The sequence below is a fragment of the Manis pentadactyla genome, chromosome 16 (assembly GCF_030020395.1).
Source record: "Manis pentadactyla isolate mManPen7 chromosome 16, mManPen7.hap1, whole genome shotgun sequence".
Lineage (NCBI taxonomy): Eukaryota > Metazoa > Chordata > Mammalia > Pholidota > Manidae > Manis > Manis pentadactyla.
The window spans coordinates 37,100,038-37,244,216 of record NC_080034.1 but is presented as its reverse complement, the minus strand read 5'-3'; the positions used below and the strand labels follow the sequence as shown (position 1 = coordinate 37,244,216).

General features: G+C 40.2%; 3 protein-coding genes and 1 pseudogene across 9 annotated transcripts in view; 2 read left to right on the top strand and 2 right to left on the bottom strand.

The window, feature by feature from the left end:
* The window catches only part of LOC130678815 (armadillo repeat-containing protein 12-like), a 12,080-nt gene extending 7,803 nt beyond the window's left edge, over positions 1-4,277 (bottom strand). Inside the window, exons 1-4 of one of the 3 annotated variants that reach the window (XM_057494258.1) lie at positions 4,147-4,275; positions 3,959-4,038; positions 749-1,104; positions 1-107 (exon numbers count right to left, since the gene is read on the bottom strand). The exon at positions 1-107 is cut by the window's left edge and continues 39 nt beyond it. In XM_057494258.1, the coding sequence (XP_057350241.1) occupies positions 1-107; positions 749-992 (351 nt within the window). In that variant the 5' untranslated portion in view covers positions 993-1,104; positions 3,959-4,038; positions 4,147-4,275. Of the gene's footprint in view, positions 108-748; positions 1,105-3,958; positions 4,039-4,146 lie in introns of those variants that run through there. The other 2 variants (XM_057494257.1, XM_057494260.1) reach the window with 2 other exon arrangements.
* Positions 4,278-7,172: 2,895 nt separating this feature from the next.
* LOC130681248 (uncharacterized) lies at positions 7,173-8,631 on the bottom strand. The gene is made up of 4 exons (XM_057493870.1): positions 8,628-8,631; positions 8,457-8,524; positions 7,907-8,090; positions 7,173-7,775 (listed from the first exon to the last, which is right to left on the bottom strand). The coding sequence occupies exons 1-4, from the start codon at positions 8,629-8,631 to the stop codon at positions 7,303-7,305; spliced, it is 729 nt and encodes a 242-aa protein (XP_057349853.1). The 3' UTR covers positions 7,173-7,302.
* A 28,502-nt stretch (positions 8,632-37,133) lies between these two features.
* Positions 37,134-142,062, top strand: LOC118929706 (peptidyl-prolyl cis-trans isomerase FKBP5). Of its 5 annotated transcripts, none has more exons than XM_057494256.1 (12): positions 37,134-37,317; positions 37,675-37,864; positions 79,956-80,087; positions 82,570-82,714; positions 98,347-98,489; positions 99,404-99,518; positions 121,785-121,941; positions 126,541-126,631; positions 129,381-129,464; positions 135,392-135,577; positions 138,916-139,155; positions 139,755-142,062. In XM_057494256.1, exons 3-12 carry the CDS (start codon positions 79,983-79,985, stop codon positions 139,857-139,859), a joined length of 1,371 nt encoding a protein of 456 aa, XP_057350239.1. In that variant the 5' UTR covers positions 37,134-37,317; positions 37,675-37,864; positions 79,956-79,982; the 3' UTR covers positions 139,860-142,062. The 5 variants fall into 5 exon arrangements, 4 of the variants coding, with proteins under 4 accessions (XP_057350239.1, XP_057350236.1, XP_057350238.1 ...); XM_057494253.1 differs by having other exon boundaries at positions 121,749-121,941; XM_057494255.1 differs by lacking the exon at positions 37,675-37,864 and having other exon boundaries at positions 37,151-37,317; positions 121,749-121,941.
* Positions 93,335-98,340, top strand: LOC118929720 (60S ribosomal protein L28-like; annotated as a pseudogene).
* Positions 142,063-144,179: the final 2,117 nt, after the last annotated feature.

Here is a 144,179-nt window from a genome sequence, read left to right as displayed (position 1 = left end):
CAGGATGATGCTCTTGGTGTACTCATCATGTTTGCACTCCAGAGAGTTGAGGAGCCTCCGGATCTCACCTGAGTCTCGCCCGTGCTGCTCTCGCTCGATTGCCAGGCCTAGACAGCCACCCAAGCCCAACTCAGGCTGTGAACTCAGAAGTGATGAAAGAATGGGGTTGGGGTGTGGGTGAGAGGGACTTAGGGATAAGGCTTTTCCTGAAGAGAAGCCTTCTTGCTATATGGACCATGTACAGTTGAACAGGGTGTGTACTGCACAAGGCCACCATATCTAATGCTGTATTGTTCGCATCATAAACATCATAGTTATGTATATTTACTTTAACAACTTTCTGACATATGACAGTAGTATGTAGTATTTCATTGTAAACAGTATATGGAAGGGATATTCCACCAGATAGCAATAAAAAGTCTTGCAGAAGGGACGCCTTTTTCTGTTTCAGGCAAAATTGTCATCCAGACTAGTGGGGGCTCTAGGGCGTGTAGATCTCCCAATTTTCCCTTGGGGAAAACTGCTGATGCCAAGTTTCCAGGCACTGCATCTTGGAAGCCAAAGTGAATGTGATTTGAGTGTATTTCCTCTGAAATAAGTAATTGAATATAATTTGGAGACCTGCCAGATTAGTCTTGAGAATCCACTCGAGTACCACCACTATTCCAGGACCTGGGCTAGCTTCTCTAGGGTGGGTTTGCAGAAGATGGAGAAGAGAAGGAGGACGGAGAGAGGAACTAGGAGTCACCTTTGGTCCCTCCCACACTGGAGGGTTTGGGAGCAGGTGCCTCCTGGGGCAAAGCCCTTTCCCCAGGGCCCGGGCACTCACGGGCGATGCAGATGGGTGAGCCAGAGCAGACGGGGGGTCGGCAATTCAAGCCAGCCTTGATGGCCTTGTAGAGCAGGTAGATGGCCCCAGCACCTGTGGCCAGGCCCACCAAACTTTTCCGGATGTCCACGTGTCCCAGGCACAGGGGCTTGCACATGCCCATGTCTTCAGCGCTGCCTTGTGCCTGGGTGGGAGCTGGGCCCAACGCACCTGGGAAAGGCCTTCCGGAACCAGAACTCTGGCAGCGCCAGGAACCAGGGCATCAGAATCAGAATCTGGGCAACAAAGGAAACTGGAGAAATGGTGGGATGGAGGCTGGTGGTGGGGAAACAGGGCAGACAAAGGGTACTTGGACAGAGAGAAGGTTCAGCTTTGGAGTCAGTAGGAAATGAACCTCGGGACTCCAGAGGAGTAAAAAGCCTGGGTGCAGGAAGGTCCCTCAGGCCCTCTTTCCTCTAGTGGAGTCGGCTGCAGCCCAGCAGGTGACTCCAGAAATCCCTTTCCTCCATTAGAGGGCAGCAAGGGTCCAGTTTCTGGGCCCGGGCCTGTGGCTGTTTCTGAGAGGAGTGTCTGGGATGTGCCCACTGGCAGCCCTGTTCCCTCACTTCCCTGGCCCTTCCATCTTTGGTATCTCACCAGAGATCTACTGCTGGGCCTCAGGGCGTTTCTGCATGCAGGGTGCCCCCTCTATGAAGGATGAGAAGGGGAGCACCATCATGTTTTGTGCAGTCTTGAGGCAAATCCATCATCTTCCATCATCTGCATATTTCCCCGTAATGTATATTTAACTGCCTTACCAAAAGCTCTTGAGGGCAGGTGTCCTTCCAACTCCATCATCCATCAGAGCCCTGATCTTAGTAGGTGCTCAAGTCATGACTTCTGTCATTCTTTTGAGGACTTGAGGGCAAAATGGTGACAGATAACCTGGATACAGGGGCTCCAGGCCCATTTAATCAGTGTGACCCTGGAGGAGGAAGGGACTGCCCTTGGCTGGGTCTGTGTCTGCATCTGTGATGAGGTGATCCAGAATTTTTCATTCTAAAACTCCAGGTTTAAAAGTTGGGTAGGCCTGGGCCCATGGGGCCTAAATCTGGGAGCACCACAGCCCAGCGAGCCCCTTCAAAGTGTCCCCACACTCTCTGGCCTCACCTTGTGGTACAGAACAGGGAGGTGAAAGGCCCCAAGCCAGGCTCTGGCCCAGAGCCACGCCTGAGCATGGTTTTACCAGAACAGGCTTCACCTGCCTGATTTTGAGCTCCTGGTGGAAGGCTCTGGGTCCTGGGCAGCACCTGTTCTTGAGGGAGGTGGGGAAATAGAGAAATAGCATCCCCGAGGATGCTGCAGCCAGCCAGGCCTGTCCACCCTGAGCCTTCAGCCATCACGCCTTGGGCTGCAGGCAACACTCCTAGACGGCTTTTCTCTTCCTTTCCTCTCATCCATCCTCAGCCCTCCTCAGCGGTCATTCCTAGCACTCTACCCAGCCCCATGATGGGTGGCTACATGGACTCCCTGCAATGAGGGATGACAGAGATCCCCAGAGGCCTCACCACTGCCACAGGACCTCGTATATGTCCTACAAACTCTAGGCAGGAAACGGCTGCCTGACGGGACTGTTTTAGGTTCCAAGGGCTACCCTGGTGGATCTGAGGATAGATCCTCCAGAACAAGGTCCCTGCCTTTCTCTAGGGTGATGCCCAGAATTACTGGCCTCTCCAGTCCACTGAGTTGACTTTGTGACCCTCGTGCCCTAAGAAAACATGGTACTCACCAGTTAAAGATCTCCAAGGAGATTCTTTATTGGCTTTAACCTAACTCCTTCCTGTTATACCCAAAGCCTATTTCTTTTGTTTCTGCCCTCAAATCATTCAGGGGGGTTAGAGGCAGAGGCATCCCCAGTGTGATATTTTCACTAGTCCACAGCATGACAAAAGAATAAAGACAGAGGACGGTCTATTTGTTGGTGTGAAATCAATGACATTCCTTTCTTGGGAATGACTGCTTTTGATTCAGATAATGTCTTTCTCATTTTGAGAATTAAAACATACTTGCTTTTATTTGAAATGAAGGTGACAGTAGATAGCAGTTGTTTTGGATGTTCTTAGGGAGTGTAAATTAAAGCTGCAACTCTTTCTGGCAGCTGGATTTTGTTTTCTTGTTTTGGTAAATTTCTGTCAAATAAATCCAGAGATTTGGAACCACTGGCTAGAGGGAAGTCTGAGATTCCATATGTACACAACCAGCCCCAAATTTCTCACCTGCCCTCACCACGGCAAATATACGTAGGTTGCCCCAGGGCATACCTCTCTGCCATCTGCACCAGGTTTCTACCTTCAAGGCTGATGTTCATATAGTTAGGTTTGAACTGCTAGGTACAGTTTAGTTTAGTGCATGAGAATGTGGGTTCCAGCCAGACTCCCAGGGTTCAAAACTGACTTAGGTTTGTGATCTCTCCCTGCTTTGTTTTCCCCACCAGTAAGATGCGAATAATACCTGCTCAACGGGGCATTCGTGAAGATTAGGTTAAAGTGCTTGGGATAGTGCCCAGCAAATGGGGCTCATCAAATGGCTACTATAATAAGAATTACTGTTCCAAGCAGGTTTCAGCTGACAAAAATGTTGGGTGTGGGAAGGCAGTGGGCCCACAGATGGTGGGCCTCATTAATGAGACCCGAAAGGCCCATTATTCGGCCCCTTCCTCTCCCCCTGCCCCCCTCCCATACTGTTCTTCTTCAGGCTAATCAATCCCAATTCCTGTAACTGCCCTGAACAACTTGAGCTTGAAGCCTCCCTCCCCCAACCCCACTACCAGAAGCACTACGCCGCAGCTCATTCCCTGGAGGACTTCATTCCTAAAAAGCCATCCTCCCACCTGTGAAACCCTAAGACTAACTCCTCATTCTCTCTGCCAGGTCTCTGGTAATGGGTATTCCAGGCCAGCCAGAGAAGCCTAATACACCATTGGGGGCCTACTGTGCAGGCTGGTGACCCTAGCCCAGCGCTTAGGAGAAGCTACGGGAAAATTAGCCTACTCTATAATGAAGTCATTTGGAGTCCAACAGGCTTGGGTCTGGGCAAATTCCATCATCTGAGTCTGTTTCCCCTCCAGCATACAGGTCTATGAATACCTACCTACTCTCGGGACGTGCGGTCAGAGCTGAATGGGAATGTACGCTGTGACTCGGTGACCAGGGACACTCAACACCGGCGAACTTCCCCCGCAGGGAGCCAGAAAGCAGAGTTGAAAGGCTGGGGGTGCCGCCCGTGCCATCATGGATCCCACATTCTCTGAGACCGTCCCCTCCCCAGCTAGCGCTTACCCCGGCCCAGGAACCAGATTCGGGGGCCTCCCGATAGCTTGTTACTGCGGCGAAGGCGTGGGGCCCCAGAAAACCGCGGCGAAAGCCCTGAGAGCAGAGGGGGTGGCGCCCCCAGAGGAGGAGGACGGGTGAGCGCGGAGGCCGCGCCTTTCCCCGCCCCGGGGCTTCCCCGAGCCTGCCCTCCCTCCCCAGACTACCTCCTCCCCCCGCGCGCATCCGGCGGCGGGCACAGGATGTTCTTTCGCTCCCGTCCCAGCGCCCCCGCCCCCGCTCTCACTTTCCCTTCGCTCCCCTCCCCCACCCCCGCCGCGCCCGCCGCCAGCACCTTGCTTAACTCCTCCTTTCCCGCGCTCCGCGGCGCCCCCTGGGGTCCGCCCTTCCCGCCCACCCCCCAGGACGTTGAGCGAGCGGCCAGGCTGCCCGGGAAGCGAAGGGCCTGGGACGAGCGCTGCACCGGGACTCGGGATCCATTGACCCTTCGGGGCTGCAGGGGCGGAGAGGGATCGTAGGCACTGAAGCAGGCATTCTTCGGACGCCCGCCAGCTCACCGGGCCGGGTGGCCTGGGGCGTCCGCTCTCGAGCGCGCCACGCGCCGGAGTGGGGCGGCCAGATGGGCGTGGGCGGCTCCAGGCCCGGTGGGTCAAGGACCCCAACCGCACCCTCTCCTTTGGTTCGGACTAGAAGGGGCCGGGGGCTCTGGGAGAGGATGGAGAGAGGTCACGCCCCTCACATATGCGTCACTGTTTCCAAGGCAACTGGGGGCGGGGAAGCGGGCTGGAGAACGATAGACCTTACGGTAACGCGGCTATCCGAGGCCTTGGGACCTGGGGTGGGGGTGGGGGTGGGGGTGGGGGTGCGAAGGGAGGCGGGCTTTTCAATCTTTGCTTCTTCACTCGCTGATGTCAAAGAAACTGAGGGAAGGACAGGGTCTGTTTGCTGGTTCATTCAACAAACGTTCATTGAGCTTGAACCATGTTTGGTGCCATGGTTAGGCACTCGATTAGGGCGGCGCACGATCCGAACCCTGTGTTCATGGGTTAATTGTGAGTTAGAGTAGGCTGGCCATGTATCCCGGGTTACGTCTGTGAAACCGGTGTAATTATTAATAGTGTCCCTTTTCATGCTTAAAAGTGGCCCAGTAAGGAGTAGTTAAGGAGCCTTGTCCCCTAATTCAGGGAAGTATCCATCCTGGCAAGGAAGGAAGACAAGCTATTGTCTCCTCACTATGTAACAGGCACTTTCTTGGCACTTTGTATTCTCTGTAATCTTTGCCCTTCATTCTGCAAAGTATCATTAGTGCCTTTTACAGGTAAAGAAACTGGCTAAGAGCAGTTAAGAGACTTCCCAAGGCCAAAAAGCTAAGTGTTGGAACCAGAATCCAGACCCAGTCTATGTGGCCTCCATATCCAAGTGCTCAATCTCATGCTTCCTTCTCAAAATAAACAGATATTAAGTGAATGAATAAAAACACTGTCCCTGCCATGAAGGAGTTTATGATCTATGTGGTTGAAAATACTAGATGAATACCCCTCTTTGAAGATTATGGAAAATGAAAAAGAGAGGCCCTCAAAACAAAAGGGCCGGGGCAAGCATCAGGAAGCCAATGAAAGCATCAGGGAGCTGCCTGGTGAGACTGTCCCTGTCACAGCGTGTGCAGATGGCTTTGGAACATCACTGACCTGGGAAATCACGGATACCTTTCATACATCAGCCAAGCTTGGTGGAATGGGAGACCAAGTCAGGAGAGAGAAGTGGAGGGATGAACAAGGAGCACAACCAAATGGATTGCTCACTTGAGGAGCAATTGCTGCCCTTCTGCTACGCACCAGGCCCTGTGCACTCTGTGTTCTGGGCACACCATGAATGAACCGGGTTCCCTCATGTGGAAAACACAGGTCAGCAGCTGGCATACCCAGTGTGCTTGTGGAGGAGTCTGAAGTTGATGCCATACACAATAAAGTGTTTGAGAAAGATTATTCCAGCCAAGTATGTAGTAGGAAGGAAAAACCTGGGTCAGAAAGGACAATGTGGCAACAGCTGTGGGAATTTGGTACAAAGGTTGGATCTATGGGATTGGAGAGGAAGGAACTGATGAGCAAAATAGCAAACAATATATTCATCTTGTAATAATAGCAACATAGGGAAGAATTTGGTAATAGATCTGCCCTAGAATGGTGAAAAAGAGAAAACAGTTAAAAATGAACCCACCTTCATGGTGAGTTTGGGGAATGAAGGGTCACGGTGGGCAGTGGGGAGGAGCTGGTGTGAGGGACATGAGGATGAGTTCAGTCACTTCTAGACCATGTGCTCAGTCACTTGTAGACCAGGTATCCTGTAGGTGATTGGACTTGGAGATAGGGAAGTCCAGAAGGGCAGGGAGCTGCCTGGTGAGACTGTCCCTGTCACAGCGTGTGCAGATGGCTTTGGAACATCACTGACCTGGGAAATCACGGATACCTTTCATACATCAGGTAGAAGGTTGAAGTTGATGACAGTGAAGGTGCCTCCTGACTGGGAAATTCACTGAGCATTGGCTGGGTGAGCACATGTGTGGGAAGTATGCCTGTATGTGGGGGAAGGTGGTCCATGGCCCAGGCCTGCACTGGCATCCATCTCTTCACCTTCGGCCACAGAGGGTGCCAGAGATGCCATCAGATGGCCCAAGGGCCTGAGGCCCAGGTGAGGCCCTTCAGCAGCCTGGGGTCCCTCCCCCAGCCCCACCCTCAATGGCCCTGGAGCCCAGGGCTTTGCTGACTGCCAAGGCCTTTCCTGGAACTCAGTAAAGGACGGAGCCCCTCCCTGCCGGCCCTGGCACACTCCAGGCACAGCGTGTCCCCTGGGGCACCTTGCAGACACCCCAGGAGGCCCTCACCCTCCAGGAAGAATCCTACTGTGGACTGCCATCTGAGCTCCCGCCCCTGGACGGTCATCCTCCCAATGGCCCCACCAGACCACAGGGGATGGCAGGCGCAGAGGAGGAAGGAGAAGCTTTGTGGCCGGTGGCTGTGGGTCTTTGTTGGGGCTTTGGGTGGGAGGGAGGGTAAGGCAGAAAAAGCAGGGTCTCAGGCTTCAGAGTGCCTCTCTACCTGCTTCTCCCACCCTCTGAGGAAATCTTCGGGGGCCTGGTGGCTTTGAGGGGCGGGGACAGGAAGAGACTCAACTCTGGGTCAGCTGAGGACGCAGAGGGGGGCCTTCTTGCCCTATAACCCACTTCTCCCAGCATCCCCTTCCTCTGCTCCCCAACACCCTAGAACAAATGTCCACCTTCACCTGCAAGTAAGAGTTACACCCCCACCAAGACCTCCAGAGGCTTCCCAGCGAGGTGGGAGTTGGGGGAAATGGACGCGTACACAGCAGCTGTTGCCTGGCCACACCTGCCCGTAGGGTGAGGAGAATGCCTCTCCCAGGTGCGCACAGCTGGCTCTGCTGTGGCTGGGGGTTGTGAGAAGCTTCAATACAGGGGCGAGAAGGCAGAGGGATGCGCAACCCCGCTACGTGGAGGTCCCGGCGGGGCTGGGGCGGGGTGGGCGTGGGGGGCGCCGAGGAGCTGGCGGTGCGCTCGCCGCTCCCGCCCCAGGAGCCTCGGAGAGTCGGGTCCTCGTTGACCGCAGGCTGCAAGAGCGGTTGATCTGGTGAGCGAGCACACCCACTTACCCGGCTGCTGAGTCAGGCTGTTCTCGCTCCCCGCTCGCCGCCCGCCCGCTCGCTCGGGACATTGTGTTCCAGCCCCGGCGCGCTGGCACTGGGCCCAGGCGCTCACCCCAGCCTCCTCGCCCTGTTTGTGCTCGCGGCTTGCGCTCGGCGCGCAGCCTCCCGGCCGCCGCAACCTCCCGGCCGCCGCAGCCCTCCGAGTGTGCGCCGTGGCGGGAGAGAGACGCAGGCCCCAGGGACCGCCGGGGGCGGGGCTGTGCACCCACGGGGACGCACGCCCCGGCCGGGGGCCCCTCAGCCCCGCCGGGTCACCAGCCGTAGAGCTCCCAGACCCATCCGTCCCCCGCCCGAGCCCTGGCTTGGACCCCCAAGCGTGTGTGGGCCTGGAATAGCACAGTTCGGGGGGCAGGTGCTGGTGGCTCCGTGAGGAAGAAGCAGCCGCCCCAGCCCCACCGGCGCTCAGGCCAGTCTGGAGAGGCACATCTGGGAGCTCCCCAGACTTGGGAGACCTGGGATGCGGTCACGTGACAACGGAAGCCCGTTAGAGGGGGCCATTTCCAGCGATACCCCCCAGGAGCCTCCCGGATCCTCCGATCCCCTTTCTCATGCTTACTTCACACAATCCTGGAGACTCCAGGGATTCCCAGGGGCTGGCAAACCGAGCCCAGCCCTTTGGGTAGCTTGGGAATCCCCTGGCAGGACGCCAGGAGTAGGAAGAGCCGGGACACTAGCGGGTGGAGGTGGATAGCAGGGTGGAGGAAGACGACCCCAAACTCATCCCTTTGTCAGCCCCAAACCACAATTTATTCAGAGCCACATTTTCTTCTTACCCATCCTTCCGCCAAAAGACGTCACTGAGTGCTGTTCCTGAAGGTTTCACGGCTCCAGACCAAGAAGGGTACAAAGGACTTAAAAACGGAGCCAACTACCAGACGGAAGGCTCTGTTGGGTCCTGCTAAGGGTGTCCTTAGAAAGCTTAAGACACAGTTCCTGAAGTCCTTTCTCCTCCCTCCTCGCAGCTCCCACAGTTTGCTGTGCTATTGCTCATACTAGGACTGCCTGGCCTCTGTGCCTACCCATCTCTCAAGCTCCAGCTTAAAAAGCCAGCCAGATCTGATTTCTTTCCCCTCTGAATGCCCAGCACATTCAGTCTGTACCTTTCTCACCACACAGCGTGTGGCTGTGGGAGGGGATAGCAGGGTGGAGAGTGGGGCGGGGGACGGATGAGTCTGGGAGCTCTATGGCTGGTGACCCGGCCGGGCTGAGGGTCCCATATTCTAGCGAGCTGTTTACTAATCCTGCTCTTCTAGCCAGATTAGAAAGTCCTTGAGGCAGAACAAAATCTGTGTGTCCGAGGCCTACCCCCCATCACTTGAGCTCACCCCCCACAGACCCAGCTTAGCACTGGAGTGGATGGTCAATAAATGTTGGGTGTATTGATATTATTTCCTGCCCTTGAGCAGTTTGCAGACTAGTTGAAGAGACAAACACACAGTGTCTGAGGTTAAATAATAACCCAAGCCAATAGGTGGTGAGTACCAAATGTGTAAGCTATAAAGACTCAGTAGGAAGGATGCAATGATATGGGAGAAAGATCCCAGGAGGTTCCAGGCCTTGAGCTGCTCATGGAGGAGGAGAGAGGAGGTGTGGAGGTGACTCATTCTGGTTGACATCACCGCAAACCAGCCTCCAAGCTAGGCACTTTACATGCATGATCTCCAATATTAATGGAGTGGGCTAGATTTGGGGGCAGTGGAGGGGACAGTGCCCAAGCCAGACCTGCCCAGACCTACCCAGAGCATAGAGGCAGTCTTGGATCTGGGCTCCCCACCCTCAGTCCCTGGGCACTGCCTGTTCCCTGGCCTGCCCCACCTAAACACTACACCCAAGAGAGCTGCCCAGCACTGCCCAGCTCTGGATGCACTCTCGTCCCACCCTGGTGAACAACTGGCTGTGTGACCTTGGGCAAGGCACTTCCTTCCCTACACCTCACAGCCACCTATACCTCCTTTGCAGTGCTTACAGGCTGTGACTCTGCGTCAGTGTCTAAATGATGCTTGCCACCTCCCCTGATGTTACCTGGGCTGCTGTGGCTGCCTGTAACCCCCTTCCCCGCTCTTCGCTCCCTCCCAGTCTGGAGCTGCTAAAAGGAACACTGGGTACAGGGTGTGAGCAGGGATAGTAGGTTTCCTGTGGTTGCAAAAGGAACATCGGGACTTTCCCTGCGGTGCCTGCCTGAGCTGTGGGAGAAGTGGGGGAGGAGGAGGCAGGGCCAAGCTCGAAGGAACCTCTGCTCTCTTCCCTCCCCTCCTCAGGGCTCCCAGCTCTCAAAAAGACTGGTACAGTTTGTTATGCTGGGGCCGGAATGTACCGTGTGTTTCATATGGCCTCTGTCCAGTCCTACACTGGCTACTTTATATTTATACTTCCTTCTTCAGCCGTCCCCTCCTGCTGTCACTCGCCCCTGCTCTCATCTGCCCCCCTCCCACCTGGGCCCCCCCACCCTGCCATGGGTCAGTCCTTAGGTTCTAAACTCTTGTGGGAGGTAGGCGTGAGGTGGAGTTCAGAGAGACCCTGCAGGAGAGAAGTTGGACTCCAGAAGGTTAAAGCCCCCAGTCCCCCATCTCTCTCCCATCACCCAGCCCTGAAACAGCCTCCAAGTCCATGGACTCTCCAAGTTGGGTCTGAAGGTTCTCTGGCACTTTGAGGTGGATCCCGTACTCCTTGTCACCCTTCTTTTCCCAAGCACTTCAGGATTATTCTAGAGCCCAGCTAGGCAAGTGAGCTGAAGGCTTTATTTAAGTCCTACACCAAAGCTTTGTAGACCTGTTAATCCATGATCCTCCCCATCAGTCACAGAGAACATGGTAAAGGTGGGGACTTGGGGGGAATCGGATGCCTCTTACTGTAGGACTCCTATGTTCCAAACAGTAGCTGCAAAGTGGAATTTGACATTTGGTGACTTAATGATTTCCTGAGTTGAGGCCAGTTTAATCTTGTAAAAGTAGCTTCAATATTCAAAGATCAATACAATTATGATCTGGCCTTCCTCTCCCAGAAGCATGTGATATTATTATTCATAAGAATAGCTAATATTGATTGCCTACTAGGGATCAAGAGTTAGCTCAGGATTTCTATACATGGGCTCATTCACTCTTTGCAACAGCTCTGGGAGGTGGGTGCTATTGTTAGCCCCCTGTGCTAGTTGAGGAAACTAAGGCTCAGAGTGGGGATTCACATTTATGTCTGTCTGATGGCAAAGCCAGCACTTTTAAATGGTCTGCTAGATCGTATACCTAAATAGTAAATCCTGCATTTCTCAAGCCTCAGACTCATTCCCTTCTCCTTTCAAATGATTCCAGGAACTCTTGTCACTTTGGAGCCCATGCACACCTTGCCATATAATGTGACAGCCAGAAAGCCATTTTTAGTCCATTTGACAGGCTGAATTGTGGAGGCCTCTCAGGACAGACACTCAATGGTGGAGTTGGAGGAGGGGAGGTGGAGCGAGGCTTGCTGGGCTATCTGTCCCTCGGCCAGCCGGTGTGCCAACTGCTGCTCATCTTCTCACCTGGGAAAAATTTTGCCTCATTTTATGAATCTGGCATTGGGATTAAAAAATGAGGGTCTGAGGCTCTGAACTCAGGTCTGTCTGTGGCCCTCAGTGACATGGTGGCATGGCCTCTCTTATGGTGCATTCACAGCAGGACTTTGGGAGAAATCACCACCAGGATATGTCCATCCCTGGCATTTGTAGCAGGCTGTGTACACTTTACTCTCATGTCCCAACTCAGCATGACTTTTAATGTTCCTCTGAAGTAAGGAGAATAGTACCTGCTTTCCTGATGGGAAAACCAAGCTAAGCACAGCCAGCTGCTCACCCAAGAGCAAGAAACTAAGTTTGTGACTGTGGTGTCTGGGGTACTTTGGTTGAAAGCACAGGGCGACTCCTGAGCTAAGAGCTTCCTGAAATGTCCTCAAGCCTCCTATGACATATGGCCTTCCACCCAGCCTTCTCACCTAGGGAGGGACCACAGCACCACACTACCCATGCCAGCCTTATCTGCCCCCAAGAGCTGAAGCAAGGGCACCAGACATCCTGTAGTGACTCGGCCTGGCCTGGCCTCTGGCTTCCTGTCCTCTGTGGCTCTCATGGGCACATTCTGTCCCCTCTGAGCCCAGCTCTTCCTCTTTTATCCTTCCTTCTCTTGTTCTCTCTCATCACTCACTGAGAGCCCTGTTTATATGCCTCCATCCATCTGTGTTTGCTTCTTATTTTTGCTTTTTGTATGTCCAATCTCCTGGAAAGTTTCCCAGGGTCCCCTCTGCTTTCTTCCCCCTGACACAGTCTTGTTTCCATGGAAGGATCCTCCATTCCTACCCTGACACCTGCTCCAACTACTGCCAGCATCAGATTGCTCAGATCTATGCATTCAGTGGGTGTGTTTGCCCCAGGAATTAGTGCCTGGGGGCCCAAAATGCAAAGGCTGTGCTGGAACATCTGTTAAGCACCTCCTGTGTGTACCGGACATTATGCTTAACCTGGGGGCACAAAAGTTAGTGTTGCCCTCAAGAGATCTCTGGGCTATTTGGGAAGAGGCACAAAACCCGGTCATTATAATGCCCTGGGAAGTTGGGGAGTGGGTGTGGCAGGAGAGGACAGGGAGGGCTCCCCTGAGGAGGCCAATCTTCAAGTCTTAGAGGAGCTCGCCAGGCAGAGCAAGAGTGCAAGGCACCCAGGTGGGAGGGACACTGTGTAGAAAGGCACCCAGGTGGGAAGCGGCCTTGTGTTCTCTGGCGGGCACTTTGAGTTGTTTGGTCTGGCCTGGACATGGAGCACAGGCTGGGGAACTCTGAGATGAGGCCAGAGGCAGGCAGGCTCAGGTGGTGCAGAGCTTCATGTTCCAGCAAAAGGTTGACCTTTATCCTGGAGCAGCTGGAATCCCAATCAACCTCATAGCTCCCTGAAGCCTGGGAGCTTCAGAGCTGGGCCTGGGCCAGGCCCATAGCACGTCTCAAACCCCCGTGGGCCTACATTTATTGCCCTTTGGCTCAGCAAGGTCTGTGGAGGAGTCAGACACTGGAATATAATGCTGTTTCCAAAGCACAACCATTCATTCATAAATATTTAGCAAGCTCTGATGTTTGGCAGGTACTGCTCTGAGCACTAGGTATGGGCCCCTTGAGCCCCACGGAGGTCCCAGCTCTCAAGAAACTTACATCATTGGCAGTTAGGGTGGGAGGACAGACCATAAACAAACAAACAAAACAAGTAAATTAGCAAGATTATCTCAGTCTTGCTAAGTGCAAAGAAAATAAAACAAAGCCTTGCAGTTCAGAATAGTGGGGTGGGCTGGTAGTCAGGGAAGGCTGCTTTAAGGAAACTTACATTTAAGCTGAGACTTAACCAGTATGTGAACATCTAGGGGCTTAGGGTCCTGGGCATAGGACATAGCATATGCAAGGTCCTGAGGCAGGAAGAAGTTTGGTGTTTTCCAGGTTTAGAAAAAATGCTGAGTTCAAACTCATTACTCCCCAGCAGTTGTATGTAAGGATTATTGTACCCATTTTGTAGAGATGGAAACTGAGGCTCAGGATGGTTAAGTTCCTTGGCCAAAATCATAACTGACAGTATAAATTTTGGCTCTAAAGCCACTGCTCTTTTCTCTACCAAAATATCAAGTACAGCAAGCCTGTGTCCTAATTATTTAGGAAGGTCCAATTTCCAAGATTCATTGTTCCCTGGACATTCAACCTGGACATTCTCTGTATCCCAAATCATGACTTCTAGCCCTGTCTCTGTCATATACGTGGTTTACCAGTGGGATCCTAGGATGAACACTTCATCACTATAAATCCCATTTTCATCATCTGTAAATACATGGAAAGTAATGATTCCAGTATCATAGGCTTGCTGATAGGATTAAATGAGATAATCTATATAAGGTCAGTACATGTAACAGATTCAATTCATGGTAGTTTTTCTTTATTGTTAACTTAGAAAACTGAGGTCTACTGCAGAATTTTCCTGCCCCCGCGTGAGGCCTCTGATGCATGAGACAGGCAGGGGGGCTGTGGGAAGAGGGAGGGCAGGAGCCGGTGGCTAGGAGGGCCTCTTCCCTTCACTCAGCCTCTCCTCCTCAAGCTGGGATCCCACACTGACACATCTTGAACTTCCCGTTTCCAGGGAAATTCCTCACTGCTGGACCCCACCTGCCCTTGAGGACCTCCTTATCTCTCTGGGTAGAGTGGAAGCCCGACAGACACGGGGACTGTGAGTGAGGTGACAATCCTCAGCCCTGTGGGTGCCAGGAGCCCCTGAGAGGCAGGCAGCCACGCTGCAGGAAGGCAGGGGCTGCGGAGGGAGCCTGGTGAGGGCTGCTGGGACAGAGCCCTTCTCACAAGAGGTGGGGACCCCATGGAGTATGTGACTCCTGTCCCTCTAGCCTGCACACTCCAGCTAGCAGGACAGAGACCCCTCCCCACCCATCCCCAACCTTCACTGGCTTCCTGCTCTGCTGGGAGGCCCTGTCACCAGACACACACACACACACACACACCCCTCCCAGGCACCCCTGAGAGGACCAGCTGCAGCTGGGGGTGGAGGGGGAGAGCACTGCCAGGGTTCTCAGATCCCTAGCCTCCCTCTCCCACCCCTCCCTTGCCCTTAACTGCGGAGCGGCTTCTAGGTTTAAAGCAAAACACGACTCTGTCCTTCCTGCTGCTCAGTGGCAGCAGTGCTGCCTGGGGTTATTTTTAGCAGGGATACAGGGAAGGCACATTTCTCCTTGACTTTCACTGGGGACACCCCCCACCCCTCAGCCAAGACTTGGCCTGGGGAGGCCAGTACGGAAACCCCCCTCCCAGAAAGAGGAAATGGGTGTGTTTTCTGTTCCTTTAACTCACCAGAACAGGAGTTACAGTCAAGCTTTGGGGTCGCACTGATGGGAAAGCCTAGGTTCCAAAGGCCCCGGGCTCTACCCTGTCCCTTGTCTCTGGGTCCCCATACGTCTGGGGAGCAGGAAGCCATGGTGTCTGGAGTTGAGCTGCCTAGTCTATGGGTGCTGGGGTTCCAAGGGGAGCCACTCTGCTACAGCCAGCTCTGCGGACTGCATGGGGGCACCAGACATTCTGAATGGTGTTTACTCGGGCGCCTGCTTTGTGTAATTCATTAAACTGAGCGTGTCTGTCCTATGTATTTCTCTGTGTCTTTTAGATGCTAGCAGCACGTTTTATGGAGGTATAATCTACATAGAGTATAACACACAAATCTTAAGTGTACAGCTTGATGAATTTTGACAAATGTACATACCCGTGTAACCATCACCTAGATCAAGATTTGGAACACTTTCAGTACCCCTAAGTTCCCCGTACCCCCTCCCAGTCAGACCCCACCCCAGAGACAACCACGATCTGATTTCTATCACCATTTTGTGCGTGTGTGTGCTTGTGTTTGGGTCTGTTTTACAAGGTTGAAAGAAATACAGCTGCTATCGTAGAAGAGGGAATGGGCAATAAAATTTTTAATGTGAAAGGGGGCCTCAGAAAAGGAGGGTTATTCGAATTTGAAAAAAGCTAAGGAATCAGTCCATGGGAAACAGGAGGCTCCAAAGCCAACCCAACCTCCCAGGATTGGGACAGAAGGCCTGGGGACACGAGGGCTGGGGACCCTTGCTGGAGCAGAGCGGCAGAGAGGGGGAGAGCAGGAGAGATGCAGCAGCCCGCCTGGGCCCAGCCACCCCAGGTTCTGCTAGAGGTCCTGCCTCCCCGGCCCCCTCACTGCAGCAGTTTCCAGCAAGGCCATGGCTTCCAGAAAGGGCACTTCCCAGGGCATCCGCCAGGGGACATGGGGAAGTCAGGGCCTCTGTTCAGCTGGGTATTTATCCTTCCTGCCACCTCTTTCAAGGTCTTTCTGATTCTGGGCCTCCTTCATCCTATGTCCTGCCTGGGGAGGGGAAAGGCTGAAGCTCTCAAAGTAGAGCAGTACAAGAAGAGCCATGGAGCTCCTCATTTCTTCTATCCTTTGCTTCGCTTCCTTGGCAACACATACTTGAGCACCTGCCTTGTGCTGTCCTTCTGCTAGGTGCTGGGGATAACAGTGGGATGACTGAGACAAATTTTAGCTTGCTAGAGAGTCAAAGGTAGCATTCCCAAGTAAGGTAAGACCTTATGCTCCCTTCAAATCGGAGATGAGAGGCTCAGAGAGGTAAAGTGACTTGTTCAGTATCACACAGCAAGCTGCTGGCAGAGGGAGGCAAAGAACAGGGACCCTTGACTCAGCCCTCCCTGCTGGGGATGAGAAAACAAAGGAAGCAGAATCAGCAGCACAAAGCCCTTGCTTCTCCCTCACAGGCTTTCTGGGGTAGCAGAAACACTGACCTGGAAGTCAGGAGACCTCATTTCTGCTTCTAGGTCTTAGAAGCACTTCCTCTCTCTGGGTCTTGGTTTTCTCACTTGTTCGTGAGGATGGCAGCCTCCAGAGGAGCGTTAAGGCTCCTTAGGTCTGACTGTCTCTGGTATACCCTGCATTTTCCCACCTCGTGCCAATGCTCAGGTTGTTTCTGCCACCTGGAATGCCCCCTTCACCCCCCTTGCTTCCTCTGAGATCCTTCCAGTCATTCGTGACCTAATTCATATGCTACCCCCAGAGGCCCTAGTGTTAGAGGATCTGTTGAGTGGTGCCATGTCTCCATTACCAGAACTGACAGAGCCTCCCTCATTTTGTGAGCCTTGCATCTGAGGGCAGGGCCTCCCGTGGGGAAGGTAGCTGTGTCATCAGCCACTGCTGGAGGAGTTGAAGTGGATTCTTGCCTCTGCCCCCACCCTTCCACATGTCCTTTTCAACTTTCAGAAACTGAGCTCAACCTTCCTCTGGGTCTCCAAGAGACTGTGCCTGCTGGGCATGCCAGTCCAACCTGGGGGATCAAACTAGGGCACTTTTGGCAAAGGTGACTGCCCTGGGACTTGCCCCCAGGAAGGATGACAAGGACAGGGTGGGCCCCTGCCAGAAGGACGGCTGCCCTGCCCAGCGTGTCCCGCCCTCACTCACAAACACCTGGGCAGAAATCCTCCCTCACAACAAACACAGTTCCTGCTCACACAGCCACACCCAAACCTACTCCTACCAACTCACAGACTAGAAATTTTGCAAAAGTGTATCCCACCACTCCCTCTGCTCCACTATCCCTGGCAGGCATTGACCACACATGCACATTCATTGCACATACACGCATGGGCACACACAGACACACATGGGCAACATATACATGGACGCTCATGTATAGACATGGGTGCACAGATGGGCCACAGGAGTGCATGCACAGGCATATAGTTGTGCTCCGTGCACCTGGGGTGCACACACTCGCACATGCATGCACACATGGGTGCACATATGTTCACACTCACTCTCCTACAGATGGGGATGCTCCTCTCCATCCTCAGCTCTCAGGTGAGCCCAGCTCATACATGGCGAGCTGAGGTGCTTGCCAATGTGGGAATGATGAGGAGAGTGCTCCACTGTTGGCTTCCAGTTGCCTCTGCATTTACACCAACCTGGGGACTTTGGTTTTAATTTTCCTTACTGATGGCCCTGCGGGAAACAGAAAAAGCCCTGTGGGTTCACTCCTAGGCAGCACCTTGCTTGGGTGGCTGACAGGAATGGGGGGTGGGTGGGTAGTGGTGGTAGGGATTCCATTACTTCTGTGAACAATGTCTCTCCGGAGCTGTCATTTTGGGGGATCAATAGATCTGAGGCTGATCTTCCCTTTGCCTTCATTTTCACACTTTTCACTCCGTTCCATCCACTCTTCCCATTGCTTCAGAGGTCTCAGGCCGTGTTCTGTTCCTGTGGGGAGGTAGGAAGGCTTTGAAAAGCAGTCACAAGGTTGATGCGGCAGCTCTGGGGCTGACAGCAGGGTCCCTCGCCGGCTGGCCCCTCAAGTGAAAGGGGGGCTTCTCTCGGACTCTTCCAGGGCAGCACAGCAATAATCTAGAGACTGGCAAGGTAAAGTGGTTGTGTCTGTGACACAGGTACTAGATGTAGAGGGTTGGGCTGGGAGCAAGCTTGGATTCTATTAAATCCAATTCAGTCGCGGTAATGGAGCAGACAGCGTGTGCCTAGCATGGTGCTGGGGTGGGTGAGGAGCTGAGGTGCAGAAATGAGTAAGACACAGTAATGGTCTGAGAGAGGCAGAGAAAGAGAGAGGTGTGTGTGTGTGTGTGTGTGTGTGTGTGTGTGTGTGTGTGTGTGTGTGTGTGTGTGTGTGTGTGTGTGTGTATGTGTGTGTGTGTCTCTAAGTGGGGGCCCAGGGAACACCATGCAGGCAGAACAAGCTCTGGGAGCAGAGCACAAGCACGACATGCTCTGCAGTGAAGCCGTCACCTCTGCTACCCCTCCCCGGAGTATCACAAATAACACCACCTGTCCGACGCTCCTGCTGAATTTCCTATTTAGGTTATCCTCACCACATGGAGGCCCAGAGCAAAAACTTGGGGGCCACCCATGATCTGCCTTCTCCTACCCCATCCAATCAGTCCCCCAATCTATGGGTTATTATTGTTCCATACCTCCCATCCACTGTCTCCTTTCAGGGCTCCTTGCCACCGCCTTGGCATCTCTAACCACCTCCCAGCTTATAGCATCTTTCACTCTGCTGCCAGACTATCTGCCTCAAACACACAGCTTGTCTGTAACTTAGAACCCTTCACCATTACCATCAGAATGAAGGCCCAACTTCCTGACATGGCACAGCCGTCCAACTATGCACAGCATGCATGGTCCTTGCACCCCTCAGCCTCCCTGAAACTGCATATTAGGTCCCAGCCCCCCGGTTACCTGCACTGGCCATGCTGGTGTACACCTCTGAGCCTTTCGTATGTGCTGTTCCTATTGCCTGGTATGCTCATCCCCTCCTTGACTTAGCAAGGACCTCTTCATCTTTCCACTCAGGGGGTTCCTTCTTAGTCTAGAACACATTTTGTAACAGTGCTGACAATAATGATTTAAATGTCAACATTTCTGTAGGCACTATTCTAACTGCTTCATCTATCATATAGATAAACTGGTGTAATCCTCACAAAAACTTGGTTGGTGCTACTATTATCATCTCCACTTTATAGATGGGAAAAATGATACACAGAATTTAGGTGACTTATTTACCTAAAGTGAAATGCCTAATGTAGAGGGGGATTTATACACAGCTAGTTCAGTTTAAGTCTGTGCAGTTAACCGCTGCACTACACTGCCTCCCTCACTGTTATAAGTATTTGACAACTTATATAGGTTTTGAGAAACCAGAATCAGGTAATGTCTGATGAATGAATGAACTCATTAGAATTTAATGGAATAAAGAAGTAGGGGTCATCTTCACTTATGTCAGATATCTGCCATGCCAAAGCTATTCTATTTTTATAGAACATAAAAAAAATTTAAAATAGGTTTCAGAGTAAAATCTCATATGTCATGCATTCATCTTATCTTCTTGCTTTTTATGCAGAACTTATATGGATCTCCAAGCCTAAGTTTTTTCAAGTCACCAAAGAAAGATGCCCTCAGGACCTTCTGATTACCTGCTTCCTATGTGGGCAGGGATCAGCTGCACACTGAGCTACCCTGTGGTTATGACACCAGAGAGATTAGTCCATTGAGAAGTGACCTAATGCATGGTGATATATGGCCAATGCTGAAAGAACATTCTACCTCAGTACATGGGCCAGGGACAGAGTTGCTCCAACCAGGGATGTTTGAGAGGGATTTCTGGAAGAGGTGATTTGGGGGCTTTGTCCTGAAAGATGCTGATAAGTGATAAGAAAGGAGTAGGATAAGGAAGTCCAGAGAATGTTTGGACCATTGGGTTTTGTGGTAGGAAGGGCAGGGCAGCAAGGCAGGAGAAAGAAAGAGGATGTGAATGGGAGGTATGACCAGACAGGTAGGTAATAGCCCCATGGTGGAGTGGCAGGCGGTAAAATCACCTTCACTTCCACCCTGGATAGCTGTTCAATTTTGGACAAGTGGCTGATTTTTCATTTTCTGCCAACCTAAATGCAGACTGAGCATTTAAGCCCGGGGAAAAGTTCAAATGAGAATCCTCAGGGCAAGAGAGATTCATGATCCTCCAATTTAACCTCTTTGGCTTACCACACAGCCAGTCAATAGCTTCAGTCTCCCAGAGCTCACTTCTGAAAAGTGGTGTGGCTTAGAGGGTAAGTCATGCCTCTGGCACTTGCTGGCCATGCATGTCATTTTTAATTAATCTGTGCCACAATTTCCTTAGATTGTTGAAGACTAAATTACTTAAAGCACCTAAAGCATCTAGAATATGGTCCAGCTGCCAATAAATGTCCAGTAGACATTAGCTATATCATCACTGTAGCCATGTAGGGAAAATGGAATTTCCTAAGGCCAGGATCCTCACTTGATCCTAAACCACTTGATGATATAATTGGCCTACTGTGAAGGCTAAAGCTTACACACCAGTTGGCAATGAGATATTACTGTTGGTGTTACTATACACAGCTCCACACAGGGCCCTGCTGTAGGCAGAGATGGAGATGGATTGCGAATGCCCCAGAGACAGACGTGATTCCAGCACTTGACCTGCCACTGTGAGAATAAAGCTTTGTACAAACCCTTTACTCCTAGTTCCTTTGTTGTTATTCAGTCTCATTGAATCCAGAGTGAACTTTCCCAGGGCAATCCCCCTCAGGCAAGACAAATGGCATAGTTGGCAAGACTTACTGCAGCTCTAAAAAAAAAAAAAAAGGAATAAGCTGTCCTGATGGGAGGGGTACTACAGCAGGCTGCCCCTGTGGATGGGAAGACACTCGGGTATTCCCCAGTGGGCATGTGGTCCAATGTGGCTTGCCTCCTAGACGATTGTGCCTTACCCCAGGACTGGGGTGAGGTGGAGGTGATGCCTGAGGCAGTAGATGAAGTCCTCTGCAAAATAGGGAATTCCTTAAAGAAACAGAGTGTCTGAAGGTGGTGGGAACCATGGGCTGGCTACACCACACAGTGTTAAAAGGGCCATAAAGGAGAAGAATGTACTCCTGTGAGAAGCACAAGAGGAGATAAAGATCATGAAGGAGGAAAATAATGCACTGATGGTATTGCTGCAAGGTGCTATGGAGATGGTAAAGGATGTGATGATAACACAAGAAGAGATAGCACAAGAATTCAGGCTGAGAGGTGATGTGGAGGAAGTAAAATATTTGTTGAAGAATGAAATGGTATTGCTATGAAGCACTGTGGAAGAGTAAAGGCCATAAAGGAGAAGGATGTGCCCTAGCAAGAAGCATGAGAAAAGGCAACATGAGAATGTGAGCTGCAAGGTACTGTGGAAGAGGTAAAAGATGTTTTGCAGAATGAGATGGTGCTGCTGCAAGGCACTATGGAAGAAGCAAAGGCCATGAAGGAGAAGAACATACTCCTGTGAGAAGCACAAGAGGCAGCATGAGAATTCCAACTGCAAGGTATTGAGAAGAAGGTAAAAGAGTTGTTGAGGGTTGAGATAGTGTTGCTGTGAGGCATGGTGGAGAAGGTAATGGATGTAGCAGAGGAGGGGCTTTGCAGAACAAGGAAGCTGTCATCAACCCCAGAAATGGTGAAGGAGCCAGGGGAGAACAAGAGAGAAGAGGTGGTGCCAGAGACACCAACCCATCCTCTACTCAAATCCTACCTGGTTGTAGTCAAGAAAATAAAGATGCAGCAACAACAGGCACCTCCACGAGAGGGGCAGCTCCCTCCCCAGGTCATGGAGAACTCCATGCTCTGTCCCTATACACAGGTGGAGCTGGTGTATTTGAGCTCCCAGTTTTGGCAGAAACCCTCAGAGTCCTTATCAACCTGGCTTCTGTGCCTTTGGGATTTAGGAGTGGATGGGATCATTCTGTCTGGATTAAGGATGGGAAAGCTGGCTTCTCTGATAACTCATTCTGCCTTGAGGCAGTGACTACAAAATGCACACCCGACACCAGAGAATCATTTACTTCTCGAGTGGGTAATGGCCACATTTTGCACTCTATGGTCCAATCAGATTGGCTTACCATCTTCCCCACCTAGACGGTAGATGTATACTGAGCTCCAACAGGTGTTACAGGAGTTAGGTATGAAAAATACCATTTTTAACAGTAAATTAGGACTCAGATGAGGAGCTGTTTACAGCAGGGATGAGGAATATGGTTCTGCAAACAGCTCCTTCATCTCCCTTTGGGCCCTTGGTGGCCATTCTTTCTCTTCACTTAGGGCATCCCATAAATGTGGTTACCCATACTGTGGAAGACATGGGGAAGGCAGAAGCAATGTGGGGACAGAAGGAAGAAAGAAGTACTGTCTGCTCCTGAGAGCAAGGGTCTAAAGGGCCCTGTGAAGGTCACAAGGACCCAGATGTGGGTTGATTTAATAGGGGTAGGAGTACACAGAGAAATTTAATGGGAAGTCAAATAGAATCTTACTATATCTGTAGAAATGATTAAGCTGGAGTAGCAGTTTCAGCTACTAAGGACCAATAAGTGGAGGCCAGAGACAGAGCCACAAGCCCAGCCTGTGCACATGCAAGACTTCCTGCTGCAGAGTGAGCCAACCTTGCCTGAACCTGCACAGGAAGATGATTAGGCTATATGGTTTGACTAAGGGGAAGGTCGAGGCACTCACCTTGGGGAACAAGGTGGGGACCAAAGGCCACATTTTGAAATATCACTTCATTGGTCCCCAGGGAATGTACAATGTGTCCTGGCTCTTGTAGACACAGGAGATGAATGCTCATCATTTATAGCAACCCTGAGAAGTTTCCTGGGACCCCCACTGTTATAGATGGTATGTGGGTAAGGCTATCAGAGTGAAACAAGCCCAAATTCTTTTGGGAATAGGACATCTACCCCAAAAGGAGTATACAGTGTATGTCTCTCCCATCTCTGAATATATTTTGGGGATAGATATCCTGTAGAGCCTATGGTTGAAGACCACCACAGGTAAGTTCAGACTGAGGATACATATGGTAAAGGCAGTTCTGAGGGGACATGCTAAGCACCCACCCATTGCTTTGCCTGTGCCTTGGCAAGTGACTCATACCAAGCAATTCAAATTACTGGAGGGCATAAAGAAATTGGAGAAACCCTCCAGGAACTGGAGAAGGTAGGTATTATAAAGCCCACTCATAGCCCTTTTAATTCTCTGGTATGGCCAGTAAAAAAGTCAGACAGCTCCTGGCTGTGACTGTGGATTACAGAGAACTGAATAAAGTCATACCTCCTCTGCATGCTGCCATTCCTTCTATTGCAGTCCTTTTGACCACCATAAGTCATGAACTAGGGACATATCATTATGATGTAGATCTTGATAATGCCTTCTTTTCCATTGACACAGAACAGGAAAGTCAGGAGCAGCTTACCTTCACATGAGAAGGCTGGCAATGGACTGTCACTGTCCTTCCACAGGGGTACCTCCACAATCCCACCATCTGTCACAGACTTGTAGCTTAGGACTTGGCAGCATGGGAAAACTGCCAACATTGCAGCTGTACCATTATATTGATGATATCATGCTTACATCTGATTCTTTTTCAGATCTAGAAGGTGCAGCACCTAGACTGCTGCAACATCTGAAGGAGAAAGGATGGGCTGTCAACAGCATCAAGGTTCAGGGACCTGATTTGTCAGATTCTTCGGGGTTATCTGGTCAGGTAAGACTAAAGTTATACCAGAAGCCATCATAGATAAAGTCCAGGCCTTTCCTATATCTACAACTGTGGCATTATTACAAGAGTTTTTGGGTCTTTTATGCTATTGAAGAGTTTTATCTCATTCTTCAAGGGCACAAATTCTGAAGCCCTTATACCATTTGGTATGAAAGGGCATCAGGTGGGACTGGAATGAGACATGTATGTCTACTTTTACTGCTGCAAAATGGGCAATCAAGTCCGTGCAGGCCTTGAGTGTGGTAGACCCATCAAGGCCCTGTGAACTGGATAGTCATGTGACCAAAGAGAGTTACGGCTGGAGTCTCTGGCAGAAACTTGAAAAAACTCACAAACCTATTGGATTCCAGTCACAACTTTGAAAAGGGGCAGACGTACAGTACATCTTAATAGAGAAAATATTGGCTGCCGTAAACCACGAATTGCTGGCTACAGATCCCATCACCAGAATAGCCTCAGCAAAGGTAATAACCACCTATCCCATCACTGGGTGGATATCAGACTGGACCCAAAACCTTGGAGTGGCACAGCACAGACTCCTATAACAGCCAAATGAGATGCAGACCTATAGCAGCATAGCACCCTCTCTACTAACCCCTTGAGTGAAGAACTCTAATGCTTACTGGGGCAATGTACCAGTGAAAGGCAGAAGAATTTGCCTTACAGGCATTAGTATCAGAGAGTTCTTATCGGGAGAGAAGAACCCTATACTCAAAGATGCATGTTACATAGATGGCTCCAGCTGTGGGCAGCCCCTGACATGGAGGGTTGTAGCTTTCCATCCTAAGACTTAGACCATATGGATAGAAGACGGTCAGTTGGCAGAGTTGCAGGCAGTGTGACTTCTGATAACCCAGGAGCCCTCCCCAGTAGTTGTCTGTACTGACAGCTGGGCCATCTATTGAGACTTAACTCTGTGGCTACTGACATGGTACCATGCCAACTGGTTGGCTGGTCACTGACCCCTTTGGGAACAAGGGTTGTGGCAAGATTTATGGGCCTCTGGTCAGACTAAAAGATATCATGTGACAGGCCATTTGCCTCTGGCATTGCCAGGAAACAATGAAGAATATTAATTGGCAGGGTATACTTGCTAGAAGGAAAGCCTGCTTCTGATATGGCCCAATGGTTATATCAATGTTTGGTGCAAATGGAGCAGAAGACAATGTGGGCTGTAGCCCATTGGTGGGGACTGCCTTTGGTCTTTAAAGAGGTCAGCAGAGCCCAGCAGGAGTGCATTGTATGTTCTAAAAGGGACTTACACTGAGTACCACAGCAACATGGGACAATAGCTAAGGGGACAATGCCCCTCATAAGATGGTAGATAGACTGTACTGGGCCTCTGCCCATGTCAGGGGGGTATCGGTATGTTATGACTGGTGTGAATGCAGCTATTGGATTTCTGACTGCTTTTCCTGCATGTTGCACAGACCAGCAAATGATAAAAAGATGTCTAGAGTGTTTCTTTGCAGCCTATAGCTGACCATAGGTCATTGAGAATGATCAAGGGACCCATTTTACTGGACGCACTATAAGAATGGTGCAATGATTAGGGATAAAGTAGAAATTTTATGTACCATATAATCCCACTACAGCAGGCATGATAGAGGTACAATGATTTGTTAAAATCCGGTCTGAAGTCAGACACCAATAATCCATGGGGCTGGTTGGTCTGCTTTTGGACAGTGCTACTGCATTTGAATGAAAAGCCCCAGAAAGGGGCATTGAGCCCCATAGACATGCTAACACACATTGCTGCCTCCCCTATACAACTGCAAGTACAAACCTAGGAGTAATCATTGAAGCAGGATTTGGCCACCAGAATATTATCTTGCTACAAGTACTGACTGCAATAAGCCCCAGAGACTCCATTCAGTGGCCATGGCCATGGACATTCTGACACATGGACCAGTGATGGCTGGCCCTCCTGGCACCTTGGGGACAAGTCCTGTAGCTGGCCTCCTATGTATTCCTGGAGTAATGGCAGAGTCGCCCCAAAAGATCACAGTAGTGTACTCTAAATGACAGGAAGGTAAAAGCATCTTACTGGGGAATTTTGTTTTATCTTTACAGCCAGTGCATGCTCCTCCAGTAGCACTATACATAGAGTCCTTGTTAAGCCCCACAGGGAGAGGGGTAAAGGCATGGTATGCCAGAGCTGGATGGGACTCCCCCTGCTGCCATGGTCCTATTACAGGACCACTCTCTTGCATGCATCCTACCTAATCAACAAAATTTGCCTACATTAGTGTCATTAAAATGTGTCTTATCACCCTTAACATTAATCTCCTCTAATATCTTTGTGGGTACACACACCCTAGCAAAAACTGGCACTCTCTGGGTGTGCACAGAACCACTACTGGCCTCCCATGGAAAGTGCAAATCATGAACTGGGGCTAGTTTGAATACAGTGGGAATGACAACTTGGGAGATAATCAATCTCCTCAGGCTTGAAGGTCATTATAATTTTTATGGTTATCTGTATGTTGTTGTTATCCTCTGTTGCTGTTTAGAATCTGCTTACAATGCTCTAGCTTTCTTGCACAGGGACCCTTGTGGAAGTTTGAGGGTGCATAGATTGTGAGGTGAGAATTCTGGAGGGGTGGAGTGTAGGGAAAATGGAAGTTCCTATGGCCAGGATCCTCACCTGACCCTAAACTACTTGATAATGTAATTGGCCTACTGCATAGGCTAATGCTTCCACACCCATTGGCAATGAGGTATTATTGTTGGTGTTACTGTATAAAGAGCTCCTCCCAGTGCTCTGCCCAGGGTCAGAGATGGAGATAGGTTGTAAACACCTTGGAGGCAGATGTGTTTCCAGCACTTGACTTTCTACCATGAGAATAAAGCTTAGTATAAACCCTTTTACCCCTAACATTCCATTGTTGTTCTTTGATCTCACTGAATCCAGAGTGAACTTGCCCAGGGGCAATCCCCCTCAGGTGAGACACAAAGGTGTCTTCAAATGATGTAGATTTTACTGGGTTATCCCTCTTCTAGGCCATAGGATTTGGCCTTTGCTGACACCTCTCTCTAGTCCCACAGTTTTCTCCAAAGGTGTGCTTCCTGCTGACTTGAGCAATATCTTCTTCTTCTTCAGCCACAGAGTGTCCCAAGTAAGTCACCCAGTTTTTGTCCTTGCTTACTGATGATTCCCATTATGCTGATACCCTGGTTTCTTAGGATGATGTTAATTTTGCTTTGTGCCCACTGGGCTTGGACAGGAAAGCAAAGCTGCCATGAAACCTGAGTAAATATTCTGGGAGTGCACAGGGCACACAATCAATTTCAACTTGACGGTTAGCTAGGTTCCAGGTATCAGAGTTAAGTCCCTGAGCATAGGCACTGGTGCCTCTGTGTCTCCCCAGGGGCAGCCAGCTTATAGCCCTGCATGTAACCAGGCTTTGGGAAATACCTTTGGTTGTTTGCACGACAGGGTGAAAGCAACTTCCAGCTATGCAATGACAGCCCAAAGATCTCTGAGAACTTGGCTGTGATGGGATATAAATCTGGCTCCTCACATAAAAGGGGTAAATGGAGAGAAGATTAGCTTACAGAGCAGAGCCTGGATCCTTTCCCAGTACCATGCCCAACTGGCAGCTCCTTAGCAGACTGAGAGGGCCTTGAAGATTCTCTGAACTATCAGTTTCAACTTCCCCCCACTATCCAGCCCTTCTAACCCACTTCTAGGACTTCCTCCTAACACCTCCCACCTTGCAAAAACTTGCTCTCAATTCCCCTATACCAAAGTTTTTCTTTATCACTGCTTTTTTTTTACAATTTTATTATGACTTGCTTTGGTGAGATTTCCCTTGTGTTTATCCTGCTTGTGGTTCATTCATCAAATCTGGAACAACTTCAGCCATTCCTTCCTCTAAATGGTTTCAGCATTCCTTCTGTCCCAACCACTGTTTCTCGAAGATGGTCTAAATGAGACCACCTGGGAGTGTGTTAATAAGGCCTCACCCAAATTAGAAACTCCTGGGAGCTTGGGAGTCTGGGTTTTAAACAAGTTCCAGGCTGAGTCTTAGGCCCACTGAATGGAGACCACTCAGTTGAGACTGTGAGCAGTTCAGTGGCAGGGTCTGGTGTCATTCATCTCTGTGTCCCTAGTCCCTACAGGGCTGTTTGTTGAATGGAACACTCAGTTGCAAAGGGTTATTCTCACTCATTGATTCATCAAGATTGGGGCCATCTCCCTTCCCAGGCTCCTAAAGCTGCATGCTTAAAGGATGACACTTGGACTCATGAATTTCTGGCATCAGCTAGCATAGGAAAGAAACTCTTTGGGGGTGTGTAGGGAAAATGGAAGTTCCTATGGCCAGGATCCTCACCTGACCCTAATCTACTTGATGATGCAATTGGCTTACTACATAGGGTAATGTTTATATACTGGTTGGCAATGAGCCATTATTGTTGGTGTTATATATAAAGAGCTCTTCCCAGTGCTCTGCCCTGAGGCAGAGATGGAGACAGTTTGTGGACTTGCCAGAGGCAGATGTGATTCCAGCATTTGACCTGTCACTGAGAATAAAGCTTTGTATAGATCTTTTTACTCACAATGTTCCGTTGTTGTTACTTGGTCTCATAGAATCCAGAGTGAACTTGCCCAGGGACAATCACTCTCAGGCTAGACAGGGGACTTTGAGGGATTCCTCCAAATCTACCAAGGAGGACTCCAGGGAAAGCACTTCTGCTGACTCAACCATGCTGGACCTATTCTCTGTAAGATAGAAAGAAATATTTCTGTGTGCAGGCTGAGGTGATGGAGTCAGCCTCAAAAGATAGGAATTCTGGGCGATAGGCTTAAGTCACTTTAGGGTTGGGGTAGGGGGAAAAAACAAGTGAGCAGGGAGAAAAATTATTTGCAAGCTAATTCCTAGACAATACAGAGAGAAGCAGATAACATACAAGACTGGTAAATAAGCGCATGGGCTACGTGTGTGTTAGAACAACTTTATTGAGGAATAATTTACATACAATAAACTACACTCATTTAGGTATACAGTTTGATGAGTTTTGAAAAATATGTTTCCTTATAGAACCTCTATATATCACAATATAGTTCATTTCCTTCTCTCTAAGTTTCCTTGCTACTTTTTGCAATGAATGTCCACCTGGCCTGAGCAGCCCCTAATCTGCTTTCTGTCACTTTGGATTAGATGGCTATTTCATAAAGTTTTAGATACAAGGAATCTCATAGTATGCTGGCTTCTTTTGCTGAACATGTTTTTGAGGTTTGTCCATGTTTTTGCATGTATTAGTAGCTTGTTCCTTTTAATTGCTGTATTGTACTCCATTGTATGGCTATACCACAATATGTTAATCTATTCTCCTGTTGATGGAGATTATGGTTATATTTAGTTTGGGGCTATTATGAAAAAGTTGCTATGAACATTCTTTATGACTCTTTTTGTGAACAAATGTTTTTATTTCTCTTGGGAATACCATTGGTGAGTTACATGGTAAGTGCATGCTAACTTCAAAAGAAACTGCTGAGCTGTGTTCCATAGTGGCTGTATGTTCCCACCAGCACAGTATGAATTCTCCAATTGTTCCATGTCTTTGCCAGCTGTTGGCATTGTTGGTCTTTTTAATTTTAGCAATTCTTGATAGACATGTAATTGTCTCTCAATGAATCACACATATGCCTACCCCTCCAACCTCTTCTGGAGCCACTCCTCCTGCCTCCCCATTTCTCCCCAGCTGCTCTGACCATTTCTCTACTTCTCCCATGTTCTAGGCTCCTTTCCTGGAATTCTCACCCTCTCAAAATGTCCATAACTGGCCCCTTCTCATCTTTCAGGTCTCAGCACAAGTGTCACCTCCTCACCACTCTCTCTAATGGTGTCCTCAACACTTTTTATCCCATTACCGTTTTTCTTTGTAGCAGCGAGCCCAAATGAATCTTATTTCTTTGTTGACTTGACTGTCTGCCCCATAAGAACAGCAGCTGCATGAACAATAGAATCTTGTCTGTTCTGTTTAGCTAGAACAGGGCTGGATAGATAATAGGTGTTCAATATATATTGTTGAATGGATTTGCAGTCTAAAGTGTGTTTTCAATATACCAGTCTTTGACATCATGGGAATTAAAGGGTATGCATATCAACAAAACAGAAACATTTAAAGCATAAATTTTTATTGTCTGAGACTATTCAATTTACATGTAACTATGCTTAGAAACCTAAAAATATTGAAAAATAGAAGGAGGAAAATCAAGCATAGATTTTGTCAAATTACTGTGTTTTAAAAGTATAAATCATTTTTAATTATTAATGAGCTTTATGCTCTTAATTGTTTAAGTTAGCTTTTAAACAAGAAATAGTTGCACATGGAAAAATGCAAACAGTATATCCTTCCAGAAAAGGATGCCTGGATACAAACACAGATGTACCTATTTGCATTTTTTCCCAAAATGCTACATACTGTATACATTGCTCTGCACCTTACCTTTTTCATTAATTTCTTAGAAATCATTCCACATCATTGTGCATATCTGTTAAAATTAGGTTTGGCTCATGAGATGGAAGATTCAAAATATCAGTGTCTTTCAAAATTAGGCATTGGTTTCTCTCTCATTAATGAAGTCCAGAGATAAGTAGCTAGTCAATACTAGGACTCCACAAATGTTGGAGACCCAGATTCCTACTGCATTTTGCTATGTCATCCTCAGCATGGGGCTTCTACCTCATGGTCCAGTATAGCTGTCTGATCTCCAGCCCATGATATCTGCATCTAGCCAGGAGAAAGAGGAAAAGAAAGAGAGGATGAGAACTTGCATTCTGACTTCCTGGTTGAGAGGCAAAAACTCATAATAGAGGCATTTCCCCAAATATATAAAGGCCATTCGTATATGGACCAATAATCGTATCAAGGTCAATTACATATGCTACACAAATAATTTTAAATCTTTAAAGTATCAAAAATCTAACAAGCAAGTGAGGAATTACTAGACCAAGATATATGAAAAGATAGGAATTCAGGGAGATTAGAGTTGTTAAATAAAATGCAGGACTCCCAGTTAAATATGAATTTCAGATAAAAAGCAAATCATTTTTTAGCGTAAGTATGATTATGCAATACCTGGGACATACTCATACTAAAAAATAATTTATTTGAAATGCAAATTTAACTGGGTGTCCTATATTACTTGTTAAATCTGGCAACCCTACCAGACAGTGAGTCCAGAACTTGGGGGCACTTTTGCCCAAGGGCATTTGCCAATCTGAGTCATTGGAGAGGCTGAGCTGTGCTTCTGAAAGCTTCTTAGGACCAGGAGTACAAAACTGGAGTTCAGAGCCTACCAAGGTTGAAGATGCTGATACACCGTCCCTGTGTTGAATATTACTTAGATGACTCCAAGAAACCATGGCTATGAGGTATTCATGCCTTGTGTACTCCCCTTGACTGTGGACTGGCCCACTTCACTCAACAGAATATGACAGACGTGACGTTGTACCAGATCTGGCTCAAGTCTTAATTAAGAAAGCAGTTTCCATATTTTGGTACTGGGGGAAGCCAGTTGTCATGTAAGACAACTAACCTCCTAACTAACCTAAGAGCTGGCAACTAACCAAGGAATCGATTTTGTGTGCCAACTGGATTTCAGAACTGCTGTGGACCTGTGGCTGCCATTTCTACTATTTGAATAGGAATATCGATTGCAATTTTGCTTTCTTTGCCTTACCATTTCCTGTCAGGAGCAGGTAACTTGTGTTTTTAGTTCAGGGTCATCAGGTCCAGAGGAACATCACTCAAGAAACCTCATTCATAACTGGACCTGATTTAGATGATGAAATTATGGACTTCAAGCTCAATTAAGTAATGGGATCAGATTGGGGTGGGGGGTGTCTTAGGGGTGGTGAGTGTATTTTGATGTGAGAGGAAGCGAAGCACTAGAGGACTGAGAGCAGACTGTGACTGATTGTTACTCTGGTGGCTCCTAGTGAACCATGTATCTGATTTTCCACATCATTATTAATTCTCTCCCCTTGGACTGGGCTGTGGCCTGCTTTAACCAACAGAATGTGGTGGAAATGACACTTCAGCTCCAGGTCTAAACCTTAAAAAAGGCATACTAGCTTCCACATTTGTCCTCTTTAGAAAGCCGGCAACCATATTTAGAAGACCAAATACCTTAAGACTACAATGCTGTGAGAAATGCAACTGAGCTTCATGTGAAGACCATGTGGAGAAAAACTGAGGACACTGGTCAACATCCCAGCTGAAGTCCTACTTGCCTTTCATGTGGAAGGTCATCCTGAAGTAGATCATTCAAGCTTGGTCAAATAGCCCCAACTGATGCCACACAGAGCCGGATCTAGTCTATCCTGTTGAATCCTATCCAAATTGCAGAATCACAAACAAATAAATACAATAGTTATTGTTTTAAGCCAGGAATAAGCAAACGACAGCTCATGGATGGCTGCCTTTTCTTTTTTTATTTTAAACAGCTTTATCGAAATATAATGTATTCACATACTGTACATGTCACCCATTTAAAATATGCAACTTAATGGTTTTTAGTATATTCACAGATATGTGCATTTATCACCATATTCAACTTTAGAACATCTTTATCACCTCAAAAAAGAAATCCTGTATCCTTTACCTATTATATTCCTATCCTTCTTCTACAATCCCAGTCCTAAGTAATCACTAATCTATTTCCTATCTTCTGTCTTCCTTGTTCTGGGCATTTCCTAGGAGTGGAATCATATAATATACAGTCTTTTATGACTGAATTCTTTTACTTAGCATAATGTTTTTAACGTTCAGCCATGTTGTAGCATCTATCAGTACTTCACTTTTTTCATGGCCAAATAATATTCCATTTTGTGGATATATCACATTGTATTTATCCATTTAGTTGATATCCATTCAGTTTATACAATCAGTTGATAGACATTAGGCTGGTTTTCACATTTTGCCTACTATGAATAATGTTGATATATACACTGGTATACAGGTATCTGTCTGAGTCCCTATTTTCAATTCTTTTGGGCATCTGTGTGTACAATCACTGGGTCATACGGTAAATCTATGTTCAGTTTTAGGATGTGCCAAACTGTTTTCCACAGAGGTCATACTATTTTACATTCCCACCAGCAATTCATTAGGGTTCCAATTACCCCACATACTCACCAAGACTTAGTATCCTTGCTGCAAATCAGATGATCACAGATATATAGGTTTATTTTTGGATTGTCAATTCTATTTCATTGATCTATATGTTTATCCTTGTGCCAGAACCAAGTATTATTGCTTTGTAGTAAGCTTGGAAAACAGTAAATCTGAGTCCTCCTATTTTGTTTTTCTTTTTAAATATTGTTTGGGCTCTTTTGGGTCCTACACAATTCCATATAAATTTTAGACTCAGTTTGCCAATTCCTATAAAGAAGTCATCTGGGACTCTGATGGGATTGCATTCAATTTGTAGATCAATTTGTAGAGTATTGCCATTTTAGTAATGTTGTCTTTTGATTCATGAACATAGGATGTTTTTCCAATTGTTTAGGTCTTCTTTAATTTCTTTTAATAATGCTTTGTTGATTTCACAGTATAAATTTGGCACTTCTCTTGTTAAATTTATTCCTAAGCATCTAATTCTTAATGATGCTGTTATAAATTAAATTTTTTTCTAATTTCATTGTTGGATGGTTCATTGAAAGTGGATAGAAATACAATTGATTTTTGTTATTGATCTTGTATCCTGCAACCTTGATTCCTTAGGGTTTTCTACACACAAGATTATATCATCTGCAAACAGAGATAGTTCTACTTTCCCTGTCCAAACTGGATGCCTTTTAATTTCTATTTCTTGCCTAATTGCTATGGCTCGAATCTCTGGTGCAATATTAAATAGAAGTGGCAGGAGGGGACATCCTTGTCTTGTTTTGTGGGGAAAGTAGCCAATCTTTCACCATTATATTATATTAAGTATAATATTACTTGTGGGATTTTGGTAGATACCTTTATCAGGTTGAGGATGGCTGCCTGTTTTTGTAAATAAAGTTTTATTGGAACACAGCCTGCCATTAATTTATGTATTGTCTGTGGCTGCTTTGTACTATAATTACAGAGTTGAGTTGTGGCAGAGATCATATAGCCTACAAGCCTAAAATATTTACCATCTTGCCCTAAGAAAAAGTCTGCTGACATCTGTTTTAAACTGCTAAATGTTGGGATAGTTTGACATGGATCAATATATACATTTAACTAAAACAACTCCCTATCTTCACCTGGGACCTCAAAGAACTGAAGCATCAAGTAAGGGGGATCCATAAATAAACAAACCCTCTTACAGACTGTAGTCCAACTTCAAGTCATCTGTGAGGCTCAGAGAATCAGAAGCTCTGAAATTGGATTAAGGTGATCCTGGCTTGCTAGTGTCCCTGCCTGCAGAAACTAATGGAAATCCTTTCCAGAGGAAGATGTTATCATTGCTGTCTCAAATGATTTTTCAAATATAATGTCCAAAACATAACTAGGTACGCGAGGAGATAAAACAACATAAGGATGAGCCATTAGTAAAAACTGACAATGGAAGTGGACCCACAGGGACATGAGATTAGATTACAGACACAGACCACAAAACAACTATACTTATTCTGTTTAAGGAGAGAAAAGCCAAGCTTGAATATTATAGCAAGGCACTAAGAGATGTAAGAACGGTCATAACAGCTCTGAAAGAGAACCAAATAGCAATTCTAGAACAACAACAACAACAAAAACCCATAGAACAATCAAATTTAAGTGCTCAATTGATGGGTCTAGGAAGAAAATTTTTTAAAGAGCTGGAGAGTTAGTGAACTGAAAAACACAAGAAACTTTCATAACAAAGCACAGAAAGACAAAAGATAGAAAATTCAGAAGAAAGGGATATAGTGAGAAGGTCTAATATGTGTTTCACCTGGGGGCCCAGAAGGAAAGAGGAAAAGATACAGAAACAGTATTTGAACATATAATGACTGAGAATTTTTCAAAATTAATAAAAAACTATTCAAAAGGTGATAGGCAGTCATGGAATGACGTATATCTACTCCACCATGTGTTCTGACTCTGAAAGAGTATATCCTTCATATACAAATCCTTTGAAAGGTTCTAAACCAACACGGAGGAGGTAGCTCCATAGTGATGGACTGGGGCTTGGGTGGGCTGAGTTCAAGTACAAGCTCTGCATTTCTTAGCTGTGCCACCTGGGTAAGGTTGCCAAACTTCAGTTTTCTCAACTAATAAACGTAACTAGTACCATAGGCCGACCCCACATTGGCATTGTGAGAATTAAGGGATACAAATGTGAACAAATCTAGTGAATGCCATGTGCTTCAAAATGACGCGGTTTGAGGAGTAGCACAGGCATTCCCAGGGGACACAAACAGTGACAGGTCAGGACTGGCTACATAATTGGCAGGTCCCATTGCAAAATGAAACTGTGGGGCCCCTTGTTGAAAAAGTATTGAGTCCCAAGAGGTGACAACAGATCTTTAAAGCACACATGGATCACGTGCCCATAAAGCCAGCCTTGGTTGACAGCCCTGCAGAGACCTGCTCAGTGCCTTAGGAAAGTGCTGCTCATCCCACACCCAGGCGTTGCAGCCATAGCCCATGGTATCTGTGAATGCTGAAGGGCAGCAATGTTTGGGGAAATTGCAAGCATACGCATTTCCAAATGCCAAGGAGGGCAAGTGCAGTGACCGGAGTGGTTTTTTGAGAGAGTGGGTGGGGCTAGCCGGGCTACCATCAGAACTGTGGAACTGACTGTTCCCCACAGACTCTGGCCTAGAAAAAATTCCTGCAGCTGTATCTACAGGGCCTGTTGTTTGCTGCGGTGTGTTACAACACAGTCTGGCAGCCTCCCGGGCCTTTCTTTCTTCCTCCTGGAAGAGCTTGGTCCCAGAGCATGTGACATGGCCATCCAGCCTTGCAGATTTGCCCACACAGCTCCTCACTGTTCCCTCAATTAGCAGGTTTTTCCAGGTCTGCATGCCTCTTGCTCATGGTCCCCCAGTCCCCAGGGTCCCTTCCTTCTTCAACATCCCTCTGTCCAGCAACATCATCTTTTAAGACTCAGCTCCAGTGTCACCTCTCCAATGAAGCCTTCCCTGCCTCTTCCAGGAAGGGCCAATTCCTCCCTCCCTGGAGGCTTCCACTGTGCCCTATGTGAACATCTGTCACAGTCCCTGCAACATGAGGCATAATGACATGCAATGTGGATGGCACTTTCTCCTAAGGCTGAGGCCCTCAAAGGCTGGGACAAGGTCTTCTCACCTTTGTAAACTCTGCACATAGCACAGTGCTTAATACTTGCTGTTAATAAGCATAGTAGATGATTACTCAATTGGTGTTAGTATGCAGAGCTGCACCAGTGTCTTGCTGAATTAATGCATGAATAAATTGTTCCAGGGACTCTCCCTAGCCATCTGGTAAAAAGGGAAACTTTTTAAAATTAAGGTATCATTCATATACATTCTCCTGAAGGTTTCACAAGAAAAACAACGTGGTTACTACATTCACCCTTATTATCGAGTCCCCCTCCATACCCCATTGCATCAGTGTAGTCAGGTGCCACAGAGTAAAAAGGGAAACTTATAGGCACTGAGAGAGGGCTCTTGCCCTGGAGGAGGTTTCACCATCTACTCTAGCTGTCTTTTCTATAGGCACCACCACCTCTTGACGGCAGGGATAAGCTGCAGAAGAGACTTCATAAACATCTACATAACAAACGTGATACAGTACAGAGAGCAGATTTGAAATTTTGAAATGTGGCTTCTAATCTGGCTATGAGACTTTAGGTTTCCATAGGTAACTACTAAGTCCCATAGCTATGGGGCATTAGGTCTCTTACCTCAAAATGAGGGCATTCAGCTAGCTATTCCCTAAGGCCCATGTGCAGGCTCCTCCTGTGAATGAATCTCTATGGAAGCTACTCAGAGGTGGCCATCAAGTTAGAAGGGCCTGGGCCCCTCTGGAAGTGAGTTTGCTCGGCAGGCCTATCCTTGGCGGGTGAGGGGTGGGGCAGACAGAGAACACAAACATTTTAAAGGCCGTTGCTGTCTCCATTGCCGGGGAGCTCATGTTTGTAAGGTTGAAAGGCAAAGGAAAGCATAGTCTTCAGTCACTGAGTGTCCAGAGGGAAGTGCTATGTGCTAAATGGGTTCTCAAGACGGGATTTCTCCCAGTCCCAGCTGGGCATCTTTGCCTTCCTGGGGTTGTTTCCTGGGGCTTACCTGGGTTGTAACCTAATCTGTTTACCTGACCCAAACAGCCTGGCCACCTCTTTCCATACTCTAGGCAGGGCAGGCTGGATGGACAGATAGAAGGTAGAGCTTTCAGAGACGATTTAGATGTGGTCAACTAGCTTGTTTAGGCATTAATTTCTCTGGATGTAAGTGATGGTGTGAGGGGGTGTCCGTCAGTTTCCTCCATCCCTTCTCTCAGGCCCCCACAAAGGGCAAGGACCAGACACGTGGGCTGGCGTGGAGAGGCGGAGATTACACTAAGGCGGAGGTGCAAATGGGCGGAGGCGGGACTCTATTTGCATAGACCGCGCGCGGCCACCAATCCGGACAGGCGGAGAGACAGCCCGCGCGCCTTTTGGGGGCGGACTGACAGCCCCAGGACCCTATTGAAGGCGGGTCCTGCGGCCGGCGAGGGCGGGATAGCGCCGGGCGCTGCCCGGGGGATTCAGGCCGGTTCGCGGGCGCTGCCAGTCTCGGGCGGCGGCGGCTGGTGCGCGGGCGGCCTGCTGGGCGGGCAGAGGAGCGAGCGGCGCGCGGTTGAGGCGGAGAGAGAACGAGCCGACCAGCCACCGCGGCGACAGGTATCGGCGCCATGGCCGCAGAGATGGGGCGGGCGACCGCGGCGCCCGGGAGCCGAATTCCCTCCTCGCGGTCGGGTCGCCGCCGCGCTGCCTCCCCGCCTCCTCATACGGCTGCCCAGCCCGGCAGCGGCGCATGGGAGCCAGCCGGGCCCGGGAAGCTTCGAGGAGAGCGCGATGGACCCCCAGCCCCACCGCCGGGCTCCTCCGCGCCCCGCCGGGGCGGGGCTGACGTCCCCTCCGGGAGACCCGGAGCCCGGCGGCTACGGGTGCCGCCCCCGCCGCGCTCCCCCTCGCGGAGGCGAGGCCTGTCGCTCCCGCTCGTCCTCACCGGCTTTTGTTTCCCGCCCGGGGTGACAGGTCCCTGCTCCGGCCTCGGCCGGCAGCCCCCGACACGCCTGAGGCCCGGCGCGCTGGGCCGGGGCCGCCCGAAGCAGGCGGCGGGACCCGCGGAGAGCGAGCCGGGCGGTGCGTGAGCAGCAGCCGCCGCCGCGGGCGAGAGACAAACTTCGCCTTCCGGGGCCCGGGCGGCGGGAGAAGTCGAGCCGCGGTGAGCCGGGCGCCGGGATGCCGCGGGCGCGATGGAGCGTTCGCTCACCTGGTGGGCCCGTGGAGGGTGAGGAGAGCGGAGGGCCTCGCCGCTGCGCTCCTCGCTTTCGCTTTGCACTCCCGGGGAGGTGGGTGTAGGTGCGCGTTCACCGCCTTCACCTGTCGCCATGGGACAAGTGACCGGGAACGACATCCTCGCTCTCAGGCGCTCTGGGAGGGTGTCAGCGCAGCCCAGTTCTGACAGGTGCCAGGTAAACGCCAGTGAAAACTTGCTTTAGGGCTCCTTTACTCAGCGGCACAATGCCTTCCCCCTTATTGATGTCTAAAAAGGTGTGCTGGTGAAACATAGGACTCAAACCCAGTCAGTACTGACGAAAAGCCATGGGGTGGTGGTGGTGGGCTCAGTGTGTAGATTGTTTTCTTTTTGCTCGACGAGGCAGGAGGAACATTTTAGTCTTCATTTAAAGAAATCAGTTCTGCAGTGGTGGCGAAAGCACAGTAAGCAAGTTGTAAATGGAGAGTGCAGAACTCTAGATAGCCTTCAGTGTGCCTCAGGACAGCGTGTACAACGTTTGGCCGCCTTTCAGAAATTCTGCGTGAAGTAGTTTGAGCTCGTGGTGTTGGACTTACTTTTCAGGAGTATGTTTTCCAGCGGAATAAGGCTTAGCGTTGAATGGGAGCTTTCTTTGCCTCTCAGAGGGTAGACCGTAGTGTTTGTTTTCATTGTCTTTCCATTTTGTTAGATTGTAGACAAGGGAAAAGTTAAGGCATACTTCGGTTAAGTATTTTTAATAGTCTGTGGAATTCTGCCCCCCTCCCCCGCCAAAGGGTTTCCTCTTTAGAGAATTATAGTAGCCTTTTCTCTTGGTATTTGAATCAAAATTCTAGGATAGACATGAAAAATATTCTTCCTTTAGCGGGAAATTTTTGTCATACTTCTACTTAGCATTTTCTGTTTGTTTCTCTCCCGTCTGACCTCCACTTACCAATATGCAGTTATGGCCCTGACCAATTCAGGGCATCTATAGGAAAAATATATTTAAAAATAATACATAATAATTTAAAATATATTTTATATTTTAGAAATATAATTATTGTAAAATGTGTTTTTAAAATACATCTTTTTAAATGAAGGTGATTGACATTTGTGGGAAACATTTGATTTAGTTTACTCAGTTTTTTTTTCCTAATGTGACTTGTTATCCGTATTCGGTTATGATTTATACTTGAGATAGAGGTTTAACGCCTTAAAGAACAAAGTTGTGATTTTGATTTAATCATGCCGTTAGTGTTTCACTGAATGTTAATTTTACTTATATATCTAGTTAACTAATAACGCCATTTAAAGCCGAACTCTTTACCCAGTTGGCTAGTTGTTACTATTTGGGGTCAAAAAGATCATCAAAGATGGTCTGATAAAATGTTTTATTCTTTAAAACAACAGGCTTATATGTTACTTGGTCTTTGTATTTACAACATATTTAACAAAATAAGTATGTTTCTGAGTCTTTAATTTTTTTTGTTATGGGAATTTTTTTTTTAGTTGTGGGAGTTTTGGGTGAATTTCTTTTTAAAACATTAATTTTAACTATTTCAACTTGAAAAACTTAAAATATTGGATTAACTATTTAAATCTTCAATTTTCTGTTTATTCTTGGGTTGGAAAAGAATATGTACTTTGGGTTATTTAGTTTCCTAAAGGTTTCTTAGCTTAGAACGAATCAATCTGCAGAAAACATACTCTCTGTGTAGTTGTAGAAGTTACTGCTATTAAAAGTTGAGTTGGCTTTTGATGCGCAGTGAGGGTAGATTGGCTGAACAGTGACTCGTCCTCATGTGGAGTGGGTTTTGTTCTATGTAAATAGTTGTGAGGAATCTTATGACTGGGGCTCATTGTTTTGCTTAATTTATGTAATTTCTCTTTAAAGTAGAGATAGGAATATATTTTATTATGTGTAATTAAAGTTTTATAATTTTTATCCTATGATAAATATACCACATCATAAAATTATATTTCATAGTTTTATTTACAAAAAACATATCTTAGGAACTTTAAAAATGCCTTTTAATTGAAAGCTCACTTTCAGATTCAGTTTTTAGATATTTTATTTACTGATGTTTGCCCACTTTAACTTGTGGTAGACCATATTATAAAATTATGAACCAATTTCAACTTTAAAATTAATTAACAGCTGAATTCTCACATGCACTAAATAAATATTGGGAGAGGGTTTTTGTTATTTAACCTCAGGTGTGGCTCCTTTTCAGTTTGGGGTGAGCAAAGATTTCTGAATGAATAAAGCCACAAAAAATAGCTATATTCGAACAGAAATCAAATGACACTGTTAGACTGCTTTATTTAACAGTAATATGCTTGTAATACCTGATATTAAGAGTAACCTTTAAAGGTCTTTAATATGATTTTTCACAATTCCTAAAGAAGAATCTGTATTGTACATGTTTTGGTATGCTAAATTCTGTAATTATTTAATGCTGAACAATTAAATATTTATGTTTTGTAATTCCTGAACTATCTGAACTTCTAACCTAGCTGATTATAATTAGATCTTGTTTTTCATTATTTTACATTTTTGGATTTTTCTACAATGTATTTTTAACTTGACATTATATCCCCAAAAGTGAAAAGAAAATTAAATCTGCAAGCATCAGACTAGATGGATGTTGGTATGTAAATCACGTAACTATTGATTTAAAAACAGTAGCCACTTAAATGTGATTTAATTTGCAAATGAGATGTTTATTGTGTAAAAGATAGTTTTGCCAAAGGAGACAGGTAAGATAATTTAGATACAGCCTTATTTAACCATGTAACTGTAATCTGTGTAGTTAACAGGTTACTCCTTAAGGATATTTTAGCAATATTTGAAACACGGGAATTCAAGTACTCAAAATAACTTGTACATCACAATTTGTACATCACAGTTTGTTATGATGAAAATTGTCCTGTACATGGCTGAATTTTATACATGTAAGACTATAATCCTTAAATAGTTTATTATATGCTGAATGTAGTATTCCAGTCTTTTGAAAAACATCTGGTTAATGAGAGTGAGGGACCACCAGAGGGAGTATGGGGCTATACATTTATTGTACCTGTTTTCTACTCTGGTCTAGAACAAAAACATTCACAAAATAAGAGTAAAATTTTATTTTGGTTCTCCAAAACAATCAAGCAAAAAGATATTGAAAATTGGGATTGTAGCTATTTGGAGCTGCTGTCATTTTTGTAACACTTAATCAAGGCTATTTTCTTTTAGAAAAAGATAGTTATTAAAAAAATAAAAATAATTCATTTTCAGAGTGAAATAATGGGTTTTTAGTTTTATATCTGTGAAAGTTAGGGAAAAAATGCTGAGAATGTTTTTTAAGATTTCAGATGTACTATGTTTTTATTGTATGTTTGGAATTTTTCACGTTTTGGAAGGAGGAATAAAAGACGTAGAAAGATCAAAGGCTAGAAGAGGTTGTTTTTCCCTTTTGTAGTTGCAGATCCTTCCTAAACCAGGCAATGGTAAATTTCCAGAACCTTTCGTGGCATTCTGCCTCCATCTTGGCAATTTAAAGATGATGTTAAATGAGGAGCCACTCCTGAAAATGATCACCTGATTATTAAAAGCAGGCTGGGATTTTCAAACAGATCTCTGCAAAAATTTGATTTGTGTTTATGTTTCTTAATATTCTTATCTCTGGAAATTAAAGAACCTCCTCTAATGTCAGTTGGAAATTATACAGTAGAACTTGGAAGTCAAAATGTCTCTCTCTCACAGACTTAATGTTGTAGTAAATTACTTTTTTGAATGGAGAAAATATCCTAGTGATGGAGTCCTTTTCAGAATATATTCAGAATGAGGATGGAATGGTCTTTATCCATGTTAAATATTAACCAATGAAATTATTTCTTTTTAAAGTGAGACAATAAAATAAAATCTTGTAATCTTAACACGTATCTTGGATTTTGTCCCTAGCATAAAGAATTATGATGTGGTGGACAGTAACATTAAATGTTTTGAAATTCTACTTTGGGAAGAGGATTTTCTATGAGAAGAAGGTATTTCATTGAAGTGGAACAGGGTAACTTACATGGAGAGAAAAATTTGTCTTTTGAATTATTCTTAGGTCATAATATAATACTTATTAAGAAAAATTGAGATAATCATCTTTCCCATCTTAGATTTATTTTCACTATGAACTTTGTAAGTTCTTTTAAAATATCTTTGTTGGTCCTAGGTGGCCTTCTCAGAATCTGTTCATCTGTCTATGTATTTATACACACACATATATATATATATTTGTATTTTATATATAACTATATATATACAGCATATAACTATAACATATATATATATATATGCTGTATGTATATGTGCACATATAAATCAATCTGTCTACTCCCAGTCTTATTTATATGTGAAACCTATTCTTTTTTTAAATGAAATCTTACTGTACCAACAGGAATAAAATATATACATGTCCAAGAAAAGACTGATACAAATTTTCATAAGTAGCTTTTTTCACATTTGAAATGAACTACTGATTCATATAACAGCATAATTAATCTCAGACATTTTAGCCTAAGAGAAGCCAGCTACAAGTAAGTGCTCCATGATGTCATTTATAAAAAAATACAAGAACAGGCAAAACTTAGGTGTGGTGGTAGAAATCAGGACAGTGGTTTCTGGGTAAGGGCTGTGGTTGATTGGAAAGGGGCAAAAGGGAAATTTCTAGGGAAATGGAAATATTTTATAGCTTGATTTGAGTGATGGTAATTCCAGCATACACATTTTAGGTAATTTTTATTTTCACATAAGTTTTAACTTACATAAAACTTAGAAGACCAGTGCAAGGAAGATCTAGATTCACCAGTTGTTGGTGTATACACTTGTTCAAACTTACTGAGCTGAATACTTATGATCTGTGCATTTTATGGTATGCAATTTTTACGTTAGGGAAACAGCTACAAAAATTTGTTGACGGAAATGATCTTATATGCAAAAAGTGAAATACCTCAATTCAGAATTAAACAGTGCTTTAATTTAACAATGCAGTAGAAAAAGAGAATCACTTACTGTCTTTTGTCTCTATGTACATGTGTTTATGCTGCTTCTCTCTGAAGTTCCATGATATACTTCTGTTAGAAGAAATAGGATCCTGAAAGTGATTCAAGGTAGAACTGCCACCAAGGAAGCTTTGCTTTATTTTGTTATCCTGTGCATGTCACCTCGGAAATGAGATTGATAGCTAGCAATAGTTTTCTGGAAATTGAAGGTGGTGATTATTCCTGTTAGGAGCTGTACACCTACAGTGTGCTAGGTTTTGCACAGACATGTACAGTCTTTACTGTCTTAGAACTTATCAACTGAAGAGGAGGCAAACAAATCTGATTCTTATTCTTGGGTGGTGCTGTTTATCATAGGGTACGATTGGTGCTTGTAAACCATTTAAACTATTTTTGGTTATCAGTAAGTGGTCAATCCAAGTAGTGAATTTGTTGCTCTCTCTCAGTTTTACTGCTGCCATAGTCTCAGTAGAGTGATTTGATTTAAATTATATCTATTTAAATCATAGCATAAACTATGATGATTGTTAAGAACATTCAATTTTTCTTTCTATTTAATATAATTTTACATATGTATTCTCTACAGTTTATGATTAGGTATAATTTACAGATATTGGTCCATTAAAAATTTTTTTTGCATCTATTTTATTTATTTGCATCTATGTTTATTTTACTAGAGTGGAAGATATTTGAATAGGACTAACCACCAAGTTGAGCAAATTAATCATTGATACTGGGAATAAATGTTTATTTTGCCTTTACTAATCAAAACCATAGTTTATTTTATATGGCTATACAGAATATATTTTTCTTCAACAAAAATTGTAAGTTCATTGAAGGGAAAAATGACAAACATTCAACATCAACCAACATAGATAAAAGGACTTTTTCCATTTAACATATGTTCTTCTGAAATGACAAACATGGTCTTTTCTACCTTTCACGCACATTAAGACTCACCTGGTCTACTGAGAATGAACAAAACATTATATGAAAGATTTTTTATCTGTTAGAATTTTGTTTGGAGTTGTCAAGCCTTAAATTAACTGAAAATAGAATTTTAAAAATATCTGTAGGTAGCCTTTTTTAGGCTTTTTATTAGGGACATTTCATACTATTCAAACCTGGAGAGAATAATGTAGTAAACCTTCATGTTAAACCTCCAGGTTTATTATCAGCATTTTGTTAACATGCTTTTAAAACTGTTGAATTTCACAAGTATTGTAAAATAGTAGTAGTATTGGTGCACCAGATTTTTTCCAAGTTTTGCTGTAAATAGAAAAACTTAAAAAGCAGTGTGTTTTAGGTCATAGACTAATTTGACTTTGAACAAATTATGAAACTATATATATATATATATGTAAAACTGAATATGATTCATAATGGTAATTATGAAACCATATGTATATTTATCCTTAGCATCTTTCTGTCAATTCATAGCCTGGAAAAGAAAGATTGATTTTAACTTTTCATTTAGAGTAAATTAGGCCAGGTATTGTATATCTATAGAATAAATTCATCTGGAAAGTTAAATTATCTTCACAGTGTAGTATCTGAGAATTTCTGTTGAGAAAAGTTTTTCTGTTGCCTTTTCTTTCTCTCAAAACTTAAATCACTGCTGTGCTTTTGGGTCCCCAAATCTGTATCTCTGTCTAAATTTGAGGTCTTTCAAACTTGAGGCCCAAAATTTCACCTATATCTTGAAACAAAATACGTTTAAATACCATTCTGAAGCAGCTACACACCCCACCACCCCCAGCCCCCAGGCAAAAAACATGTATCTTCTCCCCTTTCCTTTTTAGCTGTTAAATGACTCCATTCCTCCTGGTCATTTTTACTCTCCCTTTTCTTCTTAAGCTCAAGTGAGTCATTAAAATCATTTTGTTTCTAACTTTATAATGTATCTTTTTATCCTTTTTATTTCCACTATAGTCTTCCTACTTTGGTCAACATTTTAAAGCAGGAAGTTGCCTTTAATCTATAATGAACTTCTCACAATTGAAGTTAAGCTGTGTTCCTAAAGTAAAACAAGACATTTTCTTTACTTCCAGAGAAGGCTTCAGTCAGCCTTATAGGCAGACACATAATTTTTAAGTCCCTAGGTAATCATTATGTTAAAACCAAAGTGTTACATATTTCCAAGTCACTCAGCTCCGATAACCTGGTGAGTAGTGACTGGCAGGACCCAGTTTATCAAGGGGTGTGTAAACGGAAGACTTTCTTGGACCATAGGAATAGCCCAGGATGAGTTCCTTCCAGCCCAGAATATCTGCAATACTTCGCAGTAGAGGAAATACTGAGTGTATGTAACACATTTTAAGGACTTCCTGATGTTTTTATGGCTAAAAGTACAGGTCTCTGGGTTTACCTTAAAAGTCTTCTATCCCTTGTTCCATATTTCCTGGCCAAGACAGTTCCCATCAAAAAGTCACCTTTGCTGAAAGTGATGCAATATATTTCATTACTTTTCCTTTCTTTACAGGCTCCTGGAATTGACGCTTGTTAGAAATATAGGCGCCTGAGGATACTTGAGAATATATAAAACAGAAAGGGGGAAATAAGTGATACCCATTGCATGTCTCAATATCTGTCATCCAGCCTTCAGGGGTCTTGGGGCTGATTTCTTTCCAGATGAATTTGTAGTTTATTAACTTGGTTGGCTTTTAGTCCGTTTATGGAGATCTTTCTTCTTTCTACTCTTCTGGGAAATGTTTGAATTTCCTCCTGGTAGGAAGGAACCAAGACCCAATTTAAGATTACTGACTTTGGTAATAAGAGAATGAGATTCTATATTGCTTTAGATAATCCAGAATATCTGATTATTTTCTTTTATGGGAACTAGGAATAATGTGGAGATTCTGAGATGCTTATGCAGAAATTAATTTAATTGTTATTGAGAATGGAAAATGGAGGAGAAAAATACTCGATTCCAAGGAAGCCTGCTTCCTAAAAAGTAGGACAAGACATTGGGATGAGATTCAGGAGGGATGCTACTAAGTAGCTACATGATCTTGGGCAAGTTAAAATTAGTTAACCTTCCTGAGCCTTATTTCAGTTGTAAAATGAATTGGTTGGATTAGATAGTGTTTTAAAGTCTCTTTGCAGCTCTAAAATTCTAAAAGGAGTGGTTTCTCAGAAAAACACTCCTAATTTATATACTGTTCCTGTTTAAAGGTTTTTCAGTGGATATTTCATATATGTATTTTTTTAGTCTTCTGTAGAGATTAGGAAAATAAATAATAAGAGTTAGCATTCATAAAATGAGTTAAATTTTAGTGTCTTCATTTGTCCATGTCTTTCCACTGAGTTTATTCTGGTCTCTTACTTTTGCCTTCTGTTTGTGTCTGTTTTCCTGCTTTTCTTGCTTTTTCTTACCATCTATGCTTTACAGTGTGACTTTCATGCCCCTCTTTTTGTCCTTCTTGCTACTGCTTTTTTTCTGTTTTATTATAGGCATGGGATTCATCAAGTAGACCCTTGAGTCTGAGCTATCACAGAATTAAATTTAGTCCTAATAACCTAATAGTTGATTAATGGTACCCTTCTAATCTTAATATAGAAACTAGAGAGATGAGTCGTAGGGCAGAGGGAGTGGGCAAGCCTGAAGGGAGAAGGGATGGTGTAGAAGAGGGTTTCTAAGGATTATTTTGGTATTTTGATTTAAAATGTAAGTTAAAATATCTCTTAAGTCTTGATGATGGTGACTCTGCCATTGATACTAAAGTTTGGCTCTGAATCTGAATTTCTTGAGGGCAGTATCTGCACCCTTAATTTTGGATCCTTAGTGTTCAGTGTAGTGCTACAGAGTAAGTGCTGGTTGAGCTGAATTGTTAGGACTGAGTCTTTCTTCAAGGTGTTTTGTGGTACGCTGGAGATTAACAGAGTAAGGTGTAGACTCTTAAGTAAGACTTGAGTAGGACTACTACTACTACTTTGTTATATTGGACAAGAATGATATTTACCTTCTCTAAGCCAGTTTCCTCACCTATAATATTGGAGAGGGGTAATATTAATTAATACTCACCTCAGGATTGTTGTGAGAATTAAATGAGACAATGTGTATAAAGCACTTAGCCCAGAGCCTGGTATGTGTTTTCAATAAATGTTAAATAGCACTTTGGTTTCATTAATAAGCACTTTTGTGTTCCTGATATTAAGTTCTGTTAGGTTCTCAGTAGAGGTGTCACAATAAATAAGACAAAATCCTGTTAGAAAAGGTAGAATACATGCATGAAAGAAAAGTAACCAAAGTAACCACCTAGGTCCAGTGGTAAGTGGCAAATGAGTGGTTTACTAAAGGACTCAAGAGGCAGTAGAATTGCTAAGCAGATGACACCTTTAGGAAGATGGCAGAACTTGACCTGAGCTTTGAAGGACTAGTTAGCAAGTTAAGAGGACAGGCTTCCTGGAGCCAGACTGCCCATATTGGAACCCTAGGTCTGCTATTGTGTAATAGGTTACTTAACCTCCTTCCTAGGATTGTTGGGAGAATTAAATGAGTTAATACATGTCAAGCATTTAGAGGGTGCTCAGACATGATTAGAACATGATAAATTATTATTGTAAGTTGAGAGATGGGAGAATGCATTTCAGATAGGACATTGAGTGATAATGAAGGGAAGATATCCTAAGTTTATTTGAAATGATGAAGCCAAATGGGCTGGAGGGAATAACCTATTGGAAAATAGTGGGTGATTACACGAGGCAGAATTATGAATGGGTAAGCCAGGGAGTATGACATCTTTCTAGTACTGAGGGATCTTGGGAGGATTTCTTGGGTTATTTGTGAAGCATTCTTGTATGTTATAGATAACACTTTTAAGTCTGTAGCTCTAGCATTGCTCACTATCCTGATTTCAGTGTAACTAAAACTTCTATTCAAGGTAATTTTGATACTGGAGCTCATGATTTTTTATTCTGAACCATTGTGCCTCTTTAATTTATCCATTTCTTTTTGTACGCATGTGTTTTTGGCTTTCTCTTTTTCTCTCTGTATTCTAGTTATTTACATAATCCTTGTTCTTTTTCTCCAAAGTTGTTGGGTTTCTGCTACTGTTTTCCTGTCTGTTCTCAAAAACCCAGTCGAGATCCTAAATCACCAAAGCTATAAAGTGGAAAGGGCCAGAAGAGGGAGAAAGAGAGGAGAGAAATATCCTTAGTCCAGCCATCTTGTTTTACAGATGAGGATGTTGAGGTTCAGACAAAATTAAGTCACATGCTTAAGATCCAGAGCTAATACTAATGAGCAGGCCTGTACATTTTCAAGCTAAAGTAGGGCAGTGTTCTTACTGTCATCCTAATGTGATTCTTAACCATGAGGGTGGGAATTACAGTAGTACTACCAATAATTTTTCTACTATAGCTATTAAATGCCAAGATAAAAAAAAATTATACTACCAGGAATAATGTGATAATATTTCACCTTCTTAATGAGAAGCCATGATTACATTTCTTGGATGAGTATTGCTGTTCTTCAAGTAATATTTAAAAGCAACACTCCAAAATTTGCTTTAAGAATAAAAGGATTTCTTCCTTTCATTTTTAGAATTATAAATATAATGGTGTTGTAAACATATATACCATTCTCAAAGCAAGTGAACTTTTTGTTTCTATCATGGTGGAACTCAGGTTCTTTTATAGAGTGGTTGATGGGATGGTAAGATTAATATTAAAAGTTGGGAGCTGTTGGACTTTTCATCTCACAGTCCTCAACCCTATATTTCTAACAATAGTCTCTATGTATATATCTTCCTCAGTCTCTTAACATTTTATTTTATTTTTATTATTTTTTATTATGGTGTCATTAATATACAATCACACGAGCAACATTGTGGTTACTAGATTCCCCCTGTTATCAAGTCCCCACCACATAGCCCATTACAGTCACTGTCCATCAGCGTAAGTCTCTTAACATTTTAATATGTGCCACATACAATGGTGAGGAACTTATTTACACATTGTTTTCTTCTAAACTGTTTTCCTACCTAGATGTGTTAGGATACAATACCCACAAAGCCTTAACCTTAGTGTCTGGTCACTCTACTTGGTCAGTAAATATTCCCTTCCCTTTTTACAGAGCAGATAATTATTTCTCATATATAATGTCAGTTCCTAATCATGGTATCACACCATTTTTCTTCCTTTGAAATATATTGTTTTAACTTTGGCAAGATGCCCTTCCTGCATTTTGAAAATTTTCATGGTGTATGAATACTTTTTAGTCACTTTAAGCACAGTTTCATCATGAAATCATTTTGCAACTGGTAATCCTGTTCTGTGTTATTTCCCATGATGAAAGAAAGAATGGCATGGGTTCCACAGAGATATCCCAGACCTCTGCTCATATCGGCATAGTCCTTTAAAAAAAAAAGGTAGGCTTCTGGACTAGATTCATTTTACTAAAATACTAATTTTTCTTTATCATTTTCAAACACTGAAGTTGCATTGTATAATCCACACACGTCTATACAAGAAAAAATTTTCCATGTCGTCAGTGCTTTGTATCAGATCACTTATTTATATTTCCCATGGTTTGGTTTCTTTTTCCTGTCTTCATTTTTCTGAAGGGAGAAAGATTTTTTTTCTTTTCTGATCTGTGACTTGTTTTGTATTTGGGTTCCTTAGGTGTATGTAAGCCCTGCAATTCTTACATGTTGAGAAAGAGATAATTGGTTTTTGTCACTTTCATTCTTATGTAATAAATTTGTATTTCCATTTTTGTAAATTATTAAATTCCTGCTATTGCTATGTTAGCTGCTGTATACCAGTTCTTTGTATCATAGTTATATTTGATCATATTAAGTTCATGTCCACTGTTGTCAAAAGTGGAAATACCATGGCTGGGGTGTGTTTATGTATTGCCTCTGGAGTTGTAGCCATTGATGAACAGGAAACTGAAAGCTGAAAGTTCAGGAAATGTATTGTATTTAGACTTTGTGGAAAAAATATATATGATACTTAACTACTGAAATCCATGGCCATTTGAAGACAGAAAAATTTATATTTGCATTTAGCTGCAGATGAATATTACAAATTCTTATAACAATGCTGTCAAATGCTTAATTATGATAATAGATACAGTGTGTGCTTTGTAGGCCAGGAACATTGTGCAATTCTAGGAAAAAAAGCAACAGATTATTTATGTGTTCAGCTATACAATTTCAAGAAATGAAACAGCTGGCACATCTGTTGAATTCTTCAAGGATGTCTTATTTTCAGAGAATTAGAATTATGGTTTTAGTTGAGTTCCAGAGAAGGAGAGGTCCCTATTTTACAAGATAGCCCATTTTACTCTTAGGAAACCTGATGGTTAAGTTTTACTTTCTCATATTAAGTTGAACTTTTTTTCCCTGTAATTTATTAATATACTCTATAGATTACTTAGTGTTGAAAATAAAATGATTGTTTGACCACAATTATTTAAAATAAAATAAATGTATCTCAAGTGTTTTTAAAGTATGCTGGCATTTTAGGTGCCTCATACTATTCTACTCATACCAGTCTTTATCTTTGAACTTACTTAAAAGATTTCTCAGGGGAGATGTGATTGACATATATGCCTGATAACTTTATTTTATTCCTGTTTCTATACTTAGTTGTTTTAACAGGATATGATTCAGTATCATTGTTACTCTTTGAGTCAAACATGAAATTTTAACAGTTTCTTAGAAATGGGAATTTTCTAATGTATTTTTGTTGCTGTTCATTTTTTGTTGTATATTTCAACAAAAGGTAATTAATACCTATTTCACTGCCATAGTAAATGAAAATTCTATTACAAAGTTCTTTTTAGAAATTTTAGCTGTATTACAATAAATTTCAGTATATTATAATCATTTTGATAGCCTCACTTAAATTACCCTCTTTTCAGGATTGGTTTTGGTTTGGATCTATTAGGGTCATGTCTTTGCCATGAAACTGTTGTGGTGGCCAAGGGGATAGAAAGCACTGACTGGCAAAGACTGGGGAATTGGGTCCACCCCAGGAGGTGAGGAGCAGTGGTTCCCCTGTAAGAAATCCCAGAATGCTGTTCTAGCAGCAGGGAAAATGGGTTTCAGGCTGACAAAACAAGGAGTCTCAATAAGGCCAGACAATAAAGGGGCTGGTATAATGGGATCAGGAGATGAATTTTATGCAGTAGCTAATTTGTTGTTGCAATAGAGTGTTCTTTTCAAGCGCAGCTTTACTTATTATATAATACATGTTCATTGTAGAAAAACAAAGTAAACATACATAAATTAGTGAAAAAATTTTTTCTACAACATTTTTCCCTCTCTGAATGTTTTTAATTATCCTTAAACTTCATTTAACATCTAGGTTATTTCTTATTTATTTATTTGAAAGGGTGCTTGTTGAACTGTTCTTTCCATTAATTGTGCTTCTAATAACTTTTAAAATTATGTAGGAATAGGAGTTAATTTTTAAGTCTTTGTTTTTGTTTGATAGAATTATTGTTAGTTTGTATCTGCTTTCTAGGAAACCCATAGGTATAATAGGCATAATGAGAATACAGACCTGTAAGTTAGAGTGATTCTTACAGGGAAAACTGTAAAAAGGGAAACCAAAAACCCTTTTTGTATGCTCTTTGGGAGCATGGGTTAGGTCATTCTTGTTCACCATTATATCAGTATCATCAGGCGTAATGCCTGACACATAGTAAGTGTTCCATAAATAATTGTTGAATGAATGGATGTTTCTCATTAAGCACTTTGAGTAACTCCTATTTCCTGTACTGTGGATAATCAGGATCAATTATATTCACCCAAAGTTAGGAGTCTTTGCTGTGCTCCTCCTTTTTTCTTAAATGAAAATTTAATAAACTATTTTTTTTAAGTTAGATATGTATGTGTATACACACACACTCCAAGAAGTGAAAATCCTTGTTTCTTACCCTGAATCCCATTCTCCAGAATTAGCTACCAAATATGGTTTGGTATATATTTTTTTTAGATATTTTCTTGTGTTTACAAGTGTATATTCATTTTCCTTATACAAACAGAATATAATGTGCGTTGTTTTAGAATTTGCTTTTTTTCCCATTCTTTAAACATCTTTCCGTATCAATTAATATACAGCTGCCTCTTTATTTTTAATCACTGCATAATATTCCATTGTGCAGATGTGTAACAACAGTCCAGTAAGGAAATTTCAAATGTATCCCATTTTTAAAACCATTACCACAATGTTGTGTTTAATATCCTTCTGCATATAATTTTGTTTACTTCTATGAAAATATCTATAGGTGATTTCCTGGAAGTGATATTGCTGGGCTAAAGGATATTTTCACTTAAACTTTTTATTGATACTGGCAAATTCACCCTTAAAAATATTTTACCTCTTTGTACTCTCACAAATGATTTGAGGTGTTGTTTTCTGGTATCTATATTCATTTTGTGGATTAGAAGGGGCAACTTTTGAAAATGAATCCTTCTCATAGCAATTTGAGATGTTCAGAAGATAATAGATTAAGTAATGTATTCTCATTGCCTGATGTAAGTAATTGAAGTCAAGTGGAAGGTGTTCTCTATTGATCTCTGTATTGCTCTGATTCAGATATGGAAGATCAAGATGTTGGTTTTCTGGGGTTTGTCTTAGATTGTTTAAGATAAATATTTAGTAGTGACAGTCTGAAGTGGTAGGAGGTCCTGAATGCTGGTTTGAGAAATTTGGATTTGTTGTGCTGGGGAGCTAAAGTCCTTGAATTGTGTAGTGTATTGTATGAAAGAGGCTTTACTGACATTTATGTATAGAATGAATGGAAGTGAGTTAGTAGGCTGGAAGTAGGAAGGTCAGCTGGAGAACTGTGGTAATTCAGGAAGGCAATCAAGAAAACACAGAATATGGTGTTAGCTATGGAACTGGAAAATAAGATAGTAGGGAACAGTAAACAATTGGCAAGTCCTGTTGATTAAATGGAGAAAAACTATATTAAAGTTGTAAACGTAGGAGAATAGCCAAATAATACAGATAATGAAGTAAATAGAGAAAGGGCTAATTTTGGAAAAAGCTTATTTTCTTTTAAAATGTAAGGATGTAAAGAGTCCTGAAGTATCTGTAGTCAGGTGATTCAAGAGAGATCAGAAACTGGCGAGTGGAAGAGGGAGAATTTATAACTAGATTTGACTATAATAGAAGTAGTTGAAGTTAAGGATAGATAAGTAATTTCTATTACTTCTGGTATCAAGTTGTTGACTGGGAAAAGCTGTTGATTGAGAACTACATGTTGAAAAGGGGTACTCTCGATAATGGGGGATGGGGTGAAAGGAGAATCAGGAAAGGAAATTAATCTGAGGAGTAAGAAAAGAATCAGGAGAAATGTTACTGAGGTCTCATTTTCATTCTTGTACTCTACATATGATACTATATTTGTGGGAAGTTTTCCAGGTAGAGTCCATGTTCTTCCTTTGGTAGTGATACCTCAGAAAATTTTGATGGTTATTTGAAATATGGAGTGAATTTTAACCACCACCACCACCACCCCGCCCCAGAGAAGGTTTAATGAGCCCCGTCCAGGCCCGTCAGTGGAGTGCCCCTTTCTTCTTCCCCTTCTCTTCCTTCTTCTTGGCCTTGCCCAGTGTGCTTTCGTGCATTATCTCCTTGCCCGAGTCCCTGGAGCTGCTGCTGCTGGAGTCTGAGGAGCAGCCGCGGCTGTGGTCATGCTTTCAGTTATTAGCTGTTCTTGCCTCTGACTGGCCCGGAACTTTAGGGGTACTGTGCTTGGGGTCTCCCACCTAGCCTGCCTCCTGTGGCTTCTTGAAGTGGAGTCTATGGCTGCCACCAGGTCAAACTCCATGGTGGTGAGATGTGTGTTCCAGTGAATTATATTTTGAACTTGAATAGTATACTTGAAAAAAGTTCTTGGAAAAGCAATTTTGGTATCATATGCTGTGTTCCTTTTAGTTTCATAAAATCTTTTCATCTTGTTTTCATATCTATGGGTCTTAAACAAGAAAATATAAATACAGCTTGTTGTTGGAGAGACAGAAGTCCAGATATCTTGTATATTTTAATTGATCATATAAAAAGTATCCCCTGGCTTTTGAAACTGGGCTAATAATATGGTAAGAATCCATATCTTTTTAGAAAGAGTTTGAATTTAGAGTGGAATTAATTAGTGCTTGTCAGGATGGAGCCTATGTACAGGAAATGATCTAGACTAAAAGTGAGAACTTGTGATACTATTAGGGAGACAGTATATAAAATGGTTAGAGTGCAGGCTTAGGAGTCATTCTAGTTCACTAGCAATCTTAAGCCCCTTTATTTTACAATCTGGAAATGGCTGTAACATTTCCTGTATCATAGAGTTATTGAGAGGATCCTTCATGGAACTTACATTCTCATATATACATAAATATATGTGCCAGGTGGTAAGTGAAAGGGGAGAAATGGGACGGCCAATTGCTGGTGTTTGTTGTTCTTTTATATGGGGCAATAGGGAAGTCCTCTCTGATAAAGTATTTGAACAGAGATCTGAAGGAAGTGAGGGAGCAACTGATGTGACTACCTGGGGGAAGGGTTCCAGCCAGAGGGAACAGCATGTGCAAAGCCTTGAGGAGAGGTGCACTGGAGAATACAGCCAGAAGGCCAGCATAGCAAGAGGAACAGCAGTAAGAAATAATTTCAGAGACAGCCACTGATCAGCATGTAGGGTTTTAAGCATAAGAAGGACTTTGTTTTTTATTCTGTGAGATGGGAAGCTATGGAATGATGCCAGAGTAATTTTTTTAATGCCAGTCTGATTATCACTTTTCTTAAAAAATGCTGTAAGTTCTCTATTTCCTTTGGGATAAAGTTCAAATGATTTATTCTGGCACACAAGGTCCTTTACAGTCAGGCTTCTGCCTATTTATTTAGCATTGCCTGCCTTCCCACACGTATCCTTCACTTTAGCCAAATTGGATTACATGCAGGTCCCTGGATGTGTCATGATGATTCATGTCTTCGTGTCTCTCTGTGCTCTTTGCCCTGTGAGAAACCATCCCCCTCAGCTCGCACAGTCATTGGCTCTGTTTTAAAAGGTCCTTTTAGAGGGTCTTTGTATTCCTGGAGCACCCCGTGCCTTGTCTCACCATTCCCTCCCCTAGCCACTTTGTACTCAAGCCACATAGTCTTGGAATGTGCTGTGTTCCTTTACCAGCCTTGATTTTACTCTTGCCACGCCCTGGCCAGTTGAAATTATGCCCATCCTTCAAGAACCATCTTAAACACTGCCATGTTTTCCCTACTTTATAAACCTTTATAAGTTGCCATTTTTTCCCCTACCCTTGTAAATACTTTGTAGCTCTCTTATGCTTAGTCACAGTTATCTTGAATTAAAATGTTTCTTTGCCTTACCTCTCACAAAACCCTTGGCCTTACTCATTTCAGTTTCCAGTATAGGGTCTTTGCAAATTTCATGTTCAGTAGATATTCACAGTGTGAAGAAATCATAGGATAATGTTTACTACTGGCACCAAAAATTAGTGCACCCCTTTTGAAATGTAGTTTGACATAATGTATTCAGACACATGAATAGTCATGGTTTTTGACCCAGTGATACCACTTCTGGAAATCATCTTAAGAAAATAATACAAACCGGAATGACAGTTATAACAGCTACCTCTACTACTAATGTTGAAAGTTTGCTGTGTGTCAGGCACCATGCAAAGCTTTTTACATGATTACTTAATATAACCCTCAGAATCCCCAGAGTTGTAAATATTGTTAACTTCATGTCATAGATGGGAAAATTGAGGCAGAAAGAAATTAAGTGATTTGCCCAAAGACCATACAGCTGCTATGTTGTCAAGTCAAGATTCCCACTGAAGTAGACTGTTTCAGGAATCCATACTCTTAATTATATGATAAAAGTCTAGGTACAAAATAGCACTGTTATGGAGATACATTAGAAACAATATATATTATGAATTATTGTCCATTCAATAGAATAATTTTCACAATAGCTTTATTGACATAAAATTCACATAGCATAACATTAATCTCTTGAAAGTATACAAGTCAGTTGTTTCTAGAGTTGTATTCATAGAGTTGTACAACTGCTACCATCATCTCACTTTAGAACATTTTATCACTCCAGAAAAGGAATTTCCTACCCTCAGCAGTCTCTTGCTACTTTTCCCTTTACCCTAGGCAACCACCAATCTGCTTTCTGTCTCTGTGCATTTGCTTATTATGGACATTTCATATAAATGGAATCATCTAATATATGGAATTTTGTGTCTGGCTTTCATTTAGCATAATATTTTCAAGGTTCATCCATGTTGTAGCATGTTGTTAGCACTTCATTGCTTTTAATTGCTGAATAATATTCTGTTGTATGACTCTACCACATTTTATTTATCTAATCATTAGTTAATGGGTGTTTGGGTTGTTTCTATGCTTTGGCTGTTACGAATAATGCTGTTATGAACATTCACAAACAGGTTTTTGTATAGACATGCATTTTCATTTTTCTTGGAATTGGTGATTAAATGATAACTGTTTAATTTTTAGAAGAGCTGCCAGACTATTTTCAAAAGCACCTGCACCATTTTACATCCCACTAGCAATACACGAGGGTTCCACTTTCTCTGTATCTTTGTCAGTACTTGTTATTATATCTTTCTGCTAATAACCATCCTAGTGGGTATGGAGTGGTATCTTACTGTGCCTTTGGTTTGCATTTCCCTAATGCCTAATGGTGCTTAACATCCTTTCATGTGTTTATTGGCCGTTTATCTTCTTTGGAGAAATTTTTCAATTGGCTTCTCTTTTTATTATTGAGTTGTTGCAGGATTTCTTAATACATTCCAGATACAATCCCATTAACAGATATGTGATCTGCAAAAATATCTCCTATTCTGTGTTATGGCTTTTTCACTTTCTTGATGGTGTCCTTTGAAACACAGTATTTTTTAATTTTCATGAAGTCTAATTTATCTGTTTTTTTCTTTGTTGGTTGTGACTTCAGTTTCACATAAGAAACCATTGCCTGGCCCAAGGTCAACAAAGATTTACCCCTATGTTTTCTATTAAGAGTTTGATAGTTTTAGCTCTTACATTGAGGTCTTTGATCCACTTAAGTTACTTTATGTATGTGATGTGCGGTAGGGTGTCCAACTTTGTAATCTTTTGCATGTATTGACCCAGTTGTCCCAGCACCATTTGTTGAAAAGACTATTCTTTTCCCCATAAAATTGTTTTGGCCCCATTTTTGAATATCTGTTGATCATGAATGTAAGAATTTATTTCTCAGCTCTCCATTTTATTTAATGGATCTATGTGTCTGCCCTTATCTTAGTAACATAGTCTTGATTACTGTTGCTTTATAGTTAAGTTTTGTAACTGTAAAATGGGAGTCTTCCCAACTTTGTTCTTTTTTCAAGGTTGTTTTGGCTGTTTTACTCAATTTTGTTGTGAACCTAAATCTGGTCTAAAAAATAAAGCCAATTTTTGAAAAGTACCCTTAAATTATAATATTGAGAATATGATGAATTCTTTTTTCCTTTCTTTATTTCCTAAGTTTCTTGTAATATTTAACTATTATTACATTATTATTTAAATTTTTAAATTAAATTTTGGCAAATAGAATAATTTTTTAATTCAAGAGGCAACTCTTAGCTCTGTAGGTAAAAACCAGAGTTACCTAACTTTCCAGGAAGAATGTATGGAGGGCGAGGAGTTGGGATATAAAATTATGGTTAGAATGAGCCCGTCTCAGATTTAACACTCACCTCCTTGAATTTTCCTATCTCTCTCCAGTCAGTTTCCTTCAGCTTCTGCTCTGCCTTCTCACTCTGTATTAAAAGGCCTCCTTCACATCCTAGCTTAGGACTTTCCTCAGAACCTTTAGATGAAATTTGAGAGTCCAGCTAGTTTATTTAATTGCCATTGATAATGGAATGAATGGCAGTTGAATAGAATGAGGGCAACAAACCAGATAATGCAGACCGAACCACAGAACCCACTTTGATGGAAAGGGATTTCCCGGGGGGTGGGGTGGAGGGTGGTGGTGGTGGTGGTGGGAACAAGTCATTCAAGCAGAGCTTTTTGCTGTTTTCTGCCCCTGTTCTGTCAATTTCTTTGCATATATATATATATGTTGTTTTCTTATGAAATCGTATGCTTTTTAAGAGAAAAGATCTGTAGGTGGTGCTAGGACTAGTTAGGAGTTTAATAGGCACACAGAGAAGCAACCCATCTGCTTGGTGAGAGACTACTGTTCATATGTTGTTTGTAAATACCACTGCAGAGTGTGTTGTGTTGTTTTTTTTTTTGTTGCTATCATTAATCTACAATTACATGAGGAACATTATGTTTACTAGACTCCCCCCTTCACCAAGTCCCCCCGACAAGCCCCATTACAGTCACTGTCCATCAGTGTAGTAAGATGCTGTAGAATCACTACTTGTCTTTTCTGTGTTGCACAGCCCTCCCTGTGCCTCCTCCCACATTACACATGCTAATTGTAATGTCCCCTTTCTTTCCAACCCCATATCCCTCCCTTCCCACCCATCCTCCCCAGTCCCTTTCCCTTTGGTAACTGTTAGTCCATTCTTGGGTTCTGTGATTCTGCTGCTATTTTGTTCCTTCAGTTTTTTCTTTGTTCTTATATTCCACATATGAGTGAAATCATTTGGTACTTGTCTTTCTCCGCCTGGCTTATTTCACTGAGCATAATACCCTCTAGCTCTATCCATGTTGTTGCAAAGAGTAGGATTTGTTTTCTTCTTATGGCTGAATAATATTCCATTGTGTATATGTACCACATCTTCTTTATCCATTCATCTACTGATGAACACTTAGGTTGCTTCCATTTCTTGGCTATTGTGAATAGTGCTGCAATAAACATAGGGGTGCATCTGTCTTTTTCAAACTGGGCTGCTGTATTCTTAGGGTAAATTCCTAGAAGTGGAATTCCTGGGTCAAATGGTATTTCTATTTTGAGCATTTTGAGGAACCTCCATACTGCTTTCCACAATGGTTGAACTAATTTACATTCCCACCAGCAGTTTAGGAGGGTTCCCCTTTCTCCACAACTTTGTCAACATTTGTTGTTGTTTGTCTGTTGGATGGTGGCGATCCTTACTGGTATGAGGTGATATCTCATTGTGGTTTTAATTTGCATTTCTCTGATGACTAGTGATGTGGAGCATCTTTTCATGTGTCTGTTGGCCATCTGAATTTCTTCTTTGGAGAACTGTCAGTTCAGCTCCTCTGCCCATTTTTTAATTGGATTATTTGCTTTTTGTTTGTTGAGGTGTGTGAGCTCTTTATTTTGGATGTCAGCCCTTTACAAAACTTTTTATCTTAAGGTTTTTTACTCTGCATTCAAGCTCTCTGAACCATCTCTCTCTGGTTGCTATTTAATGTAAACTTAGAGATTGACAACTAGGTGGGGTCCTCTGTTCCTGACTGCCATTTGTAAGTCAAACTGATGTAATTAGTAAGATAAAACTGCTGTTTATGTGTGCATGGACATATGCTCACAATGCATTTCCGAGACCTGTTATACTAGGGTTTTCTTAATTACCACCCCTCCTGATTAGAAGAGAGTATCATTTTTACTTTTATATAGTTGGACACTCAGGTATAGTATAATTACCCAGATTAGATTTTTCAAAGTAGATTTAGAGAAGGAATATAGTCAACTGGTAATATTTCAGCACTGATTCATTCCTTTTAGTGTCTGATATTTTATCATCTTTATGTTGACTGCTTTTGAATATCACAGCTCATTGCAATGTTTATATGCCATTCCCTTACACTAAGCGGTGGGGATACAAAAACGATTAGGACACATTCCCTGCCCACACAGTGTTTACAGACCTTTATTTTATATTACCTTCTTGGAAATCACCAGCAGACTGGGAATCAAATTATTGGGCCCTAATGAACCAACCCAAGTAATCTACCACTGTGGCACAGGTAGAAATTGAATTTTTCTGCCAAAAACATGAACACATAATAGAGATTTATGCCTACTGTCTTTACCCTTTCCAGAATGTACGTTCTGTGAGGTAGAAATTATTTTCTGTTGTTTATTGCTGCATCTCTATTGCCTAGAACAGTGCCTGGCACAGGGTAGGTGCTCAGTAGATATTTGTTGAATCAATAGGTGAATGGCTCCTTATCTTTCAGCTTTCAACTCAAATGTTTTCTTATGGTATTCTTCCCCGCTGAGCTGGTTTACCCACTCCCTTATGGATATATTTTCCTTAGAACAAACTGGCCATATTTAGTCATATGACCACACTTAGTGCAAGGGAGGAAACTAGGGCTTTATTCTGAGAAGCTACATGTCCAGTTAAAAAGTACAGGTTTTATTACTAAGGAAGAAGTGGAAAAAAGGATACTGAGAATTACTAGCACTCTACCACAGCTTTAACAGTGGTGTCTATCACTTGTACCTTTGAGCTAAGGGCAGTCATGACTTGGTATGGAGTAGGCTACAGATTGTGAGAGGTGAGATGCAAAACACAAAGTCAAGAAAGTACCAGAGAAGGATTCAAATTCTTATTACCTCAGGATGTAAAAGAGCAGTAAATAGTTTTATCTAAACATTGGTGTGGTATTAAAAGGACAAGAGGAATAGTGCTCTTGAAGTGGTATGAGGTCTTTTTAATCTATCAATACTCTTGCTGACTTCTTAGTGGTGGTTTGAGTGTTTTTAACTGCTCAACTCTACTGCCAAGAGTTCTAATTATTTAGTTATTAGAAGTGAGGCTTGGACATTAAATGTTTGAGAACCACTTTTACTGACCTAGTAGTAATTGCAACTATACTTTTATCTTAATTACCATGTAGAATCTAATAACTCCCCAATGTACAAATGTCAGCCAGACTTCTTTCCTGAGTTCAGGCATTGCCTCTCGCTGCCTTCTGGATACCTCATGAGCACCCCTTGCTCAACCAGAGTTCTCTTCCTCTGAACTGAAGACCCTCCAAAATGCTTGGATTAAATTGAGCAGAAAGAATAAAAAGTCCTGATGGGTAGAGCCATTAAGTGCTTCATCTTTTTGTCATAAGTTTAAAAAAAACCATGGAAGTAATATATGCTTAGTATTAAACTATTTAAGTGGTGCAAAATAAATTTTAAGATGGGAAAATTCCTTCTTATCCCTCCTACTTCCAAATCTCATTCTCCAGAAGAATCTTTAATGGCTGTTTGAACAGTGGATATTCTTCCAAACTTTTGTGTATATATAAGCAAACATATATATTACACATATACACTGTTTTTCTCCTAAAAATAGGATCATATTACATGCTGTTCTGCCATTTAATAGTACATCTTCGACCTCCATCTTTTCATGTCATTATTAGAAGGTTGTTTATCTGGTTTGACTAAAACCTCACCTGTTCCTTATTAATATTTCCAGAGTTTAGCTGTCTTAACTAAGGAAAAGCAATTATGAAAGAGACATTTTTGCCTATAATGTATAATATTTGTGTAATTTCAATCCAGTGCTCTAAAATGAGTGCATGCACTAAAATCTACTACCAACTAGGAACCATGATTGGTTGCTCCAAGTTATTATGATAACATCATTTGTCTGTATCACGTTATTCCATTGTGACATCATCAACTGATCTTTTAATTTTTTTATAGCCCAGAGGACCACATCATCACTGGGCGCTATACGCTATAACAATATATTTCATTTACAGTGTATCTGTAACAATACAGTGGTATCCTTTTTAGTAGATGAATATTTACAAAACTCAATTCAGTTGTTTGGATGCTTTTGGTATTAGACTCTTAGCTAAATGATTCTCTGTTGTATAGATTTATCTCATCCTTTTCAAAGACTGTCTAATATTTTCATAGTATGAATTTGCCAAAATTTATTTAAACATTCCCATGACCACCCTCTTCAGGAAAAACTTTAGAATGCTTTTATTTAGCCATACAGTTAATTTAGGCAATCTGTAAACGTTTAATTGATAAATCCAAGCCCATGTCCTTCCTACTCTTCAATTGTTATTTTTTTCATTTCCCCCTGACTCCCCTGTGTATTTAAGCCTTTCTAGTTCTCTCCTCTTATTAAACTTTTGCTGTCCACTCCCCTTTCACCTAAAGCATTTCCATTTTCCCTTTATAAGCCTAGTGCAAGAATCAAACTTCTCACTTGTCACTTTTGCATCTTTATCCATTCCCCTTCTACTTAACTTTGACACAATATGTTTTCTTTCTCTTATTTTCAGTTCTTAGCCTTTTATCCTTTACCACTACCCTTGGGAGATGCTAGGGGATACACAAAATCAGTGATTTTTTTCCCTAAAAAAAGATAAAAAACCTTTTAGCTAAATACTTATTCATAGAAGACATCCTATTTTATTCTACATAGTATCCTTAAATATTTAAGATGTAAGCGCATCCATAAAATAAGGACATACCAAGAAAGATGTGCAATCAGGTAATAAAAAGAGTATACAGAAATCAAAAGCATTATTTTAAAAAATCCTTTGGCAAATTAAATGATACATTGGATATAGCCAACAACCAGTGGGGATCTAGGAATGCTATCAAAGAAAATCTTTTAAAATATAGGTCAAAAAGACAAAGATGGAATCTGAGAGAAAAGCCCGATGTTTCTCAACCCTATGTGCACATTAGAATAAGCTGAGATTGCTTTTAAAAATACTGATGCCCTGGCCCCACCACAGGCCAATTAAATACAAACTCTGGGAGTGGGGGCTCGGTGGTTTCTTAAAGCTTCCCAAGTGATTTTAATGTTTATCCCAGGTCTAGAAACTGTTTAAGAGACCTGAAGGATAGAACCAAGATGTCTGAAGTCTTTCTAATAAGACTTTTAGAAGCAGAGGACAGACTTTGAAAGAAAAGAAGTAATAGTAGGACCTTCCCTGAGATCCCCAAAGACTTGTCATCAGCAATTAAGGATCAGGATACCGAGGCCCCTGCAGGAATTAAAAAAAGAAGACAAGAACCACAATATATCCTGGTGTTACAGCTGAACCCCAAGAATAAAGAAAACCCTTACATCATAAAGAAAAATAGAAACCACCTTGTGCACTACCTGCCTAACTTATCTAAACAGCTGCCACTCTCTTCCCCAGATGTGGCTGTCTGCTTAATTTCTGTGGCCCATTCCTGCTCTTTGTGTTGCTGACCTCAGACTTCTTGGGAAGAGCTGTTCTTAGGTTGGTGTTTAGAAGGCAATTTGCTCCTTTGTTTTCTCCTGATCTCATCTGTGTGCCGGTTCAGTGATAGATCTTTTCTTGTTTCCCAGCTCAGTTTAGAACTTTACAAAATTTTCTGTCATTCCAGTGTCCTCTTGGAGAAAGATGATTATTTAGTACTGTCTTTCAACTTTTGATGTTTAGATGATCTGATATTTTCTAGTGTTTTTTGTTGCCTTAACAATGGTATGACCCTTTGCCTCCTATTTATTTAAGAACAGTAATTCGTCTAAGTAAGGAGTGACAGAATTAAGTGTAAATTTGGTCTATTAACTTTGCTTTCTTCAGTAATTACTTTTACTGAGAAGAAAAGTGAGTTTACCAAAGCTTGTATGTATCTAAGAGATATAATAAAGGAGGAAAGAGTTTATAGCTATAAAGTGGTAGTTCCGTATAGGATTCTTTCTGCGATCTTCATGACTGGGCATCTCAGAGCCTTTGGTCCCTGAAGTACCGATGTAGCAATCCCTACTGGAGGCTTGGCTCAGAACTTTGGAACTGCATTGGAAATATAAAAGGATTAAAGAGAGAGAAGTTAAGTCTGGCTGACCATTTTGTTAATTTCTGTCTGCTATGGCCTCAGATTTCTTTCTTTTTAAAAAAAATTGTGATAAAATATATATAACATAAATTTTACTATTTTAACCATTTTTAAATATACAGTACAGTGACAGTAAATACATTCGCATTACTATGCAATTATCACCACTATTTTCCAGAACTTTTTCCTCTTCCCAAACAGAAACTCTGTACCTGTTACATAATAGTAACTTAACTCTCCATTTCCCCCTCATTTCCAGTAACCTCTATTCTACTTTCTGTCTCTATGAATTTGCTGATTCTAGGTACCTCATATAAACAGAATTGTGTAATATTTGATCTTTTGTGTCTAGCTTATTTTACTTAGCATGTTTTCAAGGTTCATGTTGTAGCATGTATCAGAATTTCCTTTTTATTGCTAAATAATATTTAATAATTTGTAATACATCTATAAATACATATTTTTCTATGGATTGTTTCCACCTTTTGGCTATTGTGAATAGTACTGCTGTGAACATTGCTGTACAAGTGTCTGTTGGAGTCTCTACTTTCACTTGTTTGGGGGAATACCTAGGAGGGGAATAGCTGGGTCATTTGTAATTCTGTTTAATGTCTTGAGGAACCGGCAAACTTCCACAGAGGCTGCTGTTTTATTTTCCTACCAGTAATGCATGAGGGTCCCAACTCCTCTACATCCTCACCAATGCTTGTCATTGCTCTTTTTTTGATAATAGCCATCCTAATGGGTGTGAAGTGGTATCTCAGGGGGAGCAGAATACATGACCCCAAAATATGCCATTTTGGCCTGTGGATTATTTTGAACTAAAGGCAGTCAAGGGCTAACAGACTCATGTAGAGTTTGTTTGTTGTTACCTCTCCTTTAACTGCCTAGAAGAATTTAGCTATCAGACCTGTACCAGGAAGAAAGCTAATACCAGAGATAATTTTTTATATTAGACTTACCTGTATGGTAAACATTTGTTTACCAAACAGTTGCTCCACTCATCTTCCTTTGAATTGTCTTCCTCCCTTTTGAAGTCCCAGGTCCCTAGCCCCTTCTGCTTAACTCAGGATGGCCTCAGTTGCCTGGGAGCTTCAGATCTTTGGGGATCTTACACATTTAAATTAAATTTATTTTTTCCCCTGTTAATATGTCTAATATCAATTTAATTATTAGACCAGCCAAAGAACCTAGTGGGAAGAAGGGAAAAGTCTTCCTCCCCTACACATCTTGAGCTTTTTATTTGCGTTTCCCACATGACTGATTATGTTGAACATCTTTTCATGCACTTATTCCCACAGGTTTCTTTTTTAAAGGAGGAAAAAATAAGTGTATGAGCATGTATAAGAGTATTCATCATCTCCCTATTCCCTAATCTGAAGGAAGTAGATGAATAAATACAGTGTCGTTTCATACAGATATACAGTAAACCTTTATGTGTGAACTTGTTTCTTTGCATGCATATCTATCTCGTCTTTGTATGTATATCTTGTCTGCAAATACATAGCTCCTGGTGACACTCCAGTATTACTGGACCTGAATGTTTGACAGAGGCCTGGGGTTGAAAGTTAAGTGAGAGCTTTCTAGATCATCCTTACATGGATATTTTCAAAATTGAGATGTACTTAACACTGCAATTACAAGCCCTACGTATATCTCTTTCCTCGTGTTTTTTTTCTTTCTTTTGTGTTTTAGTTGTAGGAGACTGAAAGCTTTTATGGCCAGACATTTGGGTACTTAGAATGCTGCTGTAATTTTCTGTGCTACTATCAGAGTTGCCAGTTCCTATATTCTTTTTTTCTGAAAACTCTCCTGTTAGACATTAGGATAATCTGATACAAGTTATCTGTATTTTAACAGAATAACAACACAGTAAGTAACACACATGGGGAATTAGTGCATAAAGCTTTAAAATCACTTCCTCAATGGGGGAGGGGGTGGGCTGACAATTTAGTTATGTTAACTGACGTTTCAGTATAGTATGAGTGAAATTTTTTTTTTTTGGTTTCCTTAATGTACAATTACGTGAGCAACATTATGGTTACTAGACTCCCTCCCATTATCAAGTCCCCACCATATATCCCATTACAGTCACTGTCCATCAGCATAGTAAGATGCTATAGAATTACTACTTGTCTTCTCTGTGCTATACTGCCTTCTGGTGCCAGCCCTACATTATGAGTACTAATCGTAATACCCCTTTTTCTCCCTTATCCCTCCCTTCCCACCCATCCTCCCCAGTCCCTTTCCCTTTGGTAACTGTTAGTCCATTCTTGGGTTCTGTGAGTCTGATGCTGTTTTGTTCCTTCAGTTTTTTCTTTGTTCTTATACTCCAGAGATGAATGAAATCATTTGATGCTTGTCTTTCTCTACCTGACTTATTTCACTGAGCATAATACCTCTCTAGCTCCACCCATGTCATTGCAAATGGTAGGATTTGTTTTCTTCTTATGGCTGAATAATATTCCATTGTGTATATGTACCACCTCTTCTTTATCCATTCATCTACTGATGGGCACTTAGGTTGCTTCCATTTCTTGGCTATTGTGAATAGTGCTGCAATAAACATAGGGGTGCATCAGTCTTTTTCAAACTGGGCTGCTGCATTCTTAGGGCAAATTCCTAGGAGTGGAATTCCTGGGTTAAATGGTATTTCTATTTTTAGTTTTTTGAGGAACCTCCATACTGCTTTCCATAAAGGCTGAACTATTTTACATTCCCGCCAGCAGTGTAGGAGGGTTCCCCTTTCTCCACATCCTCGCCAACATTTTTTGTTGTTTGTCTTTTGGATGGTGACCATCCTAACTGGTGTGAGATGATATCTCATTGTGGTTTTAATTTGCATTTATCTGATGATTAGCAATGTGGAGCATCTTTTCATGTGTCTGTTGGCCATCTGAATTTCTTTAGAGAACTGTCTGTTCAGATCCTCTGCCCATTTTTAATTGGACTATTTGCTTTTTGTTTGTTGAGGTTTGTGAGCTCTTTATATATTTTGGATGTCAACTCTTTATTGGATATATCATTTATGAATATATTCTCCCATACTGTAGGATGCTTTTTTGTTCTATTGATGGTGTCCTTTGCTGTACAGAAGCTTTTCGGCTTGATATTGCCTGTGGCGTTATGTTCATGAAGAAGTTGCTCATGTTTATGTCCAAGATATTTTTGCCAATGGTTTTTTCTAAGAGTTTTATGGTTTCATGACTTACATTCAGGTCTTTGATCCATTTCAGATTTACTTTTGTGTATGGGGTTAGACAGTGATCCAGTTTCATTCTCTTACATGTAGCTGTCCAGTTTTGCCAATAACAGCTGTTGAAGAGGCTCTCATTTCTCCCTTGTATATCCATGGCTCCTTTATCGTATATTAATTGAGCATATATGTTTGGGTAAATATCTGGAGTCTCTGTTCTGTTCTACTGGTCTGTGGGTCTGTTCTTGTGCCAGTACCAAATTGTCTTGATTACTGTGGCTTTGTAGGAGAGGTTGAAGTTGGGAAGCAAGATACCCTTGCTTTATTTTTCCTTCTCAGGATTACTTTGGCTATTAGGGGTCTTTTGTCATTCTTTTAGAAATATTTGTTCCAGTTCATTGAAGATTGCAGTATTTTGATAGGTATTGCATTGAATCTGTATATTGTTTTAGGCAGGATGACCATTTTGACAATATTAATTCTTCCTGGCCAAGAGCATGGGATGAGTTTCCATTTGTTAGTGTCCTCTTTAATTTCTCTTAAGAGTGTCTTGTAGTTTTCAGGGTATAGGCCTTTCACTTCCTTGGTTAGGTTTATTCCTAGGTATTTTATTCCTTTTGATGCAATTGTGAATGGAATTGTTTTCCTGATTTCTCTTTCTGCTAGTTCATCGTTAATGTATAGGAATGCAACATATTGATGTGTATTAATTTTGTATTCTGCAGCTTTGCTGAATTCATGTATTAGTTCTAGTAGTTTTGGAGTAGAGTGTTTAGGGGTTTTTATGTACAATATCATGTCATTTGCAAATAGTGACAGTTTGACTTCTCCTTTACCAATCTGGATTCCTTATATTTCTTTGTTTTGTCTGATTGCCGTGGCTAGGACCTCCAGTACTATGTTGCATAAAAGTGGGGAGAGTGGGCATCCCTGTCTTGTTCTCGATCTTAAAGGAAAAGCTTTTAGCTTCTCACTGTTAAGTACGATGTTGGCTGTGGGTTTTTCATATATGGCCTTTATTATGTTGAGGTTCTTGCTGTGTATACCCATTTTGGGTAGCTTCTTTACTATCTAATCATCCAACTTAACTCTCTTATTAAGCTATTATAAACACAGTCTGATGATTCTTTATTTCTCTCCCTTCTTATTCTTCCTCCTCCATTCTTTATATGTTAGGTGTTTAATTCTGTACTCTTTTGTGTTTCCCTTGACTGCTTTTGTGGATAGTTGATTTTATTTTTTGCCTTTAGTTAGCATCTGGTTGGTCTGCTTTCTTTGCTGTGATTTTATTTTCTCTGGTGACATCTATTTAGCCTAAGGAGTGCTTCCTTCTAGAGCAATCCCTTTAAAATACCCTGTAGAGGTGGTTTGTGGGAGGTAAATTCCGTCAACTTTTGCTTTTCTGGAAATTGTTTAATCTCTCCTTCAAATTTAAATGATAATTGTGCTGGTACAGTATTCTTGGTTCAAGGCCCTTCTGTTTCATTGCATTAAATATATCATGCCATTCTCTTCTGGCCTGTAAGGTTTCTGTTGAAAAGTCTGATGGGTTTTCCTTTGTAGGTGATCTCTTCTCTCTCTCTGGCTGCCTTTAATACCCTGTCCTTGTCTTTGATCTTTGCCATTTTAATTATTATATCTTGGTGTTGTCCTCCTTGGGTCCCTTGTGTTGGGAGATCTGTGGGATTCCATGGTCTGCGAGACTATTTCATTCTCCAGCTAGGGGAAGTTTTCAGCAATTATTTCTTCAAAGACACTTACCCTTTTTCTCTCCCTTCTTCTAGTACCCCTATAATGTGAATGTTGTTCCATTTGGATTGGTCACACAGTTCTCTTAATATTCTTTCATTAATATAGATCCTTTTATCTCTCTCTGCCTGTGCTTCTCTGTATTCCTGTTCTATGATTTCTATTCCATTAACAGTCTCTTGCACCTCGTCCAGTCTGCTCTTAAGACCTTCTGTCAATTGTTTCATTTCTGTTCTCTCCCTCGGGACTTCATCCCTTAGCTCTTGCATATTTCTCTGCAGTTCCATCAGCATGGTTATGACTTCTGTTTTGAATTCTTTTCCAGGAAGATTTATTATATCTATCTCACCAGGCCCTCTCTCTGGGGTTGTCTGAGTGATTTTTGACCGGATCAGATTCTTCTGCCTTTTCATGGTGATAGAAGTGGTCACAGGCAGGTGGTGTGTGTGTCAGCTGGGAGAACAAAGTCCCTTCCTGCTTGTTGGTCGCCTTGCCCTTCTGCCTTGCCTGTGCCAGTTAACCACACACAGGGAGTAGTCTCAGGGTTAATTCCCTGAGCTGCCATGGGTGGTGCAGCCCACGGGATAGCCTAGGGCACTTCCAGGGGTCACAGGCACGTGGTGTGTGTTCTCCTGTGGTAATGGCACCCCTTCCTGCCTTCTGGACTTTGTGCTGGTTTCCTCTGTGTGTGGTGGGTAGCTGCATGCTTGCGGCAGCCTCTGGGTCTGGCCCAGTTAGCTGAGCTCTGGGAGAAGACTATGTGGTTGCTGTTGGCGGGGCTCTTACCCACTGGTCCGCAGCAATGGCATGTCAGCCAGTTTGCTTAAAGTGCCAGCAGAGGGCAATGAAAGGCAGGCTGCTTATCACCATGAGGGGCTTCAGAGCTGCGTTGCCACCCAGGGGGTTAGGGTGCCTGAAGTTCCTTAAGATTCCCAGCCTGCTGGTCTTAGTGTTCCGGGACAATTTGGTCCACCTATTAAACCCTTGTTCCTTTAAGACTTTTAAAGCACCCACTTTTCTTTTGTCCTAGGGGAGCCGGCTGTGGGGATCCACTTGCAGTCTCTGTCTTGGATTTTACTTTTCCATTTTTCTAATATCCAGTACAACATGCAATGTGTGTCTGTGCTTCTGGTGCTGATTACTATGGCTGGTTATTTAGCAGTCCTGTGCTTCCACTGCCTCCCCACTCTGATTCTTTTCCTCCTGCCGGTGAGCTGGGGTGGGGGGAGTGCTCGGGTCACAGCTTTGTATCTTACCCTTTTTGTGAGATGCTGAGTTCTTGCAGATGTAGATGTAGCCTGGCTGTTGTACTGTATCTTCTGGTCTCTCTTTTAGGAATAGTTGTATTTGCTGTATTTTCAAAATATATATAGTTTTGGTAACAGACTTTCACCTCCCTACTCACGCTGCCATCTTGAGCGCCTCCTGTTAATGAAATTTTAAGCATATTCTCAGTTTTCCATTAGGTCTCAGGTGTTTGCTGACTAGCACTTAGGGAAATGCATGCTTATCTGGCATGTCTATAACGGAACAAACAGTGTGTTCCCTCTCTGATGTACTGGAGAGCAGTTTTCCCACTTTGGACAGTTCAGAATAGTGAGCTTTATCATAACTAATATCCATAGCTGCATAGTGATTTTTAAATCCAGAATAAACCTTGGGTGGAGAGAAAAGAAAAGGTTCTTACAAAAAAAGTGAAACTTTCTTACAGGTTTTTAGGAATTCTCTGTTCTTACTGCCTTTTTTTCATATAACACCAGATCAAAGAAACAGTTTTTTAAATCAGTTGTTTTATTTACTTACAAGAATCTCTACCCCAGATGGCATAACTGGAATCAAGGGGAAAATTGTAAGATAAATTCTAACTGAAATGAGCAGGCGATGAGAGGCAATAAAAGGCCTGGCAGTTTATTTGAGCACAGTCCCGGGCAAGGTTCACCAGTCTGCACAAACACAGGCCGGAGAAGTTGCGCCCAACGACACAGGCAGGGAGTTTTATAAGCACAGGGAAGGGAGGGGGGAGTGGGCCGCACCAGGTGTACGTGGGGAATTTTTATTGGCTCAGGGTCAGGTGATGGACAGCCAGAGGTCTCCTCCTTCCGGATGGAGGGGGTCTGCATCCGAGGTTTGTCGGCCCGTCACGGGACTGGAATCCAGGAAGAGCTGTCAGTTCCTTCCTTATATGGTACAGAACTATTTGGTGCTGTCTTTGTTCTGCTTGCACTGTCCTTGCTTTCCTCCCTCCGGTACCTCCAGCCTTACAGAAATAATCGGAAAGTTCAGTTTATTTTTGTATTTTTCTAGATGTATCTGCCTTTGAAGGTTCAAAAAAGTTTTTTTGTTACTGTTTTTATCTTTGTGTTTTAATTATTAGTGCTACTTCTTTTCTTATGGACTCCATATCATTCAGAACCATTCTCTGAGATAAGATTACTTGCATCCATTGAAGTGTTAGAACCAAAAATCAAGAGCAAATTCTTTTATCAAATGGGACTTAGCAAATCAACTTACTGAAGTTCTTTATTTATTGAATTTTAAGAAGCCATGATTCCCAAAGAGCAGGGTTAAAACCAAAAGAATATGTTTTTTGATTGATAATATTTTCATTAAAAAATGTAGCTGATCCCCAAATGGTGAGCATCTAAAAGAAAGGCATTCCCTTCAAATGTGTTGTAGCCATGCTTTTCTTAATGCTTTGAGTTTTTTGTGATACTCGGGCTTATGCACATTCTCAAGGGATTTGAAGTAAATGGCAAACATTGTAACCCACCCTTCATCCCTAAATAGCATGTGTCTCCCAAGAATGAGGTTATATAATATTCCACATAAAAACACAATATTATATCACACTCTAGAAAGCTAACATTCGACAGTAATAATAATCTAATGTACAGTCTGTTTTTCCAAAATTTTCTAATTCTCCCAAGAATGTACTATTATAACTTTTTGTTACCCTGAAATTTAGGATCCAGCCAAATGTCACACATTGCATTTGGTGGTTATGTCTCTTTTAGTCTCCTAGAAAAGGCCCCCTATACTTCATGTTTTATCTACAATTACATGAGGAGCATTATGTTTACTAGACTCACCCCTTCACCAAATCCCCCCCACAGACTGCATTACAGTCACTGTCCATCAGCATAGTAAGATGCTGTAGAATCACTACTTGTCTTCTCTGTGATGCACAGCCCTCCCCATGCCCCCCCCACATTATACATGCTAATCATAATGCCCCCTTTCTTTTTTCCTGCCCTTATACCTCCCTTCCCACCCATCCTCCCCAGTCCCTTTCCCTTTGGTACGTGTTAGTCCATTCTTGGGTTCTGTGAGTCTGATGCTGTTTTGTTCCTTCAGTTTTTTCTTTGTTCTTATACTTCACATATGAGTGAAATCATTTGGTACTTGTCTTTCTCCGCCTGGCTTATTTCACTGAGCATAATACCCTCTAGCTCCATCCATGTTGTTGCAAATGGTAGGATTTGTTTTCTTCTTATGGCTGAATAATATTCCATTGTGTATATGTACCACCTCTTCTTTATCCATTCATCTACTGATGGACACTTGGATTGCTTCCATTTCTTGGCTATTGTGAATAGTGCTGCAATAAACATAGGGGTGCATCAGTCTTTTTCAAACTGGGCTGCTGTATTCTTAGGGTAAATTCCTAGAAGTGGAATTCCTGGGTCAAATGGTATTTCTATTTTGGGCTTTTTGAGGAACCTCCATACTGCTTTCCACAATGGTTGAACTAATTTACATTCCCACCAGCACTGTAGGAGGGTTCCCCTTTCTCCACTACCTCGTCAACATTTGTTGTTGTTTGTCTGTTGGATGGTGGCGATCCTTACTGGTGTGAGGTGATATCTCATTGTGGTTTTAATTTGCATTTCTCTGGTGACTAGCGATGTGGAGCATCTTTTCATGTGTCTGTTGGCCATCTGAATTTCTTCTTTGGAGAACTGTCTGTTCAGTTCCTCTGCCCATTTTTTAATTGGATTATTTGCTTTTCATTTGTTGAGGTTTGTGAGCTCTTTACATATTTTGGATGTCAACCCTTTATCGTATCTGTCATTTATGAATATATTCTCCCATACTGTAGAATGCCTTTTTGTTCTATTGATGGTGTCCTTTGCTGTACAGAAGCTTTTCAACTTGATATAGTCGTACTTGTTCATTTTTGCTTTTGTTTCCCTTGCCTGGGGAGATATGTTCATGAAGAAGTCCTCATGTTTATGTCCAAGAGATTTTTGGCAATGGTTTTTTCTAAGAGTTTTATGGTTTCATGGCTTATATTCAGGTCTTTGATCCATTTCAGATTTACTTTTGTGTATGGGGTTAGACAGTGATCCAGTTTCATTCTCTTACATGTAGCTGTCCAGTTTTACCAACACCAGCTTTGAAGAGGCTGTCATTTCCCCATTGTATGTGCATGGCTCCTTTATCATATATTAATTGACCATATATGTTTGGGTTAATATCTGGACTCCCTATTCTGTTCCACTCGTCTGTGGCTCTGTTCTTGTGGCAGTACCAAATTGTCTTGATTACTGTGGCTTTGTAGTAGAGCTTGAAGTTGAAAAGCGAGGTGCCCCCTGCTTCATTCTTCCTTCTCAGGATTGCTTTGGCTATTTGAGGTCTTTTGTGCTTCCATATGAATTTTAAAACTATTTGTTCCAGTTCGTTGAAGAATGTTGGTATTTTAATAAGCATTGCATTAAATCTGTAGATTGCTTTAGGCAGTATGGCCATTTTGAGGATATTAATTCTTCCTAGCCAAAAGCAGGGAATGAGTTTCCATTTGTTAGTGTCCTCTTTAATTTCTCTTAAGAGTGTCTTGTAGTTTTCAGGTTATAGGTCTTTTCACTTCCTTGGTTAGGTTTATTCCTAGATATTTTATTCTTTTTGATGCAGTTGTGAATAGAATTGTTTTTCTGATTTCTCTTTCTGTTTGTTCTTCGTTACTGTATAGGAAAGCAACAGATTGATGTGTATTAATTTTGTATCCTGAAACTTTTCTGAATTCAGGTATTAGTTGCAGTAGTTTTGGAATGGAGTCTTCAGGGTTTTTTTATGTACATTATCATGTCATCTGCAAATAGTGACAGTTTAACTTCTTTACCAATCTGGATGCCTTGTATTTCTTTGTTTTGTCTGATTGCCATGGCTAGGAACTCCAGTACTATGTTGAATAACAGTGGGGAGGGTGGGCATCCCTATTTTGTTCCCGATCTTAGAGAAAAAGCTTTTAGCTTCTCACTGTTAAGTATGATGTTGGCTGTGGGTTTGTTGTATATGGCCTTTATTGTGTTGAGGTACTTGCCCTGTATAACCATTTTCTTGAGAGTTTTTATCATGAATGGATGTTGAATTTTGTCGAATGCTTTTTCAGTGTGTATGGAAATGATCCTGTGGTTTCTGTCCATCTTTTTGTTGATGTGGTGGATGATGTTGATGGATTTTCAAATGTTGTACCATCCTTGCATCCCTGAGATGAATCCCACCTGGTCATGGTGTATGATCCTCTTGATGTATTTTTGAATTCAGTTTGCTAATATTTTGTTCAGTATTTTTACATCTATGTTCATCAGGGATACTGTTCTGTAATTTTCTCTTTTGGTGGGGTCTTTGCCTGGTTTTGGTATTAGAGTGATGCTGGCTTCATAGAATGACTTTGAAAGTATTCCCTCCTCTTCTATTTTTTTGGAAAACTTTAAGGAGAATGGGTATTATGTCTTCTTTATATGTCTGATAAAATTCAGCGGTGAATCCATCTGGACCAGGAGTTTTGTTCTTGGGTAGTTTTTTGATTACTGATTCAATTTCTTTGCTGGTAGTTGGTCTGTTTAGATTTTCTGTTTCTTCCTTGGTCAGTCTCAGAAGGTTGTATTTTTCTAGGAAGTTGTCCATTTCTTCTAGCTTTTCCAGATTGTTAGCATATAGATTTTCATAGTATTCTCTAATAATTTTTTGTATTTCTGTGGGGTCTGTCATAATTTTTCCTTTCTTATTTCTGATTCTGTTGATATGTGGAGATTCTCTTTTTCTCTTAATAAGTCTGGCTAGGGAGTAATCTATTTTGTTTTATTTTTTTCAAAGAACCAGCTCTTGGTTTCATTGATTTTTTCTATTTTAGTCTTCTCAATTTTGTTTATTTCTTCTCTAATCTTTATTATGTCCCTACTTTTGTTGACTTTGGCTTCATTTGTTCTTCTTTTTCCAGTTTCAATAATTGTGACTTTAGACTATTCTTTTGGGATTGTTTTTCCTCTTTAAGTAGGCCTGGATTGCTATGTACTTTCCTCTTAGAACTGCCTTCGCTGCATCCCACAGAATTTGGGGCTTTATGCTGTCGTTGTCATTTGTCTCCATATATTCTTTGATATCTCTTTTAATTTGGTCATTGATCCATTAATTATTTAGGAGCATGTTGTTAAGCCTCCCTGTGTTTGTGAGCGTTTTTGTTTTCTTTGTATAATTTATTTCTAGCTTTATGCCTTTATGGTCTGAGAAGTTGGTTGGTAGAATTTCAATCTTTATGAATTTACTGAGGCTCTTTTTGTGGCCTAGTATGTCGTCTATTCTGGAAAATGTTCCATGTGCACTTGAGAGGAATGTGTATCCTGCTGCTTTTGAGTGTAGAGTTCTGTAGATATCTGTTAAGTCCATCTGTTCTAGTGTGTTGTTCAGTGCCTGTGTGTCTTTACTGATTTTCTGTCTGGTGGATCTGTCCTTCGGAGTGAGTGGTGTGTTGAAGTCTCCTAGAACAAATGTATTGCGTTCTATTTCCTCCTTTAGTTCTGTTAGTATTTGTTTCACATATGTTGGTGCTCCTGTGTTGGGTGCATATATGTTTACAATGGTTATGTCCTCCTGTTGGACTGACCCCTTTATCATTATGTAATGTACTTCTTTATCTCTAGTTACTTTCTTCGTTTTGAAGTCTATTTTGTTTGATACTAGTACTGCAACACGTGCTTTTTTCTCCTTGTTGTTTGCATGAAATATCTTTTTCCATCCCTTGACTTTTTGTCTGTGCATATCTTTGGGTTTGTGGTGGGTCTCTTGTAAGTAGCATATAGATGGGTCTTGCTTTTTTATCCATTCTTTTGCTCTGTGTCTTTTGATTGGTGCATTCAGTCCATTTACATTTAGAGTGATTATTGAAAGATATGTACTTTTTGCCATTGCAGGCTTTAGATTCGTGGTTACCAAAGGTTTGAGAGTAGCTCCTTTGCTATCTAGCCGTCTAACTTAACTCTCTTGGTAAGGTATTATAAACACAGTCTGATGATTCTTTATTTCTTTTCCTTCTTATTCCTCCTCCTCCATTCTTTATATGTTAGGTGTTTTAATCTGTACTCTTTTGTGTTTCCTTTGACTACTTTTGTGAGTAGTTGTTTTTATTTTTGCCTTTAGTTAGTATTTGGTTGGTCTGCTTTCTTTAGTGTGATTTTATTTTCTCTGTTGACATATATTTAGCCCTTAGGAGTGCTTCCATATAGAGCAATCCCTTTAAAATACCCTGTAGAGGTGGTTTGTGGGAGGTAAATTCCCTCAACTTTTGCTTTTCTGGAAATTGTTTAATCTTTCCTTCAAATTTAAATGATAATTGTGCTGGATACAGTATTCTTGGTTCAAGGCCCTTCTGTTTCATTGCATTAAATATATCATGTCATTCTCTTCTGGCCTGTAAAGTGTCTGTTGAGAATTTTGATAGCCTGATGCATTTTTCTTTGTACATAACCTTTTTTCTCTCTCTGGCCGCCTTTAATACTTTGTCGTAGTGTTTGATCTTTGTCATTTTAATTATTATATGTCTTGGTGTTGTCCTCATTGGGTCCCTTGTGTTGGGAGTTCTGTGGACCTCCATGGTCTGAAAGACTATTTCCTCCCCAGTTTGTGGAAGTTTTCAGCAATTATTTTTTTAAAGACACTTTCTTTCCCTTTTTCTCTCTCTTATTCTTCTGGTACTCCTGTAATGTGAATATTGTTCCATTTGGATTGGTCACACAGTTCTCTTAATATTGTTTCATTCCTGGAGATCCTTTTATCTCTCTCTGCCTCAGCTTCTCTGTATTCCTGTTCTCTGATTTCTCTTCAATTAATGGCCTCTTGCACCTCATCCAATCTGCTTTTAAGTCCTTCCAGAGATTGCTTTATTTCTGTATTCTCCCTCCCAACTTGATCTTTCAGCTCTTGCATATTTCTCTGCAGGTCCATCAGCATGGTTATAACCTTTATTTTAAATTCTTTTTTAGGAAGATTGGTTAAATCTCTCGTGGGTTGTCTGGGTAATTCTGGAGTGGTCCAGATTCTTCTGCCTTTTCATGGCAATAGAGGTAGCTATAGGCAGGTACCGCATGTGTCAGCTGGGAGAACAAAGTCCTTTCCTGTTTGCTGGTTGCTTTGCCCTTCTCTGCTGCCTGTGTCGGTTACCTGCACTCCTGGAGCAGCCTCTGGGTTATCCGGTTGTGGGGACCCGCTTGCAGATTTTGCTTTCCCGTTTCTCTAATATCCAGCACACTGTGCACTGTGTGTCTGTGCTCTAGGTGCGGGTTACTCGAGCTGGTTGTTTAGCAGTCTTGGGCTTTCACTCCCTTCCCTCTCCAACTCCTTTCTTCCCACCGGCAAGCTGGGATGGGGGTGTGCTCAGGTCCCGCTGGGCTGCAGCTTGTATCTTACCCCCTTCATGAGCTGCTGAGTTCTCACAGATGTAGATGTAGCCGGCTGTTGTACTGTATCCACTGGTCTGTCTTTTAGGAATAGTTGTACTTGTTGTATTTTCAAGAATATATATGGTTTTGGGAGGAGATTTTCGCTGTCCTACTCATGGCATCATTCTGGCTTCTCCGTCTTGTCTTTTCTTCTTGATTAGATTCAGGTTAAATATATTTGGGAGGAATACCACATGCATACTTGCCATTATTGTCACATCAGGAGGCACAATGATATCAGTTTATGTTATTGGTAAAGGGCAGAGTTTAATCATAATACAGATCACTTGTATTAAGGGGGTATGTGTCAGATTACTTCATTGGAAAGCCTTTTTTCCCTTTTTGATAAGTAATCTATAGGTTTATGCTTTGAGACATTGTGGCTGTCAGATTACTTCATTGGAAAGCCTTTTTTCCCTTTTTGATAAGTAATCTATAGGTTTATGCTTTGAGACATTGTGGCTGTCAGATTACTTCATTGGAAAGCCTTTTTTCCTTTTTTGATAAGTAATCTATAGGTTTATGCTTTGAGGCATTGTGGCTGTCCTGTTCCCTAATAACCTTTCCCTTGGTGGTGTTAATTTGCTTATTGATTTAGCCCACGGTTTCCCCATGGGTCTACTGATGGATGCCAGTATACCTGTGAAGCCCAGGATATTATTTTGTATATGTGTTTTTCCTGGGATATGGTCCATGACCCTCAGAATATCTGAAAAAATCTTTCCTACCTGTTTTTGAGGTGCATTCTACACGTTTCTGCACGTCAGAGAGCCTGTTATAATCAGTAGGTTTCTAAGTTGGGAACCAACAGTGTTCATCTAATTTTCCTAATCTAGCCCAGCATCATCTACAGCTGGGTACTTAAATTCTGTTGTTTGTTTGAGAACGCTTTATTCTGACCTCTCCCTTATCCTGAGCCAAGCATTTGGATCTTGTTTGGTATAAACTGTCCTAGAAAATAAAGTAAAGGGGCTTAGTACCCTGGTTTTTGGTGTTCTCTTTGAAGATTTTTGGGCACAGCGAAATACAAATTGTGCCTCTGTTGACACTGAAGTAAATATAGATCAGCTGGAATTGAATTAAAATGGCAATATATGTTTGAGTTGCCTGATTATCAGTTGTATCACTAAGACATTTTTCACAAGTGTAAAATAGGTCTTTTTGACTGTGTGACAGTAGGGTCCAGCAGGTGACTTTAGGGATACTTGCATCCATTTTTAGCATAATATGGAATACCTATAGAAGTAATTAGTTCTTGACTTTCCCTATTCAATCAGGAGAGCAATATAGAATTAATCATCGCAACTGCCAATGAGGTGTGTTTTGTTTCATATATTGATTAGCCTTTTGGCGATATTGGTTTGTCTTGCATGAAAAAATATCTGTCATTTGAGTGGCTGATAATAAGAGCTAACATTGGAATATTATACTTTTAAAAATACACATTATACCATTTAACCCAGAAGATGACTCTGCGAAAGTAGATATTTTATTCTAATTACACGGTAGGGAAAAAAGGCTTAGATAGTTAAAATAGCCAACATTAAACAGCTTGTAAGGAGCCCAAATTCCTTGCCCTTTCTGTCTTACCAGTCTAAAAGGTAAAGATGTTCTAGAGAATCTAAATGTGAACAAAGCCTTTGCTCTCAAGAATCTTTTAAAGGTCTGTCTTATGAATATTATAGACGACAAATCACAAGAAGAGCAAAAAAGTACAGAAAAGGGCAGCCTCCGAATATAAGGTCAAGGTTGGTATGATGGAGGTGACATTTGGAGCAGAAAAAGAATGACCAAAAACATGGAGATGGGAAAGCATAGGGCTTATCGTGGGAAAGGATACAGTCTGGTCTAGCTGGAGCATGAGCTGCATGAAACAAAGTAAAAGAAAGTAGTGGAAGCTAGACCTGAAAGACAGGTTAGGAGCACATTGCGAAGGACCTTGAATGCTGTGCTATGGAATAACTTCATTCTTTGAGCAGGAAATGAAAAATACTGCCCTATAGAAGAGCAATAATAATCATAATAAATACTGAAAATTTCAAGTTAGGACTCAGCTAATCTCTTAACATGTTACCTCATAAATGCCTCGCAATAACTATGAACAAGTATACTATGCCCATTTTACAGATGTGACACTGAAGCTCAGCAAGGGTAAGTAAGTTTGCAAATGTCAGACAGATGTTGCTGGATCTAGAACTCAGACTGGGCTCTGTCAGCTTCCAAAAAGCGCTTTCTATTTACCACTATGATATGTTGTCATTTCTTTGATCAGATCACCTGATAAATTTTTACTTCTCTTGTAAACAATATGGTTATAGGAAAAAAATTTTTTCAAAGTTCTGAAAACTTGCCCATACGTGTAATCACGTTAAGGAAAGTGATCAGTACCAAACCTGACTTGTACTACTCTCTAATTTGGGACCAAGCTGATGGAAATTAAAGAGTTGAATGATGTTTTGTTTACATGTCTTGTGACATCAGTACATGCTCATAGCAAATATTTTTGTTTTCATTTTCAGTGTTTAACCTTATTGGCTTTAAGTAAATCTTAGATCAGATAAAGCTTAGTTAGGAGCATTTTAATATGCATAAAGGATTTTTTTTTTTCTAGCCAAACATGTTTCTTCTCTGCAGGGTTTCTACTGAGATATATAAAAGAAAATGACTACTGATGAAGGTGCCAAGAACAATGGAGAAAACTCAGCAGCAGCTGTTGCTGAACGGGGAGAGGATATTACCTCCAAAAAAGATAGAGGAGTATTAAAGGTAAGGCCACATGGGTGAATGACATATAAGAAAATTTGCTGTCTGGAAAGATTATTTATAAGAAAATATTTGTTTTTTTGGCTGGAGGTGGAGGTGAATAATGTTTGAGGCTTACTAAGTGCCAACCAGTACAGCTAAATTCTCATTTCATCTTTATTTTATAACTTGAGGTTTATTTTTAATCTCAGGTTATAGATGGCAGAACTGAGGCCAAGCTAGGTAAATGAACTTGCCCAGTAGCTGTATCTTGATAAGTGCAGATCTGGGGTTCCAGTCCAAGTTATGTCTGACTCTAAAAGGCTGTGTCTTCCTATCAGCAGAGTATACAAATGGGTTATTATTTTAATATTTAAATATACTAAAGCTATCTAATGACAACTCAAAAAGACTTTTTTAAAGGAAAAAAAGAGACTAACTTGCAGAGTTCAAAAGAATTTGTTTTTACATACAAATTGTGTTCCTATGTGCAGTGAAGGTATTTTTTGAGGTTTCGTTAGAGAATATGTCTTTGAATTGGCTTTCCTCATCAAAATACTTTATATTTTTTTCACTCTGTAATCATAATCATTTTTATATTTTTTTATTTGTATCTCACTATAGTCTTGTGAGGCAATCAGCACCTGTTGATTCTTCCATTTAAACATATATATTTATATTTCATGTAAGTAAATAAACTGAAGCTGAGAGTTAAATGATTTTAATCATATTAAGTCATTATTTCTCCTATGCTGTTATATGTACAAGTTTTATATAGTTGAGTTAAATTTTTTTGACTAAAAAGATTATCTTATACATTCTAAATATTACCGTTAAGCTGAGTTTTAATATCTTTTTGAGTCAACACTAGCAAATGAGAATTTTTTAGCTTGTTTTGTCTGATCTTGTTTATGTGAAAACTTCTTCCTGTGCCTGTTTACTACTAATTTGCGATGTGCTAAGCCAAATTTTGGAGACTTGCAACTATACAATAAGGGCTTTATGCTGTAGATTTATATCATGATATCTTCTTTCAGAGGGCTTATCAACCTTGTAGCTATATGAATTACTCATCTCGAACTCCAGGATGTTTCTAGAGACAGTGGAAACTCTGTAGGCTGTCCTTAGCATCTCCCTACCTCGATTTAAGTCCTTCTTTTTCATCTTCAGAGCACCCATACAAAAAACATAGTCCCCAACTAGCCTCAGGCTTGGATTTGTTCTAGAAAATAAACCTAATAAGATTTTTAGGCTTATAAAAAACATTTTGAGATTGTAAACTCTTTAAGTAATATTTACCACTGTCTAGAGCCTCAGGTTTCACCATGGGACTTTTGGTTGAGATTAAATAAATCTGCCAACTTTGTGTCCTGGGGCAATGTACTTAACCTCTCTGTGAGGAGGTTTCCTCATGTGTAAAATTGAGACAGTAATATTATTTCATAGAGTTATCAGGATGACATTAAGCATTTAGCACATTGCCGCCCCTATCGTAATTTTATTAAAGAACTATTATATATATATATTTAAGACCAACCAGGGTCTCGGAAGCCAGTAACTATCCCAGAAAGATAAAATTATGTTGTGGAGCTTAAATTTTTTAAAATGATTCGAGACTAGATTGTATCCTAAGACAACTCCAGATCCAGGCATACATTCATTTTGCTGGGGAAACCTCAAGTGATACCACAGGATCATTTGCTGGTATGGATAGCTGTCTTGATTCCTTGATAGCCATTCATCCCATATTCCCAAATACTTGTTTATAGTCTTAGAGTTGCAGATCCCCTCCACGTGAGGTTCAGATGCTCCATACAGTTCATGAACATGAGCACTTAGAATATTGTGTGATTTCTTTCAGATTAATTTTTTGAAACTTTTTTTTCCCTAGAAAAGGGAAGAACAGTAATTATTCTTTTTTTTGAAGTAGCTCTTTAATTTTTTAAATGAATAATGATTTTTTTCATCTTTATTGAGATATAATTGACATAAATTAGGTATGTTTCAGATGTAGCCATTCTGGTATGAAGTGGTATCTCATTGTAATTTGATTTTCTTTTCCCAGAACTGACCAACTGCATCAGTGGCTTGCTCTGCAAGAACAAAATTAATTTATTGGGTATTAGGAAAGCTAAATATTTTTCAGCTTTGAGCTTTTTGGCATTTCCTTTACTAGAAGACAAGTCACTCAGTATCGTATCAAACTGGCAGATTTTAATGCCAAAGCATGGGGCATTAAACCACAGAAGCAGGATCTATTGGTTAGTTATTTTGAGGGAATAGTGTGATCAACAATAAAATTAAACTTAGCATTAAAGATTTAGAGTAGTATAGGTCAATTTTCTAATGGTGAAGGGTATGTATGGAGAGAACTGGAAGGGAGGCCTTTGGAAAGGACAGATGATAATTTTCAAATCTGCCTGGGTGATGTAGAATGGACTGTGTGACCTTTTAATTCTCTGATTAGAAAAAGTTCCACCTCCTTTTTCATGTTTGTTTTTTCTAGATTATCAAAAGAGAGGGAAATAGTGAGGAAACACCAATGATTGGAGACAAAGTTTATGTCCATTACAAAGGAAAACTGTCAAACGGAAAGAAGTTTGACTCCAGTCATGATAGAAATGAACCATTTATCTTTAGTCTTGGCAAAGGTAAGAGGGTATTTTTGAGTTGTGTTTTGCTTAGATTTATTACCATTTATAATATATAGGAGCTAGAGGATCCTATTATTGCCTCCAAAATGAGGATATTTTAGATCACTGTTTCTCAAAGTGTGGTCTGTGGAGCCCTGAGATCGCTTTAGTGGGTCTGTAATGTCAAAATTATTTTCTAAGATGTTTATCTTTATACTATGTTGACACTTGCACTGATGGTACCAAAGCTACAGTGTTAAGAACTGCTGGAACTCACAATGGCACCAAACTATGCCAGTAATCATGTATTTGTCACTGCCCTCATTCACTGTTTAAATAAGAAAAGTGGAAAGCCAGCTTTACTTAAGAATGTTCTTGATAAAGTACAAAAAATTATTAATTTTTTAAAATCCTCATCTTTGAGTTCACATTGTTTTGGATGTTTGTCACAGAGGGAAGCACACACAGCACTCAGCATTCCCAGTGCTTGGGTATCTCAAGAAAAAGCACGCATGCACTTACTTAGCTGAGTGCTGAACTGGTTGCATTTTATTTTTCATTAGGCACTATTATCACTCGAAAGGGCAAACTAGAATTATTCAGACCTGATTACTCAGTATTTGGCAGATATTTTTTTGAAAATGAATAAAGTGAGCCTGACACTTCAAGGAAAACAACTGACAATATTTGTTACCATTGAGTTTTCAAGTGAAAATTACAAATTTTGGAAAATTTGTATCTGCCACTGTAAGCTGCTTGACAGCGTCCCAAAACTTAAAAGACTTCTGATGAGATCAATGTATATTAATGAATGTGATTTTTAAAATATTATTCAGTGAAATGTGTTAACATTTGGAAGATCTGTGTAACTCACAGAACCAGTATTTTCCCAATGATCAATGCAAGACGTTACAGAATCACACATGGGTAAAAGATCAATTCACTGTGCAAGCTAGACGAATGGATTTTAATGTAATATAATGTGAAAAGTTCATTGATATGCTTTCAGATTCCATATTGCAGCTAACCTTTATGAAACTGTCACTTGTCTAGTTTTGATGTAGTCTCAGATGATTATATTAATGATTATCTGAAAAGGCTATTAAAGTACTCCCACCTTTTCCAACTATCTATCTTTGTGGATTTGAATTTTTCCATATACTTCACCAAAATTGCAACAGATAAATGCAAAAGTAGGTATGAGAATCCAGTTGTCTTTTATGAAGTCAGATACATATACTTTATAAAATTATAAGACAATGCCACTTTTCTAATATTTTTTGTTTTGGAAAATTGTTATTTTCTTAAAGTGATTCTTTACGTTAACATATAATGAAGTTATTTTTTTTAAAGAATTGATAAACAACTATTTTTCTTAATTTTTAATTTCTTAATGGGAAATATCAATGGATATGTCATATAAATAAAAGCTCTTTGGGACCCTCAATTTTTAAACTAAAGGGCTCCTGAGGAAAAAAAGGTTGAGAATTACTGTTTTCAAGTCTTAAATGTGATTTTTACTAGTCTCTTTTCAAATGCTTTTAAATATCTTCAGTTAATTTTGTCTTTTTAAAAAATCTTAGAAGAAAATTAATACCTCATACAAATAATTACGCTTTGTGGACCATGTTGCTTGTTGGAGGTTAGTGGCTGAATTACAATGTCGTTTTATTCTTATCTGCCAGAGATATAACACACTTCTAGTTCATTCCCAGATTAAGTGTGGGTGAAAAGGGGTAATCCCCTTATTCACCACCATGACTGAGTATTGACTAAAATTCCATTCTTTTTCTGACTTCACACTGTAGTTGAATTGTTGCCTAAACAGTGTGATCTGTGAAATGATATAACAAGTGAGGAACTAAGGAGTTAAATTCTTTGTGCCTCTCTGCTCCTTTGTCTTCCCTGGTACTCCTCAGCATTTGTGTTTCTGGGTGACTTCTGCTTCCTGTCCAGCTGTACTCACCAAACTCTAATGCTGGCTGTGCCACTTTTGACTTCTCCTGTGGGTCCTCAGTGAGTTAATGGCTCTTGTGAGAGATTAATCTTCTGTTTTGTTAAGATAGCTATCAAAATCAAATACAGATTGTTTTTCTTGCCCCAGCAGATAATGATGACAGTTAAATTAGAATTTTTTTCCTTATGTTGATTTGGGATGTGAACCTCCCAGGGCCACCAGCATGGCTATGGCATCACATTGAATTTAGGTGGTCTCCAAGTAAATGACCTCATCAGACATTTTTGTTCCCACTGCTCCCCAAATTCTTACTCTTCTCTTTGATTTTCTATCTTGAAGAAGGTGGTAGATTTAGGGTAACAGGTCTTCTCTCGGCAATTATCTTTGCATGTAGTCTTAAGAATTGGTGAGAATTTATACTGTCAGATTTTCTCAATGAAACACACTATGGTGAGTGAGTCTTTCATGTTTCCTAGAATTTTGAGCAGAGAGAAAAGAGGCAACTTTCAGTTGACTTGGTACCTATGATACCTATGACACACCGATCTAGACACAGAATTGTCTCATGGGAAGAGCATCCATCTGGCTTGGGAAGCCAGGACTCCTGTCTTTGCTCATTCCTGTGGTATGTAAACACGAGTAAGCCACCTAATCTTCTCTGCTCCTGTAAAAAGGTGGTGTCTATAGAAGAGCTTCAGGATTAGTCCTGAGTCTATGATTTCATTCTTGTACCTTCCGTAAAGAGCACAGGAACAACAACAAAAGACTAAAACCAATAGAAAGAAAGAGGCTTTACAGGTCCCCTTATGATGATACTTAGACATATGAGAATAGAGAAACACACTGCTGGTAAAACTTCTGTAACATAATGTGTTCAGTGCCTATATAACAAACATTGGTTAAGCAGTTTATAATTTTATACTTAGATGTTATAGCAGTAGCTACTTCATCAAAGTGAAGAAAAATAATATAAACGAGCTGCAGCATAAATATTGTACATTGATCTCTCTTGATTCCTTATATTGTACCTCTCCCAAGGAAATAAATAGGAATATTTCATTGGAAAGTCACACTTCAGGATTCTTTTGTGATTTTAGTATTTAAAATATAATTGTGCTTATCTGTAAGTATTACAGAGCTTATCTGTAAAAATTGCACTAAAAAATACACACACTATACATATATAAATTTGAGCTATACCTGCATATTGTTGATATATGTGTCTTATGCCCTTTCTATCCTATCTTTTAAACTCTGTTTACTTCCCTCATCTGTATAGTGATGATGATAATAGTATATACTAATATATTGAGGATAAAATAAGATATTGCGTGCCATTGCTTGGCACTCAGCCTAACACATAGTAAGCACTCAAATATTTATTACTGTTGTTACAGTATTAGGATTATTGGCTGGCATTATAATGGAATGAGAAGAACTGTGGTATAGCAGCTTGGGACCTAACTATTTACTACACCTGTGTACAAACCTTTTGAAGCAATGCTTAACTATCTTTTAGCCCCAGGAAATCTGGAAAGACAAAAATTGAATCAATCTAGGAGAACTGATTATTAACCATTACAGAATATGTTATAGAATTAGAATGAAGAGATGATGGTTTTCCTCATTGAGTTTTCTTTTTTTTTTTAATTAAGGTATCATTGATACACAATCCTACAGTAGTTTCACATGAGCTACATTGCGGTTATTACATTCATCCATGTTATCAAGTCCCCCCACCCCCCACTCCATTGCAGTTACTGTCCATCAGCATAGTAAGATGCTATAGAGTCACTACTTGTCTTCTCTGTGCTATACTGCCTTCCTTGTGACCCCTCTACATTATATGTGCTAATCATAATGCCCCTTATTCCCCTTCTCCCTCCCTTCCAACTCACCTTCCCTACCTGCTTCCCTTTGGTAACCACTAGTCCCTTCTCAAAGTCTGTGAGTCTGCTGCTGTATTGTGTCTTCAGTTCTGCTTTGTTGTTTTACTCCACAAATGACTGAAATCATTTGGTACTTGTCTGACTTCTCCGCCTGGCTTATTTCACTGAGCATAATGCCCTCTAGCTCCATCCATGTTGTGACAAGCGGTAGGATTTGTTTTCTTCTTATGGCTGAATAATATTATTGTGTATATGTACCACATCTTCTTTAGCCATTCATCTACTGATGGGCCTACTTGGGTTCTACTTGGGTTGCTTCCATTTCTTGGCTATTGTAAATAGTGCTGCGATAAACATAGGGGTGCATATGTCTTTTTGAATCTGGGATCTTGTTTTCTTTGGGTAAATTCCTAAGAGTGGAATTCCTAGGTCAAATGGTATTTCTATTTTTAGTTTTTTGAGGAACCTCCATATTGCTTTCCACAATGGTTGAACTAATTTACATTCCCACCAACACTATAGAAGGGTTCCCCTTTCTCCGCATCCCCACCAGCATTTGTTGTTGCTTGTCTTTTGGATGTTGGCTATCCTAACAGGTGTGAGGTGATATCTCATTGTGGTTTTAATTTGCATTTGTAGGATGATTAGCGATGTGGAACATCTTTTCATGTGCTTGTTGGTCATCTCAATTTCTTGTTTGGAGAAGTGTCTGTTCAGCTCCTCTGCCCATATTTTAATCACATCATTTGCTTTTTGGGTGTTGAGGCATGTGAATTTTTTATATATTTTGGATGTTAACTCCTTATTGGATATGTCATTTCCGAATATATTCTCCCATACTGTAGGATATCTTTTTTTTTTTTTTAATTTTATTTTGGTATCATTAATCTACAATTACATGAAGGACATTATGTTTACTAGGCTTCCCCCTTCACCAAGTTCCCCCCACATCCCCGTTCACAGTCACTGTCCATCAATGTAGTAAGATGCTGTAAAATCACTACTTGTCTTCTCTGTGTTGCACAGCCCTCCCCGTGCCCCCCCCCCCCACTATACATGCTAATCGTAATGCCCCCTTTCTTTTTTTCCTGCCCTTATCCCTCCCTTCCCACCCGTCCTCCCCAGTCCCTTTCCCTTTGGTAACTATTAGTCCATTCTTGGGTTTTGTGCTTCTGCTGCTGTTTTGTTCCTTCAGTTTTCTTTTGTTCTTATACTCCACATATGAGTGAAATCATTTGGTACTTGCCTTTCTCCGCCTGGCTTATTTCACTGAGCGTAATATCCTCTAGCTCCATCCATGTTGTTGCGAATGGTAGGATTTGTTTTTTTCTTATGACTGAATAATATTCCATTGTGTATATGTACCACATCTTCTTTATCTGTTCATCTACTGATGGACACTTAGGTTGCTTCCATTTCTTGGCTATTGTAAATAGTGCTGCGATAAACATAGGGATGCATATGTCTTTTTCAAACGGGGCTCCTACATTCTTAGGGTAAATTCCTAGGAGTGGAATTCCTGGATCAGGATGATCTTTTTGATGCACTTTTGAATTCGGTTTGCTAATATTTTGTTGAGTATTTTTGCATCTCAGTCATCAAGGATATTGGTCTATAATTCTCTTTTTCTGTGGTATCTTTGCCTGGTTTTGGTATTAGAGTGATGCTAGCCTCATAGAATGAGTTTGGAAGTATTCCCTCCTCTTCTACTTTTTGGAAAACTTTAAGGAGGATGAGTATTAGGTCTTCTCTAAATGTTTGATAAATTCAGCAATGAAGCCATCTGGTCCAGGGTTTTTGTTGTTGGGTGTTTTTTTGATGACCAGTTCAGTTTCATTGCTGGTAACTGGTCTGTTCAGATTTTCTGTTTCTTCCTGGGTCAGCCTTGGAAGCTTGTGTTTTTTAGGAAGTTCTGCATTTCTTCTAGGTTATCCAATTTGTTAGCATATACTTTTTCATAGTATTCTCTAATTATTCTTTGTATTTTGTGGTGTCCACAGTGATTTTTCCTTTCTCATTTTTGTTTCTGTTTATGTGTGTACACTCTCTTTTTTTCTTGATAAGTCTGGCTAGGGCTTTATCTATTTTGTTTATTTTCTTGATGAAACAGCTCCTGGTTTCATTGATTCTTTCTCTTGTATTTTTCTTCTTCATTTTATTTATTTCTGCCCTGATCTTTATTTAATGTACCTCCCTCTACTGACTTTGGGCCTCATTTGTTCTTCTTTTTCTAGTTTATTAATTGTGAGTTTAGACTGTTCATTTGGAATTTTTCTTTCTTCAGGTAAGCCTGTATTCCTATATACTTTCTTCTTAGAATTGCCTTTGCTGCATCCCACAGATTTTGGGGTGTTGAGTTACTGTTTTCATTTGTCTCCATATATTGCTTGATTTCTATTTTTATTTGGTCATTGATGCATTGATTATTTAGGAGCATGTTGTTAAGCCTCCATGTATTCGTGGACGTTTTTGTTTTCTTTGTGTAATTTTTTCTAGTTTCATACCTTTGTTGTCTGAGAAGCTGGTTGGTAAAATTTCAGTTCTTCTGTATTTACTGAGGCTCTTGTTGTGTCCTTGTATGACATCTATCCTTGAAAATGTTCTATGTGCACTTGAGAAGAATGTGTATCCTGTTGCTTTGGGTGGTGTGTTCTGTAGATGTCTGTTAGGTTCATCTGTTCTAATGTGTTGTTCAGTGTCTCTGTGTCCCTACTTATTTTCTGTCTGGTTGATCTGTCCTTTGGAGTGAGTGGTGTGTTGAAGTCTCCTAAAATGAATGAATTGCATTGTTTCCCCCTTTAATTCCATTAGTATTCATTTCACATATATAGGTGTTCCTGTGTTGGATGTATAGATATTTATAATGGTTATATCCTCTTGTTGGGCTGACCCCTTTATCATTATATAATGTCCTTCTTTGTCTCATTACTTTCTTTGTTTTGAAGTCTATTTTGTCTGATAAAAGTGCTGCAACTCTGCTTTCTTCTCCCTATTATTTGAATGAAATATCTTTTTCCATCCCTTCACTTTTAGTCTGTGTATGTCTTTGGGTTTGAAGTGAGACTCTTGTAGGCAGCATATAGATAGATCTTATTTTTTAGCCATTCAGTGGCTGTATGTCTTTTGAATGGTGCATTCAGTCCACTTACATTTAGGGTGATTATCAATAGGTATGTATTTATTGTCATTGCAAGCTTTAGATTCGTGATTACCAAAGGTTCAAGTAGCTTCTTTACTATCTAACACCCTAAATTAACTTGCTTATTACACTATTTCAAACACAATATAAAGATTATTTTTCCTCCCTTCTTTTTCTTCCTCATTCACTCTTTATATATTAGGTGTCATATTTGGTACTCTTTATATATCCCTTGACTGACTGTTTGGGTAGTTGATTTAATTTTGCATTTGCTTAGTAATTAATTGATCTGCTTTCTTTACTGTAGTTTTACCTTTTCTGGTGACAACTATTTAGCCTTAGGAGGACTTCCATCTAGAGCAGTCCCTCCAAAATACACTGTAGAAACGGTTTGTGGGAGGTAAATTCCCTCAGCTTCTGCTTACCTGGGAATTGTTTAATCCCTCCTTCAAATTTAAATGATAATCTTGCCTGGTAGAGTATCCTTGGTTCGAGCCCCTTCTGTTTCATTGCATTAAATATATCATGCAACACGCTTCTGGCCTATAAAGTTTCTGCTAAGAGTCTGATCATAGCCTGATGGGTTTTCCTTTGTATGTGGTCTTTTTTCTCTCTCTGGCTACTTTTAATACTCTGTCCTTGTCCTTGATCTTTGCCATTTTAATTATTACTTGTCTTGGTGTTGTCTTCCATGGGTCCCTTGTGTTGGGAGATCTGTGTACTTCCATGGCCTGAGAGACTATTTCCTTCCTCAGATTGGGGAAGTTTTCAGCAATTATTTCCTCAAAGAGATTTTCTATCCCTTTTTCTCTCTTCTTTTTCTGGTACCCCTATAGCGCAAATATTGTTCTGCTTGGATTGGTCACACAGTTCTTTTAATATTCTTTCATTCCTAGGGATCCTTTTTTTTCTGTGTGCCTCCACCTCTTTTTATTCTTGTTCTCTAATTTCTATTTTATTTATTATCTTCTCTACCTCATCTAGTCTGCTTTAAATCCCGCTATTGTATGTTTCATTTGGATACTGTATTTTTCAAAGTTTATTTCACTTTCTTGAAGTCCTCCCTGAGTTCTTGAATATTTTTCCATAGCTCCATGAGCATGTTTATGATTTTTATTTTGAAATCTTTATTAAGAATATTGGTGATTTCAGTTTCACTTAGTCCTCTTCCTGGTGTTTGAGGGATTTTGGTTTGTACTAGGTTCTTTTGCCATTTCATATTTCTAATGATTCCCATCGAATAATAACTGTGTAGGTGGGGCCCCCTAGTGCCCAGAAGCTCTGCTTTCTGCAGCTTCCCAGCATCTTGAGCGATTGCAGTGCTTGCAGGTGCATGGGACCAGTGCCTGCTGGGAGGAAAGAGCTCTTCCCTGCTTCCTGGCAACAGTGCCTGCCTCCACTTTCCTGACCAGTGGGCCCAGCGCACATGGAGGAGCCTCTATGCTACCTCCCTGTAGCTTCTATAGGTGGAGCTGCCCTTTGGCTGGCCTGGAGCGATGGCCAGGGCAGCAGGTTTGTGAGCCAGTGCCGGCTGGGAGGAAGGAGTGGCAGGCTGCGTATCACAGTGGGGAGCCTCGGTGCTGCATTGCCAGCCAGAGGCATGGAGCACGGGAATCTCCTGAAAGTTCCCAACCTGCTGGCTGAGTGTGCTGGGACGATTTTGACCACCTGTCCTTTCTCCTGAGCAGCAAGCTTTGTGTCTTTCTTGTCTTAGTAGGGATGATTATCAGAGCCATTTTATAAGACATTTTAAAATGACCAAATACTTTGTAAGTTATAAGAGGAAAAATATATATGAAAAACTAGTTTGCTTTATCTGACATGAAAAGAAAAAAGACAATGTCAGTATAATCATTGATGAGTTTTTTAATAGAAAATATTAGCAAAATATACAGAGTTAAAATAGAGATCAGAAGTTGGTACTAAGTTCTTGGAATCCTTCAGTGAAAATAAAACAGGAATGAATCATACATTTTTAATTATCTGAAACTTATTAGTGATTAACCTTATATTTGAGTGTTTCTTAACTTATGTGTTTTGAAGGGAAAACCTTCTGCAGTTAAAATAATTGAACTTTCTTGTCCTCCTTTTCTACTCTCATATGAAAACAATTTTTTTTCTGTATACTACTATACAGCTTTCATCCTATAGTAGTTGAAGGATGGCCATATTCCAGATGCAGACTTCCAAGTTATATAGTAAATAATTTTCATCAAGGGTGCCAAGACCATTCAATTAAGAAAGGACAGTCTTCAACTAATGATGTTGGGAAACCTGAATGTTCACATGCAAAAGAATGAAGTTGGATTCCTACTTTATACCATATGTAACTGTCAACTCAAAGTGGATCCAAGAACTAAACCTCAGACCTAAAACTATGTTTTCTTAGAAGAAAACTTAGAGGAAAAGCTTTATGACATTGGATTTGGCAATGATTTCTTGGACATGATACCAAAAGCACAGGCAAGAGAAATAAAAAGTATGTAAATAGGACTATATCAAAATATAAAACTTCTGTGAATTGGAGAATACAATAAGAGAATGAAAAGGTAACCTACAGAATGGAAGACAATGTTTATGAATCATACATCTGATAAGGTGTTAATATCTAGAATATATAAAGAATTCCTGTAAGTCAACAACAGAAAACTGCTAAATAATCTGATTATAAAATGGGCACTGGACTTAAGACATTTCTTCAGAGAAGATATACAAATGGCATAGGAATATATGAAAAGATTCCCAACATTACTAATCATTAGGCAAGTGCAAATCAAAATTACAATGAGACAGCACCTCATACCCATCAGGATGACTACTATCAACAAAAAAACAACAGAAAATAGCAAGTGTTGGCAAAGTTGTGGAGAAACTAAAACCCTTGTGCATTATTGGTGTGAATATAAAATGGTGCATAGCCACAATGGAAAACAATATGGCAGCTTCTAAAAAAATTCAAAATAGAATTACCTGTGATCCAGCAATTGCACTTCTGAGTATACAAGAGAACTGAGCAGGGTCTCAAAGAGATATTTGTATACTCATGTTTGTAATGGCATTCTTCATTATAGCCAGAAGGTGGAAGCAATAGAAGTGTTGGATGAATGGATAAACAAAATGTCACATATCCATGAAATGGAATATTACTCAGCTTTAAAAAGAGGGAACTTCTGACACATGTTACAACACTGATGAACCTTGAAGATATTACACTAAGTGAAATAAGCCAGTTACAAAAAGACAAATGCTGTGTGATTATGTTTACATCTAGGTAAATCTAGGATATTCAAGTTCATAGAAACAGAAAGTAGAATAAAATTCTTGCAGTAGGTTGGGCAGGAGGAAATGGGAAGTTCTTGTATTCTGGGTAGAGCTTTAGTGTTGCAAAATGAAAAAGTTCTGGAGATTGGTTGCACAACAATGTGAATGTACTTAATGATATTGAACTGGACACTTAAAAGTGGTTGAGATGGTTAATTTTATAGTATATTTTCAATTTTCAAAACTCACAGTGAGGAAAGTGTTTGAAAGTGGTCACTGTAGCCTTTATTACAAGTGAAAGTGTTCAGTGATGAATTAAAATGTTATAGTTTAAAAGTGTCATATGCTTTTTTAATAGACTATTTTTAGAGCAGTTTTAGGTTCATAGCAAAATGGAGTGGAAGGTATAGATTTCCCATATACTTACCACCCCCACCCATGCACAGCCTCTCCCTTTATCAGCAGACCCCATCAGTGATACATTTGTTGGAATTGATGACCTATACTGAACCTATAACATTTTATGTTTTAAAATACTTTTTTTTTCCAATCAGAAAAAAATTACATAATATTGAAGAAGGAAGAAAAAGATACAGTGTATTGCTTTTATACTTGGCTTTGTATACTTTTAAAGTTTCAATTGCCTGCAGTTAGGTATATTTGTATAAATATGTATTCTTATTTGAGATATTGTTACAAGTGGAATAGGACTCCCGGAATTTAAATTGTGTTTGAGCTAGTCTACATCAAGTGTGGAATAAGTTGTATTTAAATATTCTTGGTGTATTATATCTACAGTCAAGATCCTAAAGATCAAGAATCTTAAAAATGTTTATGCTTTGACCCAGCAATTCTACTTCTAGAAACTGAACCTAGGGAAATGTGGTGGAAACTTGCTTAACCACCTCCAGACTAACTGATGCTCTAGTATTGTGTTTGTAATGTACTGAGTGACGCTGCTACTGGTTTCCTTTTCTGTGGTATGGTCCCACACTCTGCTTTAGTCAGTTGACTGGGCCTCATCAATGCCCTTTAGCCATAGACCACTAGGAACACAGCTGTAGTTGAGAAGTTGGGTTTATTATTACTCATCATAGGGAGGGAGAATGCACACTATGGGAAACAGCGGAGTGTCTCAGTAAGTGTTCAAAAAGACTTATTGTAGGATTTGGGTTTGTATTAGGCAATTTGGGGAAGGGTTTAAGGAAGAGGGGTCTTACTCTGGATTGGATATTGTAGGACATAGGGTGATTCTTTGTGTATCTTAATCTTATCTAGGAGGAGGGCTGACTAGAGAGTCTAAAGCTGTACCTGCAAGAGAAGCGGCAGTCACTCATATTAGCCAGGAGAGGGGGATGTTTGGTATTTTGTAGGTTGCACAGTGTTACTATGTCCACGCTCAGACAAAATTTTGAAGTGTTCGTTTTTATTGTCTGAGAGTGACCTTGTCTGATGTTGATGTTTTGTGAGATTGTTTCTGTCCTGTAGGAGACTAGCATGGCCTAGCTGTATGTCCCATGCCAGCTTCAGACATCACTAAGGCCTGGCTAGCTATAAGTGTGAAACAATTTCCAGACATTAGGAGCTGCCTTTTTCTTCCTCAGATGTTTACTAAGAATTAGTCAAGATCTCTTTATATCCATTTTATTTTTTGTAGTTATATAATTTCATTAGATTGTATATAAAACACTGAAATTTGTTTAAAAACAAAGAAGGATTATTTCTATAAAAACTAAGTTGAACAATTTTTGGAAGGATTTTTATAAAGGTGAATTGTTAAAAGCATTTTTTAAATGGCTTATTGGGTTAGGGATGCGTAAAAGGCAGGCAAAATAAGTAGGCCTTCAGAACACATTTTACCAGAAGGATTCTGCGTACTGATTGCTTTACGACTCCTTCTGGTTCTTCCTCCACTTTAAAGAAACCCACATTTGTAAATTGCAAATGATACATGGTAAGTGTGATTTATATCATAAAAATTATGTGGAACTCTTATCACTGGAGCCACATTAATTTACCAATCATAGTCTTGACTGTATCAGGTAAGAGATTTCTATTATACACAGTCATGTAAGGATTTAGGTTCAAAGTTGTTCATTTAAACTTTATAATAGCAAAAAAAGGGGGGTGTGACTGGGGGAAGAAACAACCAAATGTTTATTAATGGGAGTAAAGAAATTATGGCATATTCAAAAGATGAAATAGTATATAATTTTTAGAAGTCGTGTTTTCAGTTACTGTCTTTTAACAAGAAAAATGCTCATATACTGTGAAATAGAGCAGACTACAACATCAAGTAAAATATAACCAGTTTTAAGAGTGTATATGTAGAAATTTAATAAAAAGTACATGTATAATTGAAAGGAAATGAACCAAGAAATTGATAGTTTACCCCAGATGCTGGGATTTTAGAGGTTTTTTTATTGTATTCTCTATGTTCTTCTGTACTTTCCAAGTGTTTTATAATGAAGTATGTATTATTTTTTTAATTGGGGGAAATGTTTTTTTAGAAAAGAGTCTCAAGATCAGCAATTTTAGGAACATACCTGTGCTCACATCAGCCTCTTGCTCAGTGCATTTCATTCAATTTGTAAAGCTTGGTGTCAGAGTTTTAATGTTCCCCAATGAGAAGAAAAGCAAAGGCCTGGGCAAGATTTATTTAGCATGAGTGGGGCGCCTGTGGATGTAATTGATAGACTATCTCCAACTTCTAAGGCCTAGCAAAAATATCATCTGTGAATTAAACTTGGGCTGATTGCTCCATCCCCTACCCTAAGGCAAAAGCTCCTTGTTTATACTCTTTAGTGTTTACCGTGCTTTGTTTAAAAAAAAAGAGCATATATCTTTCTCCTCCACTAGTCTTACTATGTTACGGGTGCCTTGGATTGAAGGGAATGGCCACCTGTGTTTGAAGGGAATGGCCACCTGTGTTTGAAGGGAATGGTCACCTGTGTTTTCTTAGTACCTAGACAGACCTTTGCTCCTCAGCAATTGGCTAAATGTCTTGAACAAATGTACAGTAGTACCCCCAGAATATAGATTACCTGAAGGAGTGTGTATTTGTCTTAAAATAACAGACTTAATTATAAAAACAAAATGTTCTCAATGGCTCACACTAAACTGTAGCAGTCTTTGAAAAGCATCAGTGGCAGGAAAGCAGCATATTGATAGCAGACTTTACATTTCTTCTAATGATTCTTCTGACAATTGTTTTCACAACAGAAGCATGAAGCATGTTTGGGCATATACATTGATATAGCCATTTTGGAAGGGCAGCTGGGCAATATCTATCCAATTGAAAATGTACATCCCTTAGCACTTCTGGGAATTTGCCCCAAATATACTTGTACAAAGTAGGCAAACATACGGACAAATAACCTTATTAGAGTACTGTTGTCGTGCGGAACTGCCCCAGCTTCCTGATCAAGAGGAACAAGCAGACGTACAGCACCGAACCTAACAATCTGAAGGCCCCCCAACTCCTTCCGCTAAAACGGGCTGATTCACCGCAAGGCTGTGGGCATGGAGCGGGCGGCGGACGGCAAGGGTGTGGTGGTGGTCATGAAGAGGAGATCTGGGCAGCGAAAGCCGGCCACCTCCTACATGCGGACTACCATCAACAAGAATGCCCAGTCCACCCTTAGCAGTATCCAGCACATGATCCGTAAGAACAAGTACGGCCCGGACCTGCGCATGGCTGCCATCCACAGTGCCAGTGCCACCCTGCGCAGCCAGAAGCCTGTGATGGTGAAGAGGAAGCAGGCCCGCCCCACCAAGAGAACCTGAGCACACCCCCAAGGCAATAAAGACGTCAGCCGACTTGTGGGGAAAAAAAAAGTACTGTTGGTAATGTGTTTCTCAATTGGAGAGTAACTGGAATATTATGTAGCCATTGAGTATGAGGTAGATCCATTTGTATTTATAATGATGATGATAATGATGGCTGTCCTTTACTAAATACATATTACAATCCATGCACTATGCCATGTATTTGACACATTTAATAATTCTTAAAACAACTATATTCCAGGTACTATTATTATCTACATATGCAGATGAGGAAACAGATACACAGAGCTTAAATAACTTTGCACAAGGTAACACAACTAGTAAGGGGCAGAAACCTGGCATTTGAAATCTGGCAGTCTGAGGTTAAAGTAGGTTGCACTTTTAACCTCTAAAACGCATATCCTTTCTATTAAAATGAAAAAGCAGTTCAGAGCTGAATGCATAGTATGCTGTCATTTGTGTTTTAAGTTTTTAAAAAGCAACAGCACACACTGGAAGGGTACAAAAGAAAAGCAGAACAGTGAACATTCTTAGGAGGAGGGAATGAATGACCTTTTACCATTCACTTTATACCTTGTGTGTGTTTTAATAATAGGCATGTGTAGTAAATAGATTAACTAAAACAAGTGAATCTGATATTTTGGAAAGTTGTAATACTTAATAAAGACTAAGCTGAAGTTATGAGTCACCCATGCTTTATCATGCCTACTTACATACCTTAGTGTAAGGCCCCCCTTATTCTAATATCCTACCGCCAGCTCTTATTTCAAGGTAACAGTTTTCAAAATTTATTCCCTTCGGGATTCATTGCTTACCATATCCCACTTTGAACACTTAAGTTTTTGGTTGACATAGCACCCCAATTTTGTATTTTACCCTTTTAAATTACCTACATTTTCTATTGCTTCCAAAAGGACTTGAGACTGCTTATTTTAAGATAAAATTACAATTATGAAACTTAATGTATAGTATGTATAGTCTGCAGTTGAGCAGAAAAGTTAACTTTTAGTTACCTGGATGTAGGCAAAAAAAAAAAAAATTCCTGAGTTCCATAGTTCTTGTGATTCGACAGAACACATGCCATTTTGTCAAAAAAACAAAAGCCTTTTTTTTCTTACTCTATATTTTGAGAAGAAATCATCTATTTCATCAGCCCTTTTATGTAATTTATTCTTTTCCAGTCATTTCATATCTGTTGTTTTGTCTACCCAACTAAATAATAGGCTTCCTTAGGACAAATTACATTTTCTATACTATTTTTGTTCCATCTCTGCCTAGAAACATATACTTATTATGTCAAAATTATAAATTAAGCAATAACTGTAACGCAGCCACATTTCAAAGATTATATTATTGCCACTTTTCAACGCCTTAATCTTTGAGCAGTTGAGTAATGCATTTATTTTTCATCTTTCTTAGGAGGGAATCTTCTGTCATAGCCCTCAAAAAAAAATTACAATTTATTTCTTAGTGTGCAGCTTTTACTGACTCCTTTTTTAGCTTCTGCTTCCTGAGTATGTAATTTAAAAAACTGGAAATTTGTTTGAACATTTGTTTTATGATAAATCTTTTTAATATGGCCTATGGCTTTCAACCACCTTTTCCTTTTTTGTAGGTCAAGTTATCAAGGCCTGGGATATTGGGGTGGCTACCATGAAGAAAGGAGAGATCTGCCATTTACTGTGCAAACCAGAATATGCCTATGGCTCAGCTGGCAGTCTCCCCAAAATTCCCTCGAATGCAACTCTCTTTTTTGAGGCAAGTATGTGTGTGATGTTGCCTAGTTAGCATTTGCTCTGCTATAGCACTGGCTCTGAAGCAACAAGCAGTGGAACAAGGAGCTAAGCTTGCTATACACAATCGGATCCAACTTATTTATTTTGGAGCCTGGCTTCTTGAATTGTTTCCCACAAACCCAAGGGGTGTGTGCCAGTGCTTTCTTAGAAACATGTTTCTGGCACAAAAAGGTCATATCCAAATAAACAAAAGACACTAGGCTTAGAAATAAAAGTTCTGGTCAGTGGTGGTGTGAATGTGACATACCCCAAAGTGACAGAAGACAAGATGGCAGTGTGGGAGATAAACTTGAAATATACCTAAACCAAGTTGTAACTATAAAGGTTCGCAAATGTCACAAGCAGTAGGTGGTGATAATATGTTATTCATTGTGTGTTGAATTAAGTACATGTATTTGGCCAAATCTGATTTAAAAATTAAGGAGGGAAATGCCTGAAATATCAAATGTAGGTAGAATATACCTTTGGTTGATTATTGTCCTAGTTGATAGGATTTGTTCTTGCATTTTAAGGGAATTCCATGCATCTGGGGTGGAAAAGTGGTGGCCCCTAGAGTCAGATAAAATAGTTCTGAACCAGCACTTTGTAGCTCTGGCTTTTTGTCCAAAAGGCAGTTTTCCTAGTATTTCCTGTCTATCTTTGCCCTGCAGCCGCACAGGATATAGTCCTAGACATTATCATTACATGAGGTTTCTTTCCAAGTATTGAAAAGTGCAGTGGTTTTTTTTCCTACTTGTCCAATAACTAAGATGCATAGATAAATATAAAACAGTTTTATTTTGTAAAATGAAAGGAGAATTGGTTGCCTTTGCCTTTTAACTATGTTAAATTGGCTTTGTTTGGTCTTTTCTCAGCCAAATCCATTTTCCTTTCTAGGTTGAGCTCCTTGATTTCAAAGGAGAGGATTTATTTGAAAATGGAGGCATTATCCGAAGAATCAAACAGAAAGGAGAAGGATATTCAAACCCAAACGAAGGAGCAACAGTAGAAAGTAAGTACTATTGTAAAGGAGGAACTAATCCTTAGAAGTTGGGTTCCATTTATGTGGATGAAATGGAAATTTCTTTGTTAAAATCTGTTTAAAAAATAAATGTATTGAATGTATCTCAAGAATAAGTTGAAATTCAACATTTATTTAATAATGACTTCATTTTGTAAATACTCATTCAACATGTATGTGCCAGGTACTGTATCAGCCTTTATGTAGGTAGTAAAATATGGATGGAATTCCCTTAAAATGCAAGAAGAAATCCTTTCAACTAGGACAATAATCAACCAAAGGTATATTCTACCTACATCACAAAAATGAATAAAGGTGATCCTGTTCATAATTCTTAGTCTATGGACCCCTTGGTGTACCAACAACTATATTAATTGCCTTACTAAATATTTATTCATTTATTTCTCACAATAATCTTATGAAGTAAAATTTGTTATCCCCAGCTGAGAAAAGTGAGTTCAGAGAAGTTCTATAAATTGCCTAGGTTAGAGGTACTGAACAGAGCCCTTCTGGGCACTCAAACCTAACTCACTGGCTGTCATCAAGAAAAAGAAACCATTTTAGTTCAAAATGCAAGTTAATCATTTTAGTTCAAAATTGGATAATAATGTTCATTCTATTCTCCCTCTCTCTGGCTCAAATTCTGCTTTGTTATTTATTGAGTGACCTGAAGCTATTCCATTTTTTCATTTGCTAAGTTGGGAGTAAGGATGCTACTGAGGACTGGATAACTTCCTCCCACAGCACATTGTATATATACCACTGTGTACACTACTTGTCAGTTTATATTGTATTCAGTATTTGCCCATTTCCCCAGTATAAAGTGAGTGTTTGAGGACCATAATCTTTCTTCATCTTTTTGTTTCCAGCATCACCTACAGTACCTTAACATACATTGGTGTTCAGAAAACACTTTTGCATGGATAATGTTTGAAAGATGCCATTTACTGAGCTCAAGTACTTTAAAAAAAGAGTTGTGAGAAAATACAGAGAAATACTTCATTTAAGAAAAAAATCAAGTCACTAAAGAAGGATGGTAACATGAAAATAGATTTCATTTGAAACAGTATACTAAACTGGTTAATTTTATCTTTAATGTTGTGTATGCCACTTTGGACCCATATTTTACTCCCATAAATCTGGCAAATTAGTTCAAATTTACTTGCCTTTAAAAATTGGAAACAATTATAAATAGTATTACTGTTGCATTTGAAGTATTTATGTTATTATCATTCATGTTTAGAATAAATGAAGAAAGAGCTCAAATATATAATGTTGGAGAAATACCTACACCAAGTGTCAGGAGATAGGATTCTAGCTTCAGCTGACTCCAACTAGACCTTGCCTCTCTGGGCTTTAGCTTCCTTCCTATACAATGATTTCTAAGTTCCTACCAGTGCTAAACATTTCATGTTAGAATTCTAAATATTTATGAAAGTTATAGGAATGATAGAAAATAATCTGTAGTATATTGATAAGCACATAAAAGGCTTATCTGTAACATTTAAAAATATTTATTATGAAAATTTTCAAATACATACAGAAGTAGAATTTTTCCTATGACATGGTGACTCATCAGATTCAATGACTTATATTTTTTAATGGGAGGTTTTGTTAACTAAATTAAAAGGAAAACCTTTTCCCGTTTGTAGATAATACCACAGAACTACCACTGTAGAGTTAACTTCAGAGTAGGTTAAATTAAATAAAATCTTGCTTCAGTAGTATCTTCAACAAGAATCTTCTTTTTAAATTTTTTGTTTTGAAATAATTTTCAACTTACAGAAAAATTGTGAAACTAATGCAGAGAATTCCCTTATATGCTTCATCCATCTTTCCCTCATGTTAATATCTTAACTAATTAATGAGTACATTTAACAAAATAAACATTGTTAACTAGGCTACAGATGCTATTTGAATTTCACTGCTGCCACATCGATGTCCTTTTTCTGGTCCACAGTCAAATTCAGGATCCAACACTATATTTAGTTGTCATAGTCTCTTCCAATCTATGACAATTCATCAGTCTGTTTTTTTTATGACTTTAATACTTTGGAAGACAACTAGCTGGTTAATTTGTAGAACTTCCCTCAATTTGGGTTTGTATGTTTTCCCATTAGATTAGATTGAGGTTACTCATTTTTGGAAAAATTCCACTTAAGTGAAAATGTGCTCCTCTCAGTTCGTCACTATCAGGAGGTACATTTTGGGTTGCTTGGTTAAGGTAGGGTCTCTGATGTTTCTCCACTATAAACTTAACTATTTTTCCCTTTGTAATTACTCATTATCTTATTGGGAGGGAAATAGTAGGAGTCTCTGCAAATATCTTCTTTTATGTCACACCCTCACGTGCTAATTTTAGCATCAACCATATTACTGTAGCATGTGCCTATGGTGATCTTCTGTTTCTACTGTTCCTTGTGCATTTAATTGGAATTCTACTGTAAGGAAGAGCGGCCTCTTCTCCCATTTATTATTCAGTTGTTTATATCGCTACGGGCCCATGGATATTTAATTTATTCTGTAGGTTATTATTCATTACTATTCATATTAATTTTGTTCAGATGTCCCAGATTTGGGCACTGTAAGTTCCCTCAACTTGGCTGTTGCATCCTTTCAACAATACCTCCATTGTTTTTAAGCACGTGCTTTTGGCACAAGATGCTCTAGGCTCATTTTGTTATTTCCCTGCCGCAGTCCCAGAATCAGCCATTTCTCTAAGGAGCTCTGACTCCTTTTATTGGAAAATGATGTTTAGAAACCAAGATGGGTGCTAGGTATATTCATGTTGTGGAATGTTACTGCTTTTAGAACATCTTAGCAGACAGGAAATATTTGTATCTCACTCTGCACTTATACACATCTGTATGTATTTCTGTATTAGTTTGAATGTATATTAAAAAGTGTGAGTACATACTGACAAGTCTAATTCCAACCCAAAATCACAGGTTTGTTCTAGCCTTCTCCTTTTGCTTATTTGAAACTGCTTTCTCCAACAGTGAGAAGCCTGGCTCTCATAATCCATAATGTATTTTTTATTTGCTCAGTTGTAGTATATGCAGAAAGTAGTTTTAGAATTGCTAACCTATACCTCTGTGAAAAACAGATTTCCTAAGTAGGAATATTTGTGTATAGTTCTTTTGTCATTAGCCTTATAGCATACATTGAAAACATTGTTTCCAACTTGTTAGTTCTTTCTTGCTAATACCTGCCAATGTGGTTATGTTGTTCATTTGTAATACAGTTAGGTTCATTTATTATGTTTGCATTCCATTTGGAATTCTCTCCATACACTGGTTGACTTCAGTTATTTATTTGTCTTTGGGGGACATATGAAACATTACCATGATTCTAAACTATACAAAAAGATAAACTCAGAAGTGTTAGTCCCCCTCGTCCCTACTAAACCTGTTCCCATTCCCCCATTATTTCTGCCTTGTTCCTGCCTGCCTCCTACAGGCAACCAGTCTCCTGGTTTATTTTTCTTGTATTTCTTTGGCAGAAATGAGCAGATACATGTTTGTTTGTTTGTTTGTTTGTTTTCTTATACCCCCTTATTTTTTACATGAAGGGTAACATACTATGAATGGAATTTTTATACTGTATTTGAATAATCCTGTATGTAATATTGTTTTTCCTGTTTCCAAATATATTAACAAAGGGCAGTGTCTAATAGTTTGTCTTTCATCTTGTTATATGATACTGTCCTGGGAAATTTCAGAGTAAATGGTTTATTCTTACTTTTTCTTTCAAAAGCCCTTTTTGGTTTTCCAGAACGAATCAATTTTATGAAAATTTTTGTATTGCATTTTCACTTGTCAAGGTTAAGGTGTCCTGCTTTCCTTCTTTGAAACAAACTAGCCATGTGGAGGAGGACAGAAGGTTGACTCAAGAGTAGTTCCTGCCAGAAACCAAGATCTTTTTGAAGTCTTCTCCGTCTTCACTGGTTGGCCTTTTTTTTTGTCATATCACCAGTACCCTTTAATTCAAAACCAGGTAGAAATCCTAAATCTAAATCAGTTTTACAGTGAAGGAGAGCAATAGATAGTGATCATCCATTATATTATCCCATTGTAGATACACAAGAGTTACAAAGTTTCTGTCACTTTGTAAAGATGCAGTGAAGAGTCAGGGAATGGGGCAGCCACAGGCTTCAGAAGTGATAGATGGAGAGTTTTGAGTCTTGGAATCTGCTTAATATTTTTATGACTTAGGCAAGTTACTTACACATTGAGCATCCAGTTTTCTCACCTGTAAATTGGGAGTGATAATCTTTCACTCCCACATGTTGTTGTGGGAATAATGGGATTAATACATAAATCAAGTAATACGGAAATCAAATGTACAAGTACATATGACTTGATTGTTTTTCCTACAACTTTTGAAGAATGATCAAAAACAGAATGATTAAAGCCAAAACAGTTCCTACAACTGGTGACAGCCCTCACATGGTTTCGGTATCCCTGAGGAGGGTCACACCCTAGGGCTACACTCAAGGTCACATAATGATTGTGTGTTGATCATGTGTTGAACCCCCTACTCAGACTTCTTTAGATGTTTAAGTTCATTTGCTCAGTAAATATGAGGAGTGCCTTTTTGGCATCACTCTTGTGCTGCAACGCCTTGAGTCCCCTGGCTGGCCTTTCAGATCTTCAGCATTCTGTAACGTTCCCTGCAAATCTGTGGGTCAGAGGCAGGGGGGAGCTGACAAGTGGCGCCCGAACAGGGACCTCAGAGCGGGAAGGCTCCTGAGGATCGTCGATCCAGTAAGACTCCCGGAAAAGTGTACCATAGGGACAGGATCAAGACGTCAGGGACACTATAATGGGCTGACATGAAACTAAAGCAGATAATCTGGAGGATTACTTAAAATTACTCTGTGCCTTCCTAAAAACATCAGGAGTGAAAATGTCTAAAAGATTTTGTGCAACTTCATAAATATATTAAAAAACTTTGTTACTGGTTGCCCCCACAAGGAACCCTCAGACAAGCTGATTGGAATAATGTATTAAGAGATTTCAAAAAGGCTCACAGACAGGGAAACAGTATCCCTGTACCTGGTTGGGTGAATCAGTGGCCTCTCAATAAAGAAAAACTGGCAACCTTACACACATAAGTTCAAGAACAGCTTCAGTTAGATAGATTAGAATTTTCCACAAGCCCATGGAATTCCCCTGTATTTGTTAGAAAAAAGAAGTCAGGAAAATTCATAAATTTGTCAATCTAAAGAATGCTAGTGTAAGTTTACAATAGCCTACTTCTCAGTGTTCACTGAAAATTAAAGTTCCTAATGGTTTAAGTTCTAATTAAAGCTACTTAAAATAATAAGGAAAACATTTCTTTCTGCATGCTAAAGAATGTGTCTTTTGATCAAAGAAAGTAACTTAGTTCTAAAGTACAGCTGTTTGTTTAAAGAGGTGGAACTCCAAATGTAAAAAGGAAGTTGTAGAAAGTTTGTGGAAGAATTGATATGGTCATGCTATGTAAAATTAAAGCAAGTGAGTCTTGATATCAAGTACACGGCAAATTAGAATTTTGTTTTCAGTTAAAAGGACAAAGTTTTCTTAAACTTAGTCTGCTCTTAATGTTGAAAAATTGCAAAAGGTTTTCTAATTGTTTTATCAAAGCAGTTTCTCATACTTAAAGTCTCAATGACTTAAAGACTCAATGCCTGAGTATTAAGAAAATGAGATCTTAATATTAAAAGGACTAAAAGCTAAACTTTGCTAACAACTGTGTAACCTTCTGTATTTGCCTTTGAGGTATTTTGTTGTCATTCTGGTTAAATAGATAAGAATTACTTCATGGCTACCTATAATCTTATTTAAGCAAGTGCCAAAGAAACTTTCTTCTGACAACTTCCCAAAATCAAATTCAAAAAAGTGCTTTTACCTCTAGTTAACTCTGATATTTTCCAGAGGGCCCCTGGAACATGTCAGAGGAATTTTTTCTCATTGGAGAAAGTATTTGGCTAATTGGCCTTATTTATCTGATATATAATTACCTGCTTAATTACCTGGAAAGTACTGTCAAAGGGAATGATGCTAAACTCTGTTACTAAATGTTTTGTGTTACAGAAATTTCAAAATTTCTTTATGTCAACTGTCTTATAGTAAGCTCTCATCAGATCTTTAACCATTGCCATTTGTAAGTCTTTTTGTCTTTTATAGTCACTGTTTTATTACTCCTAAACTAGGAAAGAACTAGATTTCAGCAGAACAGGTATTGGTTACATAGGATTAAGTAAACTAAGGAAGATGATTTTTGTGGCTTTTTGTTTCAAATGTTGCTGATAAAGTGTTTTAAGATTTTTCTCTTAAACTGACAACAGTTTAGTAAATGACAGTATCTTTATAAGCAGAATTGAAACATTTATCTTTCTCTGTACTAATACTTCTAATAAAATGAAGGTGATTTTAGAGAAAAGTGTTGTTTCAATAATGCAGCCTTGTCTATACTGAATCCTAGTACCAGTCATTGGGACATAGATTAAATCCAGAATTCTAGTTCCCCCAAAATATCTGGCTATGAATTCTCCAGATGTTTTAGTTTTCTCTTATCATTTCAATTAAAGTTTTACCATTTCTAGTTCTCATATTCAGCCATACAATCTTAATCTTGTCAAATTGATCCAACTCCAGATGTTGCTACTTAACCTAATAACACAATTTGTTCTATTTTGCCTAGAAGCCATAAAACTGCAAATAGTAATAGAAATGGAACCCAGGAAGCGCCAATCTTCCAAGGCCCTCTCGACCAACCACTGATGGAGACCTAACTGCATCCTTACTGTGTCCCCTCTCAGCATGAAGCAGCCAGAGCGGTTGTCGCCCCCATTTCCTAGCAGCAGCTAGTGTCTCCATCTGTAGAGGGGGGAATGAGACCAGGGACCTTAGGTGTAGTCAGAGTAGGGTGAGGGCCTCCAGAAAAAGCAAGGCAGGATATTTACAGTCAGAGCAATGTAACTATGGGCAAAGAAGTCCCTATGGAAACTCTGTGTTAAGCATTATGCAAAGTCAATGTCACAGTAATTCTCTAGGGTAAAGATACCAGACTAGGAATATAGAAATCTTCAGTGAGATCAGTTAAAGGTCAAAAGGCCAGGAACAGCTTGGCCTGGAATATTTGAGTGTTCTGCAAATAAAGAAGGGTATCTCAGCATAGCCTGTGACTTCACTGTAAACAGCCCTAGCAAACAGAACCCAGCCCACCTTAGGGGCAGGGCAGGTGGTACAAGTCCACACCCTAAGCCCTCTCTTCACATTATCAAGATATATGTGGCATGGGATACATCCTTCCTACTCTAATAAATTATCCCAGAAATAGTCATAAAAGATTTCTCCTATCTCTGCCGTCTGATTGTGACAACTTGAAACTTTTAGATCCCATGTCTGTTACAGTTGCAGCGGCATTCATCCTGCCAGTTCCTAGACTTGTCAGTGAAATGCAAAAAGAGGTATCTAAGCTGGCCTGTGCATGTAGTAAGACAATGAATTTGACTGCTTCTGTATTAAATGAACTCAATCAAGAGCTAGAAGTGCGAGTTGCAGTGCTTCAGAATCGTGCTACTATAGACAATTTGCTGTTAAAAGAACAATCGGAATGTGAACAATTTCCAGGAATGTGCTGTTTGTCTGACTTCTCTCAAACCATTCAGAATCAACTAGACAATATTCGTAATATTATTAATAAGTTTTCACAAATGCCTGGGTTACTTGTTTTCTTGGTTTCATTGGATATGGCCTTTAATTGTAGGTCTGCTTTTGTTATGTATCTGTATTCCTGTTCTGTTATTGTTTGTACATAATTAATAGTCTGCTAAAACCTATACAGGCTTATGCTGTTCTACAAGAAGTTATTTTGTAGAAATAATCAATCTTCTCACATTTTTCTTCTGTTTACTGCTTCTATAACTTTTCTTCTCCCTTCTGAATATAACCCTTTTTCTAGAATTCGTGTCTCATACATCAAATTGTAGTGCATCAAAGTCTTTCCAGCTAATGAAGATACCTCAAGACAAGTGCTGGGCATAGTAGCCATGAAGCATAAATTTTCAAAAAGGCAGAAAGCTAACCTCTTCAAAGAATACTACTTCTCTCTCACTTACCAACTTTACATGTCCCTGTGTAGCCCCGGAAGATGGCTGGTTAGCCAGAGACGGGTAAGATTCCTCAAGGGAGGAACAACCTAAGACAGGCACAGTCGTAGAGGGACCATCAGGTGAGAGACAGGGGGCCAACAGAGGTGAGGCTTAGAACCTCACCCCCCTAGTTTTGGGAGAAAGATTCTGCACCCATGGCTGTTTTGCTGCCCTTGCCCAACTCAGATCAAAACTCAGTCTATAGGCATAAACCTGATCACCTGCAATTACCTTCTAATTGCACTGAATCTACTTTCACATCATGTAAATTAAAGAAGTAGACTTTTATTTCATACTGCAGAATATGGAGAAGTAATAAACTATGTTGAAGACCTTCTGTTAGAAACTGTACTTGCTATATTCTTTATTATATCTATCTACTACTTAAAAGGGGGAAATGTGGGATTAATGCATAAATCAATATAGAAATCAAATGTACAAATACATATGACTTGATTGTATTTTTACAACTCTTGATGCATGATCAAAAACAGAATGATCAAAGCCAAAACAGTTCCTACAACTGGTGACAGCCCTCACATGGTTTCGGTATCCCTGAGGAGGGTCACACCCTAGGGCTACACTCAAGGTCACATAATGATTGTGTGTTGATCATGTGTTGAACCCCCTACTCAGAATTGTTTAGATGTTTAAGTTCATTTGCTCAGTAAATATGAGGAGTGCCTTTTCGGCATTTCTCTTGTGCTGTAACGCCTTGAGTCCCCTGGCTGGCCTTTCAGATCTTCAGCATTCCATCGCGTTCCCTCCAAATCTGCGTCAGAGGCAGGGCGGAGCCAACAGTTGTGCAGTTAATGAAGAAAGGTGTCTACTATATGGTGAACACTTCATTTCTTTTTTTTACCCTCTATATTGTTTATGTAATTTGTTTTGCTTCCTTCAAATAGACTTAAGGAAGGAAATCCTTGACTCCTCTTCACCTTATATCCTACATCCAGTTCATCAGCAAATCCCTTTGGCTCTACCAGGTTGGACCTAGAACCCAAGATTAATTTGTCTTTAGTAACTATCTTCAAATTAATTATATATCTTCTTAATAGCAATCTTCCTAAATCTATTTCTCCAGGATTTTTGTTTTTTTTTTTTGAAGGGTTAAGTTATGGTCTGAATCAAGACTTTCACTGAATTGCGATCTTCTTAAATAATTTGTTTCTATGTGGAAGAGAGAACTTACATTATTAGTTTGACAGGATTTATTCTTCCTCAAAGAAATTTTTATTTTTACTCTTTCCATAAGGATCCTAATGCTCACAAATAAATGTTTAGATTCTATTCCAGTGTACTTTTTCATATATCAAGATAACCATCTCATAATTTTTATTTAATGTTGTGCTTTTTCCATTAAAAAAAACTCTTGTGTTCTAAGGTACTGTAATTGACACTATTATGATGACTGATATTTTAGTCGTGTTCTTTAGCTTAATTGCAGTACTGGCTACATTGTTACTTTTAAGCTTTACTTTCTTAGAAGATCCTGTCTGACTGACAGTAAGGCTCTGCATAGGTATTAGCACCTCTGCCCCCAGTTCCCTGTCTCTCACATCTGATTTGTTAACTTCAGTGCTTGGAATAGGCACGTCAACATGCTAGTTGTATGTGGCTCTCTCGCCCCTTGCCTCACAGTGCTTTCACCCACATTTGAGTGCAAAGAATGCAGACAATTGGCAGTATTTTCAAATGTGAAAATTTTAACAGTGATGTGTAGGATTCAAGTTGTTGGAGTACCCTTCCCTCTCACCTCCTTTCCCTGTTCAAATCCCACTGACATGAGAGATAAGCATGTGGAGAGTGATTTGCCACCAAGGATTGAGAATTACTATTCTAGGGTTTGGCTGTCTTTTGCTCCCAGGCTAAAGCCAATAAGGCCAGATTTCTAAAATAAAATAGGGATTGGCCTCAGAATACTCCATATGTTAGGACTTGGACTAGAGAATGAAAATCTAAAGTATCTTAGGACTTTTAAAACAGACTTGAAGGAAGAAAATATGCATAGTAAGTATGCCAACTATTTAGTAATTATGCTAATGTTTTATGCACCTGAAGTAAACTCTTTCCTACACTACCAGTGGGAAATGGTGTCCCCAAACTTCCTGTGCACATCATGCTTAGCACATAGTAAATGCTCAAATAATATTTGTGGAATCTTCACCCATAGATTTCCACAGTCAGCCTACCCCTTTTGGGTAAAGGCCTGCTATGGAAATATACCCAAGTGGTTAGAAAAACTGCCAGGTTACTACAATCATGATCTTTCTGAATCCTAATATGACTAGACAACAAAGAAACATCAGCAAATACCATGAAAAAGCAGCACCAAGGTAGACTAAGAAGAAACAGAACTTTTAAAATACCAGTTACTATCTTCAGAGATATTTAACAGGATATTAAATTCCTAAGTTAAAAAACCAGCTTCTCTATCTTACTACGCAGATGGACAGTGACTGTGAAGGGGTATGTGTGGGGGACTTGGTGAAGGGGGGAGCCTAGTAAACATAATGTTCTTCATGTAATTGTAGATTAATGATACCAAAATAAAAATAAAATAAAATAAAAAAACAAAAAAACCCCCAGCTTCTCTGAAAAAGGAAGGGGAGGATAAGAAAGTTTCTGGAAATTAAGAATATGACTGTCAACTCAGAGGAGGGGTTGTAAAACAAAATGGACAATCCCAGAAATCTGAATTTTTTTAAAGAAATTATTGTTAATTTTTATTAGTTGTGGGCATTGTATTGTAGATACATATGTATGTATGAGAGAGTTCTTACATGTTACACATGGAGTATTTACAGAGGAAATTACATGAATATTGGATTTGCTTTAAAATCTGTGTAGGAGGGGGAACTGGAGAACAGGTGTAGATAGAAGAAAATTAGTCATGTTAATAATTGTAAAGTGAGGACACATGGGAGGTTTTTATATTCTTTATACTTGTAGAGTGAGGGGCACATGGGAGTTTTTTATATCATAGTCTTTATGTTTGACATTTTTCCATAATAAAAGGGGCAAAAATCCAAAAGGGAGATCAATGACAGCAGCTGAGGACCAAATAGAGAGTCCTCCCTAGGGATGATCAGATATCTTGTCTGTAAGGAAAATGCACAGTAGTGGGAGATAACTGGGAGTCAGCTCACCACGGACAAAGCCTTGTGATGTGACAAGTCACTTAATTTCTTGAAGCTTTAAAATGAGCAGGAGCAACTCAATGCCCCTTTCAGCTTTAACATGGTATGCTTTATAAGGATTTCAAAATCAAGTACATTTTATGAATGGAATATATATCTCACTTTCAAGTGAATGAAACCATTTAAAATACACCAGAAATGCTCAATTTAGAGAATCACCAAGAGAGACTGTCTAGATAAGTAACCAATCCTTTGGTGAAGTGTATACCTTCTTCCCCACTTTTTCTGCAGCTTCCTATTTATTTGTAACTCTTAAAGGCTTATTGAGCAAAACAGAGTTTGGAGATATTCTTCCAAATGCCACTGTAATGAGCTGAAGGTCACCTTGAAAAAATCCTTTGTGTTTCAAACCTTACAAAAAAATCTCCCAAAAACCAAGTCTACTTTTATATCTTAGCAAGGACAGAAAAATGATGCAACCTTCTTGGTGATATTGGTTAGAAGCTTCTTCTGACTTGAGGTCACCACTGGGCACTAGCTCTTACTGTCCAAGATTGGAGATATAGACCTAGGAGGTAGAGATTAAATCTAGTCCATGCTGCTGCCTTGGTCTTTTGGAAGTTGCATTTTCATCATTACTCCTTGTATGAGTCAGTTTTATATTCTCCTTGGTGCACTGCCCGGCATGGGGATGCCAACCCGAGAGTGGGCTTTGAGGCCTCCCCTGGCAGGGCCCCAGGCCCGCGGCTGCCTGCTGTCTCTCTGCCACCCTCCATCTCCAGAGTTGCAAGACGTGGCTGTCCCTGGTACCCCTCCCCAGTTCAGCTCAGAGAATCTGTTCTCAGTACCCTGGCATCCCTCTCTGGGCCGTATGAATGAAGTAGGTCTATATGTACTGGCGGAGAAAGACTCCAAGAGATTATTGTCAACTTAAACGTTTTTTTGAAGTGAATGCACATTTATTTACCAATCTCCTGATGTCTGTCCAAAGCTATTTTTCTCACATGGGTCTGATGATAAGAGCTCCACATCATCTTTCTTCTTTAAACCACACCCATGAGGTTTAAATATAAGATTTTTGGTTTCATTTTCTGGTGACCAGTAGGTGCTCAATAGATAGTAGTTACTATTTTTTTAAACTAGAAATCTGAATTGTTAATGTGATAGTCAAGGATATCTCAGAACATGGAATAAAAACAGATGAAAGTGGAAGAAAAATTAGAAGGCAGAGATGATAAAGGATAGACAATATACATCAAATCAAATGTTTAATAGAAGAAAGTTTCCTAGAGAAGATAGAAGAGTCTTAAGATTGAAAGGGCCAGTTGATGATGGCATACAGGAGTAAGGCAAGCTTTTTCATCGAAATACATCCTGGTAAAATTTCTTAATTCCATAGTTTAATAGAAAATTTTTAATTCTCCCATAAAGGAACAAACTGTATGCAAAGGAATGAGAATCAGATTGACATCAGATTTCTTATTTGTGACACAATACATTAAAAAACAATGTTTTGAGCATTGTCTATGACTGAGTATTTTGAACCTAGACTTCTGTACTTAGCCAAATTATTATTTAAGTATTGAGAACAAAAAATTAACTTTTTGGAACGTGCAAACTTAAGCCTTTTTGAAAAAAAAATTCTATAGGGTATACTAAACATCACAGAAAGTAATGCCAAGAAATGAAGACTGTAGGCATAAGAAACATTTGCAAAAAAGAAATTTCCATAACATGACAGTGAAGTTGGTACATTTATTTTGAAAGATCCATGAAATGGTAGAACTATAATATTAAAAATAATAATAGCTTAATAGTCTGGAAGCTAGGTTCTTGGTCATTTTAACGAAATGTGGTACAGATGGCAAAATTGTCTAAAATGATTTTCTTATTCCAGGGGAGATTGTACTTATTAATTAACATTGATAAAAATATATATACTTTTAAATGATTTGTTTAAAATTTAATGTTAGAGACTCGAAAGAATAGCACATAGAAGAACTTCCAAACCACCCAGTGAATGTATTCAGTACTGACATAACAGTATTGAAATCAGACCAATTAGTAGCCCTACTATGGGCTCCAACTATTCAACTTAAAGGAAGAGGCACACATCTTTCACTGTAAATCAAAAGCTAGAAGTGATTAAGCTTAGGAGGGCACCTCCAAAGCCAAGGTAGGCCAAAAGCTAAGCCTCTTGTATCAGACAGTTGGCCAAGTTGTGAATGTAAAGGAGAAGTTCTGGAAGGAAATGAAAAGTGCTACTCTAGTGAACATACAAGTGATAAGAACCAAAACAGCCTATTACTGATACGGAGAAAGTGTGAGTGGTCTGGATAGAAGATTAAACCAGCCACAGACTTCCCTTAAGCCAAAACCTAGTCTAGAGCAAGGCCCTAACTCTTGAATTCCGTGAAGGAGGAGAGAGGTGAGGAAGCTGCAGAAGAAAGGTTGAAATCTTGCGAAAGTTGGTTCATGAGGTTTAAGGAAAGAAGCCATCTTTATAACATCAAAGTGCCAGGTAAAGCAGCAAGTGCTGATGGAGAAGACTAAACAGATTTTCAATGTAGACAAAATTGCCTTCTATTGGAAGAACAGGCCATCTAGGACTTTCATAGCTAAAGAGAAGTCAAACAACATAGTCTGGATGACAGCACATCTGTTACAGTATGGTTTACTGAATATTGTAAGCCTACTTGACAAGCTCATTGACAATGCAGCTGGTCACCCAAGAGCTCTGATGGACACAAACGAGATTAATGTTGTTTTCATGCCTGCTAACACAACATCCATTCTGCTGACCATAGGTCAAGGAGTAATTACCTTAAAGTCTTTTTATTTAAGAAATACGTTTCGTAAGGTTATATTTGCCATAGATAAGTGATTCCTCAAATGGATTTGGGCAAAGCAAATTGAAAGGCTTCTGGCTTTCACCATTCACAAGGATTCCTTTTTCACCAAGGATTCACCATTCTAGATGCTATTAAAAACATTCATAATTTCCGGGAAGAGCTCAAAATCAACATTCACAAGGGTTTGGAGGAAGCTTCAGGTAGAGTAAAATCTTTTTGTTATAAAAAAATCTAGTTAACAGATTGTTTATTTTAGAATAGTATTAAAAACAAAAAATCCGTATCAGTAAAGAGTTTAAAGAGCTCTTGGAATTTACTAAATATTTGGAGTACTGACTCTTTTCAGAAAGGAAAATTCCTATAAATGAGTGAAAATCACTACCATTTTCTTTAATGCCCTGTTTTCAGGTTAATTGTTAAATAAACATTTACTTTCTGGCCCAAAACTGTGCTGGGCACTGTGAGGTACAAAAGAAGCTTAAGATACTGCAGTTGCCTACTCTTGAGTTTTATTCATACCTTGACAGCTCTCTCTGGGGAGCCAGTAAGTGGTTTCTTATACCAAGTTTTAAAGCATGTTTAGTATAATTTACCACTGATTGCAGGAAAATAATCATAGCTAACTTCCTTTGACTTCATCTCTGTATATCCACATGTAACAGAGTTTTCGCATAGTAGGTACCCCATTATGAATGAGTAAATGCCTCATACTGAGCTAAGAACTTCAATTCTGTATCTAATTTAATCCTCCCAGCAATTATGATTTAGCTGATATTATTTCCCCTGTTCTATTGATGAAGAAACTGAGCTTCAGATAATTTAAAAGACCTTACTCAAAGTCACAACTGCTAAGTGCAGAATGGGACTGGAATCCAGGTCTGACTGAAGTGAAACACCAGTATAAAGAATAGAATGGTGAAGACCTGTGTCGGTATAGAAGTTACTGCTGTGTGTGTGCGTCCTGTTTAGACTAAGATACCCAAGTCATTTGCATAAATGTTATTCTATTCAAGTATTCAGCTTCCATGCCTGCTCTCACTGTCCCTCAGTTCCACAAGCAATCTTACAGTGTTATTTGTTGATCTCAAATAGTAGAAAATGGTACAGAGGAAGAAGGGAGGCAGTTTGGGGGAAATTTGACCACCATGCCTGATGGGAACAGTTTCTCTTCTAATCAGTGATTAATATGTCTCTCCTGATTTTAGAAATCCATCTTTGCTTCCTCATTTGCTTTTTCACGGGGTCATTAAGATCCTACTGTCTTTTGGAGGCTCTGCTCTATTAGGCAGATGATGCAGGCAGAAAGAAACCAATTTGGCATGAATTAGGCAGCAAAGAAAACCCTTACCAAGTGGGAGTAACCTGTCACAACCTGGTTTTCTCTGGCCAAATGACTGGTCTTTTGTAGTAATGCCATTACAACACTCCCATTCAGACCCCCATGACCCAGTAATTGTTTGGGGAATGTGTGCAAAGCTGTCAGACACCAACTGCTATAATTAGAAAAGGGAAAAACAGATACACCAGAGCTAAAGTCTTTAGGTTGGTGTGTTTACAGCACTTTTTTTTTAGGTTATAGAGGCTCTCAGTTTTGCTTCCTAAAATATAAATTACACAGTTTTTGGGTTCTTGCATTCCAATTTTGTTACTGCAGTGAACTCTCTTTCCTTTCCCCCCTATTTTAATCAGAGTACAAATTGCTGTCAGCACATCGAGTTCATGTGCCAGCCACATTCAGAACGGGGTGTTCTGTGCTCTTCAAAACAAAATTGCTCTAGGGCAGTAAGAGAACAATAAGTCGGAGCTCTAGTTTAAGTGATGTTTTGCAGCGGACCAGGCTCACTTGATGTGGTTACACTCAGATTGCGCAGCTAAGCTCTGGTGATTTGGTTTGGTTTGACTTCATGGGGTTTAGAGGACCTCTCCCACTTTAAGTTGCTAGATTTTTAAGTCAAGAGAAAATGTTGCCCCTTTTTAACTTGTGTATTTCTTTGTCTACCAAAAAAGCCCTAAGTAGAAGCATCCTGTATGTACTTTTGTTCTCTTTGGGCACGTCATAGATGATTTACTTCCCGTAAATCATGCTGGTTGGAATTAGCAACAGACCTCCTGAGCCCGTAGAGGCCAAGCTCCCAGTGAGTCATGATGGTTATTATTAAATATTTATTAAAGTGAGTATTTGCACTAAGAGATGCAAGGTCAAAAGCAACCACTGGTCTTCCACAGCCAGAGCTGCCATGGTTTTTTTGGCAGCAATTGTTGAGACTATTAAAAAGACACTGGATCTATAGGAGCTAGGCATGATTGCCTCTGTCGCCAAGAGGACCTACTGTGGTAGTCAGCAGACGTTTCTGCTCCAAGGTGGGGTGTGAGTTCTTGTCAGCTGTCTTGTAGAACTTGTCACACCAGTGTTCCAAGTTTAGAAACGAGTTAACAGAGTGATAGCCTTTGCTACTTATAGAGATGTAAGGAGTCAATGGACTGTATACTACCTGAGGCTATGATACCTCCCCTTGCTCTGACATTCCAGATAATAATAGTATTAAAAAGTGGTGGTTTTAAGTATGCATATAAACTGATGTGTGTGCATATCAGTTTATCAGTTTAAGATTTTATGGTAATGTAGGCAGTGCTTATTGAGATCCAATTTAGAAGAGTTAGATTTACCAGGAAAAAAAAATTATATATAAGGTAGTAAGTATGAGAGTTATTGCAAATTTGTATCTTCCTATAAGGTGGCTGCAAACATTGGTTCTGTCATTTACTATCTGTCTTAAACAGACCAGCTGCAATGAATGTTTCTGTTTTTTGGTTTTTGCTTTCTTAACTGTGCCTTCATTATAATTTAACTTGAACTTCTTTTCTGCTTGCTTGCTTCACTTATCTTTACCAATATGTTTATTAATAGCCAATCTTTTTTTCTCAATATGATGGGTTATATGTAAAGAGAACTCTGAAATTTTTATGTAATTTTAATATTAAGTACGTGCATCAAGCTGAAAACCAGCTTAGGAAACTGACACACAGGCAGGAATCCTTTGCAAAGTCTGTGAATTTCCTGTTTTGAAAACACATTCAAACTTGATCAACCAAAAACCACAACGAATGTACTGATAGTCTCTTCCCCCACTAAATGTACTCTCGTGTTGGGAGGAAAATACTTCTAACAATAAACCTCAGACAAAAAGATCTGTCAACCAACTGGTGAGCTACTAGCATAATAGATCTCAATACTTGAGATATTCCACAATATGTTTGCTGAAAATATGCTCAGCAAATCTTTATTCATGAAAAGTGTCATCACATTAGTCTAAATCAGATTTCTTGGGCAGATTTAAAATTACTTAAGAACACAAATTTTTCAGATCCCAAACTCCCTTAGAAACACCAGCTTTTACTCTGGTGAAAATATCTTAAGCCCTAGACTCTCTGCAGAACCTCTCTAGTATGTATTTGAAAATAATAAAGTTGAATTTATTTTGAAAATATTTCTAATTCAGAAGAACTTTCAGTGTGCTGCAAGTTGAGTAAGTTTTATTATCTAGAGTATTTCAAAAGTGAATGTAATAGAGAGGAACATCTATATTTATGAGAATGGGATGTAGAACAAAACTCTTATGTGCCAGCTCCACCCTGAGAGCCAGGCTGGCTCTTGCCTTTGGAAGATCTGACTTGAGAGTCGGGCTTTCTCTAGTTTGTTCCTAGCTTCTTACTCCATCCTGTGGCTGCAGTGGGAACAAATAAGGATGATATTAATCTAAGTGAATTAGAAAAGAGTAGAGAGCTTCAAAGCATAAATGTTCTTGTAACATTTTGACCCCTAGTGTCTACACCATTGCTATTTACTTTTCAGGGTTTGTCCAGTTTCTCAGGCCTGGGCTAAAGGTAACGGTGATCAAATGATTAACTTATAGGAATTAACTTTGAAGCTGGTTTCTGGCTTATATCAAGAGTTACATTACTGGGACATAGAATCGTAGAATTTTAGAGGTGCAAAGGACCTTTTAGGTCATGTCATTCAAAAGTAGAGTAAGTTGGAACTGAATTTGTATTTAGAAAAGTATGACTGTCTCATGGAATAAGAATAATAGAACTAGTGCTTTTTAGTCTGTCTAAATCAAGTTACTGATTTAAAGTAAAAGCAACCAGTCTTAGAAAAGCAGGATTTTAGGAAAACATTACATTTGAATCTAGGCCATTATATTAGAGAAGTAGGAAAAAAGAATTTTCTTATGAAAGACAGATTATTATTTTGCTTGGTGTGACTGTCATGCATACAAGCCACCCATTTTTCTTAGTCCTAAGTAAGACCTAAATGGAAATGAATGAATATCCTCAATATTCAAAGAATTTGAGAAGTTTCAAAGAATTGTTTATCCTAGGGGAGGAAAAAGTCTAACTGATCAAAAAAATATATATTTATGTGTTTTTTCCTGTTTTATCTTGAAAAACATAAAAGCCCCCTATATCTAATATGAAATTACCCTGGGAATGAGCTGAGTGAGTTTGAGTTGAGGGAAGAATTAGGCCCCAAGAAACTGACCTCCTGATGTTTCAGAGGATGTGGTTAAGTAATTTGATTTGTGAGGCTGTGGTGACTACTGATCCCTTTGCACTTTACATTTATTACTTTAATGCAAAGAGAATCAAGGGGTAGAGCTAGGTTAGTTATTGATGATTTTGACTTTGGGTTTTCCACTTTTATTCAGATACATTTGTGAATGAAATTAAGACTAAAAAAAAAGAAGCTTCTGTATATTCTGTTAACCTTTATGTGTCATTGAGGAAATAGCCACTCAGTTATTTTTCATCCAAGGATCTGAAGCCAAGATGCAGTTATAAATGTTTAAGGCATTACATACTTGATACTAATTTGTTGCATTTTTTTTTTTTAATAATTATTTTTTATTGAAGGGTAGTTGACGCACAGTATTACATTACATTAGTTTCAAGTGTACAACACAGTGATAAAACATTTATATACATAATTCTAGGTTCCAGCTATCACCCTACCAAGCTGTTACAATATCTTGACTATATTCCTTATGCTATACATTACATCCCGGTTACTTATTTATTTTACCATTGGAAGTCTGTCCTTTTTTTTTTTTTTTTGTGAGGGCATCTCTCATATTTCTTGATCAAATGGTTGTTAACGACAATAAAATTCTATATAGGGGAGTCAATGCTCAATGTACAATCATTAATCCACCCTGAGCCTAATTTTCGTCAGTCTCCAATCTTCTGGGGCATAACAAACAAGTTCTTATTGTAGAACAAATTCTTACATAATGAATAAGTTACATAGTGAACAGTACAAGGGCAGTCATCACAGAAACTTTCGGTTTTGCTCATGCATTATGAACTATAAACAGTCAGTTCAAATATGAATACTCATTTGGTTTTTATACTTGATTTATATGTGGATACCACATTTCTCTCTTTATTATTATTATTTTTAATAAAATGCTGAAGTGGTAGGTAGATACAAGGTATAGGTAGAAAACATAGTTTAGTGTTGTAAGAGAGCAAATGTAGATGATCAGGTGTGTGCCTGTAGACTATGTGTTAATCCAAGCTAGACCAGGGCAATAAAACATCCACGTATGCAGAAGATTTCTCTCAGAACAGGGGGGGTGAGGTTCTAAGCCTCACCTCTGTTGATCACCAATTTCTCACCTGATGGCCCCCCTGCGACTGTGCCTGTCTTAGGTTGTTCCTCCCTTGAGGAATCTTACCCGTCTCTGGCTAACCAGTCATCTTCCGGGGCCATACAGGGAAATGTGAAGTTGGTAAGTGAGAGGGAAGCCTTATTGTTTGAAAAGGTTAGCTTTTTACTTCTTTGCATATTTATGCCCTGTGGCTTCTATGCCAGCATTTGTCTTGAGGTATCTTTACCACTTGGAAGAATTATGATACTCGGTAAATTTGATATGAGGCACGAATTCTATTTAAGGGTTGTAATTAGGAAGGAAGAAGAAAAGCTATAGAAGTAGCAGGCGGAAGAAAACATGGGAAGATTGATTATTTCTTTGACATATCTTCTCGTAGAGTAACTTCAGCATGTATAGGTTTTAAGCTACTACTTAAATTGCGCACACACATTAACATAATAGGAGTATAGTTACATAACCAAAGCATATCTGTAATTACCAGCCATCTCCAGTGAAACCAAGAAAACCAGTTAGGCACCTTAGGCATTTGTGAAAACTTATCTATGATATGGTGGATATTGTCCAACTGAACTTGAACAGTCTGAGAGAAATCAGACAAATTAAAACAACCCATTCCTGGGGCATGTTCACATCCCTTATGTTCTTTTAACAGTAAATAGTCTGTAGTTGTAAGATTTTGGAGCTCTACAATTTGCACTTCTCCTAAATCTTGGTTGAGTTCCAACAGTATAGATCCAGTCAAATTTGTTGTTTTACTGTATGCACAGGCCAGCTTAGATATCTCCTTCCTCATTCCCATGGCAAGTCCAGGAACTGGTGGGATGAGTGCATCTACAGCTGTAGCAGTGCGTGGATCTTTGTTGGGGTTTTTTGATGATCATCTTCTGGCATGAGTCTTCCAGAGAGTGCTGATGTTGGAAGTTCTCTTTCATATCGTATCTTAGTTCATTTTCGGGGTAGCCCAATTAGGCTTTGATCTTCTGTATAGACGCAAACAGACCCTTTGCCTACACTCATATATGCCCTTTATACCCTTGTGTAGAACTCATTGGAGGTTACCACACAGAAACTGCCCTTTTTTTTTTTTTTTGCTTTGTTTTTGGTATCACTAATCTACACTTACATGATGAATATTATGTTTACTAGGCTCTCCCCTATACCAGGTCTCCCCTATAAACCCCTTTACAGTCACTGTCCATCAGCGTAGCAAAATGTTGTAGAATCACTACTTGCCTTCTCTGTGTTGTACAGCCCTCCCTTTTCTCCTACCCCCCCATGCATGTTAATCTTAATACCCCCTACTTCTCCCCCCCCTTATCCCTCCCTACCCACCCATCCTCCCCAGTCCCTTTCCCTTTGGTACCTGTTAGTCCATTCTTGAGTTCTGTGATTCTGGTGCTGTTTTGTTCCTTCAGTTTTTCCTTTGTTCTTATATTCCACAGATAAGTGAAATCATTTGGTATTTCTCTTTCTCCGCTTGGCTTGTTTCACTGAGCATAATACCCTCCAGCTCCATCCATGTTGCTGCAAATGATTGGATTTGCCCTTTTCTTATGGCTGAGTAGTATTCCATTGTGTATATGTACCACATCTTCTTTATCCATTCATCTATCGATGGACATTTAGGTTGCTTCCAATTCTTGGCTATTGTAAATAGTGCTGCAATAAACATAGGGGTGCATCTGTCTTTCTCAAACTTGATTGCTGCGTTCTTAGGGTAAATTCCTAGGAGTGGGATTCCTGGGTCAAATGGTAAGTCTGTTTTGAGCATTTTGATGTACCTCCATACTGCTTTCCACAATGGTTGAACTAACTTACATTCCCACCAGCAGTGTAGGAGGGTTCCCCTTTCTCCACAGCCTCGCCAACATTTGTTGTTGTTTGTCTTTTGGATGGCAGCCATCCTTACTGGTGTGAGGTGATACCTCATTGTAGTTTTAATTTGCATTTCTCTGATAATTAGCGATGTGGAGCATCTTTTCATGTGTCTGTTGGCCATCTGTATTTCTTTTTTGGAGAACCGTCTGTTCAGTTCCTTTGCCCATTTTTTAATTGGGTTATTTGTTTTTTGTTTGTTGAGGCGTGTGAGCTCTTTATATATTCTGGATAATTTGTTGCATTTTGTTAATTATCTGTTAAATAATCTAGTCTAGATCCTATGTTATAGGTGAAACCTCTGTCATACAGTAGGTTTAAATTAAACCTATTTACTGCTTTGTTTTATTGTCCACTAAGCTATCTTTTTGATACAATTATCAGTTATTATAAGTTTAAACTTAAAACATAAATATGATTGTTCTTAAATTTTCAGACTGGGTAGACTAAGCTTCAATAAGACATTCCATGTATGTCTGTAAAAATGAAAAAGGGTGAATACTCATCTATTACTTCACTAACTGAGCCAGTCTTGACAGGCAGCTTTGCTGACTGTTCCATCCCTTCTGCCTCAGTCCACCTGGAAGGCTGCTGTGATGGAAGGATGTTTGATTGCAGAGATGTGGTATTCATTGTCGGCGAAGGAGAAGACCATGACATTCCAATTGGAATTGACAAAGCCCTGGAGAAAATGCAGCGGGAAGAACAATGTATTTTATATCTTGGACCACGGTAAGCAGTGTATCAGTGATGTTATCTAAAGAATTGGGATACACTTGCTTTCTCAACGTCCATTTTGGTATTTTCAGTGAAGTTAATGCTAACAATGGAAATAATTAAGCCAGGCTACAGTTGGTCAGGGAGTGAATTAATAGGCCCTTTATGATATTGCAAAGATGTAGGAACTTATTTACTTGATTGATGTGTGTTAAGGACCGGACAGGCAAGTTTTTCTTTTCTGTTTTTTGTTTTGCCTGCCATATTGCCAAGAGAGGAAGCTATTAGTCCTTCTCACATGATTCTCTTGCCCCTCTTCTCTTTTCTCTAAATTGAGTAGGAGGCAGTAAAACTTGTGGGGGTTGGAAGTAAAAGCAGTATTTGGATGATTTATTACCACTTGAATTTGTGCCACTTGTTCTTATACAGAGTCCCTGAGAAAGAGTGTTCTTCCTGCATCTAAAGGCAGCGGAGGTGACTCATATTTGCCTACATTTTTCCCATCATAAGAATATCCATTAGCACTTCCAAGCTTAGAACTATCAGACACTAACAGTCTCTCTTATGAAAACATGTTTGGTAGTATTTTTAGATCTAAAATTATACAATGAATCCAACTCTTCTGTCTTGAAAAATGGACCCTTGAGAGAAACCAGTGTGTTTTGATTCTCTTTGCATGAAAGTGCATCTCCTTATCTTGTGTCTGCTCCCTCTCTGGCTCCTTGGATTTGTCAGTAGGATTTTGAGTTACTGAGAATCTTGATGATCTGCACTTACCAGTAAGGTAATATTGTACACTTGCTTGCGGCGTATTTACCGTTGCCCTAACACCAGAGCCATAACCCTATTCCTCAAGTGATGTTTCAGCCGTGCCGCAACCCACATGAAATCCTCCCAAAGTGCTCTACACCTTGAACCCCATAGAACCTTCACTGCCTTTTATTTATTACCTTCTTTTTCTCTATCATAATTCTTTCTCCACTTCAGTGTGTTTTACTTATATTTGTAGTTCACCCTTAGGTGAACCTGTTTATCTCTTTCTAGAAGGAACTTTTTAAAATAAAGTAGTACATAGAGAAAGCTGTCTCTTCCACAACCAAATAATATCTAATCACTTTTAATCTAGCATTCATTCCAAAATTATAGTAGTTCTACATTCATATGAAGAGAGTGGTATTTATTATGTCCAATGTATGTTTCCAGATTTAAGCTCCTTGAGGATAAGTTCTGTATACATTGTAAGCATATATTATAGAGAAACAAATTATTCTTATATTTATTAAAGCAGATATTTCCTTGCCCACATTTACATTATTGTATCATTATGGCTAAACCCTGCTATGCAACTTACCAGCTGTGTGCCCTTATTCATGTCACTTAACTCTCCTAAGCCTCAGTTTCTCCTTCTGTAAAATGGGGGTGAACAGTATCTACCTCATAAAGTTGGGGAGGACTATATGAGATAGTGCATGTAAAGAATATAGCAAAGTGCCTGACACATACAAACCCTCAGTATTTTAGCTAGTATTCCTGTTGTGATGTTTCTTCTATTTACCCTAAAACCACTAGAAAAAGAAAAACCCTGTTTTAACATATGGTAGATTTTTTTTTTAGACCTTTTCAGTCATAAAAGACAAGTTTTCATAAATTTCTAGGCATAAGAGTTTTTCATTTTCATATGTCTTATGGAAATAATTTAGCGTAGCTAGAAAGAATGTATTATTTTCTCTTCAAGGTGTTGGTTGGTATGTTGAGGAGCTATGTAACGGGCGATTTCTGCAATATGAGACTGTCCGCCCGTGCACTACATAGTATTATCCATGTATGTAGGAAATCCCTACACACTGGGCATGTTGTGAGTTCTTGCAGTGAATTTCCCTGTCTTGTTCCGTTTTCCACTTACAATAGCATATTGCCTCTGACTGCTGTAAATAGAGCTGTTGCAAATATATGTTCTGTATCACTCTGTCCTTCAATCTCCAGAGGTTTCCAGGGCATACCTTCTCTTCATTTCTGACAGACTCCTTGGCAGGATGTTTCCATAATAAGAAATTCATAAAACACTTCCAAAGAATTCATTTTCTTTTTTCTCATCAGCACAATATCTTTTATATTGTTTTAAATACCACGGCTGATTAATCTTTTTTTGTTTTAGGTAAAGTATGATGAGTTTTAACACTTTTCTTTTTCCTTTCTTTCCTTATGTTTCTGCCCTGCACCAACCCCGAACAAACTGCAATCTTCCCAGAGCCATAGTGTCTGATTATGAGGCAATATGGGTCAAAAACTAAACAATTTTTTAGAGGCACATGAAGCCTGAATTTAAATCCTGGCTCTACCATTGCTTCTTTGCATGACTCTTAGGAAGCATGTCTCTCAGAGCCTCAGTTTCTTCATCTGTGAAAAGGGAGCGATTGGTAAGAACTTCTGGTACAGTGCCTCTTGTATGCACGTAAAGGCTTAAAAATGGTCATCAATAGTCATTACTTGTATCTCTACTCTCCACAGGCAATTTTTAATTCAAGGATATTTATACCAGATTCCTTCTGCTACTATATAGCCCCGTTTGTCTTTTGGTTAAGTCCTGGAATTCCATCTGTGGTGTTCTCTGTAAGGTGAATTTGTGTGCCCTGGGTTCTTCCTTGCCCAGGCTGATCTAGCATAAGGTAGACAACTTTCTGTGTAATGTGGAAGTCAGGTTAGATGCTTCCAAAACAGTTTGGTGTGAGTTGACACTCCCATGATGATGTGTTCCACATAAATCTTCACAGAATCTCTTCATTTGAACCCAGGAGAGATTATAGAAATAACATCCTTCTTCAGTCTTCTTTAACTCCATTGATGGTAACCAGGACAGCTTGGTGTGTCCCTGAACCCAGCCCCTACACCATATACCCCAGCCATGGAACCCCTGTTTGTGAGATCCTCTAAGGCAGCTTTTCTCATTGGCACTATTGACATTTTGGGCTAGATGTTTCTTGGTTGTGGGGGCTGTCTTGTGCATTTTGTAGGATGGAGCAGTGTCCCTGGTGCTCATTAGATGCCAGTAGCACCCTCACCTCAGTTGTGACGAACCCCAAATCTCTAGACACTACCAAATTGCCAGGGGACGGGGAAGTTTAAGTGACCCAATTGAGAGCCACTGGTCTACAGTAAGTGCCAGGTCATCTGCTGGGTGTACTTGTTTAGCACAGGCCTCCACATATAGCTTGCTGTCGGTAAACACATGCTCAGGAAGGACTCACCTCCCTACCTTGTTACTAACAGTAAGGAATGTTCTTTATTTACCAGATGGCAGAAACAAAATAGGAGATATATATGTCTAAGAGCTCAAAGTAGAAAACTAGTCACCACTTTCTAAATTGGCCATTGGTAATTATGTCCTCTTTTACTTCTTTGCTGAAGATACCCTTTGCCCTGCTATTAAAACTACCACACCCCATTCCTGCCAGCTCTCATTGTATCTCTGTGCCTCTCTCCAGCTTCAGCTTCCATTTTCTAGTGTAACAGTGATGGTGAATGAGTAAGCATTTTCTTCCTGAAAAACTCAGGCAAGGGGTAAAGAAAGGTGGTGCAAGTAGCAAGCTGGAGTATTCCCTATCCTAGTCCTTTTACTCCAGAGAAAATGAATGGTATTTGCATATTTCAACCCATAGCCTGATAGGTTGGGTTTACTAAGTTTTTTTTTGCATATTATTGCATAAAGAGTAATTTGGTTTAAAACAGAGGGGAACAGAATATATTCCCATGAGCACTTTCCTAATATGCTGGGCATTATTCTAAATGCTGGGAAATCATTGAACCAGGCAGACGAAGCACCACCAGAACTTCCATTCTGGGTGGATGTGTGTTTCTTGAATGGCTTAGATGTGTTAAAGATCTTAAGTGATCCAAAAAAACAAATTTATACGTTCCCAGTTATTTTATTAAATTTTGCCTAAAGGTTTCATGTCTTACAGTGGTATAGGCACAAAGATAAGAGTATTTTCTCTTGATGAGGTGTTAGGGCTGTTCTTTTTGATTATGTATTTGTTACATTTGTGTTTTCTACTGTTCTTGTTAAAAGTCTCAGAGAAATACTCTTAAGAATGTATTTCCTTCCTGATGTGTGAGCCTTTTTCCCCATTATCTGACTAGAAGCAGTACTATTGGAAGGGATAGCACTTAGTGTTAAAAGCTTGTTAAAACATTACCTCTAACAGACAACACTATAATGATCACGTCTTCTCTGTCCTCCTGCTGATGAAACTTTGGGAAAAATCCTAATAGCCCAATGATGACTGTTTTATAAAAATAACAAGATGCAAAATCAAACAGAAAAAGGCAGTGACATTTAAAATTGCATTAAACAAGCAATCTCATGGAGTACAAGTGTTGCATTACATGGGAATGTGAAGGAGAAAAGAAAACTAATCTAGCCCGGCTTCTTAAAACCCCACAGCAGAGATACTTGGCACACTCTTCAGATCCACGTCAGGTTTGTCCTCAGGTCTCCGATGTGTGTAATTCACAAATGATAGCTCTCTGCTAATGTGATGCCTCAAAATACTGAAGGAAGTGCTTGGAAATACACCATTTCTTTTAAAGTTTTATTTTTTTAACTCTCCATTTCAGATATGGTTTTGGAGAGGCAGGGAAGCCTAAATTTGGCATTGAGCCTAATGCTGAGCTTATATATGAAGTTACACTTAAGAGCTTCGAAAAGGTGAGAAAAATACAAACTTTTCTGAAATCATGGTAGATTTATTCTCTACCCATTTCCTATAAATATAAGTATCTGATATTACTAGGTGATGTAGATAGATGGTATTTATTCATTTGTATGTTGTGCTTTTCATGATCAAGTTTGTCTCTTGTCTCTGACACTGCTGTTAGAGTATATGGGACAACTGATACAGCACAGCTGATGTATAACTAAGGAGCTCAGTGTTCTTATTTTGTTCGTATGTGTCAGCCTTTTCTTTTTTTTTTTTTAACTTTTTTGGGTAGGATCCAAGACTTGTTCCCTTATTTGTTCCTAGACTTGTTCTTTGTGTACTTTTTTTCCTGGGTTGAAGACAGAAAGGTTCACATTCTGCCAAGCAGCTCCTTGGGGAAGTGGGGTGCAGTTTTCTAGCGTTGAACGGGTTGTACCCTTCTTGGAAATCATGAAGAGGCCTTCTCTGTGGCTCTAAGTTATTATCCAAAGTATAAGGCTTCATGGGCCACCAGGTTTGGTGACAAGGAAACTAAAAGGCAAACTTGTTAACCCTAAGCCTTTCCTTTTCATACCTGTCCAATTAGAGAAGAGAGTTTGTCCGTTGCCTTGGATTCCAGAAATGGGTATCCTTCTTGAGCATATTCCCATCTCAGGCCCTCTTCTGGAGGCTTCCATCAGCAGCCTCACTGGACAAGCACAAAGCATATGCCTGAGCTAAGTGTGCTGTTGTGTCCAGCTAAGTCCCCTGTGCATCACCAAAGCCCTGCCCTTCCCCAGGAGCCCCAAGAACTGCATTTTGTGTGCCTTTTTATTCCTACAGAGCTATCTCCATTTTCTGTACATTACACTTTGGACTGGAAAAGTGCCCATTCGTTTCTATTTTATTAGGCTCAGAAGGGACATCACTGTCCTGTAGGGCTGTACCTTTGGGCTAAGAAAGTGAGGGGAGGACTGTGCTGGGATTCACCGCCAACAGTGCTGTTCCTGATCATGCCCCTCACACTCCCTGTTCCCCAGAACAAGCCTGTGCTCTGCTGATGACCATCACGTGTAACCTCCTGAAGGCCTGCTGATCCCCAGCACGGATCCTTCAAAGCTGTTCATAGCACAAAGTGCTTTTTATTGTTGGACAGAAAATAATTTTTAGCATCTGACTCTATAGGCCTTTGGCTTTATTTCCGTGTTAAGGAAGTAGCCCTCATCCCTTCCCGCCCGTGGCCCAGTGGACAGTGCCTGTTTGGGAGCATTCTCACTGTCGTGTGCCCCAGTGAGCCTGCACAGTCATCCCTCCAAGAGTGTATTTCACGCAGCAATGCTTGGTGTATTTGTAACTACATGAAGGGGTGTGTTGTTATTAGAGGCAACATGATTTCATTCTCTGCCCTGTGGTATTAAGAATACAGCTGACCCTTGAATAACACAGATTTGAATTGCTTGGCTCCACTTAACATAGATTTTTTTTCAATAAGTATATTGGAAAAGTTTTTGGAGATCTGTGACAGCTTGAAAAAACATTTTCTTTTCTCTAGTTTATTGTAAGAATACAACATATAATACATGTAACATATAAAATAGGTTAATCAGCTGTTTATTATTGATATGGCTTCTGTTCATCATTAGGCTATTATTAATAGCTATGTTTTTGGGGAGTCCAAAGTTATACTTGGATTTTCAACTGTGCATTTTCAGTATACCCCTAACCCCCACATTGTCCAAGGTTCAGCTGTATAGTTACACCCCATAAAGACTGAACCCAATATAAAAAATGCAAAGGACGTTTTATTACTAGATTTTTAAATAATAGAGCTAAATTGTTAGAAAGCAGTATAGAGTTGCCAGAAAGAACTAGTAACTCATTTTTTTAAAAGCAGGATGGGAAGGGAAAGGAGTATGACAGCAGGGAATAAACCAATAAATTGTCTTGAATAGAGAGAATTTTACACTTACCCACCCAAGTTTCATAAATCCTACACGGTAAACAGCACTGACACAGTCATTGCCATTTTCCCTAAAGGACCCCAAATTGTTTTATTGACTCTTTAGAATCCTTGCAGATCCAACTGTTTGTAATGAAAGTTCAGATGTTCCTGGATTCATACCTACAATGGTGTGATGATATACATAATGCACAAAGTAGATGATAGTGAAATCATTTATTTATGGCTTTGAAATGTATTTTTGCAACAGCTTTACCCTCTCATTTATGATTTACTAGAAATTCCCCATCTGCAAGTTGATGCCTGTATGTTGGAGGCTTCAGTGTATCTGGTTGTTTTAGAGTGGAGAGACGACTACATGAGCTAGAAATCTTTAACTTCTGTTAAAAAGTTATGCAGGGTTAAAAATACAAAACTGTGATTTGACTACAATAGTGTTCCCATTTTAGAGTTGAAAAACTGAGGCTTGAAAGAAACTTGCTGTTATAATAGCAGTTTAGTGGCACAGTTTGCAGGAGTGAAATAGGGGACCATAGCTTTCATTGTGTGGCCTTGACTTATAATTCCAAAGGTGCTCAAGAGTTTGTTTCTTACTGTATTTTTGCCTGCTTCTCTTGAGTAACCTGGGTCAAGCTGAAGCTTTGTCATTGTGAAGGTGAGTTCTAGCCTAACAGTGCGTTGGCAGTGGCTCATGGTTTTAACAGTCAGTGTGTTCTGAGTTGTGGGTATCCTCTGGAAGTAGCTACTATTCTTACAGGCATGAGCTGATGCTTTTTCTTCACTGTTCATCTAACCATTGTCACAAATTTGCACAACAGGCCAAAGAATCCTGGGAAATGGATACCAAAGAAAAATTGGAACAGGCTGCCATCGTCAAAGAAAAGGGAACTGTGTACTTCAAGGTATGCGAGTCTTCGTACTCTTAGGTCCTTTCCATCTCAACTTACTCAAATGTCAGTGAATTGTACTGATAGGATTCCCTACTCTGAATTCTTTCAACACTCTTCTAGGTAAGAAAAAGCCTGACTTTTTATAAGTCTGTCATTTTCAGTGTAAGAAATGGTGAGAAAGAATGAATTAATGTGACAAAAAGAATACAAATGCCTCTTTCACACATTTGACTCTAGATTGTGACCCTCTGTAAAGGCAGACCAGGTTTGTCTTGCCCACCCACCACTGTATTACTCAAAGCCTAAAGCATCTTGCTCAGTACATAGTTGGCACTCAACAGACATACGTGGAATGAAACAAAGAATGGATAGAATAATTGTTAGCAAATGAGAGAATTCACGGGGGTAAGTTTGACATCATTTTCCTTTCTGCTGTCTTGGGGAAATCACAAAGGCACTGACAGAAGGAAAGAGAACATGCACAGATTTCAAAAGAAACTGACAGGAGGAGAGCAATAATTTCTTCCAATGGCCAGGGTAATCCCTGCCACACTTGCTTTGGTGAAGAATCAGCAGAAATTCCTGAATGATACTTGTCATTGATGCTTCTAGAAAACCCTTTCTAGTAACATCTAGGAATGTGGTATTTCCTCACTTAGATCTTAAACCTCCAGATCTAAGAAAAGAGAAAGAGCACTTAATTCAGTTCTAATCAGAATGCTCTATCCATTGCTTCCCCACCCCCAAATACATACCTCCTCCATGTCAAAAGGAAAGAGCTTAGTAAGGAAGAAAGATAAAGAATGGGAGTTTCGTCAAGAGTTTATTTTTTTAATTGCCTCTGCAATCCATGAACAAAATTAAATGATGTTTTCAACAATCTGAAGCAGCGATGCATAAATGTCCTTCAGCAAGTCTTCATGCAGCATCCTCTGTAAGATGTGCTATTACACTGACAGCCTTGTCTGGGCGGAGGGAGACAATGTTAATCCACATGAAACAACTAGAGAATTAGGTTAAGACTGTATAACCAATACAAGGCAAAGGGCAAATGTATGATTATGGTTTTTCAAACTTTGAGAGGAGATCCATTATTGGGTCATGAAATCAAGTTAGTTGAGCTATATATATATAGTAAGTATAAATTTTGTTACATAAAACTTTTGTTCAGCTGTTAGTGGATACTGGATTATAATTTAAAACATTTCTTACTGTGTGTTATAGTTAAATTTGAGGTCCATTGGTATAGGTAATATATAATTATATTTGTCTGTAACTATATATCTATTAAAATAATGTATGTATCACCAGAAAGCATTGGGATATGGTGGAGTGAGCTCTGATTGGGGATCAGGAAAATTGGACTTTGTGGCTCCAAATGGTTTAAAGTCTTTCAGATCCACAGGGGTTATTTTTTCACGTGAAAAGTGAGGAAGTTAAATTAGAGGATCCCCAAGTTTCTTTCCAACCCTAAAATTATTGGAGTTTCTAAACTCTGAAGAGCAAGTTTGAGTTTTTTTCTTTTTTAATTCTAAGTGAGGTTATTGAATACTTTTAAACTACTCAAGTAAGATTCCAAATGGATTATTTGTAGACCCGAATACGCAATACACTAGAATAAAAAGAAAATGTTCTGTAAAATCCCTCAAGGCCATAGGTCCTGAATGCTGTTTCCTACATGCCTCTTTAAATGTATTTTTGTATTTCCCCAAACTTCTAAATAGAATATTAACAGTTTGGGGTTGAGGCTTTTGGCATTTGACTAGAATTAATCAACTCAGTGTAGTAAAACAGCTCAGCTATTCAGAAGCTCTGATTGGCTGCGGATGACTCAGAACTTTGGGGGACATCATTAGGAATGAAATCATGGTGCAAAGCCACATATCGTCTAGCTAGCTGTGTCCTGAATATATAGAGAGAGAGCACCAGAATTAGTGATCAGTAGCAAAAAGCAGCACTTCAGTGTTTATACAGCACTTTGTTGCTTCTTAGCATTACAACTGCAATAGTGGTTTGTGTATTTCATAATACTATGAATCCTTTTAAAAGTACTGGGTTTTTTTGATAAAATCTGGATCATCAGTCACACATATGGAACTTATTATTTTTAACATGCAATTTGATAGACAAAATCTGTCAAAACATTAGTCCCTTGGGGGAAAATTAATGAAAGGTTCAAAACCACTGACCTAAGACTTTTCTCCTGGAATGTCTCTGAACATTTTGTACTACTAAAAACTTCCCTGGAGGTACCTTCATAATTATAGGTAAAAGATCCCAGCAGTGATCCTAGTTTTAGCTGTAAGACTTCAAAATGGTTGGTATAGTTTCCTGCACACATTCCCTTTTCAAATTTCAGGGCAGGTTTCAATCTGCTGTGCTATCCTCCTGGGCCTGTTCCCTGGGTATTTGACTTGGCACATTGTACACATGCACAGAGTCCAGATCTGTGGGTGAGGAAAGAGATGGGGTGAAATAAAAACCTACATTTCATAACATCTGTACATTGGAGCTCCATTTTCATTAAACGGTCAGTTTGGTTTACACCTAAGTGGGTAAATCTCCCCTTAGTAGGGTTGAACTGTACTTAACTTTTAAATGGGAATGATTTTGCTATTTAGACTGTGACTCCTCGTATCAACTTCTGAACACTAATTATGCCAGGCATTGTGCAAGCCAGCTAAACAGACCTGATTTTTGCCCTCATAGCTGACCGTATTCTGCAGGACAAGAGTATTAACTGTCAGGTCTGGTTGGTGTTACCCTTTCTGACTTGGAGACAGAAAGGTGGAGTCGTCTGAGAACTCTGCAATGATACGGGGTTCCTGCGCCCCCTTGTGCTCCTTGGGAAAAAAGCATTTCTAAAGCAGGCTGGCTAAGGAGCAGCTCTCAGCCCATGAACCTTTTTCAGACAAACCAGGCTTTACTGTATTTTGACCACCCTTGCTGAACCAAGAAACCAGGGCTGTGATTTAGAAACAAGTCATCTAATGACTCTAGGATATGGGGTTAAAAAAACCTCTTAAGCAGAGTCCACCCTACCTTGTTTCTCCTTCCTTCTTTCTGTACAGGATTTTCAACTTAGCCCTATCAACATTTGGGGATATATAATTCTGTGGTGGGAGGCTGTCCTTCACACCGTAGGATATTTAGCATCATCTCTGGCCTGCACCCACTAGATGCCAGTAGCACGCGTGCACGCACACACACACACACCCTCCTTTTGTTACAGGAAAAGTCTCAAAACACTGTCAAATGTTCCCCCGGGGAAGGCAAAAATCACCCCAGTTGATAACTCCTGTTTTAGTTCATCATGAACAGAAATACTACAAAACAAAGACCTTTGCTTATTGAAAGATGAAAAATAAAGTTGTATATGATACATATGAAAAAGCTTTCAAGAAATTTAAATGCTCTATAAATATAAAGGAATTATTATAAAGTCTATGTTTGTTTTGTTTTCTTCTGTAACTCTGACTTTTCAGAACCCATTGAAGTGATAAGATCTGGGTCTTTGTCCTCTCTTGCTCTTCTTTCCTTTCCCTGTAACAATATGTTAAATCAGAAAAAGTAATGGGTACATTAAAGATGGAGGAGGAGGCATGAGGGAGAAGCTGGGCCTAACAGGGCCATGCCTGTGTTGCTTACCTAATTGAAGGACCCCTTTCACTTCTAACCACACCTTTGCTGTTGCTCCCAGTGATAGAAGAGGTTTGATTCCTTAGTTATATTCCTTTGATCTAATATTTATTCAGCAAACCTTTATTAAGGGCTTCTTTGTACTGAACCTGGGATAGTCCTTTGTGCTTAACCCTGGGTATTCCAGAAGGCATGGGACATGCTTCCTGTCCTCAAAGACCTCACAGTCCAGCAAGATAATGACAAGGAAAATGCCAAACCTGAAACTAGTGGGGACTTTATTCTTCTTCATGTTGGGCCTAAGGCTGTAACAAAATTTAAGTATTGTCTTAGCTTGGGCTGCCATAATAAAATACCATTGTATAAAAAATAGGAATTTGTTTTTCACAGTTCTAGAGACTGGAAGTCTAAGATCAATGTGCCAACAGGGTTGGGGTCTTGTAAGAACCCTCTCCTAGGGTCACAGATGGCAGCCTGCTTGTTGTGTTGACCTTTTCTAGGTGCTTGAAAGTTGGGGGAGAGAGAGGAAGCAAGTTCTCTGGTGTTTCTTACAGAGGAACTAATTCCTTCATGAGGGCCTCACCCTCAGGACCCCAGCTAAACCTAAATACCTCTGAAAGGCCCCATCTTCAAATACCATCACACAGGAGGTAGGGCTTCAACATACGAATTTGGCAGGGGGACACAATTCAGGCCATAGCAAGTACAGCATCATTTCCTCAAGAATTTTAACACTTATAAAAGATCCTGGTTTTATGTTCTTACAAATAACCTGTACCATAGATTTGTGAGGCTGAGAGGATAACAGATTGATGTTAGTACCCTTCCCATAACACCTCAGAATCCTTCTGCATTACATTTCTACAGCAGAACTGGTGAGATCTATGTCTTCTCTTTCCTAAAGAAGTCTGCAAAAGGGGATGTGGGGAGGAAGGGCACTCTAGCCCTCATTCAGACCAAGGCCTTCCACTTGGAACTGGTCTGCTGCATCCTCATCACCAAAAATTGACATCAAGGCTTCTTTTCTACAGGTGAAGCTCATTTCCTATACCAACCACTAGAAGTCCTTTATAATAGAAACATTCTTCAAAGTCAGTCATTGGGTGAGGCTGGAGTGTATGTGGGGAGACGTAACTACATGGAGATATGCGCATTCCTTTGACTGTGGTAAATCCTAGTGACGTGACCTTAAATTACGCTGTTCATTGGTTTTAATGTCCTAATGGGTCTGGCTGTGATTCTGCCATTGGGTAGCAGGTGTCACCTGTTTCTGAGGCAGTCACCCCCTGCAGAGGAGACCCCTAGTCTGTACTCCCGTTTTGTTTGTGTATTTATTAGCTCTCACTCTTTTCTGTCAACCTAAAATAGCAATAAGCACATTTTTCTCAGCCCCTTCATTTCTTGCATAAGGCATATATATAATTAACTCATGTGAATTCATTATGTAATTGTTATTCATGATTGTTAAGAGTTCTAATCAGGTAAAAAGGCAAAAATATGATTAAGAGAAAGCTTTTTCTTGTGTAGTTAGCTGACACCTGTGTGATTTACTTTTTATAGTTATTTATGTTAGATGCTGCTATTCAACTATATATATTGCTACTGTCTTAGATCAGAGGTCAGCAAACTAGCCTGTTTTGCTAAGTAAGATTCTGCTGAGACACAGCCACACACATTTATTTTTATATTGTCTATAGCTGTTTTTGCACTATCGACAGAGTTGCCACAGAGATTGTTTAGCCTATGAAGCCTAAAATATTTATTATCTGCTCCCTTAAGAAAAAGTTTGCCAACCACTGGTTTACATAAGTCAGATTTGCTGTGTTTGGGAGTCGGCACTTGCCAGAATGTAGTATCTACTGTGCAGTGGTTTTCAGGAGAAAGGGGAAAAGTAACTTCCCCATCAGATAAGCTAGTGACATGGTCTAAACTACTCATCAGCCTTTTCAAAGTCAGGTAAATATTAGCACCAAAGAATGTAACCCAAAGGCTCGATGCCCTCCTGCTGAAAGAACTGCCCCTCAAAAAAAGGATGAGATGGTGGAGGAAAATGCTGGAGAACAGCTTCATATAGTGCTTGGTCCTGAACCAACTCAGAGGTCACTGGGACTTAAAAAAGAATGGAAAAAGATGCCTGCATAGCCACCTCCTGAGAACAACAAAAGCAAATGATGAAATACTATGGTTAGTATGAGGGGCTGTTTCATTTTGAGGATTTGGTTTTCTCAGGGAGGGCTGAGCTCTCGCTTCTTTTGTACCCCCTTCAGAGCTTGTGTAAGTAATTACAGCTTCTCTTCTAGGGAGGCAAGTACATGCAGGCAGTGATTCAGTATGGGAAGATAGTATCCTGGTTAGAGATGGAATATGGCTTATCAGAAAAGGAATCAAAAGCGTCTGAATCCTTTCTGCTTGCTGCCTTCCTGAACCTGGCCATGTGCTACCTGAAGCTGCGAGAGTACTCCAAAGCCGTTGAATGCTGTGATAAGGTGAGGGCCCACATGTGAGATGGGCTCTGCGTATTCCAGATCTTTTCCTTCATCTTCATAATTGGCCTTCTTTTGCTGTGTCTTAGCTAAGAGATGGAGGTTTTTGTCATTTCACTTTGTGCTATTTGTTTGGAGTTATTTCTCAGCATGAATTGGGAAATTCAGAAAGATTTTGATTACCATTCAACTTTTTTGATGCCTAGATTATAATGTATTATGAACAAAAGTTTTGATAAAAAACAATTTCATCCAGGTTGAACTCCTCGGGTTCAATTTAATAACAGATATAATTAAGCCTTCAGGGTTTTAATAGACTGCGGCTGTTCATATAAAGGGTACATACAAGTCACTTTATATTATAATCATATTTACTCACTGTTGAAGAATACACAGATAATTTGGAAGACCCTCAAAGCATCAGCAGCCCTCTCCCTCTTTACATTTGTATTGTTCATGCTGGTGCTGGTCTGTTAGTCCTGAGGTGCTCCTTGATAGTGCTCATCATGGACGGTTTTGATACTTTCATACACTAACTGGCGCTGACTGTTAAGTCGGGCATTTGGAGAGTGAACTGTTTATCACAGTATGGGTAAAAGCTAGTCATTGGATGTATCTTAAAGACAGACAAAGGGATAAAAAAGACAAGCAACTATTTCATACATTCTTTGTAAGATTGTTTTTGAGTTTTAATTTTGAACTTTGTGGATAAATATCCTGTCATGCTATACTAAATTTTTGCCTGAAAAAGGAATGTTATTGTTGATGACATTTTAAAACTTTGTGCTTCTTTTTTATTATAGTAGTAAATAGTTACTCAAATTCATACATGACAAAAAAGTATAAGACAGTAAAAGTCCATCGGTAAAATTCCTATTGGCGCTCTCCCCAAAAACCAGTCATTCATTTCACACATATTCCTTCCATTTTTTTCATAGAGTAACGTGTGTGTATATATTTTTTAAATGAGAATGTATACACTTAGATACATAGTTTTATAAAACCAGGACATCTTTCTGCATCCTCAGTCCGTCACAACTCCTTCATTCTTTATAAAGTCTATGTTACATAGTATCCATTGTATGCATCTGTCATAGTTTATTTAACCAATCCCCTGTGGTAGGTTTCCAAGGCTTTGGTATTACAAATTGTATAGCGTTTTTTCTCTGCATACTTTGGGATTGTTTCTATAGGATAAATTGCTAAAATACAAATACTGAATCAAAAGACATGATGATTTTAAGACATTAAAATTTAAAATTTTAATACCTTATGTATTATCATTGAATATTTTCAGTGTTTTTTTCTCTAATATTGGCAACAAAAAATTATTTTCATATTTATTTCTTGGTTACTGATGAAGTAACCTGTCTTTTCATTATTTATTAGCCATTTGCATTACTTCTGTGAATTGTCTGTTCACATTCTCTGGATTATTCATCTGTTTTCTATTGATTAACGCAGTCTATACATCATTGCTGTTAACCCTGTGACAGTAGGGACCCTGTTCTCACTTGTCTTTTAATTTTGTTGATGGTATCTTTTTCTGTAAAGAAAGTTTTAATATTTGCATAGTCAAATCTGTCTTTTCCTTTCTAGTTAGGAAGGTCTTCCCCACCCTAAGATTATCAAAATAGCCCTGTTTAGTACTTGTAAAACCTACTCCAACAAGGTTTGCTTTTTAAAAAAATAACCCTATTTTATTTTTATGGGTAATTTTGTTTTTGCATGTAAATATACTTGGGCTAGAATTTATTTTTGTGTTTATGGCGTGAGGTAAGAATTTAATTCTTATTTTCTACGTGGATAACCACTGTCTCAGCACCATTTATTACAAATCTAATCCTTTCCCTGCTGATTGACATTATCATCTTTGTCATTAAGTCTTCATAAACAGACACATGAATCTGTTTCTGAATGCTTTGTTCTGTACCACTGACCTGTCTGTCCACAGATGAGTAATCAAACTGCTTTCATTTCAGTAGTTCGATGTAGTCTGTCTTTTTCTCTGGTAGGTCAAGGCTCCTCTGATTATTTTTGTTTTTCCAAAATTTTATTAGCCTTTCTTGGGCATTTTCTTCTTCCATTAAACTTTAAAATGAACTTATCAAGAGCCCCTTCCTAAGTCCCCTTGGGATCTTTATAGAAGTTACAGAAAATACAGAAATTAATTTGAGTAGTTAGTTATATTTTGATCAACAGGATGTATTCGCCTTGAGCCCCATCTTTTCAATACACTCTTCTGTAATTAAGCTATCGTTGATATACACTCTTACGAAGGTTTCACATGCAAAAACGATGTGATTACTACACTTACCCATATTATTAAGTCCCCCCAATACCCCAATGCACTCACTGTCCATCAGTGTAGTAAGATGCCACAGATTCACTATTTTCCTTCTGTGTGCTACACTGTCTTCCCCGTGACCCCCCCCAACACCATGGGTACTAAACACAATACCCCTCCATCCCCTTCTCCCTCCCTCCCCACCCACCCTCCCACACTTCTCCCCTTTGGTAATCGCTAGTCCCTTCTTGGAGTCTGTGAGTCTGCTGCTGTTTTGTTCCTTCAGTTTTGCTTTGTTGTTATACTCCATAATGAGGAAAATCATTTGGCACTTGTCTTCAATACACTTTTTAAAAATAATTTTTTATTGAAGTATCATTGATATACAGTCTTATATTGGTTTCATATATACAACACATTGGTTCAGCAGTTGCCCATATTATTAAATCCTTACCACCACTAGTGCAATTTCTATCTGTCAACATAGAAAGATGTTACAGAATCATTGGCCATGGCCAACTTAAATTATGATTGAGAATTTTTGTGCCTCTTTATCCCCTTTACCCTTCCCACCCACCCACCCCAACCCCTGCCCCATGGTAACCACCAGTCATTTGTCAGTGTTTATGAGTCCCCTGCTATATTTTGTTCGTTCTGTTTTGCTTTTGTTTTTATATTCCACAAATAAGTGAAATCATATGGTTTTTGTCTTTCAATACCTGGCTTATCTCACTGAGCATAATACCCTCTAGATCCATCCATGTACTTGCAAATGGCAGGACTTCTTTTTTCTTCATGGCTGAATGATATTCCATTGTGTATATGTACCACATCTTCTTTATCCATTCACCTATTGATGTACACTTAGGTTGCTAGGGCGATAAACACAGGGATGCATGTATGTTTTCAAATCAGGGATTTTGTTTTCTTTGGGTATCAGTACATTTTTCCCAATTCCCTTGGCCAGAAAGCTTTAGTAAGTTAAATGATGAATTTCTTAAAATCCCCACAAGTAACATTCATCCTTTCTAAAATATAGACTCTCTGTTCCTAGGCCCTTGGACTGGACAGTGCCAGTGAAAAGGGCTTGTACAGGAGAGGTGAAGCCCAGCTGCTCATGAATGAGTTTGAGTCAGCCAAGGACGACTTCGAGAAAGTGTTGGAAGTAAACCCCCAGAATAAGGCCGCAAGACTGCAGATCTCCATGTGCCAGAAAAAGGCTAAGGAGCACAATGAGCGGGACCGCAGGATATACGCCAACATGTTCAAGAAGTTTGCAGAGCAGGATGCAAAGGTATGTGCAGAACCCACTTGCTTTTCAGGTAGATCAAGAACTGGCCTTGCCCCTGAGATGGTTAGGCATAGTGCACGGGGTAGGTGGATAATCCGAGGCACAATAGGGAATATGATTTCTGAGGTCCAGCATGGCTTTTCTGCTCATGAGACAGATAGTTTTGAGATGCTGACATGTTCATTCAAGAGGTGAGAAAAATGAACTCCCTAGGGACGTACTACTTCCTTGTTGAGACCTCCGATTTTCCCAGGAAGTGGACTACGATGGGAAGCCCCACCATCATACGCTTTACTTTGAGGTTCAGCAGCCAACCTGGTGAATGTGATATAGGTCAGCCTTCCCTACAGCAAAGTTGAATTCTGGTCCCGAGTTCACCCTCCAGTCCCCAGCCCCCTGTCACACGGACTTGATTATTAAACAGCTGTCCCTCTGGCAAGCTAGTCATTTAACCAAGGAAAGTGAAAGTTCCCACTCTGCAGCACAGCCCTGACTTACCCAGCCAGGCAGCCTGAGAAGTGGTTAGAGTGCCCTCTTGTTTTAGAGCTGAACATGTCACTCCTTTTTTCTCTAACCCGGTTGATTTCTTGTATCTTCGTCAGGAGGAGGCCAGTAAAGCAGGAGGCAAGAAGACTTTAGAAGGTGTCACCAGTGAAAAAGAAAGAGGAAGTCCAGCAATGGAAGAGAAAGCTGAAGGCCTTGTATGACATCAGGCAAAGGAGGGAAGAGCCCTGATGAACTTGGCCCCCTCCTCCCTGGGCTTTCACCCAACTCAGGACTAAACAGTGTTCAGTGTAAAGTTTGTTATAGTCTGTGTGATTCTGGAAGCCAATGGCAAAACCAGTAGCTTCCCAAAAAACAGCCACTGTGCTGCTGCCCAGTGCTCTCATTGCGGGGCTGGTGTGGGACCCCTCCAGGTGGACCAAAACAGAAATGACTGTTGGTGTGGGGAGACCCAACCAACAGCGTAAGTCCAGCTCATTTCAGTTTATGTCAACTTTCAATATCCAGTTCAGGTCCCTTGAGATAATCCTAACAATTTGGGGCTGTATGTTAGGTTTTACATTTGACCGAACTTTAATAGCACTGCACAAAATTTTAAACAAACACTTAATGAATTTCTCCTTTCCTACAGTTGGGTGAGGGAGAAGAGCACAAGGTTTTGTTTTTTTTTTAAATGACTGAAGTGCTACAAATGCGACCTGTTGAATTTTTAACTAACCGAACCCATGGTGGAGGGGTCTGGGGTCCCCTCAGGTCCACAGCAGTGTAGTCAGTCTTGAAAGCCAGAACCTCAGAAGCCACCGCTTGCTCCCTTAGCCCCATGATTCCTTCCCTTAGTAAGCCAGCCCCCTTGGGAGAGGGGGTCTCTACCAAACACGCCTCGCTCTGAAGGAGGAATTCTGTCGTAATTCAAACACTCTTCATCGATGATAATGAACAGACAGAATTCCTGGATTAGCTTTCCCTGTTTTGGATGAAGTTCTGAGATGCTGGAATGTGAAAAGAACAATCAGAATTGTGCTTTTCCCCTTCTCTGTTCCTTTTAGGAAATAATATTGAGTACGCCCTGCCTGCTAGCATTGCTACTGTTCAGTTTCTTACTTCCATTCTAACCATTGCTATTAAGAATTTAAGACTTGTTCTTATATCTTTGACCTGTAGTGGATCTATTTACATATACATTTAGGATCCATGCAGCTTTTTTTGTTGTCTTTTTAAAATTACTGTCTCATAAGCATATGTATACTGGTTTATGGAATATTATTTACACTCTATCATGCAAAAATTTTTTTTGACTTTTTACTTCTAAGTAGCTTAATTTTTAACAAAATCTGTGGGGTTGAAATATAAGTTGCTCTTCTACACTAAGGGTTTTCCTTGCAGGTTTGACACACAGTAGTTTTCTGTACTGATAGCTTCTTTGTTCTGGTGTGAATTGTGAAAAAGAATTGAAAAAAGCCTCCCACACAGTTACACCTAATCTAAAATCTCCAGTACTTGGGCATTGAATTAGGGCAAGTCTTAAATATGTACATGTGATTGATCTTAGTCCTTATGGGTAAATGAAATTAAACACAGCTTTCTATTCCCACAGCCTAAGAAACACTCATGGGACTGCGCTGGTGACCCAAGGAAACATTCACACCAACCTGGAACATCTCACTTGTTAAACCCTAAAGAACACTGGCAATTATATTTTAGATTAGTTTTTATCTTTATGGTGGTTTTAACAAACCCCTTCATTGTTAGGTTAGGACCCACATTAAAACCTAAAAATAAAATCATTTCCTTTTATACCAGTTTTCTCCATTGAACAAACGGAATTAAATTGTAATTTTCTCCTTTAATAATAACTAAAATCCTTTAATTTCCCATTTACACTTTTGTGTCTTTTCATATTTCTTTTAAAACCCCAATCTCACCTAAGAAATATGAAAAGCAAAAGCTTATTTTGCTTATTTGCTTAACTGTTTAGTATTTGTAGCTCTGTTGACTAGAGCATGACGCCAGTGAGGCCAAGTTTGAAATTTGATCCTAAAAAGGTCAGTTAGAGCTTTCTGCAGATAACGAACAAAAAAAATCTTCCAAAAATTAGATTATCGTGTCTCCTAAGTGTGTGTTATGGGTCATAGGGGGGAGGGGGGAGGGCAGGAATGTGTGGAGGAAAGGGTGTGTGAGTGGTTTTGAGCAATGATTGAGGTGCCCATCACCACTCAAGAAAAAGAAACTTCACATATTCTTGTATCAAATTCAGTAATCTTAACAGTTTGTCTAGAAATCATCAGATGTATCTTGTAGACCACATATGGAGTGAGGAGGGAACATACAGTGAATTAAAACAAAATTTTTTTTAATCATTCAGGTACACTTTTTTGTGTGTTCCTTAAATAAACTCAAAAAGAGTGATTTTTCCATTATTCTTGGTGGTGTTTAAGTAGTCTTCAAGAAAGGCAGTTTTGGTTGGAAAATCATAGTAGGGGCCAAGTTGAAAAAGACAATAGAGAACTGGCAGAAGACAGTACTGCCATGCTCTTTGCTCTGCTGCACAACTTGGTCAACATGGGGTGAAAGGTGGTGGAATGACGCATCTTTGTTTAAATGAACCAAATAATCAGAAAAACAAGAGGATTCTGTTTTTTTCATGAACCAGTGAATTTTCCACCATTTTAACGGATTGTAAGGTAAGTTCAATTTGGAAAATGAAGAGGTTTAACTGCCCTTTATAAATACTTTTTTTTAAAGTAAGGGTATGTCAGATGATGTCTGTATTGTGCATGCTTTTTTTCTTAAGTAACACATTTCATCAATAATCATAGTTACATATTTGGAAGGCCTGAGATGATGTCACACATACTGTAAGTCCTGATACACACTGCAAAAGGAAGGTGGAATGGGGCTGGGGTGGTGGCGTACCTTTCTCCCACAGTGCCGTGGCCACAGACAGATTGATGCAGGTTGCAGGCACCTTCATTTCCATAGAATTCTTTGCATCATCTCAGGATTTGAATTATATGCCTTTCCCTTTGCTGCTGAATTATTTGGCAATAACATAATTCCTTTGCATGATTTTTCTAAGCAAATTTATTATTATTATAAGAATCTTGAGGATGAACCAGAGAAAATTTACCAGCTGTAAATTTGTAACCTGGGGAATTCAAGGCAGAGCATAAGGCATGTCAGTGAAGAGCTTTGTCCATACTTGACCATTTTAGTAGCTCTTTGAACTCACCATTTAGCATGATGCATTCTCTGAGGTTGGCAACCATGGGAAACTCACCAACATTGATGACACATCACTGAATTTGAGTAAAAAAATCCCAAACATCAGAATTCCCCACCCTGGCTGTATACTGTTTCTATCAAATGGCTACTTATGTGTTTGCATAGCAATGACTGACAAGTGTACATTAAAGGATGCTAGAGGCTTGAAAAAGTGTTGGGGGACCTGCAATGCTTCCTTTCAGATTTTTTTCTCCTATCTGACATTTCCTTGAGGGGAGAAGGATATAGAAACGGTACAGTAATTTAGACACTATTTGCATAATTTATCTTGATCTATAACTGCATATAATCTAGGTACATGACCTGAATAATACATTGCATAAAAGGGATAGCACTGAATCTAACTCCCAAGAAGACCTTTGACAGCATCCTGTTGGAGCTGCCACCTATAGGTGGGACAACTGGAGTATATTCCGTGATGCGGGGATCCCTGAGGGCCTTGGAGGACCCAGAACAGTGAAGTGGCCAGCCCACAGTCATCAGGTCGCCTGATGCCCTTAGACAATTCCAAAATAGGTCTTTTTCTAGTCCGAAGTATGATTGTCTTGGCATATGGAATGAGAGATTGGTAGTTCCTTAAAAATCCCCAAGCATTTAACAGAAAAATAACGAGCATAGGCCTCATACTCTACTTTGGAGTAAAAATAAGGTGGGACATTCACCAGTATGTAAGGATAGGCATGTTTCACTTTCTAAAAGCATGCTCTGGTTTAAGGAATTTGGTGTTTGGGTTCTTAACTCTATTCAGATCCTATTATCTGGAAAAGAACCACCCACCACCTTGGAATCTGCTAAGAGCAAGAATAGGCAGGGTTTCCACTGCACTCCGCTCATTTTAAGCACTTAAATATCCATGCTTGGAGGGACTCCACCTTTTTAATAGAACCAAAGGCAAGTAGTAAGATTTTCTGTGATCTGCCAGGCAGTAGCAAGGATAGAGTATCAGCTCCTAAGAACAGTGTGCAGAAAAAGCTGTCCTGCAGCCCCTGGCCAAAACTGGTCAAACTGCCATTTATTGAGTGTTTACTATGTGCTGGGAACTTAAACTCTCTTTCCACCGACCTTCCAAATACAAAAATGTGGCTGCTGTATTGTTTCTACCTTCCAAGTCTCACACTACATGGTGGGGTTCTTACTAACCCAAACTACACAAGGAAGGAATCCTGGGACATGTATTTCAAACTTGGCTCAGTTGACACATTACAAATAAACCAAATGTCCAAGCCTTTCTTGAAGTAGTA

Bases quoted from the DNA above. Each gene is read 5' to 3' on its own strand.
- LOC130681248 (XM_057493870.1), bottom strand. The intron at 8,091-8,456 runs GTTTGCCAGCCC...GGCGGGGCTGAG, and splicing joins TACCCAAAGGGCTGGGCTCG to GGGCCCCCGGCCGGGGCGTG. The intron at 7,776-7,906 runs GTGAGCGCCTGG...CTCGCTCACCAG, and splicing joins AACAGGGCGAGGAGGCTGGG to ATCAACCGCTCTTGCAGCCT.
- LOC118929706 (XM_057494253.1), top strand. From the start codon at position 79,983: ATGACTACTGATGAAGGTGCCAAGAACAATGGAGAAAACTCAGCAGCA. The intron at 121,942-126,540 runs GTAAGCAGTGTA...TCTCCATTTCAG, and splicing joins ATTTTATATCTTGGACCACG to ATATGGTTTTGGAGAGGCAG. The intron at 135,578-138,915 runs GTGAGGGCCCAC...CTCTGTTCCTAG, and splicing joins CCGTTGAATGCTGTGATAAG to GCCCTTGGACTGGACAGTGC.